The sequence below is a fragment of the Haemaphysalis longicornis genome, unplaced genomic scaffold (assembly GCF_048455015.1).
Source record: "Haemaphysalis longicornis isolate Haplotype H1 unplaced genomic scaffold, Haemaphysalis longicornis Haplotype H1 scaffold_1, whole genome shotgun sequence".
Classification (NCBI taxonomy): Eukaryota; Metazoa; Arthropoda; class Arachnida; order Ixodida; family Ixodidae; genus Haemaphysalis; species Haemaphysalis longicornis.
This window is the reverse complement of record NW_027526203.1, coordinates 92,817,693-92,931,009: the sequence shown is the minus strand read 5'-3', so window position 1 is coordinate 92,931,009 and position 113,317 is coordinate 92,817,693. Positions and strand designations below refer to the sequence as shown.

Below are 113,317 nucleotides of genomic sequence, written 5' to 3'. Positions count from 1 at the left end.
AGTAATCACGTGACTTCCTGTGACGTCACAAAACAAACGTCATATTTACGTCATTTGATCATGCCGCTTTATTTGTGTTAACGACGACGGCAGCCGGGTGTTCACGTCTTGTGTCCCGATGTTCTCCGCCCGTGGTCCGAATGGCAGGACTGACGCATCGTTACGTCCTTATCTCCCTGTACAGCGGCTGCCTGGGGGCGCTTTTTTCTTGTTGAGAGGTGTGCTTGTAATTATTTAGATTGGGTATTTTTTGTGAACTTGCTGTTGCACGTCTTGGTAAGCCTAACGCATTGTTTTCTGCACGCTGCTTCGCCCCGCTTTTTACATGCTCCTAGAACTGTAGTGTTGTCGATTAATATTTTGTAAGCTTCACGTTGTCTTGCAGTTCGCGTGCTATCGGCTTTACGCGCCTGCATTCGTTGTCTACTTGTGCCTCGCTTCTTCCATGCCAAGCCTTGTGTTGTAATTCTAGAGTGGTGGCTCAATTATAAAACGTGGGGATCAGTATTTTCCATCGCGTCGCGCCGTGTCTAACGAGGTAGCTCTCTTTGATGACATGCCAACGCGAGCGACGTAGTGTCAGCGTGTGCACGAATCGAGTGTCGTCAGGTAGCGCACGGCATCATCGAACGCAATCCGACCTCGCATATAGCTTCTGCAATTTTTCCCCCGGGGCAGTAGTACTATCGCCAAGAAATGTATCCTAACTATTCCGCAGAAACGATCTGTGCACGCGGCGCTGCAGAATCCGTGCAGGGAGCGCAGCTTCACTTCCGTGGGTGGAGCCCAACTGCCCGTCCAAAGATATATCTACTCAAGATACCACTGAAACCATTCGCTGACTGGCTGGCTTCTTGTGCAAGGAGGCTCAAGCTCCAACTGTGCAAGCATGGGAGAAGTGCAGCCGATAAGATCGCCGTGTGAGCCAAGTTTGGAACTTCTGCTAATAGTGCTTTAAAAGTCTGGTGTGCATAAGGTTATCAAGTGACAGTTCAGTTATTGTTCATCTATGCTCAGATTTGTTGCTTAGAGTACCATTGTGCTTTCAACTTAAAGGAACACTGACACGAAAATTTTATGTTACACTTTTATTGCTTTCATCGATGCTTAATGGTCTGGCGAACCTGAAACAGCACTTCAAATACTTTAGCGCGCGATAGTTAATTACATTGAACGGCCAGAAAATCGTTTGTTTCAAATTCCCGCGCTTTCATCCCGAACGGCGCATATGACAGCCTCCCGGTTTGACCTCACCGCTTTGTGCGGACGTCACCGGCGCCCGCTTGAGAGGGTGTTGCGCCCTCTCGCCGCTCGTGGGGCCGCGCGCGTGAAGTGACGTCACGAGTTTTTGACGAGCGGTGTCGCGTCACTACTTTTTCCTCTCCTGGAGTGATGTCACGCTGATGTCCATTTGCTGACTGCCGCTCCGCGCGCTGCTCCGTCGGCGCGATAAATGCGATCCAATTGAACTCTGTTCTTCGCGTCGCAGGCCGCTCATATTTCAGCCAGGGTATTCTGTTGAGTGAAGGAAGCGAACTGTGTAATAATATTAACGCCGAAAATTGGTGTCAGTGCTCCTTTAAGAAGTCTTAATGAAATGACAGGCAAGGCTTAAAATTGCTGCTTGGCTTTTATTTCCCTTTCCTTCGCTCCAGTACCTTTCGCCTCCTCTAACGTGGTTAGGCAACAAAACTGCCTCCTGCATCTGCTTTGAGTATGTATTTTGATAGGCTCGTTCCTTCTTTACTCTTGTGTTTGGCTTGGTTGGAATTGAACATAACCAGCCACAATACTTCCATTCACTCTCAGCAGGATGGGCTAATGATGATGAGAGCTTATCTCGGAGGCTTGCAGTCTATGCACAAATTCCAAGTGGCTGTGACATCTATATGCCCATCCCAAGCACTCTGCGGAGTTCAACTTGACACTAATGCATATATTCGCAACTGATGAAGCGTGCTTAAGCGTCTAGCTGTCCAAGCCTTTGGGGTAGTGAACAGGAAGAGTTTCCAATTGTGAGGGGACGTTTCACATTCTATTGCTTTTTAACTCCGCACTGTGTAAACTGTTTTGTAAAATTGCTCAAGTGAATTTACTTAGTGATAAGGGGCATTATAAAATGTCCCACATTTCGTTCACAATGATGCAAGTCTCGTGAGAAGCCAGCTGCTAGAAAACATTCACGGGTTGTGTGTTGTGTGTCCATTAGCTGTTTCTTTTTCTTCCACAAAACGGGCACTTAAACAATCCCTTAAGCCAACAGGCTTAAAAGATAGTTTATCAAGTACAACTTCGGGGTAATGGTTGGTGTCAAGCGTGACATTGCCCACTACCGAGAGTACTTCTTAATATCTTGTGCAAGAACTGGAGCCAAGGCCACGTGCGTGGATGTGAATGCCTGTCGGTGTTTGTGAAAGTTGCAGTACAGCTGGAAGGTGTATGGATCATGGGCGGCTTTAACAATAAAATGACTGCTGAACGTACTTTTGCTCTGGTATCAATGAGCAGCATGTGAGCATTGATAAGTGCTTCACTGTTGACATTTTTGTTACACAAAAGCAGGCCATGTTAAGGCCCCCTGGCAAATATTCGTGAAAAACACTGGACCAAAAAGGTGCCAACACATAGAAACCATGTTGATCACGGCACCTTTCCTAGTACTTCAGTACCGTTTATCAGTGCTGCGTTTTTCCCCTCCCCAACTAGTAAACTATCCCGGCGTTGCACCTTAAGCCAGAAATCAAACACTTGCTTGTCAATGACAAGTGATCTGCCAAACTTCCGTGTCTAGGCAAAAAGTGAGTAGCTCTACTTTCTGTGCACTGTTTGTGCTGTGAAGCTCCGTTTCTAAACAAAATGCCAGGGTTCTTCTGGAAGATGCGCAGCATTAAAACCTCAACAAAAAAGGAATAAGCAAGCGATACTCTCTTGCACTACACTAGAGTCCTGCGAGAAAGCCAAACCAGCAAGTGATCTTTTTCTACAAAGCACTGCAGAGGAGCCAAGAAAAAGATTTCTTTTTGCGGACACCAAAGCTACACTGGAAAGCCAAAATTTGTGGTGTCTGTTACTGCAGATTAGCTGCAATACGGGCATGTTCACGCAAAGATTTATGAACCAGGCTGGCGGGGCAAGAAAATCATTGAATGAGGTTACAGCAAAATGTGTTATGAAAAACGATATAATACTGTTTGCTATAAATAGCAATTAAAGGTATAAAATGGTTTTGACACCAATTAAATGGCCTGTTGGAAATCATTGGCAAAACCTAAAGAGCAACATTTCATACAGCTGCAATTGAGAAATAGCAAAGCGTGGTTGGGGCCTGAATTCAGCAGGCATGCTCCAGCTGAGAATGTATAATTGCAGAGCAAAACAATTATAAAGGCCTAGGGAAAAGGTGAGCTTAGTTGAGTTACCACCAAGGTATTTGGTAGAGAGAATAGTTACAAAAATAAAGAAGCAACATGGGAAGCTTTATTTCCCCTGATTTAAGTTTATCAGCACTGAGCTTCATGTTCTGCATGTCCCATTGAAGAATGTTACACCTGCATGCACTCGGCACATCACATTTTACGGTATAACACAGTTTACTTCGAACATAGGTAAATAAGAGAATATTGCATAAGCAGTTTATTTATACGTGAAATAGAAACAGCAGGGTTTTTAAAACGAAGCCCGTAAGTGTGCTGAATAAAAGGGACCAATGATGAGTCTATGTTGTCACTATAAATTTCAACGACCTTCTCAGAAACAAACCCCTTCCATAGAGGGACTGTGTGTAATCATAAGATTTTTTTGATAAAAGATTGTAAATGCCCTGTAAATGTATGTCAAAAGGTATTTTAACGCCCTAGTCGTGGCCTGTGAGTCATCGGCGCTTTTTTCTGGTGTTTAGATGATCAAGGGCTGTTGTACGGGATCCACCTTCTCTTCTCACTTTGGTCACCGTCTTTCTTAGTCACTGCATTCATGTGCTTGGTCAGGGAGCTAGCGAGCGAGGACGACAGTCGGCACCAACTATCAGCCGAGTTCTTTCAGGCTGGGACAATTGCTGGAGAGGCTAAACAATGTTTTTAAAATCCCAAACTGAGAGCTTTCACTTTTTGTTTTGTTAAAGAACATTTAGGCAACCCTTCAAGAACTGTCCGAAATAACAAAAATGACTATTGTGCCCGTTAATAGTTAATCTGCGCACAGTGAACAATGGCATAAAATCTATCAATGCGAACCTACCCTTTGAACCTGCTTAATATTTAGCAGAGACTCACTCCATTCATTAGCTGTTTTATGGCACTGTGTGGGTGTTGACTGGTTTCCACCTATGGAGCCTGTGGGCCGCGCTAGTTTCCAGTCCTCCTGTCAAATGTTTTTGGAGACTAGCACTACCCTGCAGTGTACGAGCCATGGATTCCTTGGGTTGGCCATGGGAAGTTCTAGTGAATCGTTACAAGCCACCAAAGAAAGTGAGCATTTGTTTATCGACCACTGCTTTGTGGCTACGAAAAGTTTCGTTCATTAAAAAGACTAACAAATGACATCAATTTTATTGCAAACTTCAAACAAATAACTGGTATTACAGAAAATGTGTAAAGCAGCTGGAGCTCCATAGCCACTTTCCAGCTATTTCTCCATGCCATCAGAGAATCTTGTTTGTGCGACTAACAGATACCGACCTATTCCACTGCAAAGAAACATAACTGGGCGATTGTAGTCGGGCCTCTAGTTCCGTTTGATCATATCACATGAGTGTTTACGTACAGTTAACATACTGATGACTAAACGTTGCTGATGACTGTGTTTATAGTGCATGCACATATAACATCAATGTAGTTTGAAATTGGGATCTTTTTCACCATTTATTTTTGTTAAATTCACCCCATGACAGCCTTAACGTTTGCCTATCAATTACATTTGCAGCATGCTAGCTGCTTATACCTGTTTACACAAACAATCCGTAGATGCTTTCACGTTCCATACAGATCTTAAGATTCTCTTTGACGTTGCTTATTGAGCCTGTGCAGAACCCATAGGTTTTCATATTCTGGAGTGCATGTAGGTGTATTAGACATGATGGCCGGCCAAGCGTACACCCTTCCTATTACCGTCTGTACAGCCTCTTCTCTGACCCTATCGTCTGGGTGTCCTGAATTAACTTCCTTTGCATGAGGGACTCAGTTAAGTCTGGCCAACATAGCGTACACCACGGTACAGTGAGACGTGAAAGTTATACCAGTGCAGTGGCTATGAGATGAAGCGTCTAGCTAGTCTACCTTTTGAAGGTCGCAGATCCTAAACTGTCGTAGAACCATGTATTCTACTAGGAAATCTTTGGTTTCTACTAGGAAATCTTTTTAAGCGCTGAATATCACGCAATTATGATGCTTGTGGCGCATGCTCACAAGACTTTTCTGCTCATAAAACGTATCGTGGGTGTAAAACAAATTTTAAGCTGCAATTTCGCCCACTAGAAAATAAGAACTTCCCGATTTTCGTAAGTTTTCCTTGCTAATATTTCAGAAGAGGAGATCTACTGTAGTGGTACGTACGTGGTACATGTGTGGGGACACCAAACATTACCTCTCCTATTCTTGGCGCAATTGTCTGTAATTGTAATGCGCACATGTGCCTAGTAAAAAACAGTTGCCGCCACTACCCTTCGTCCTCGGCACTGTACATTCTGATTATCTTTTGGCGCTGCTAAGTTGTCTTCCCTTCGAGAACACACACCGCGATTTCAGGTCGCCCATTTAAGCATTCTGAACTTGCCGTGGTGCAAACTGTTGATAGCATATGCCGCCGCGCCGACATGCGTCGGAAGGTTCACAAAATTACGCTCGGACGGTGTCTTTTCTTGTGTGGAACGTAGCTTGTTCGAACGGGACCAGTCGGCTGTGCGACGTCGTCTCACGTACGCTGAAACTGTACGCAGGTACCATCGGCGTACACCAAGCAACCAAGCGGTCACAGGTCAACATTACTCGAGAGCGGCTATTTTGCTGCTGTCTGGAAAGGCTGGCTGGGTCCCCACGCAATACATAATCACAAGCAACTTTCTCACGTTTTCAGATAGTGCTTCCAACAATATGAACTCCGGTTTATCTACGTTGTCGGCCCGAGAAATTTGGAGCTTTGTCACACTTTCGGATACGCGACTCCATTTACGCGATACGGCAGCTGGCAGCAGCAGTAGCATCGCCGGCTGCTCCCGCAAGAACAACAATTGTTTGTTTAGAAAAGTTTTAGCAGTTCAATAGGGAGTTTTAGTATAGCGGAAAGCACCACTTTAGCGCGCCCATAGCGTTAGCGGGCACGCTAACCGTAGCATAACGAGGCGCTATCCGTTCGCGATTGCGGCCCGCAAAACGTTAAGGCTGCGTCTGCTGCAACCCGGGGCTTCCGAGCCGATTCCCCCCGAACTGGCTGCTGCACCCCACGGAAGTGACGTACGTCAAAAAAAAATTGCGTAATTGCGTTACACTGCAATTACTTCAGTAGTATTGCATATATTTTTGGCAGTGACACACTAATATTACAATATAAAGATTTATTTTTAGCTTGAGTTTATTGTCTTTTAATATGACGTCACTTAGTCACCGTGACGTCATAGACATGCTTTGTAGATGTTTGCATTATATTTTTCTCTGTGAAACTCAAGTTTGTTAATGTTTTTGACACTCGCGTAGAAGAAATTGTGTAAGCAAAGCCCTTTTTATAGATTTACCACGGGTTTTGCGGATGACCTACGGACGAGCGGCATGGAGGAGAGGCCGAATTCAATCGAAGAGCGAATTTTGGCCCCTTATTGGCATACGTACGGGTAGATTTCACTCTAGTACGGGCTTGTCTGTTCCGAGTTTGTTCCGTTCATGTAGGAAAAAATTTTTCTTCCTCCATGGTTCCGTTGGCCTATTTCAAATACTCCGGCTTCGCGCGGTGCCGAGGTAAGCAAGAATGTTACGAGCGTCGGCGTTGTGTGGAGTCGCTCACGAGTGGTGCGGTGCTGCGCTGTGTTTTCGTTTCATATGAGGTGTTCAGCTCCAAGCCTGTGTCACCGCGCTTGTATCTTCTGCAGTAATTCACAGTCTTCAAAGTCCGATGACTATTCGTGGCAGCAACGCGAAGTGCTGGTCAGCGCTTGCGCAGAGCGCAATGTTTTCATATCAAATACGTACGTATCAGAACCAAATGTTGCCCCAAAATGTGCAGTAAAGTACGAAGCACCGTGTTGCCTTCAAAACGTGACCGATGTGTGTGGTGCGTCATAGTTTTCCAGAGGTTTGTTTGTGTGAAGCTGCTGGTGTCGCAGTCATCGATGCTATCACAACGCGATCGCAAATACTTTGATACTGCTCCGTACTCGACTTGCAAGTGTCCAGATTCGTGTCGCTGCAGGAGTGTATACGTGAATAATCTAGAGCCCCATCAGTTAGCAATGGTGTGTCGCAGTGACAGCGAGTTTTCGTTCGTTCGCTTCAACTTGCCGTGATCCCTGTCGTTACAAGCGTGGCCAAAAAATGCGCCGGATATCTGTCGTGAGTTACTGTGGCATTTTCCGTGTGTGTTGTGTTCGTGTGCTCCAAAATTTACGATGTCGCCAAACGTACGTGATCGTGCCCATTTATGACAGGCTAGGTGATGCGTCAGTGGCTTCAGCAATAACAGATGCTACGTGCTGTGTTGAACTGTTATATCTACATTCTAAGCATACCATCTAGGTGACTCTGCGTAGTTGTTGTTTCTATTTGATCTATCCTCAGTTGCCTTGTTCATCTTTTTTGCGGGGTATTTTTATTTACGTGTGCACGCAGCATATTAGCACTAAATCAACCTTACACACTTACCTGTACATGCCATAACCCTCTTTGCGATCACGTCTGCATGTGCTACTGTTACCCTGCAGTATTTCGTCAGCTACTGTGCATGCTAGCAAAGATTGTTTGCATGTCGTTCTGAACCATTGCTAATAGCCTGAATTTCCTTTAGTATTATACTAGCATACCTTTTTCTTTCGCACCTGCTGGGAATGAATGATTTAACGCTGTGTATAAAGTTATGTCGGACAAACTTGTAAAAAACAATACATGGGATATACCTGCTAAATTTCTCAATGGCACAAAGCACGTACACTGATCGCACAGGCTAAAAGTATGTCTGACGTGCTCCACACTCTTCGTCTGCCCCTCAACGCAGTCATGCTTGATTTTTACCCAACCGGCAAAACCACTTCTGCTCACTGACGAGCCAGGGTCACTGTCACGCCCACTTCACAACATATGGTGAAAGCAGTCTGTTCTGATTTTTACCCAACAAACCAAACCACTTCCACTCACTGACTAGCCGTGTAGAGTCACTGTTAATAATTAATCGTTACTAATAATTAAAAAAATCCAGATGTAGCTGTAGCGATGGTGAAGGCGGTAGTGAAAGTCCGGGGTGGGCGACTTTGACGGCGCTTGTGGATTTCGGTGCATTTGGACCAAGAACGGCTCTCACGGGGTGGAAGCCCTAACATCCTTCTGCTCGCAAATCCATAAAATATTTCTCTGTCTCGTTGTTTAATGCAATGCATAGTTGATGCCATCGAAAAGCACCATCAGAGAAACATGAGAAAGCGTTGCTTTTGCCTCCGTGGAATGAACCAAGGTGGACCCGCTAGGTATATCTGCATCTAAGCATACATTGGGTGCTACTGCGCAGCCGACTGGTACCCGTTGGCAAACCTGCTTCCCACACAACAACACAAACACATGCCTGTTGCATGCGGCCTGTGCGCATTTTGTTTGTCTGCGTGGAATGGAATGGCTGTGCCAGCAGGAAATAATTCATGAAGCACTGCAGGGCAGTGCAACAGTCGCCAGAAAAAATTTCCATCGGCAGACTCGCATACTCAAATGGCAACTGGCAGGCTCCATGGTTCAACACAGTGGTAATTCTAGTGTGCCACCAATGCAACAAGTCTGTCCATGGTATCAGGAGATTCGAACATAGGTTAACAAGGGTGGTGTGACAACTGTCGCCGTGCTGAAAAATGCCACAACAGGGCTGTATTGTGCACAGATTTTTGTTGCCACTCCCATCCCACCGAGTTGTGCCAGCTTCCAAGTTTACCCCGTATCATTTCAAATTAACTGACGTTTGCTGGTGTTTGACTGATAGATGCAAGCACCAGTAAAGTGTGTCTGTCATCTTTAGCACTAAAATCATGTTCTCAAGGGGAAACCGAGTTTAACGAGGTTGCGGACATGAAAGCTGGCAGTGCTCATGGGGGTCGTAGCAGAAAAGTTGCAGCATGGCATCGTGCTGTTTTTGCTATGTTGATGTTATAAAGCGCATGGTATTTATATGGGTCATACGTTTCAAACAAGGCACTAGCTGGAAGTCGTTGCTGTCCCTTCCCTTTGTTACACTTTGTAGTCGTGCTCTTTGTTTGAAAAAATTATTAGAAACTAGCTAGTGTAATTACAATTATAGAACTAATTTTCTGTGAAGGAAGTGCGGCCTTGTGCCGGCTAAAGGATATACACTGTTTTGGCTACACACATCATAAGACAAGATAGCAACGCAATACTCTACAGAGCCCGTGCACAAGCTGCTGCCTTGCATTGGCCTGACCCACAGAATTGACAGGAACAGCTCCCCAGGACTGATCCCAAGCAAATGTTCTGGCTCGCTCATGCCCCTTAACTTCACAGAAGTCAATGAAACCTTGTTACACAGGCTGCGGCTTAAAGTAGCATTGACCTGGAAGTATCTGCACACAATCGGACGCGAGGACAGCCCAGACTGCCTTCTGTGTAAGGCTGTACAGAGACGATCATTTGCATAGTTTTTGACCAAGGTATACTAGTGGGTGAAAAGACCTTGAAGCAGCCTTACTACGCTTGAATGCTTACCCTCTGTCTGAACAAAAAATTTTTGCAACGTGGGCTGACACGAAGAAGCAAGATCAAGCTGTCAAATCGCTGCTTGTCCTCTCAGGACTCTTGGGTCTATGTGGTGAAATTTCACAAACTGCAGAACTTTTTTTTATGGTCGGTAAATAAGTTATGCGAATTATTCAGTGATTAGTCTGTTTCTGCACCCCGTGCATGCTTTAAGTGTACAAAGTTCATTGGTTGATTTCACTGTCATTTCTCATACCCTCAGTATTCAGTACCTTCCTTGCCCCAGTGGGATTTAAGTAGCAGGCCCAAGTTCAGTTTCTCAGGCTGGCCTCTTCTCCTTCCAAAAATCTTTTACTATCTCTACCTCTCTCTTGCCAGTATGCCAGGTGCTTGTAACGGTTTACTGGGATTCGCAACGGTCAACATACGATAAAAATTACTTATGACTACTTTCATTGCTGAAGTTCACTGCAGTCAGTGTACTAGGGTGTTTGGCGCACAATAGTAATTATGACTGCAGACCGCCTACAGTTCTTAAAGCCCACATCGAAATCCTGCCACGGACTCGTTCTTGCCTTCACTTCGATAAGGCTGTCACAAATGGGTTGATCAGCCGAACATGCTGGAAGGGATGTTTTTCTACACTCTGAATTAATGTTTGATCAACGTGCATACAATAAAGCGTTTGGCATGGTTCTTCCTTTTTATCTCTTGACACCCAGTGCAACCAATGGGCTGGTCAAAGCTGTGGCTTGGCATATGTGTTTCCGGTACATAATGGTGCATTCTGCTTGTTGCCAAAGCCAACTGCAGAAAAGTTCTTAAGCCCTAATGCAGTGCTGGCAATGGTCTTTGGTGGGCTATAAAAGCAAAATGTACTGGTTGTCGATCAAATAAAGTGAGTCAATTTTAAATGTTTCTTCCCAATGCCTGGTGTGTTTTCTTGGAGGTTGTGTGTTTGCTTAGTCCTTTTGGGAACAGTTGGGCATGTATGGCTCATATGTTGGCCATGAGACTAATCAGCATTTGAAGGTTCATGGGGCAGGTACAACTTGTACAGCTGGTGAGCGAAGGGATATAACTATTACATTTCCGATTTTCTTGCAACATGTCACTAGCGTACAACAATTAGGATTTACAATTTAGCTGCAGTTCTTTTTTTACATACTGCTATTGTGCCCATTATAAAATGAATAATAACTACGACCAGCCGCCATACGTTGCTGGCCGTAATGTGTGCGGCGTCATCAGAAAAAATCATGACATAGTTACTCCCGCCGTTTACCGCGCACGTGTGCACGCGTTTTGCGATGAGCGTGCGGCATCAACATGGCTTGCCCGTGGTGCTCGGAAAAATACCAGGGAAACAGTCACGTACAGCCGATAAAACGCTTGTCTATAACAGCGGTTTGAAATTCAACCAGCTACATCCGAAAACTGCCAAAACATACTCGTTCCAAACATGTCGGAGGCAAAAGCGAAGGGCTAAGACCTCAGTATTCCGCAGTAGTTTTATTCAAATCCCGCTCCGGCGGGGCAGGATAGGGCTGAGAGTACGAAAGCTGTGTTATAGACAAGCCTTTTACCGGCTGTACGTCTGCGCCACAAGGATGAGCACAAGACACCTCGCAGACGCCCAGCTCGCGAAGCCGGTTCTACCGCGTGCCGACGCATTTCACTTTAGGAGGAATGGGAAAGCCTGCGGACAAAGCAATCCGGGTCAGCCAGTCATGCATGCGGAAGATGGATATGACGATGACTACTACTGCCACAGTGAGAAGCGATGACGGAACACGTAAATAAACAAATTTCGCAATACGTGGTGGTGTGTCATTCAGGGCTTCAGGAGGATCTAAAAAGAAATCCTCCAGCTCGCCTTGCGTCACTTAGTGCAAGTTTCGCCAGTTTTAAAGACGAAAGTGTAACATCAAACGCGAAAACTGACCGTACATATACGTGGCGTCGGCGGAGCCACCGCTGTATTGACTAGTGTACTTGAACTCATTTCGCCAGAGCATCCAAATCCTATCACTACGGCGCTAAACCGGCACCTTGGCAAAATGGAACCTTGCTGCCACGTGCTGCCAGCTGCAGGTGCACGTGGCAGCACGTATACGCGTAAACGGATGCGCACACACAGCTCTGACTGCGGGGGAACAAATTCGTGATGAGCATCCAGAGCTGCTTGTCAGAAAACGAAGGCATGTATGCTTCTTTCTTTTTGGACAACAAACGTCACATGGTTGGCCGGTTCTTCATCACTTGCAGTGGTAGGCAGTTGGACAGCTGCTGCTATGACCAGGAGCAACATGCATGACGTTTGTATACAAATTATGTGCAACAACGCTTTTATCAATTCGGACAGGAGCTGTGGGCACAGTTTATGTGGGAGACTATTGTTGGCGCTACGTTTGCTGCCCTTACCAGCGTGTGGTACAGCACTGTGCTCTCGCTGTTTATTAGTTACCAGCACAATTTTTACAACGGTTTGTGAAGTTGGTGAAATGAAGTACTGTAATCTCCTGGATTAGTCGGTGCTTCCTGCTTCGGCGTGATTGTTTCCAGGCCATCGCTAACAAGGGTGGCAAAGTTGTGCTTGTGCCAGAAGCCAATTTGACACTTTGTGATCAGTACTTGTAGCACTGCAGTGTACCTTGTAACTTTGGAAGCTCGGAAAAGTTGGTACAACATGACCAAATATAGAGTTGTAGGCACGACGAAAAGAGGCATATTAACACGCGTTTACTCCAAACATCTTTTTGTCACATCCAATATAATTCAGGCCTCTTTTGTCCCAGCTGTGCTGATTTCACTCCCCAAAATAAGGCACCTGCTGGTCTTTTTATGCACAGAAAGTATGGTGAGGTTTCAAAACATTTCAGGCTGCTGCGCAAAAACGCTGGTGTTCAGCGGCGCGTACTAGAGTGCACCAGAGTGGAAGATCAAGTGCACTGGGCACCAGTAATCTAGACCCAAGAGAACTTGTCAAATGAGGGCCTTCAAAGGTATTCCTTCGGCCTTTCTTCTCCCCACAAAAGCCACGGATTCTATGATCTAAGTGGGAGCGCAAGCAGCCTTCGTGCAACACTATTTAGACCTTTGCCGGCAGAGTCTTCAGCCAGTGCACACGTTTGAGGACACAGACCCATTCTTCCCTATTGAGCCACAGCAGATCAAACCTGATGGCGTGAGATTGGGCGCGCACACACCTTCCAAAATAAAAAGAAAGAAAGAAGTGCAGTTGCAAAAGCCGGCGAATTTAAACGTGCAACACAATCCTCCGAATCCTCCACTCGGAGTGGTTTTGCCTTGCCCGCAGGTGCGCCGTAGATAATAGAGAGTTTTAGCAGTACGTTCGTTACGTTCCTTACGTTCGTTACGTTGCTACCGGGTTTACCGGGATCCGACTGCGCATGCGCCATTTGTTCCGTACGCGGCCGGCGTCTATCCCGGCGCTCTGCTTCCGTGTTACCGTATCCGGAGCCCGCAACCGGCTTGCTCGGGTGTTGAGAACTATAGGCTTAGCGTCCTGGCGATCGCCGCTGTCTGTGCAACTGCGAATGACACTCCGTAACACTATCCCCTTTCTCGCATGTGAAACTTTATTTGAGCTACAACTGCTGTGAGCGATCGGTGACCGAGACATCGGCGTAGCCTGTTTCGATGCTTCCGAGGCAGGTATCGCCATCTCTCGGCCACTCGCCGCACCGCGCGCCGCGGCATCCACGGCCGGTAGCATATGCTTGCATCGCGGCAGATATATCTGATCGCCGCTTTTAAAATAAGCCCTGAGAACAATCCCTAGCACAATTTTTCACCACACTAACACCTACTTTCTCGCAGGTGGAACTTCGTTTTAATGATCAGATTGATTCGGAAGAGCAGCGACAAGCGGTTGCTACCGTGGTATGCGCCGGTTCGAGCCGCTGAGTGTGCCGAGCTGGCAGGCGCGACCGGCGTGTGCGCGGACTGTTTCCGATGCAGAAAACGCTTCACGATTGCCTGCTTTATCCATTTCTTGCGTACAAAAGCGCGGAATCTACAAATTCAGCTCAGCGATCGTCGTAGTTGACCATGGAGCAAAAACAGTGGGCGGAGCGGCGCCGACGAGGCATCGCACACCCGCATCGGGCCATGTGTCTCAAATTCACGCGTACGACTAGTCGTGGTGACAGTCGTAACGATCAGTCGCATACGAATCGCGTGTACCAATCGTACATGTGTCTAGCGCTTCAATCGGGCAAGGCCAAGGCCATTCCTCCACGTGAACGGCGCGCGACCATGTCGTCACCTGCGCTCGCTCTGGTGCCGTCGCCGCCACCGCAGCCCCTGCCTCACAATGCGTCCGGCCGAGCGCGATTTATTTTAGATTTGCAATGCTTTAGGGGAAACTGCGTTGTTTATTTACGTATTTTTAGCGTGTGGATTTTTGCAACTACTCGGCTAATCAGCCGTCACACGGAACGAACGGTACGACGCTACGGAGTGCTAAAACACATTTTCCGTCTCACTCTACGGAAAGAACCCGGTACGTACGCGCGCATGCGCAGTCCGGTCCCGGTAAACCCGGTAGCAACGTAACGAACGGAACGAACGTAACGAACGTACTGCTAGTTTTAGCAGTACGTTCGTTACGTTCGTTACGTTCGTTCCGTTGCTACCGGGTTTACCGGGACCCGACTGCGCATGCGCCATTTGTTCCGTACGCGGCCGGCGTCTATCCCGGCGCTCTGCTTCCGTGTTACCGGTGTTACCGTATCCGGAGCCCGCAACCGGCTTGCTCGGGTGTTGAGAACTTTAGGGTTAGCGTCCTGGCGATCGCCGCTATCTGTGCAACTGCGAATGACACTCCGTAACACAACGTTTCACCTCACTATCATCCCCTTTCTCGCATGTGAAACTTTATTTGAGCTACAACTGCCGTGAGCGACCGGTGACCGAGACATCTGCGTAGCCTGTTTCGATGCTTCCGAGGCAGGTATCGCCATCTCTCGGCCACTCGCCGCACCGCGCGCCGCGGCATCCATGGCCGGTCAGCATATGCTTGCATCGCGGCAGATATATCTGATCGCCGCTTTTAAAATAAGCCCCGAGAACAATCCCTAGCACAATTTTTCACCACACTAACACATACTTTCTCGCAGGTGGAACTTCGTTTTAGTGATCAGATTGATTTGGAAGAACAGCGACAAGCGGTTGCTACCGTGGTCTGCGCCGGTTCGAGCCGCTGAGTGTGCCGAGCTGGCAGGCGCGACCGGCGTGTGCGCGGACTGTTTCCGATGCAGAAAACGCTTCACGATTGCCTGCTTTATCCATTTCTTGCGTACAAACCCGCGGAATCTACAAATTCAGCTCAGCGATCGTCGTAGTTGACCATGGTGCAAAAACAGTGGGCGGAGCGGCGCCGACGAGGCATCGCACACCCGCATCGGGCCATGTGTCTCAAATTCACGCGTACGACTAGTCGTGGTGACAGTCGTAACGATCAGTCGCATACGAATCGCGTGTACCAATCGTACATGTGTCTAGCGCTTCAATCGGGCAAGGCCAAGGCCATTCCTCCACGTGAACGGCGCGCGACCATGTCGTCACCTGCGCTCGCTCTGGTGCCGTCGCCGCCACCGCAGCCCCTGCCTCACAATGCGTCCGGCCGAGCGCGATTTATTTTAGATTTGCAATGCTTTAGGGGAAACTGCGTTGTTTATTTACGTATTTTTAGCGTGTGGATTTTTGCAACTACTCGGCTAATCAGCCGTCACACGGAACGAACGGTACGACGCTACGGAGTGCTAAAACACATTTTCCGTCTCACTCTACGGAAAGAACCCGGTACGTACGCGCGCATGCGCAGTCCGGTCCCGGTAAACCCGGTAGCAACGTAACGAACGGAACGAACGTAACGAACGTACTGCTAAAACTCTCTAATAGAGAGTTTTAGCAGTACGTTCGTTACGTTGCTAAAACTCTCTAATAGAGAGTTTTAGCAGTACGTTCGTTACGTTCGTTACGTTCGTTCCGTTGCTACCGGCCTGTTCCGTTCGTTCGTTCCGTTCGTTCCGTTGCTACCGACACATGGCCCGATGCGGGTGTGCGATGCCTCGTCGGCGCCGCTCCGCCCACTGTTTTTGCACCATGGTCAACTACGACGATCGCTGAGCTGAATTTGTAGATTCCGCGGGTTTGTACGCAAGAAATGGATAAAGCAGGCAATCGTGAAGCGTTTTCTGCATCGGAAACAGTCCGCGCACACGCCGGTCGCGCCTGCCAGCTCGGCACACTCAGCGGCTCGAACCGGCGCAGACCACGGTAGCAACCGCTTGTCGCTGTTCTTCCAAATCAATCTGATCACTAAACGAAGTTCCACCTGCGAGAAAGTAGGTGTTAGTGTGGTGAAAAATTGTGCTAGGGATTGTTCTCGGGGCTTATTTTAAAAGCGGCGATCAGATATATCTGCCGCGATGCAAGCATATGCTGACCGGCCATGGATGCCGCGGCGCGCGGTGCGGCGAGTGGCCGAGAGATGGCGATACCTGCCTCGGAAGCATCGAAACAGGCTACGCAGATGTCTCGGTCACCGGTCGCTCACGGCAGTTGTAGCTCAAATAAAGTTTCACATGCGAGAAAGGGGATGATAGTGAGGTGAAACGTTGTGTTACGGAGTGTCATTCGCAGTTGCACAGATAACGGCGATCGCCAGGACGCTAACCCTAAAGTTCTCAACACCCGAGCAAGCCGGTTGCGGGCTCCGGATACGGTAACACCGGTAACACGGAAGCAGAGCGCCGGGATAGACGCCGGCCGCGTACGGAACAAATGGCGCATGCGCAGTCGGGTCCCGGTAAACCCGGTAGCAACGGAACGAACGTAACGAACGTAACGAACGTACTGCTAAAACTCTCTAATACAACACCGAACGACAGTCGATGTACCAAGGAGGAGAGTTATCAGCCTGCGCTCACGGCGCGTACAAAAAGCGCGTGCTTTTCATCGTAAACAATGAAAAGCACAGCCGACCTAAACATGAGTGCCGGCACGGCCGCTTAGCACGGCCGGCATGGTACTTCGTAGTAGTTTCGGCCATGTTTCGGCGATCAACAACGATGACCAAATCCAAGAAATAATAACAAAAAACAGGTGACGTCACTTCCGTGGGGCGCTCCAGCCAGCCGCGATCGGGCGAGGCTGGAGCACCCCGGGGGAGAGGATCCCCGGGGTGCAGCAGCCTTTGCCAAACGCTATACTAAAACTATATAATGGTGCGTTATTTTGTACTGCAAATAAAAAAAATGTATATTTTGGACTACACTAATGACAATTATTAATGTTTTGACGTCATTATGACGTCACGCGTGGCAGCAGCCGTTGCCAGGGGGGCGTGGCTGGTGCCACGCGTGTGGCAGAAGACGCTGCCGCACTTTTTACCGGCCACCTATTTGAACGATTTGAACTAAAACGGTGTTTTTACCCATTCTTTCCTCCGTGTTTTTACCGCATGTGAAAACTTAATAATTATTCGCAGCAATAGCCAGGGTTATTTGATACTGAAGAACTCTGGCCATTGCAGCCTGACAGGCATGCTTCCTCCATTCAAGTTGTGGCGGCGCGGTTGAATTAGCGCAGATTAGCGCGTGCAGGTGCAGGTCGTGCGTGCGCGTGTGGTCGTTCGACGTTTCGCTTGTTAGGGCAAAAGCAGGGTTCTTCAGCCACAACCGAAGGAGAACCCGGATTTGACTTTTGTTTTACAAGAAGCCGACGAAACAACCAAGTTCAAGAGGCGCGCAGTTCAGGCGCTGCGTGAGAAATGGTGAGATCTGTTTATGCGTTTTTTCCGAGTAGATGTTTCGACTGGTTGAACGCGGCGTTTCCACCAGTCAGGCATTGCCTGCGTTGCTCTGGCGTCTTCTTCCTCTATTTGCTAAGCGTGGCAGCTGCATACCCTACGGTGCAGCTCACTTTAGAGCGCCAGTTTTCAAGCAAATTTTGGTCTTGTCATCATGTGTCGTGACAATTCAAAGCTGGCTTGAAAAGGCCATCAAGGCAAGCTAGTCGCACGTGGCCACATATGTTCTCCATCAAGCATTGGCTAGCATTTTCAGTACCATTGGGAGCGCTTGAAGTGGGCTTTTTTCTTTTCTTCGTTCACTATACACTATCTAATTTCGTTGCTCACTGACAGTGACGGAGCGAAGCGGTGGCCTAGAGGTAGAGCGTCCGCCTCGCGTGCAGAAGGACCGTGTTTCGAATCCCGGTGCCGCACAATTCCCACGTCGGATAAAAAAAAAAAAAAAGGCAGGCGCCTCGTAGGTGTTGTGAAATCCCCCCCTCCCCCCGTACCCCGCCGCGAGAGCAGTCGGTCTTGATTTGCCTAACCGGCCAAACCGCTTCCGCTCTGTGACTATTCAGAGTCACTGTTAATGATTGATAGTGACGCTGGCTAGTCAGTGAGTGGAAGCGGTTTGGCCGGTTAGGTAAAATCAAGACAGACTGATCACTTGCAGTCAGTGTGTCTTGATTTTACCTAACCAGCCAAGCCGCTTCCACTCACTGACTAGCCAGAGTCAATGTTAATTATTTATAGTCAGTGAGCGGAAGCGGTTTGGCCGGTTAGGTAAAATCAAGACACACTGCTCCCATCCAGTACAGCAATCCTAACTGGTGTCGTTGCGGCCATTATCAGGTAGGGGGGAAAAACGGGAGGAGGCTTGGAGTGCGGCCTGATCCCGGCGACCACTGCCGGCAACGCACTCCCTCACCAGAGCAGGATTGGCCACCCATGTGTAGATGGCCACAACCTCCCATGACTTGGCCCCCAGTCTCCAGTGGCTGCGAAGCAACTGACCACGGCGGCGGTCAAACCGGTGACGCAGCAGAGGTTTGCTGAGAATCCCTGGATCCGGACAGGCCGCCACTGGAATCTGGACCCGGCAACGTTTGACACGAGAACTTTATCTGACGAGGCGAGTCTTTAGGAATTAGAGGGCACTAAATGGGAGGTAATAGCACTTAGTGAGGTTAGGAGGACAGGTGAAGCCTTTACAGTGCTGAAAAATGGACACGTCCTATGTTACCATGGTGGTCTAGTGGGATTTATAATAGAATACTGTAGCCTTAACGAAAGGGCAGCCAGGCTTGTAATTAGGCTTAAGAGATACAAGCTCAAGGTGGTACAGGGCCACGCACCCACATCCAGCCACAACGACCAGCTAGTTGAACGCTTCTATGATGTGCAATCGGCAATGGCTAAAATAAGAATGCAGTATACCATAGTTATGGAGACCTCAGGGCTAAAGTAGACAAGAATCAGGCTGGAGACAAGGCAGTTGGGAACTATGGTCTGGGCTGCAGGGCAGACTTACTAGTTGACTCGGAACATTGCTGGCGCTAGGTGGGACAATGACGACGAATTACACACAAATGAAGTGCGCAGAACGGAATAGTCTACGCATCATGCATCCCTCCTCCTGCAAACGGGAGAGTCGGAAGTGGACGCTGAGGAGCCCGAATGGGGAGCATAAAAATGAAATAGACTTCCTATTACAGTTAAACCTTAATGTAATGAGCCTCTGTGTAATGAATTCCTGGATGTAACGAAGTTTTTCTATTCCCAATTGCCACCCCCATTGAAGCCCATGTGTTTGCGACTTCTGTTTAACGAAACGTTGCGGCAGTTAACCTCGATGTAACGAAGTCGGCGAGCTGATAAGTCATTGTTTTTTGCACTATAACTCAAAAACCGACTGGAAAATGAACTGATTTAACGAATACTACCACAGCGAACCACCAGCAATTAAAATGTCTGGAATCACTTAAACACGAAATTTGTCATGGTGATAGTGAACAACAGAGGGGCTAGCCCCATCCCGTGGCTAACGTAGCAGGGATTTCTGGTTTTGCTTGTGTAGCGTGTCACCACACCAGCTAGCAGAAGTAACTACCCTTCACGTTTTGCCTGTACCGCCCCCGCTGAGCGAGAGGAGAATGTTGCTGTCCCAGATAGCACCCTCTCGACCATCTTGAGTGCCGCAAAGAGCCCCAAGTTTGCAAAAGGCGCCCTTTCAGCACAAGTTTGGTTCTTGTGAAAAGTGCAAAAGGCGCCGAAAAGTGTCAAAAGGCACAAGTGATGCCCAAAGGGGCGAGGTGAGCTTGCTTCTTTGGAGGGCCGTGTAGTGCCTAAGCTCGTGCGAAAGCACGAGGTGCAACTTGCGCAGTTTTTTTTACTCTGAAATAAATCCATGAAGGGCGAGTTCACCTTCGCTGATGTCTAGCATTTTGGCTTCGTTTCTGCTTCATTCCCACGAGCCTTAAATCGAAACCTGCACGTAACGAAAAATTGTGAACTTTTGTCAACTTCGTTACATCCAGGTTTCACTGTATGCGGTAACCCTGGTGTCGTGCAGGACGTGGAGGTGCTTGGAAGGGCGAGGTGTAGTGACTACCGTATGGCAAGGTCTCGAGGGAACAAGCTGGTGCGAAAGAAGCTGATCAGTGTGCTAACAGTAAGACGGAAAGTTGAAGAGTTCAGGATCGTGCTGCAGAACCGATATTCAGCTCTCACCGAGGAAGCAGAGTTTACAACAGAAGGAGCCAGCAACAATCTTGCTTGCATTATCATGGAGTGTGCAGTAGAAGTCGGGGGCACAATCGCTGGACAGGATGCTGCTAAACTTTTCCAGGAGACGAAAGATGTAATTAGAAATGGCATGACCCTAGCTGACAAAATGGGACTAGCGGAGCTTCGGAAGTTAATCAATGAGCGTAAGACAGCTGACATACGGAAGTATAACATGGAGAGGATCAAACATGCTGTAAAGAATGGAGGCAGCCTGAAGGCAGTGAAGAGACATCTTGGTGTGGGGAAAAATCAGATGTATGCACTTAAAGACAAGCGAGGCAATGTCATCACAAATAGGGATAAAATAGTCACAGTGGCCTAGGAGTTCTTCAGGGACCTGCACAGTAACAGAACGTGTGGTTGGGCAAGTTGGTACATACTGACTGAGGGGCTTAGCGCAAAGAAAAGACGAGGATGGTGGCAAACGTGACAGGCGCTACTAACAACTGAGTTTATTTCGAAAAGCACAAACATATAAATAGCAGGCATGCACTGAAGAAAAAGAAAGGAAAAAAATTTACACACATCACGGTCACCTGGCGGACATCAGAAAAAAGTATGTAGAAATGCACTTTCCTTATCATAAATAGAAAGCGACGGTACACCTACGTACATGGGCCCTTTTCTTTTTATGAAAAAAGCCTCGGCAACCTTTTTTCAGCAACCATTTTTGTTTTGTCCAGATTGGGTTTACAGAATCACAATCCTTACAATGTTGTGGCAAGTGCAAACCAGTTCCATTTTTTATCGACAAGGCATGTTCTCTGAGGCGGTCATGTTCTCTGAGACCGTTGTCCCCGAAGGAGAAAGTGTACGTCAGCTGCATCCTACCGGTACTCACCTGCGAGGCAGAAACTTGGGAGGCTCAGTAAGGGGGCTCAACTCAGACTGAGGACGACTCAACGGGCGATGGGACGGAAGATGGTAGGTGTAACGTTGCGGGACAACAAGAGAGCCGAGTGGGTCTGGGAACAAGCGCGTGTTAAGGGCATGCTGGTGGAAACTAAGAAGAAGAAAGGGCAGGGCAGGTAGTGCGAGGTAACCGTTGGTCATCCAGCCGGTGGAAACAATAAGCAGGGACAGAGGCAGGGAGCGAGAGGCGGGAGGGGCCTCTGTCTGCCCACTAGCCTAATCTTGGCTGGACTAAGCAGCAGTGTCCCGCTGATGTGTGCCGGAGAAGAAAGGACCGCAGGGAACGAGGAATTGAAGATCGTTGCATTCAGTGTGACCCTGTGATGCGGTGCCATCAGTTGTGCTTTTCAGGCCCATTTTCCCTCCACTTCTCGGAGGAAGTGGGACATTGGGCTTGCTGCCAAAGCGAAGCTCTTTTGGGCATGCTTCAACCATAGCTGTTTTGTCCTGGCCTTGAGCACTAGGCACTGGTGGTGGCCATTTCAAAGCGCTTGGAGCCCTCCTGCCGAGAGAAGGGACCATCGTGCCCTGGCAGCCGACTGAGCGCAAAATTTTCCGCCACCTTGTGGGCGGCCGTGGAGCTGCAGCTTGTGGCTTTGCTTGGCTGCACTGTGTACTACCACAGGTGCCCTTTTGTGAGCCTTTTTTGGCACTGCCCTGCCAGTGTGGCTTGGGAGGTGGCACGGCACGGGTCCTGCCGCTTCCCGCTGTGCCCAGTAGTGCCCTTCTGCTGTGGACCTGGAAGAGGGCAGCTGCAGAGCAGTCGGGGGTGCGTACCGTAAAGGGGGCCAGCAGCAGCAGGCGGAGTGGCCAAGTGCACAGCCTCGTGGGAGGAAGGGTGGGTGGCAGCCAAAGGGGCTGCTGGCCAGTGTGTTGAGCAGAGCGGCCAGTGGCATGGAGTGCGGAAGAGCGCGTACAAAGGTAACCGTTGGTTATTAAGGGTAACAGAGTGGATCCCAGGAGGAACAAGCGTGGCAGGGGGTGGCAGAAAGTTAGGTGGGCAATTGAGATCAAGAAGTTTGTGGGGATAAAAGTGGCCATTTGTTTGTGGCCACCTCTCTGAGCACTGCAAAAGATGCCCCCCGCTAGATAGCACTAGGTTTTTGAGGAGAGCAAGAGGAAAGCTTGAGCACGAAATTCTTCCAGCTCATGTTATCAGACAGGCAGGGGATAACAGTGTTAGTACTCCGTCCATATCGCTGTCAAATAAAGAAGTAGCCTTTTTATAAACCTGGTGCACTTTGACATCACAATGCTTTTAGTATTTTAGTTTTTGTGTATATAAGCAGCGCCTTTTTTCAATAAAATCCAGTTGGAAGTAGTTCAGCACTGTGTTGTGTGTTACATGTTTCTTCTTTGTCCCTGTTTTAGCGCCGAGTATTTTTTTTTTAGCATAATGTACCAACTCACTCACATCAAGCTGATGTTACTATGACGCACCAAGTCTTTCCAATAAAACAAACTTTTACTTTGTCTTCATAGCCCCTTCAAATATTCGAATGTTGTTGGATGGTACTCTAGACATTGTGTTTTGTAGTTGATGTGGCATTGCAAGCAAGAAAAGGCTGGAAAGATTGTTGCCACAAATTCATTTGTTTAAAACGGTACAGAAAGCATGCGGCATCCGACAGGCTACCTCCGAGGGTATGACGCAAGTAAAAACATTGTAGAATTTGTACCAGCCAGCATTATTCTGCCTCAGATACTTGGAGCAAAAAGCAAACGCTGGGGGTGCTGTCTGTTCCAGAAACCAGAGGGCCTGGAGTTTGAGGGGGTAAATTGGCCACTGTGGGTGCCAGAGGTATGCCTGGCAAGTGATTGTTCAACTGCATTGTTATTCTTCATCCAGTGACTAAAACTGGTTAAGAGTTGCCATGTTGCGTAATGTCCTGCTTTCAGTCTGTGTCCTGCTAAAAACTGCTTTCAGTCTACAGAACAGGAATCGGGTGAGAAGGAAAGGAGGGTACCATCAACTCTTCCTCACACAGATTGTGCCACCACCTCTGATCTTTGAAGTTATTTTATTTGATAGTTGAGGAGTGTTTTGCCGAAGCAGGGACTGTGGAAAAAAAAAGGAAGAAAATAGGGCAAACGTAGGGAGCATGTACTGTTTCAGCAGAAAGAGCATTTGAAATTTGGCAGGAGTTGGCACAAAAGTGGCAACACCGACATCGATTTCATTTTCAGAATTTCACGCACACAACCTGCAGGACCTAAACCAAGTCTGTGTGTGGGAACAGCGAAGCTATAGGTTGGCATGGTGAATTATCTGGGCACTGGCGCCAGTAGATCAGCACTGATCTTCTGACCTACCAGAAAAGGAACCACATGCATGTTTTTGGGTTTCGGGGCCAGTGCACCACAACAAAGCTAAGTATGCAACTCTGCATGTTGTCAGAACCAATGGAAAAATAACGTCTATTAAAGCGAAAAAATTCTTGGCTTTCCTGTTCTCTAACCTTTTTAAAGAAACCAACTGCATACCTTAAGTTTGACCGCAAGCTATGTGTGGCTTCTGCGCACCAGCATGATTTCCACCAGCTTGACTGGCTACTGTACCACTCCCCAGCCTTGTTCCTCGGCTGCCACCTCTTGCACCAGCACTTGTAGGTTGCCCAACTCTTTGCCGGCTCATTTAGTCCTGGCAGGCACAGGGAAGAGAGGAGTTTGTCGCATGACAATCGCTCCAAGGTGAGGAGGGGCAAAGTGTTCGGTTTCGTGCTTCATCATTGGTGCGCCAGTGCCAACTGTTGTCCTTCTCCCACACAATCGCTGCAGTGCTTGCTTACTGCCTGGGGTTGCAGCACTGTGTAACTTCCGCATGGGCTCTTGTCTCTTGTTTTTAGGACTGGCAGAAACTTCTTGAGGGAAGCTTGCACATGCTGGACGTAAGTACGGGGCAACCGAGCCGGCTGCCCCCTTTTGTGTGCGCTTTGCTCTTGGCCTTCGGGAGCCGTTGTGAGAGTTCAGGGATGCTGCAGCTGCAATGGGCAGCTCTGTTTCGACATGTGGCTTTTGTACGAGGCTTGATTAGGCTGCACGTTCGCACCTGCCAGAGCCTTCGCACTTGGCACGACACAAGCAACACGTAGAATATAAGCACACAAACATGATGGAAACTTGGGAATAGGACCATGGGCGCCCCTGGTAAGACGACATCAGTAGGTGAAAGTTCTCTACCCCGAGCTGCTGCAAGTCTCCATTTTTTTCTTTTGCCTTAGCTTTGCCCATGTCTCTGTCTGGGAATAGGTGCGAAAAGGACAACACATAGAAAAGACAGGACGGCGCGCTTGTTCCTCTATTCTCCAAATGTATCGCCAACTCGGCCAACTTTCAATCGTGGGTATGCTGTGTTGCACGTGTACACTTCTAGTAACATTGGTAATGTTGGTCTGTGCCAAGTATTCCACCTCTACATGCAGTAGCGTGCTGTTTTCACATTTGAGCATGTCAACATGCGGATTGAAACCATTTTCTGCCCATTCAAAGATCACCGACACCTGCTAACGAAATCGACAGTGGTAAAAAAATGTGCAACAGGCAGTGATTTCTAGTACGTGAAAAATGCACTTGCCTGCAAAAGCACAGGTTGCTTGTATGCATGGATGGCTTCTGATCTTTGCTGCAGGTCAGGAGCATCTTGTAATACGTAGCTATGAACTTGCTTCTGCTTCTGAATTATCGATTGCCAGAGGCCGCAGTGGTGTATTGGATTCATTTCTGTTGGCAAATGCTTAAGGAATGCTGGTTGCCTGATTGAAGCTTGAGTAAAATGTGTGTTGACGGAAAAGGACCAGCAGATCATTTTGGACGTAATAGTAGGCGCACAGTGGTTTGTGTGGCGTGTCTTGGCCAAACGGTATCATGATCGTTTTTATGCTAGCACAGACGAGGATGTGAAAATGACGGTACTAACTCCCATTTTATTCGACTGTAATCCAAGTGATTTCAAATACAGCACCATATGCACAAAACTTGTCACGGTACGGGGGAAAAACTTCCCCCCAATAAATTTCACAGTCGCAATCATTTTCCAAAGAGGTCAAAAAGCATAGCGAGTCGCTTCTCACAATACAGAAAGCTTTTTTTACTTCTTGAGCTGATCAATTGGTTGCCGTGCGCATGAGAAGTTCCAGGGCTCTGCTGGGAAAATGTAGCTTTCTTCATCTAAGAGGGGGTCTCGCAGTATGTTGGTCTGCCCTGCTGATTTTTGCATGAAATGGAGTGTCGCTTTTTTGGAATTGGTTGGGCTAATTTCTTTCCTTGAGCTTTACACACAATGTGCATCTGCTGTCATATTTCAAAGCATGTAGGTTATTTAAACAGAATAGTGGAGTCATCACCTGTGTGGATTTAGTGGTGACATCCTTCAATTGGGTTGGTGGTAGTTACAATAAAACAAGCAGCCCTCATCAGCAGACTATAACTTATGTGCAAATTTTTGCCATCCTAATTTTCTCTGTCGATTAGTTTTTCCCTTCATCTGGGCTAACTGTCTGATGTGCGTGGGCACTCTCCTTACCTTTTTCCGTACCACACTTATTCAGCCCCCTGTGAGTAGATTCAGAGGCTGATTTTGCAGCTGTCACGGTGCTGCAAAGCTCGTCGTGCCATGTTGGAAGCTGCGGGTTCAGTGTGTAATCCTTTTCCTTGGCAGTATTTTTTGCACATACTGGGGAGCGGACCAGGTTGTGCAAGCACCATGTTAACAAAATGCTTACTTGGAAAGGGTAGTGTTTGATTCGTTTTTAGCTTAAAGTTTTATCTTAAGCAAGGACTTCATTCTCGAACTGTTAGCTGGATACAGCGGGGAATACAAACACCGACCAAAAAAGAATATTTCCTAAAATGAAAGACGTTTCGGCTCCCACACAGGAGCCTTGTTCACAATGAATTCGTCAGTACATCGGACCACGTTTTGTGTGCGTCTAAGAATGTGACGTAGGCGGTGGGAGTAAACTGGAGGCAGATTGCCCTGCGTTCAATTCAATGTTTGCTCCGTTGTCCGCATGATCAATGATTCCAGATGAAGCCGTGACGTCAGCTTCTTCCCTTTTGCAAGAATGCGGGCCGCGCCCCAGTTTACCTCGTGGCCCCAAGTGTCGGCATGCTCAGCCAGAGCGTTTGAAGCCACGTGGCGTTTTCTGACGTCGTAGTCGTGTTGTTTTATCCGTGTTTCGAAGCTGCCGGTTTCTCCTATGTAGCTGTACTCGCGTCCGCCACAAGGGACGGAGTATACCACTCCTGGGAATTTTTCCTTTGATAATTTGTCCTTTACATTGACCAGGACATCCTTCAGCTTGCGAGTAGGCACGTGCGCTATCTGGACGCCATGCGTGCGCATGGCACGGGAAAGGGTCTCGCTGATTCCGGGAAAGTACGGAACAGGTGCACGTTTCGGTCTTGAAGGGGCCGAAGGAAGTACCGGGCGAGACAGCTGGCGTTCCACCGACGAAATAAAGGAAGGGGGGTAGCCGCAGGCGCCGAGGTCCCGGCGAACACTGGCAGAGTCAATGGTGAGGCTGTTCTGCTCGGTGCAAGTTCTCTTGGCCCGTTGCAACAGGGTGGTCACCACGGGCCTCTTGTGAGAGGCTGGATGCACAGAAGTCAAGTGCAGGTAGCGGCCCGTGTGCGTCGGTTTCCTGTAGGCACTGAAAGAGTGCTTTGGCCCGCTCCGCTTCACGGGGACGTCCAGGAACGACAGTTGGCAACTGACCTCCTCTTCCACCGTGAACTGTATTGCCACCTGCATGCTATTTAAGTGCGAGGTGAAACGAGTCAAGGCACTTCTTTGCATTGCACAAAAGCAGTCAACATATCACACGAATATTTTCGGGGGCGGAGTGAACGTTGCAAGTGCCCGGCTCTCGAGGGATTCCATGGTTAATTCGGGGCCGTGACTGAAATGGACGCACCCATAGCCATTCCATGCACCTGCTTGAAAAATTCCTGCTGGAAGCTGAAATACGTGTTCGACAAGCAGGAATGTGCAAAAGTTTCGTCAGGTCGGCTGCGTCAGTGGGGCACCTTTCGGGCAACGTATCATCGGCTTCGATGGCGTCCTTGCACTCGGACACAGCCAGATCAATGGGAACACTTGTGAAGAGGGATTTCACATCAAAGGAAACCATCGTGCCACGTTGCGAACCTTCTCCATAAAATCTTGAGCATTGCACACATGCCTACTCGTTTTTCCAACCAAAGGGGACAGGATACAGTGCAAGAAACCAGGTCGGTGTTTTTATCCCCCTTTTTTTATCATGACCCACCCCGGCCCAACGGGCTTCCGTCCAACCATTGAACTGTTAGCAGGAAGACGCTTAAAATTTCAGAATGTCTGAGTAAAACTTTTGCTAATATTTTTTGCCAAAAAGTTTTGCTGTTGCTTTTCACTTTCTTTTAATATTGCCGCGAACCACGCATTGGGTTTGTTTATTTATGGTTTGTTTTTACTGCCCAGCCGCGCCAGGCTCTGTTATCTGTGTCCCAAGCAAAGCGCGTGTTCCGTTCTTTATTTTTCTGCCGCAAAGGTTATCTGATTCAGACTGGGATAGTGGTTCGCGCTAACGTCACTAGCCCAGGATAATCTTCTTTGATCTACAATGTTCTGGACGTTAATCGACGGTTTGAGAACCACTCGTGCTGAAAGATAAAAGCTTGCAAAGCAGACGCCGCGGTATTCAATTTGCCGACACTCGCCTGCGCGCGTCACGTTGACTGCTGCTTCGCCGCCTGTGTATTTTTTTGGGTTGTTGGGGCAGCATAAGTTTGCTCCAATAAACTTTGTGACAATATCATATCTTGAAGGAACAATGGCTAGCTTCATTTTTGGGTAGCACGGCTTTTTTGTTTTTGCAGAAAGAGAAAATAGACACGAAAAGTACATTTGTCCCACACAGACAGGGCTCTGGCATTTTTGCAGGCTATGTTCAGGAACATTCCATGTGTAAGATAATAATTGAGGAAAGCTGCTGTGGTTTGCGCTTTTTCAGCATCACATCGAACGCAGAGGCTGAAGTTGTGCAGATTTCTTTCAAATGTCTGACGTTCTTGGGGGCAAGCAGACCAAATAATCGTACCATTTACAGATGCAATCTAGACGAATCGCCAGAAGGTGGTGTCCCTATAGCCGTAGCTGATTATATAGGTTCTAGCCCAGTAGTAATAGCATCACCTTTAGAAATTGTTTGTGTTTCCGTCCATGTCGACTATCAAAATGTCATAATTTGTGACTGTTACCGCCCTCCGAGTGCGCCACCAGTGTTTTGCGAGCAACTGCATGGTGCTTTGAATGATACTGTCAAAAGGCACCCGCATGCACCTGTTCTGCTCCGAGGCGATTTTAACTACCCCAAAATAAACTGGTCACTTCCTTGTTCTTCGTCAAGCACAACTTCAGCCGAAAGTTTACATTTCATGGAACTGTGCGAAGACTTTAACCTCACCCAACTAGTAACGCAGCCAACAAGAATGGGCCCTACTTCATCAAATGTTCTTGATCTAATTCTCACCACTGTACCAGACTTTGTGCATTCTATTTCGTATATCCCAGGCATAAGTGACCATTGTTTCGTGCACTTCAATCCAACAGGTTCTTTAAGGTTCTTCAGGTTCTTCAGTGCCTACAAACAATCGGAAAACAATAGGAGACTGCTCACGCGGCGATTATGACTCAATCAACAGGGAACTCGAATCGCATTTTGAGAGCTTTGCTCATGGCTTCTTTGATCGCACTGTTCAAGAAAACTGGAACTTGTTCAGAATGAAACTTGAATCTTTAATCACGCGATACATTCCCACATACGTTGATCAAGGCTCGCCAACGCTCCCCTTGGTTCTCAACTGATTTAAAAAAATTGCGGAATAAAAAGAAATGGTTGTTCCGTCAGGCAAAACAGACTAACTCGCTCGACCGTTGGCACGTGTACAAATCCATCCTTTCCGAATACAGAGCAGCTATCAAGGAAGCCAAGCGCATTTTTCTTACTAATACCCTTCCCTCAATTCTTGCAACCAACCCTTCTAAGTTTTGGAAAACTGTTAAACCTAGTGAAAAGAAAAACATTTCGCTTACCAACTCAGACGGGCAGCCAGTTCGCTGTGAAGACTGTTGCATTGCATTAAATGATTCTTTTTTTTACTTCTTTTTCGAATTGTTCTGCTTCTGCGTTGCCACAAATGCCTAGTGATTTTTTACCTATGTATCCTGTGACCGTTGATGCCGTTGGAGTGCAACATTTAACTCACAGTTATCCTCTTCTTGTGGCGTAGATGAAATCAACTCAAAGTTTCTAAAAAATACTGCATTGTATTCATCAATTTATTTGTCCCTAATCTTTTCGCAATCTATTCAGAGCTCCACTTTGCTGCTTGATTGGAAAGTGGGGAAGGTGGTCCCTCTGCACAAGTCTGGTAACACTCACGCGTCTGGTAACACACTCGCAAGTCTGGTAACACACTCTCAATTACAGACCAATTTCCCTAACCAGTGTTCCTTGTAAAATGTTAGAACATATAATTTACTCCAACCTTGTCTCATTTCTAGAATCAAACTCTTTTCTTACTCCCTACCTGCACGGATGCTGAAAAAGTTGCTCATGTGAAACCCAACTTCTTTATTTTACTAATGACATAGCATCAGCTTTAGATCGCGGCTCACTTGTGCATTGCATTTTTCTTGACTTTCAAAAAGCTTTCGACACAGTACCTCACCAATTACTCCTCCTGAAAATTAGTGCCTTAAACATTGACCCGAACATTCTTAAATGGATTGAATGCTTTCTGACTAATCGCACTCGGTTTGTAACAACTAATCACTATAACTCACCTCTTTCTAATGTAACATCTGGCGTACCGCAAGGTTCCGTTTTAGGCCCTTTACTTTTCCTTACATATATTAATGATCTCCCCGACAGTATGAACTCCTCTATAAGGCTGTTTGCAGACGATTGTGTCCTTTACCGCGAAATAACCAACGAATCAGATAACCAACTCCTACAGGCAGACCTTGAGGCTGTCTCAACCTGGTGCAATAAATGACTTCTGACTCTCAACTCTAACAAATCTAAGTGCATGTCAATAACCCAGCGATCTATTTCTCCCGCTTGTGCCTACAGAATTAACGCAGTCCCCCTCCAGCATGTCTCTTCGTATAAGTACCTCGGCGTTTACATTGCCAACAACCTATCTTGGCACACGCATGTTGCCTACAACTGTAATAACGCTAACCGAACGCTGGGATACTTGCGCCGCAACTTTTCTCGTGCTCCGTTGTCCCTCAAAATTCTACTATACCGATCACTAATTCGCCCACAGCTCGAGTACGCGTCCGCTATATGGGATCCCGTGCAGCGCAATCTAATCGCATTGGAATCTGTTCGGTTCATTTGTTCTAATCATTCCCGTACTGCTGGCATATCAGAAATGAAATCTGACCTTGACCTACCCAATTTAACTGACTTCATTTTTTTTCATAAGATATTTTTTTCACAACCCATCAATGAGGTGAGACCTCATTTCACAATTATACCACTCATCACCAGCATAAGGTTGCCATTCCATTTTGCCGCACGAAATTCTTTTTGGCAGCCTTCTTACCGAAAACATATGCCGATTGGAACCACCTTCCCTCTCTTTTATATGCTTGAATTCTTACTACAACCCGCCGCGGTGGCTCAGTGGCTAAGGCGTTGCGCTGCTGAGCACAAGGTCGCGGGTTCGATTCCCGGCCGCGGCGGCCGCTTTTCTGATGGAGGCGAAAAGCAAAAACGCCCGTGTGTACGAGATTTCGGCGCACGTTAAAGATCCCCAGGTGGTCTAAATTAATCCGGAGCCCTCCACTACGGCGCGCCTCATCGCCTGCGTTGCGTCGGCGCGTTAAACCCTACAATCAATCAATCAATTCTTACTACATATACATTCTTTTTTTCAGTTGCCTTCGTAATTTGCGCTTCTGACACTTGTTTCCTTTGTTTTTTTTTTTTTTGTCTTTATTCCTTTGTATGTTATGAAATGTTGTACCCACCCCCTCTGTAATGCCCTACGGGCCCTGAGGGTATTCTAATAAATAAATAAATAAATAAATAAGTGAGTAAGTGAAGCACATTTCAGATGGGGTGAGCTGCACGAAAGAAAAACGCGTTAGGCAGCCAGCAATTTTGAATGCCTTCAATGCGGCTGATTAATCCTGCAAATCACTGTGTATCAGCAACAACCAGTGGCTGAGAGGAATGATAGCATAAGCATGTCAGTGTCATGTGATAACCCTGAGCCTTTATCGCATTTTCAATTATGATTTGCTCTGGGTATCTTTTTAGTTCTCCATTCGTATGAACAGAAAATTTTGACCCTGATAGTTGACGAGCAGCCATTGTAGTTCAGAGCAACGAACAAGACTTGTCCTCATTTTGGGTGGGCTTCATTCCCTCTATTTGTACATGACCCCAGGGAGTGTGGAAGTTTTCCTTTAGCTGAGCTGTGCCACTTAACCCTTCTCAGAAAACTGAGTTGTGCAAGGGTGTGGTGAGAACTGAATTTGCACACCATTGGCTCCACTTATTTGCAGGGGTGCGCGAATAGTGATTTTTACTTTCAACGTTGATACTGATCTTGTTCAAACAGTTGCGGATCGAAGCGAATATTTGGCTATTTCCAATAAAAAAACTTAAATTTACAATTTTTCAAGCATTCTTCAGTAACTTACCGTAGGAAAAACTTCAAACTTTTAAGCAAACTTTTAAATGAGCTTGAAAAATTTTCCCATGGCATAAAAGAAACACAGTGAAGCTATCTTCCCGCTGTAGCTTTATTGGGGGTGGGAAGTTTTATGTGGGGCCGCTGTCAACTTCACACCAGGGTTTTTTTGCCTTTGCAAATAACTGTCCTTGAGGCAGCGAGGTTTTGAAGGACAGACTTTTTATGCCTTCCAAACTGTTTTATATTCACCCTACGCACCAGTTTCAGGTGAGCACCTTTTGAGCAGAGCCCTCGAGACACAGCACACCTTTTTTGGCACTCCCTGTGACCCTTGTGCACGGAGTGAAAACATCACGGGAGGGGGAAACGTCACTGCCTGGTGCGGCCGGGTAACGTCGCCAGCACTTGGCCGAGGCGGAGCCAGGGGCTCGGCGGAGAAGAAACTGTGTGGCCGACAGCCCTGCGATGCGGCTGCTGTCCACCAGATGCCGCCACCCTCTCCTTCGCCGTCGCAGCTGTGTAGTCTGCGTTTGTTTTCATTGTGACATTGCATGGGCTTGCGTCAGTGGGCCATTTCGCCTCCTATAACTCTGGCTCCATGCCCTTGTGCCATTCATCTCGTGTAGTGACCTCAACCGCAAGTGCATTGGTGTAACTATATATTCTGACAAGCTGCATGCTTAACGCAATTGGCTTAAGAGAAAAAAAATGTGAGTCAGGGCAGCGCAGTGCATCAAAATGAGCTCGTAAGCCCTCTTAGGCGTGATGGTATCATCCCTGCTTTTCAACTCTGCCGCCCGCTTTCCCTGCACTGCAACGGCGCACGAGTCGTGCTCTGAGAACACACTTGCGCCGCACGCACCAGAATCTTCAATGCAGGATCCGCCAAGGGCCCAATATGAAGGGCCCAAGTGCAGGATAAATGCGCACAGGCAGCAAAAGCTTGCTTCCCCGATGTGCGGTGTCAACGCCTTTTTGTTGCTTTGTTGTAATTTCCGGGAGTACGAAGAAAGACAAGATTACCGTCTTTCTGGTGCCCCATACGAAAAACGGGTTAGAAGGAAGGTAAGCTTAGACCATGCAGTGATTTCTTATCTACAGAATGTTGATGCTGGGCAGCTTGAGCTGGAAAGCCCGTTGCATAGGGGGCATGTTTGCGGAAATGGGTCGTGAGCGCTTGTCCGATGCCCAGAATGCATTTTGTGGGCGTTTGAGTGGGGCATTTCTCGCTTTCAACGAGCCATTATTTCGTGAATCTGAGTTTAGCCCATTTGCATTTTCAAAATCGAAAATGCTTTGAAAATTTATTCGAATGTTTAGAATAGGGCTATTTAAAGTGGAAACAAATGCTTCCATATTCAAAAGTTTCGAATATTTGCACTTTGTTTGTTTTGCCGTGTTTCAAGATTACCAGGGCGGAAGAGTACAAATAGTCATTCATATCTGCCTCTGTCAATTTCATTTGTTGGCAGATGCTAGGTGAGACGTGGTGCATTGTTGGGTTCGAGGCTGCAGCACTGTCACCAAAGAACCTAAAGTGTTTGGAGGACGCCATGCTTGAGAAGCCTTTTGAAACGCGTGCATTTTTGTTGAAAGTCTCCAAATTGCAGAGACATACAGCAGCTTGAAATTGCCGGTGTAGTGCATAAGACACTTCATAAAGGGAGCTGAGCCACACGCCGGCCCCTGCAATAGTTTCACACGGCATTGGGCCGAAATAGCCTGGCAGTAGGACCTCCAGACCCTGGTAATCAAATCGCTGTTAGCAAGCAAAATGTGAGGCCCATCTGCTGCTACCATGAGAGCATACAAGAGTGGCAGGTCTGCACAGTTGACCGTTCATGCTGACGTAATGACTCGGAGTTCCTCCAAAGAAGCTCTGGCCGTGCCGGATTGCAACTGCGAAGGTGCTGGAGAGACGTGGCGGCCCGTTCTTCAGAGTGGCCCCCTCGCTCGCAGGACTCCCCGGACGAAGAGGCCTTCATTGGCTGTGGCCGCGGGGGCCGGGCAGCGCTGCTTGCGGCCGCCCTGCGCACCCAGGGCAGGCGTCCGGGCCACCTCCGCTCCGACGGCTCCTCCGGCCGGGCCAGCGTAAGTGAGGCCCGGCTCCCACGCTTTCCTCGCTCCCAATCGATGCCGAGACCGACAAAGCCGTTTGAGGTAGAAATGTAGTGCAGGTTCTGGTTATGCCTGTAAGAATGGTGGTGTAAACAGCGCAAGCTCCAAAGAGGCACCATGTATGGAACTACAGTCAGCTCCTGTTAATATCAAGTTCAGAGGGAGCGCGAAAAACGTTCAGTTCAAGAGAGTGAATTGCTGGGCTAGTTGGTTCATAATGTTCAGAAAAGGGGAAACCAGCGAGCAGAACGCAGGAAAAGAGGAGGAGGCACACACACAACACCGCTGGACAACTTTCAGTTAACCACAAAGAACAAAACAATCATTTTATTACTTTGAAAGCTCGCTGTGTATTTCGAAAAACTGCTTAATTACTTCAGCGGCTTGCAGGTGTGGCTCAGTTGATGTCACTACATTACTAGCCTCAATGTTGGTCAGCGTACCTAATGTCTCGGTGCTCACAAAGCTGTTTTCTCTATTTTAATATAGCAAATCACCTTGAGGCGATCACCTTGATTGAAAATGAACTTGTAACAACCGATGTTTTGCTCTCTGCGGTGGCTCAGTGGCTAAGGCTGCTGAGCATGCGGTCGCCGGTTCGATTCCCGGCTGCGGCGGCCACTTTTCTGATGGACGCGAAAAGCAACAACGCCCGTGGGTACGAGATTTCGGCACACGTTCAGCGCAGGTGGTCAAAATTAATCCGGAGCCCTCCACTACGGCGCACCTCATCGCCTGTGCTGCGTCGGCGCGTTAAACCCTACAATCAAAAACCAATGTTTTAAACATATGACTTCAACTTATTAAGCATTTTTTCCACAGTGCAGTTGAACTCCGCAATAACAAAACTGCCTGTCTTATGCAAAAATGCACTTTCGTGGGAATTTCATTCCTGTGAGGATGAAAAATAAACAGGAAAATTGCTTGCAAACCCAAAATCCGTTTCCAAAATTTGGCTATATTACTTAAAACAACGTCTGAGTTCGAGCTAGTTGGTAATCCATTGTACGAATTTAAAGCGCAAAAATTCAGACGGGACGAACGGGGCAAGCGCTACTTCCAACTGAAATTTTAGCGTATATACATGCAACGGTGATAAAAAAAATACAAAAAATAAACCACAGTATGTGCGCATTGTTCGAAACCAGAGTATGTGCGCACACGTTCCTCATCCCTTATGTCATGCGCGCACCCAGGAAGGCCAGCTCTTTCGCTGTCAGAGATGCGGAGGTCATGCTCACGCACTCTTCGCCACCACGATGCGTCTCGGCCACCTCCACAATCTCCCGTGTGCGCTGATCAGGATCGCCAAGCACAACCGTACATTCATCAAACAGAGGCGAACACTTGCAGTTCTGGCAATGACTGGCTAGGTTCCTATCTGTGCCTTTTTCCGCTCGATTGGCATGCTGTAGCTGAAGTATGCAGTATCCGACAAGGGGGGGGGTATGAGCCCTAAAGTGGGTACTTTGACCGATATTGCATAATTGCATATGCATAGTACATACACTTTGTTATTTCCACGTGCCTGCAGCACCTCTGCACAGTGTTTGTGCGAGGGCAAAGAATCGCGTAAATAAACACCGTTTCCAAAGCTTAGCACCGGCACTTAGAAAAGGCCTAGCGCATGCGGTCAAGCGTGTAAAGACGCATGATAAGCTGAGCAAATAAAGCAAGAATATAACTAGGCGCAATTATTAACCAGCCATAAAACATCAGTCGTGGCCATCAGAATCAGCTAGGCTCTTTTAAATCCTTTCACGACGAGGAAGGTTTTTCCGAAACCGTTCGTCAAACAAATCGGATCGCTGCCTGACGTTCCCCCTAGGCAGCTTCCACATTTTTAAAGATTTTAGTCTGGTCATTGAAACAGCTGTAATGAAATAATCTGATGACGGACAGCTGTGAAATCGAAAGGTAGACCAGTTGGACTGCGCACGGTTACCGGCAGATTGCACCCCCCTACTTGAGGCATTTCTTACCTTTTTCACCGAACGGAACGGGAATGATGCATGCGTGGGAATAATAAAGACCGAACTTCACTGAACCCGAGTTTTTATTACATAGAAAAACTGACGAGGGCAGACTTGCCTCCGGGTGCACGACTTTGAGTATTCGATAGCGCTGTTGTTCAATCTCACCGGAGTCGCGTTTATCGGCAGTGGCCTTGTTCTTGATGGTAGAGTGGACCGTCTGCTTAGACAGGCCTCTACTTCTGGCAATGTTGGCCCGTTTTTGCCCATGTTCGACAGCGTTAATTATACTTAATTTATCCGACAGTGCAATCAGCTACCCTGCTGCTCATGCTGCTGGTGGCACAAAAAAAAAGCCACTGGCATTGGCTTGGCTTGGCTGCGCCTACCATAGTTAACCTGGTAAGCCATGTCGTCGTGGGGGTTCATGGGAAGACCCCCCTTTTTGGCTTGGGCTTGGCATGACAATTGGATTCTTAAGCGATTTTTGGGATTTGCTTTCTTCACTATGCATTAACACATCTACGAGCTACAAGGAAGCCGAAATCCTGCCTTTTCTCTGGTAGCTGTGTTCGGTGAAACGGCAGGCAGTGCATGATCGCACCTGACGTTGCTCATGCCGCAGTTGCAGGACGTATGACTGAGCGGGTAATATGCCGCCACGGAATTTGTAGCTGACGAAAAGAAGAAACAAAACGTACTTCGACGAAGACAAGATACGACAGATACGGGCGCTTGTATGCGTCCTATCTTGTCATTGTCCACGACTGTTTAACGCCACGTTTTCTTTTTTCTTGTTAAACTAGCTGATGGTCGGTGCACCGGTTCACCACGAAGGCAACGTTTTCATAGGCACGCTCAAAAAACTTTCCGAATTCTTCAAACGACTTATCATTTGAAATAATGATAAAAATAATAACAGTCTATAATGAGTTTCTCCTCAAATATTAACCTTGTTCGTAACTAACACCTTGGCCAGCAAAATAGCAGGGACAAACGTTCTGGCAAAAGTACGCTTTGCCTCCTTTTCTCTTGGTTTTAAAACGGCCTGTTTTATTTTCCACTTACATAATTGCACACTATTCTTTGCATTTTTGTGGCACTTTGTTTAAATTTGCAGTCACTAAAACGTTTCAGTCCAAGCCAATGATGAAACTAAGGTGAGCGCATGATATAATGGCGGTCCATAACGACACAGGCGGCCTTGATACGAACCGCATAGACGCTAGCGCCAGATTCCTCTCTAGTGTATACTGTAAGAAACTCTATGGCGCCAACGAGACCCGGCTGCCAGCAATGTTGCCAGACATAACAGCTTTCTTGCCAAACTAAACAAAGAAGAAGCATATCGGGTGCCGGCCCCGCGGAATTCCATTATAGACATTCAGTCGAAACAATCTTTGCCTAAAATTTAGTCTGTTGTAGACGATAGTCTGCTCTAGCTGGGTCCGTTGTGAGCGGAGTGGACTCCATTTAAAATGAATGGGGACCAGACAAACCAACAGAGCTGGTCTGTTGTAACCCAAAGTCTGTTGTTGCCGGATCGGCTGTAACGAGCGTCGACTGTACCACCTTCTGTGGGTCCCTAATGCGGTCCCTAATGCCCACACATGGTTGCAAAGCTTTTTCGGCACGTCTCTACCTGTCATGTGGTGAGAAGAGCCCATACCCGAAGGGGGATTGGCCCCAGAAGAAGATGTTATCAGAAAAGATCAAGAAAAAGAAAAATCAGAATACGGGATGGTGAGAAGGATTTTGAAGTGACCAATGAAGAAGAAACACAGGGTAATCGAAGAGGAGGAGGAGGTAGCTTGTTCAGCGAATGGGAGCCGCACACGATAAAATGCGAGGTGAAGAGGAAGAGAACAAAGTTGGAGTAGAGAGAGTGGAACGAGGTCTTGGAGGAACGGTGGAAGTTCGGGCCGTGCCCCACAATGCACCAGCGGCATCGCACCGTTTGGCAGCGGGCAGCTCTGAACCACCGATTGCCAGCAGCTTCGCTCTGTTGGCCTCCTGCGGACCGGCGGCATCGCACCGCCGGCGACCCGTCGAGCCGTGCCCCACGACGCATCAGCGGCATCGCACCGTCTGGCAGCGGGCAGCTCGGGACCCGTTACTACCAGCAGCTTCGCTCTGCTGGCCCCCTGCTGAGCCGCGCTGCTCAGCGAAGCCGAGTCATCGCACCGCGGTCCGCCGGACCACGACGCACCAGAACGGGCCATCGCGACGTTCGGCGACGTTCGGCGACGCGTAAGCCAACCGACCCACTGGGCCACGTCATCGGCATCGCACCGTGGTACCGGCGGTAGGATTTGTTTGAATGTGACAGATACAGTTAATGTGTTATAGTGACTTTAGGAGTAGATTTTTGATAGTGTGAGGTCGTGCTTGTTTGCTTTGGGTATAGTGTGATATGCCTGTGAGTTTATTATGATTTTGTTCATTTGAGTGGTTTTGTTCTGTAAATATATTGTGTTGCCATCGAATGAATCAACTTGAGCCTCATTTCTCTGCCGTGTGAGACGCGTGACACTACCCTTCCCTCGCATCGTTACCTTTGCCTGCACCAGCAGTTGCACCTCTACGTGCTCCCACTTTATGTCCTGCTGCCTCTCTGCCCTCTTGGCCTGCCTGCGCTCTCTAGAGGCCAGTGTACGCCTCTCTGCAGCCTCCTTGATTTCTGCCTTCTTTCCATTGATTCTGCCGCGATTATCTTTTCCTGCATAGTTCTGATGGGCCTGTCATGTTCCCATATTCCTACAGGATTTCGTTGTACACTTCTGCACTCCTATACTTCTGTCTGTATCCGCAATTTGTTTGCTGCTTCACCTTGTGCGCTGCCCCGGTCGGCCTCCCGCTTTCCCAGAATTCAGCTGTGCACACTTGTGGTCACTGCCCAGGCTCACGAAGCCCCTCCGAGAGGAGGGCTGTCTCCTGCCACACTCCCACGTGATTCGGCCCTCGCAGTTTGGTGCCCCATTTACTGTGGCCGGGTGCTGTTACTCGCACATATCGAGCATTCGATATCCGTTGTGTACCCGTCCACACCTTCAGTGTCCCCTGCCAGTAGTACCTCCCCGGGTCGTTTCAAATCCTTGATGTCCCTTTTGAGGCACGCCACGCGAGTCGGGAGTCACTATATGCCGCCCCCTTGTGGTGCCTCCACAGCCACCTGCTTGCTGCAGGCTCTTTTTGGGGGACAATGATGGCGGCGGCCATGCAAGTGCACTGTGGCCAAACTTTATGCTCTTTGAGTCCGAGAAAAAATGCATTTGAGCACTTTTTGGACCCTGTTACCCTCAAGTGGGTAGATAAAATGCCGACCAGACCTGCAGTGAATTTCGTTAATGCGGGATCGCTTTTTGAAAAACATTTAGTTGCCACGAGAGATATGAAATACAGGGGTTACTGTGGACATTTGCCGGGGATCCGAAACTATTTCATTGCCGCGGGAATTTCATACTCGTGGGATTTCGTAATCACGCGGTTTGACTGTATTGCATCCAGACCTGACTGGACCCCACAGCACATCCAATTGACCGGCAATTCCAGTCAATTAAGCGACTTGGAATTATCGTGAGTCGACTGTACCACTGGTCGGTGCGAGGCTCGCGGGTCCCTCAAGCGAAGGAACCATGCCTCACAGTTGTAGCTTACCTGTGACCTTGCTTGGTATGCTTGTGCATTAAGTCTGTGGAGAGCAGCAACCCACTTGGTGCTCAAAATACATGCTATTTTCTGCCTGGACGTACACTGCCACTTACGTGACTCCATTTGTCGAGATATGCCTAATGTTTTGCAAAATGATTATGGCGAAACGTACCGAAATACGGCATGTACAGGTCCGACCAAGAGCCAAGGGAGCACAGGGTCTGTGGCCGGGGGGCATCGTTGTGCTTCCTGGCTGTGATGCCTGTTTTGGGGATGCCCCACCACTCGGTCACGTGCCATATTTGCACAGTTGTGATGCGCCCCTGTTATTGATGCGCAGGTAAGCATACGTAGGGAAATTCGGAAGAATAATTGGACACCGATGCTACTGTGCAGACCTGACACCATGTATCTGGCAGGAGACATTTTATTTGACGCTTGCAACTGTAGCTGGGAAAATCTTTTGTGCTTCATAAGGTTGCTAATCAAGCTCCTCCTGGCATTAAAGGGACCCTGCAACACTCTTTGTGCAGTGCAAGTAAACCTTTAGATTACACTGCCAGGAATACCTGAGCCAAATATTACATGTGCACGTGATGTCGTTAGCGTGCAAATCGCTGTGTAAGACGCAGAAAGACCAACCGCGCTCTCTTCTACTCTCCTCTTCTACTCTCCTCCGGCATGGCCTAAGTGACGTCATTTTGGCCATGGCTGTCCTGTTGGCTGTTGCTGGTCAACTTTGTGGCTAATTTCTCGCATTTCCTGCTACAATCCGCTGCCGTCGGCGCTGTGTGGGAACCTCTAGTTTTGCTGTTTCTTTTGTGTTTTGGGTGCGCACGGAGTTTGAGTGACGGACTCAATACTCCCCTTTCAACGAGACCACTCGACAACAAACGTTCATTGCTTCGAAGACGCCCTACGAGCCTGAGCGCACGCTTGCCAGCAGGCAGCCATGCCTGTTTTTTGTGGCACCAGACTGGAAATAGACCCCTGCATGCTGCGGAGAAAAGGAGAGAACTCCCCGGCCTGTGGTATATCGAAGGCCGCTGAAGAGAACGCTGCGAGACGGCCCCCTCTCCGGAAGAGAGTGCGCAGCTTTCGTGGCATTGTCTGCGGTCGAGTTGAGAGGGAACAATTATGCGCGATTTGTAATCGCGCTTAGTTTCGGTGATAGTGAACAGATTTTCGTAATTCTTGCGGGAGGAGCTTGCTGGGACACTAGACTTTAAAAATACATTCCGAGTTGTCGATGGTAAGTGTTGCAGGGTCCCTTTAAAGGGCTACTGAAGTCATCTGTAAACATTGCGGGATTACGAGCGCAAATTGTAGTCCGGAGTCCCTAGGCCGTGTTTCGACCACTCTGAGCGCGTTTACGCGAATTTATTTAGTAGAAAAATCAATTCGAGAATGCTGTCCTCCTCTCTGCACCCTCACCCATTTTCTGTGGCGTTTTCGTGTTACGTCAGGAGGAGAGGAGCTGGCAATTGGCTGCGCTACGGCACGGCTCGCCGACCTTTGTCCGCCGGCCGCCGACGGTCGGCGCAATTCGTTCGCTTAGTTGAAACGAAGCCAGGACACGTTTGTGAATGAAAGAATGTTCCTTCCTTTACTTTGTTAGTTTGTACGTTGTATCTAGCTCCAAGTCAAGGTCGCTTCACACAAGCGCACATGCGGCGCTTTGCTGACTGGTACACCAGTAGGAAAATCTAAGGCCACTTGAAGGCGGGAGAAAAGTCAGCGAAGTCAATATAGGTACTAAGGAAATAAAATCAACTGATACTTTTACCGTACAGCGTAAAACTAGTGTGCAGGAAGCACTTTTTTTGCGCTGGGCGAACACGCACAGCGGTCAGCAGCACGACTACGCAACGCTTTTCCATCTAAGAAATGCAATTGCTAGACGTGAGAGACTGTGGAAACTTGGGGGACGCTTACTGCACGATCGCAGTACAACTAATAGTCACCTGAGCGGCTTGAAATGCTAAAACTAAATACAAGTGTAAACTGGTTATACATTATAAACCTTATATTTCCAAGGTCAGCAGCGCTCGCCTTGGTCGAGTGGGCTGGAGCGCTAGGAATGTTATTGGAAGTGTTTTGCAAGTCACGAGTTTTAATCCCCGACGGTTCATTCTTTTTTTTTTTTTATAAGTTCACTTTTTCGTTTTCGGCCGATGTTTTCATTTCTGAGTTCACCTTTGTTTGGGGTAACGTTTGCTGCTCCATGAACTAATTCACAAAGCGCGCGCAGGCTGACACTGACGTGCTAGCGAGTTCTCGTTGGCGTGCTGTTTCCATAAGCACCGACGGCTTGCGGGCAGTAAGCACAGGCCAGAATCAACAGACCCTTGGCCTGGTGCGAACACACTTTTTATGATACAGGCATGAGTGAGGCAAGCTCCAAATATGGGGGAAAAGCGCATGGCATTTGAGCGTTCTGCGGGGACGCCGCGGTGGGCGTTCATCCATCTCGGCTAGTGATTGCTACGATTCCACGACATCCTGGGAGTCTTATCTTATGCATTTTACAGCCGACATCATGGCAGAGGCGTGGTACGATGATTACTGAGGTTTTGAGAATGCCCATCCAACGATGCCGTCGAATGTCAAGCACGTTGTTTTACAGAACCGAACCGAAACCGAAACTTGTTTGAATGCTACATTGTTCAATCACGGTGCGTCTACTCCCGTCGTCGCAGCCTTTAGTTGGTGCGGCCGCCGCAAACCGCGCATGGTAGTTTTTCTTCTTTCGCGCTTTGTAAAATAATTACCAACTTTTCAACCGGATAAACGATGAAAAGTGTGCTAATTTGAGCCAGTCTACGCAGTGCAAGCAAAAATGGGAGCTTGACAAATTCACTTCGGTGTCCCTTTAAAACTGGAGCGAGGAACATTGAAAGTGTTGGCAACTTCAGATGGCTTGGCCTTGATAATTTCAGACTGGTTTATTCGCTGCCAATTCCACGTGGAAGTTCTCAAAGCAACACCCGTTCTCGGGGCTGGTGCAGCAGCCTTGCGTGAAAATATGGCTGCCCCTCAGTGTTTGCAAGTGAAATTTCCTTGCCACTGCATGGCAGCCGCTTCACGGTGGCGCCTGTTCGGAGCCAGGGAGGCCGAGACGAGGTGCTCATTGCGGCAGCAGAGACATGTGCTGCAGCCACACCTGGCCCAGGTGTGCCCACTGAGGAATGGGCGGGGTGCTGCTTTGGATTGGATGGAGTGGGATCTCTCGATGTCCGTAGCAATGCTGCTGGCCACTTTGCAGCTGACTTCAGTTTCAAGTCCGACTGTGGCGGGCACACGAATGGGAAGGCCACTTTGGGCAGAGTGTGCAAATGCAGCATCCCTAATTGTTCTGCTGCAGTGCTGGGCTGGAGTGCATGGCAGCTCCCAAGGCACAGCGCAAGGCTGGTTGCATTGCGCTTGCAACCATCAGGAGTCACTGAATCTATTGCAAATGAGTTTGAGCAAACCATGCGCATCCGAAAAAAAAAAAAGGGGCCTTACTGAGCACTGTAAAGCGTACCGCCCTTTATTAGATCATTGCTGACCTTATGAAACATGGAATATAGTGGGGGAGCTCAATTTTTTGCTGTAATTGTTAGATTTCTCTTTGAGCAAAGCATCATTTGCTGCCCGACAAGCATTGGGGCTGTTATTAAACACCAAATTCTTCGAGTAGTGGCCCTTTTAGCAAGGTTCACTGGAGCTGAGCGGCCTTTATGAGCGCACAAACACAGTGGGCTTGCTTTTTGCAGCATCTCTTGCACGTTGGCAGTTGAGCACGCGCAGCGCTGCGTTTCGGTCGGGGCCCAGTGTCGGCCCGTCCGGGGGGCCGACAGTGGGTGCTGCGCCTGGCCATTGGCGTCCTTTGTCTTGCAGCCCTCAACCTCTGGCGCCGAGGGTGGCACTTTTGGATCCAGCAGCCCATTTTCGCTGTCTGCCTCAAGCGGGAGCTCGGCCGTCTCCACTCCCATGCCGCTTGGCGGACGTGGTTTCCCAGCCATGCAAGGTTTTGGAGCTGGTAGGTGCCTATTGGCGTCTTTCTGCTCTTCTTTTTGTTTAGCTCTTTCGCAACCACGCCATAGGCCATCATTCACGGGTGAACGATGGTTTTCAAACCTCTTGCAAAAACTAAAACGGCGCTATTCGGACAACTGGCACCCTCTGGCGTGTTCAGTGGAAACCCTTTTTCAGTTTCGTTGGCATTTGTTTACATTTCACATAGGTAGATGGTGTCGCGAGTGAAATTTGAACCCAAGGCTGTGGCGAGTTGGGGACGAAAATGGCGTCCTGTTTCACTGCACGCTCTGCAAAGGCGGACAGTGGCATCAGGGACATCGGCCACTGCTGCTGATTTTGTTTACCCCAGCAGCAGTGATGACTGTAGCAACTATGTGGAATCTTCAGATTTTAGTTCTGGTGAAGGCTGCTCTCCCATTCAACAGCCAGGGAAGGTTTGTTTTTGACTTTGCGCAGTATTTATATAAACAAAACGTGCCTAGTATCTGACGACTGCAGTATTACTTTCATGTTTAGGGTCCTTACAACTTGTGGCCGGGATATTTTGCCTCAAGCGCCGCGCTCTATCACGTTATCACCTTCAAGATAGCCTGGCACTCGCGTAAAATGAGCGCTGCTTCTCAAGAGCGCTAATTTTTTTTCTTGTTTTGTACTGCTACAGTGATAGGGATTTTCCGTGAGAACACAAACAAGCATGCTTGAATGCATATTTTCGAGAGACTGACTGACTGCAAGTGCCGTTAGGTTGGTGGGTCCGTAAAAATCCAGAACTTGATGTACAGCGTTGATGTATGTATTGAATCATAGCTTTGGAACGTACAAACACTTCGTATATCTTAGAATTCCAAAAAAATTTTTAGGCTCGGTGAGATTGCCTATTTGTGTTTTGTGCATACTTTTTTGTGCATTGTTTTTATTTTGTTGACCAATACACTCTCAATAATTATGTGTTTCACAAAACTGCTGTTATGTGTTTGAAAGAGAAATCTATAAGCTACAATGTCAGGCAAAGCAGTGGTAAATGTGTCCAGCAGCTCTAGAGGAAAAAAGTTTTCCGGAAGCACTCAAAATCGGCTATTTTGCCGCGGTTGCGAAAGAGTTCAGCATAGGAGCGCGAGGTGCCTTGTCTCGTATAACCACGTCTGTTGTGTGTGAAGCCTGTCAGTCGGGTTTCCAGAGCAAGAGTGCCACACCACCAGGCAAAGGCGTTGCTGGGCATCGTTTGTGGAAGTGTGAAACCAGTCGGTTGGGGTCACAGAGGAGAAGAGAGGCTGCACAAGCAAGGAAGCGTGTTGCCGGGGGACTCTTGGGATGCCAACGACAGAGATGTAGATTTGGGACATCATGGCCGTGGGGACAAGGTGGTCCCAATCTCCAGCTGATTGGAGCAAAATTTGTTTCCTAACATGTTTCTTTAATGGAGAACACAAGAAATCAGTGTCTTTTTGCGAGAGAGAGCCGTTGGAAGTTTGAGGAGAGTAGTGCTCTTGTGTGCCTGCTCGTTGTTTGTGAATACATGCGCGGCAGCTGCATGGCATGTTGCCCTAACAAGGGGGAACAAGGCGGGAGGGAAGTGGAGATGCTTGTGGGTGAGAAGCAGTGGCAGTTGGGGAACTTTGCGCTGCAGCCACACTGAGCAGTCAGGCTTGTTTGAGGGGAGGCTTCTGTGTTTACAACACTTGTACGTTGTGCAGTCCAATGTCGCCTCAACCCGTTGAGGGTCAAGTTTTTTTGCCACACGTGATGGGTCGATGTTTTTTTCATTGCTGAATTAAAATCTTTGGTTTGGCGAGAAACAAGCTATGAAGTGGACCGGGGTGCATGATGAGGAGAACTGAAGAGTTGCGCGCTCATCGCTTCGCGTGCCTGTGCGATGCTTGGCTCAGGCATTCCTGGCAGGCTCGTCGCGCAGCACTGCTCCCGGAGGCCCCTCGAATTGTGGCCGCTGTTTGGCCCGCCCACACAGCCGGGTGTGCCCCGCCCGTTGCCCTTGGCCGACGCAGGTGCGGCCCCGCTGACGGTGCTGGAGCGCAGCCTGCTGCACACGCCGGCCGGGAGGGGCGCACTCGGCCAGGTGCAGCCGGGGGGGCCGCACAGGCCGCCACCGCCGGCCCAGTACGGGGAGCCCCAGCGGCGTCCACCGGCCCCCCCGCCCAGGCCGCCCGCGCAGGGGGCCCCGGCTCGTCCCGAGCGCAGGTACCGTCCCGGGGGCACCCACAGGGCCACAGGGCGGGATGTTTGGGGTGCCCTTCTGGCCACCCTGCCTGGAGGGCGCATGCGGGCACCAGCCTTTGTCAAAGCTGCGCCACTCATTGCCTGCCTTGTGCCCCTCTTTTTTTTTTTTTTGTCTTTATTTCCTTGTTTTTAAACATTTTTACAAGTCAGCGATTTAATAAAAAGCGCCTGCCATGTTTTGGCTGGCGGAAACTATTGTAAACATCAAATGATGTCAATGTTTGAAGCACTGGCAAAATTCCCGCGTCAGGATTTTCCACTTCGTACAACTCGCACAGATAGTTCACTTTTTCCCTGAAATATGCGCTTACAGTTTGCGCATTGACATCCGCATGGCGCACCGCCATTCGAGAGCGCCAGATACTATACAATCCTAAAAGCATGATCATATCATGCGGTACATCGTCTTCATTGTTTACACTGAGGAACCTGATTCCATAGGGTGTCACCGGATACTCCTTCTTTAGGGTTCTCATGAGGACGTCCCAAAAGAAAATGGCATCCCAACAGTCTATAAACACATGTTCTGTAGTTTCAGGTTTTTGACAAAGAACGCACAAGTTGTTCCAAGCAACAAAAAGACCTCGCTCTTCCATCCATGTTTTCACAGGGAGTGTGTTGGTGTGCAATTTAAAAAAGAAGGTTTTCACAGAGGCTGGGATTACCATAGCTTTCACCCTGGACAACACATCCTGTCCTCGGCCTGCAGAGTACACTGCTCGGTACAGAGGTACAGGAAAGAGAATTTCATTCAGATCTTTTTTCAAACCCTTCCTGGAAACATTTGAGAGATAATCCAAAGAAAAACGCACCGAAAGGAATCTAACTGCGTCAACTACTTCTTTCAGATAACCTCTAATTGTAGGCCGTTCCTCGTTGCATGAAGAAACGATGAACTGCGGTAAATCATTGGCAAGTGCAACTTGGAAAAAACTTCGCAAGAAAGGGTCATTTGAGTCCCTGAAGAACATAAAACGGTTAACAATTTGTCTTACATATATATGCGATAGCCCGAGCCCTCCCAGCTTCACTCTTCGAAAAAGAGAACTTCGGCTCGTGCGTTCCCATGTTGAATTCCAAATAAAGACAGCAAAAATACGATGCAACTTATTCACATGAACACGGGAACAGTGAATAGCTTGCATAACGAACCACACTTTCGCCAGAAAAAACAAGTTGCAGAGAGTGGCCCTTGCAAAGACGGCCTTGTGCCCCTCTGCTGCAGCTCACAGCCGCCACCAGGCAGGATGGCGGACCAGAGCACCAAGCAGTACAGCAGGGGAAAGCCCACCAAGCAGTGAGTGGTCTTCCTCTCTCTCCTGTGGGCCCGGCTTTGGATATGTCGTCAAAGGTGTAGAGGACGCTTTCTGAAAGGGAACCTGGGGCAGCATTGAATTGCTCGCAAAAGCCACAACTGAGCTGAAGGAAAAGTAAATTTAGTTTTGACCTATGTAAAATGTAGGAAACTGGTTCGAGGCTATGAAATCCTTTGCCTTTGTTGCCTGCATTCATTTTACAAGTGCAGAAAACACACCTGGGTTCCCCCCTTTTTTTGTGTGAACACCCAGAAGGGCCATAATTCGTGTGTGCGGCACAGCTGTTTGGGGCATCTTAATTGAAAAAGAGACATCTGTATTCCAGGGTCCAAATGGATCATTTGGGCATGAGGTTGATGGTTATCTAGGCAACTACGAAATTCTTGCAGGGGGGAAGTATTTTCGGATGCCACGCGAATGTCCATACCAGCTCTTGTATTTCATATCTCCCGGAAATGAAATGCTTTTGGACACTGATTCCGCATGAACGAAATTCTCTGCAAGTTGGGTGGGCATGCTTTTTCGAAGCTAACCCATGTGAGGCTGACAGTGTCCAGAAAGTTCTCAAATGCATTTTCTGTGGGCTCGTATTGTGTGAGCTTCTGCTGCAGTGTGCTTGCGTTAGCGTGTTTGTTCACACAAAAGACCGCACAAGCGCACCGCTTAGGCCAGGCCAGCCGGCGGCTTCTGCTGAGCAGCGTCCGTGTGTTCGCAATGCAAGCAATGCCATTGCTTGCCCCCGCCATACACGATAAGTGGAGGGAGGGAGGACAGAGGCTGTGGCTCGCTCTCTGCCATTGGTGAACAGCACGGGAGCAATGAGGCGCCGCTGTCTGGCACAGTTTACAACTGCTGCTTGGAAAAACCATTTCAGTGGCACTTTGTGTTCGAATTTACTTCATTCTGGTTCAGTTCCAGCTCGGCTAAATCAAGTACTGAACTTGTTCGCAAGTTGGGAAGAACCAGTTCGGTGAGCTTTTAAATGATTAGCAGAGTACAAGAAAATGTCTTGTCATTTAAGGCGGCCCTAAAATAAAACAGTTCTGGTTTATTCAAAATACTGATTATTTCATTTAAAAGTTGCGCAATTTCAAAGATAACAGTAAGCAGTTGGTGGTGACAATTTACCTGCTACCTTCCCGCGGAGCCCTAATGTTGTTCTAGGGGCAACATTAGAGCAACTGTCGGGAGTGGGGGATATATTTTCTCCCACTTTCCTTTTTTGCTGTCAGAATTGCAACCTCTGCATGAAATCGCCCATCATGCTGAACATTGAACGCCTCGGAGACATGTTCAAATACCAGTGGTACCGTATCAGTTGTAGTGTAAAAAAAAAATTCTATACAGCAGCCTGTGAGTGCATTTATTTCGCCATCTAGGATAATTTGTTTGCAGTCACCTGCTGGGGCATGTCAAAAGTGAGCTCTGATTGCTCGAAGGTAGCCAGCAGCCCCGTGTGCGTCGCCCCGCAGGACGGCGGCGCCGGAGGTGAGCTACGTGCGGCTGGGCACCCGGCGGGGCCTGGGCGTGTTCGAGTACCGGGCCGACTTTGTGCCGGAGGTGGACTCCAAGCGGGCCCGCTTCGACCTGCTCGCCACCGAGGCGGTGACGGCGGTGATCGGCCGCACGCGCGTCTTTGACGGCCACAGGCTGTTCCTGCCGCGGCCGCTGCGCGACAAGGCCCTCCGCGTCCCCACTGCGCTGGCCCCGGGCGGCCCCTGCGTGGTCGTGCACGTCCAGTTTGTGCGGCAGGCCCCCCCCGCGGAGTGCGTGCACCTCTACAACGTGCTCTTCAAGAAGCTCATGCACTGCCTGCAGCTGGCCCAGCTCGGCCGCAACTACTTCGACCGCAAGGGGGTGGTCCTGGTGCCCCAGCACAAGTGAGTGTGGCACAACGGGGGGCACCTGCCCTGGTGTGGGGCCACAACGCTTGCCAAGTGGAATGGGCAGCAACTTTAACTCCACACATCACTGGGAGCTTTCCGAGATTGGGACACGCTTACCGATTTGTTCCTCAAAGCACAGAAAATTTGAGCCACAGAGCAATGACCACCGCACTTTATTTAGCATGAAAAATGTCTGTGAGCTTCGCTTGCTTCTTCTGCGTCATAAAGTCTGCCACGCTTCTTCAAGCCTACTAATGCCGTCCAAATGAGCAAATGTGGTGTGGTCCAGTGTGCCACAACAGTGGTGAATTTGAACACTGGCACAAGCTCGGTTACTGTAGGCGGTTGGGAACGTTGTCAGGGCCGCTTCTTGGGCATCGGTGATGTCTGCCACAGTGTGCACATCGTCGTCAGCACTTCCAAACTCGTGGGCCATTGAGAAGGATGCGAGGGAATGCTCTCTAAATGCACTCTCAGGGCACCCAGCGCCGTCATCTCCACTATCTGAACACCTCTAGTCTGGAGCTGTGCAGTGAGGCAGGCCGCTTTGCGCATCTGACACACTGCAAAGTGGCCGGGTCGTGGCCGTGCTGCCTTCGCCTTTACGTCAGGTTTGGTGCGCAGTATCGCGCTCGAAAATGCTGCGATGAATTTCGAATACCTCTGCAACTGATATCTCTTCACCAGTCTGTACCCGTTAAATGATGTCCGCTTTCGTTGCTAAATCCAAATCCTTCCATTTTTCCCGTTACCATAGCTCCGAAACGCGTGCCGCGGACAAAACACACATGCACCACGCCGCGTCGGTCCCCCTGCGTGAGCCACAACTGCTCGCACGCCAGCAAAATGCCAGAAACGGAGCACTTGCGGTCGTTTTTCCCTCCTCCCCTGATGTCTTCAGCAGCCAATCACTTCCTGCGTCCCCGCTACCACGAGTGCAGTTGCCCCCCCTGCTAACGTGCGAGCAGGTGTTGAAGGCCATCCAAGCGGTGCCGCCGCGTCCTCACCAAGCGCGGCAGCTCCCGCAAGGAGTCTTCACATTGGGAGAAGCGCACCTGCTGAGGCACATGGCGAGTGGCTGGAAGTGTAATGCACGCGTAAAGCAGCGCCATGCAGTGTACGCCGTTGCAACGGGAAACGAGTGCAAAAGTGAAAGTGGGTACTTTGACCCCGGTACTGCATATACATACTATAGACACGAGACACTTTGTACCTTCTACAAGCCTGCAGCACCTCTGCACAATGTTCGTGCGAGTTCAAGCTAGTGGGGTCGAGCGCTTGCGCTTCTCTCGTTCGTCCCCTGTCTAAAATTTTTGCGCTTTAAATTTGTCCTAAAGACCATTTCCTAAGCTTAGCTCCGGCACCAGGAAAAGGCCTAGCACACATGGTCAAGTGTGTAAAGATAAATAAAGCAAGAATATAACTAGAAGCAATTATTAACCAGCTACAAAAATTAGTCGTGGCCACTACAATTAGCTAGGCTTCGTGACGAGGTAGAATTCCCTGAAACCGTTGTCAAACAAATCGGATCGCTGCCTGATGTTCCCCCAAGGCAGCTTTTAATGGTTTTAGTCTGGTCGTTGAAACAGCTGATACGGAATAATCTGATGACGGACAGCTGTGAAATCGAAAGTTAGACCAGTTGGACTGCGCACGGCCACCACAATGTATGGGAACCAACCCCCACTTGAGGCATTTCTTACCTTTTTCACCTAATGGAACGGGAACGATGTATGCATGGGAGTAATAAAGACCAAACTTCACTGAACCCGAGTTCTTTATTACATGAAAAAACTATGACGGGGGCAGACTCGCCTCTGGGTGGGCCACTTTGCGTATTCGATAGCGCTGTTGTTCAATCTCACCGGAGTCTCGTTTATCGGCAGTGGCCTTGTTCTTGACGGTCGAGCGGACCTTGTTTACTCTAATCGAGGCCATGGAGTAAGAATATCTATAGGAGGCAGAGCACCCATTGCGACAAGCGCAGACGAGCAACAAGATAATGTTGCAGTGCTATGAAGCTTGGCAGCTGCGACGGCGAAGGAAGTGATAGCGGCACCTGATGGACGGAATGATAGTGGCCACACTCACTGCGTGGCCCCGCCACGCTTTGTCTGCATTGTGGAATGCCAATCGCGACATTCACACAATTGTATCACCCGCAACTATGCTACTAGCTTTTAAGGGGGGACGGGCTTTCAACTTCGGAAAAATGACCAAAACATTGTTTTTTTGAAAGCCATATATTCGGCTTGTACGTTTCCTATTCTGTGCATCTGCAAAGTTTTTCCGCTCAAAAGCGTCGCAAAGTGGCATAAAAAAACACTTTTTCCAGGCGCGGTGACAAAATATGAGGGCAAAAGGGCGGGAAAAAAAAAAAAAACAGCAATTTTCAGAGCGCTGTATCTCCACAACGGTGCCACCGGGCGCGGTCATTTTGATATCGTTAGATCGGCCGAGCGATCATCTTTCCGGTTCCGCTCGTCTCTTTTATCTTCGTTCATTCACAAATGCACAAACGGCAGATAAGAAACGACGCACAAACGAAGCTGGAAGTAGATGCTGAAGCACTATTGGCCGTCTGGTCGGGGCGCGCTAAAACGACCCTCCTGATTGGGTGTCGTGGCGGCAACGCAAGATGGCGGCTGCGTGAACTCCGTACTGCGTGTTTTGAGTTCATTTTCGCTGCTTCGCTCGGCCAAGTTTCTGTTCAGTCTGTGGTATTCAACATGGACTTTATCGCGATGGGAATGCCTGAGATCATGAGCCAGATTACAGGAAGATGTGCGGCTTGAAAGGCGGAGGTCATCGAACGCTTCGTGGTGCGCGTGAGTCTACCGTCGCCAGACCCTGAAAAGTGACACTCAATGCGCGCGCTTGCGATAGCGGTTCGTGAAGTGGATTTTTAGTCAAAGTTGCGATGTTTACACGCTTAGTTATTTGCTATGTTTGACTGTGGGCTCGCCAGCCTTGGGAAAGAAACGGTCAACGCATCAAATGCTGCGGCGCACGGCATAGCCGCTGCGCATTGGAGCATCACATGACTGCACAACTGGTTACGATTGAACGCCAGTAGTTGTAATTAGTGCCTGCGACGTTAGATTTAATCTTAAAAGCGACCTGAGCAGCCATATCAGGGATAATCAAAGTACAATATGTCGCGGTGAGCGTGCGCTGCGATGCGCGCGAGCCATACGCCTTTCTTGCGCAACGTTTTCCTAGCACTTCTAATAATCATGAAACAGGTTTGAGTTAGGAATATAGGAATAAAAATATGTTCTCTACGTTAAAAATTCACCTTTCTGTCGCAGCATTTAACAGTGAATTTTTTAGGGAAATTATTGATACTGATGCCTACATCTGTGGCTTAGGGGCATACTGTCTGTGGTGCATGAAATAGTGGATGCCTGGAATGTCAAGAGTTGTGAAAAAATGCTCTTGCATTGAAGTTGGAGTTATGCAGAATATTTTACCAAGCTTCAAAGTAGCTCATTCGCATCCTTGTGGTATGCAAACTTTTGGCGATGAACACCTGCACGTGCGAGTACTAAGTTGCTGCTCCAGGCAAGATTATAAAACATAAAAGAAGCCAAGAGTCATTTTCAGATTGAAGTAAAAAAAAAAAGAGTGCTTTATTTGTTGCCATGGTGACAACACTGCAAAGGGAAGTTGTCCAGTGCAATACAGCCGACCAGCTAACCTACTTTGCATTGAAAACTATCTCCCCCTCCTTTTGGTCTGCAAACTGGGCTATGTACTGTTCACGGGGTAGCTGAAAATGATGTTTTGTGGAAAGAGAAAGGCTGCAAGAGGCACTCCAATTTCAAGGCAAGGCTTTCCAGAAGCCCCATGTTCAAAAGGACACGACCCTGACGACTTTTGATGAGTGAAACCTAGTATGTTGCAACTTCAGAAGCCGTTTTCTCAAAATAGAAAATAGTTTTTTTTGCCACCTCTGTCGCTTGTACCAGGGATTTCTTTGTGACCGCTCAGTCTATTTTGATTCCGTTTTTTGCATTGCATTCCTTGATGAACAGTTCGGGTCGTGACACTCTTGGTTTTCCAGATTTGGTTTTTGTTATTTTTTATTCAACAAGTCGTTCACAGTCGACATGCCTGTTGCACATTAACCTCTAAAAAAAATGAAAACTGAAAAACATTGTGTTGTAAAAAAAAACTCTAAGACCGTCACGATCTCATCCATTCATTTGGGAATGCAAAGCACTTCGAACAAGTTTTCTATCGTGGTTTATAAGCCGCAGCTTGGTACAAGCGGAAGAGAAAGAAAAATTAATAAATATCCTTTGAAATTTTAAGGTGTTATCACAGAAGCATTTCCAGTTGCTGTGCCAATTTTCATCGAAATGAGGCTCTATTATCTAGCCGCTCCCGGGAGCACTACTTCCCCTTTTGTCCTGTTTCCTGCTCTGCAATCTAGGCTGGCCACAATTCTAACTGGCTGCTGGAAGTCTGATGGCTGAACAAAAGAGCAACAAAAATCTTCCTATGTGGTCCAGTGGGTGAAGGTGACAACTAAACCTGTGCCCCAAGCTTGCCCAGGCTGTCGCCCTCGTGCAGAGTGCTTCTGCAGGATGCACAAGTTTCATCCCAGGCTGTCATCCGTGGGGAGCTTTGAAGAGCTTTTTGTTCCACACCGTAATGGCATTACTGTCAAGCGGAGATTGAAGAGTTCAGGCTGGTCAAAATGGCAGTTTGTCTGTTGCGCCACTACGGCCACGGATACTAGAGGCCACAATACTGTCTTATAGTGGAGCCACGGGGCTGCGCTAACTGCTTGCAACTTTTTGAATGTGTCCTCGGTGGGTGGTACAGTCAGACGCAATCGTAGGGAACGTGATAATTCCGGGAAAAGTCATCGTTCCACTAGTGTCTTGTTATATCTGGACTACCTTGTTATTGCAGGGGCGAAGGGATGGCAAAATTTCCCAGGCTGTCCAGGTGGTCGGCAGCTCCTCTGTCCGTCCCCTCTTTGAGAGCCACGATCTGGTCCAGCGCCTTGGCAGTACTCGTAGGCTGCGGGGCAGGAATGTCTTGTGCGCAGTTGTCGTCCAACGATGTGGCTGACACTCACACTTGGCGGATGAGTGAAGTGGAGGGTGTCTTTGGCCTTGTGTCTTTTGGTCTTTCGCAATGGTTGGAACCTGTTGGACACAAGTGATGTGGCCCTCGTTTGCAGCCCTTATGCCGCGCCGACTAGTTCAGCCGCCAAGTAGAACGCAAGCATAGCACTGCTGCCAGCCACAGGCCACTAGCACAATGTAGCCTCGTACGAGGATGGCTAGCGAGCCCTTGTACGAGGCTGCCGGCAAAAGGAGGGTAGCGGTATAATAGCGAGGCTATGTGCGCGTGATGCGAGCGGCCAGGGAGCCCTACATTGAAACCGATTAAATGCGTGCACATCACAGAAGCACGTTTGGGAAGCCAGCATGGGCGAAATGAGCACGTGCGCAGCTCTCTGTCGATGCCATTTTCTATCTCCCATGCACACTATTTCTCGTGTTTTTCCCACGAAGATGGCTTTGAGTGCTCGTTGTAACAGCACGCAGCCGTAAAATGTGATTATATTTGGACACAATGGGGAGGACCTCGGATTTGCAATTCGAGAAAATCCTGTCACTATAGCTGATATGTCATGATATGTGGGTCTGTTGTAAGTGGGTTCGACTGTAGGTTCGACATCTGAAAACCTAAGCTCACCCAGAATGACTTTAAAAACCAGCAATGGCCTAGAGAGCTTCACGGCCTGTTGTGGGTAGGGTGCCCACTTGGGCCGCCCTGCCTTTAATCCTGCTCAGCCGGCAGGAGGGGCATAGCTGAGCTATGTGCCGACGCTGTGCTTGCAGGCTGGAGGTGTGGCCAGGCCACGTGCAGTCCGTTGCCGAGTGCGAGGGGGGCCTCCTCCTCAGCTGCGACGCCTCCTTCAGGGTGCTGCGCACCATCACGGCCCGCGAAGTGCTGTGAGTCGCTGCTGCTGCTGGGTGCCCCTCTCGCTTGGGGGGCACCCAGTGTTTTGCTACTGTCTGCATGCGGCTTTTGAGCCCTTCTTTTTATCGTAGAGAGTTTCCCCTTTGAATTTCACCGCTTCCCAAGACATGTTCTGGCATCATAAGCATTGCCAGAATGTGTGGCTAGTGAAGCGGGGATGATTGTGCACTAGTTGGAATAAGAAAGGACCCGGCAGGCATGGCTGAGCGGGTTGAATGGACGGGCGCACCCCCACTGAGTGAGGTGCGCCAAGCACGGTATGCAGCCCCGCTCGTTCGAGAGCGTCCTGGCCAGGCCTCACTCGAGTGTGGGTGCTGTTCCTCCAGGTTTGACGTGTACAACGCCTACCCACGCGAGTACGAGGCCAGGGCCGTGCAGGCCATTGTGGGTTCCATCGTCATGACGCGCTACAACTACCGCACCTACCGGGTGGACGACATTGCCTGGGAGCTCAAGCCCACCTCGACCTTCACGTTCCACTCTGGCGAGCAGATCACCTACAAGGACTACTACAAGTGGGTCCCCAGAGCGCTGGGGGGGATGGCGCCTTGCTCGCTCCAGTGCGCTTTCCAGTAGCATGCACGCACTGGAGGAAACGGGGAAACAAGTGCAAGGCCAGAGTGCACGCTGGCGTTGCGTTTGTCTCCTCCAGTGTGTTCCTCCCCTCTGTCCCGCTGTGGTTTGCGCTGCGCACTGGGCACCAAACGCTCAAGTGCCGCCCAGCCCGTCTGCTTTAAGTAGCCCAGGCTACTTAAAGCCGGCTGTGTAACTCGCGGACTAGCCCATCGTACGCCGCACACCAGGAGCACAAAGACAGCTGAACAACAGCACCAGGGAGCGTACGGGCAAAGTTGCGGAACAGCAGGGAAGAGGGGCGGAGTACGGTTCGCACTTTGTGCACACGCCGCAGCGCTTTACTGGCGGTGTATGCAAGAAGGCTTGTTTTGTGTTCGGCAGTTGGCGTTCCGCAAGCGTGCCTGGTTTAACTCTTTCGCTACCGCGCCTATCAAAATCGATCAATTTGATCGAAACTTTTGGGAGCGCGTTTTCATAGCGTTCCATGCGTTGCTCGAACAAGTAAAGCTGTTTGGAGTTAAATCAGAAAATGGCCTTTCAAAATCAGTTTTGTTTTCATTTTTGCAACGAAAACGTGATTTTTGACACGCGTGTGAATCACCTGGGTGTGGAAAAGGGGTGTGGTCATCGCGCGTCACTGCTACCGGCGAAGAATGCGTGCCACTCGTAATTACTCTGCACCAGCGTTTGTTTTTGGCTATCGGGGCGTGAATGGTGAACCAGCAAACGAATTTCAATCGTCAGGTTCGCACTCTGACAGTAATATTCCCAGAAATCGGCTGAAAATGTCAAGCAGTGCCTGGTTGTTTAGCTACTTTATGATTTTAGGCAGTTTTATTGCCTGTGCGCACGTTGTTCTAAGTTCTGTGGTAGTTCTACTTACCCCAGGACCATTCGCGAACAGTTTACAACAGTTTCGGTTTCATTTCTGCATCGCGAAATTCATATTTAGCGCTACTACGCAGTTACCCAACTTCAAGGCTACCTGCCATAGCGCCTGGAGCATCCGCGACTGATCTTCGAACAAAGCACGCCGCTCCTGATTTCCCCCCACCCTAACCTAATTTCTGCGATAAGAACTTCAGATGCAAGTCAAAAGATCACACCCAGTCGCCAGATACAGTTGAACCTCGATATAACGAACCTCGATTAAACGAAATTCGCGATATAACGAATTTTTTCAAGTTTTCTATCAAAATTTTGCTAAATCCATGTATTTTTATCTCGATTTTACGAAGTAATTTCATGCGGCGCTTTCGATTTAACGAAGTCATGGCGAGAAAGGAAGAACGAAATTCCGGTCGAGGCACGTTTTATTTTGCCTCTCAGAGCCTACATTGAAAACATCAGTATTCGCATTAACTTTTAAAGGTCTAAAATGAAAAAAAAGCGGTGAATTATGCGGTTGACAACAATTAAAAGCGATGAAAGACGCTGCTCAAAAATCGCTAGCGGTCATGGACGGTTTAATAGTGCGGCCACCATTTTGACATCTCCATCGTTGCCTACGCCAGCGCCCTCTATGCTTGGGCTGCCGAAGGCCGAAGCCTACTTCTAGTGTTTTTTTCTACGCGTCCTTGCTCACGGTACTGCTGCTCTAGGTTGTGCTCGCTGATAACCACATTAATATTTTGTTAGTCCATCATTAGATGAGTCTTATAAGCAGCATGAGCACTCCAAGGGAAAGAAAAGTGTTCCGAACAAGAGCCTGAGGAAGTGTCGGTGAAACCGAAGGCCATTGAAGTGATGGATGCCATCGACGTTCTGCGGAGGCACGCAGGCGCACGCGAATGTTGAAGAGCAAGCCGTGTTAGCGCTGTCAGCATACGAGCGTCACGTAAAGCCCACCCTGGTCAAGAAACGCCAAGCACTGCTTACGGACTTCTTCACTACGGCTTGAACATCGAGTGCTGGTGGCAATAAATTGCTCTCCGAACGTGGTCAAAACGTGTTCATTAGACAGCTGCGATGCGGAGAAATCGGTTTCTTTAGGTCTCAGCGGGCATAAAAGTACGTGCTTAATCAAATTTGACCAGAAGATATTTAATGTAAGCTTTCTGCTCTAGCGGGAGCACGTAAGCGCTGCTCCACAAAGTGAAGCGGTCCGTGTGTACTCCGCTCAACTCTCAATCGTGGCTTTATCTCGAGTGTCGTGGTTGCATCACGCGCCCATACTGCGGAGCCTTTGTGCATGAAAAAAGTCTTTCGAAAGTTTATAGCACCCTTCCGCTGTTGGCCCGCCGCACCATTCAACGCCGCGCCTAAGCCTACCACTGTACGGACGAAAAGAGACGTAACTTCGAACCAGCACCTCGCCGGGGTGAAGTTCACGGGGCATGGACGCTGGTTCAATTGACTAACAGCGGCGTTTAGTAGTGACCGAAATGAAAAAAAGAAAAAGTGGAAACCTAGTCTGCTATCATATTTAATGCAGCGTTGCGGAAAAAGCATCGGTTTTACCAACGCCGCCTGTATTAACATTGCCTGGTGCATCGCACGCTTTTCAATGGGAAGGGTAGGGACGCTTAGTTCAGGCACTGATCCGCTATGTGGCGCGTGCCGGCGGACATCTCGCCTTACGTCACTGCTCGCGAGTCGCGAACGCTGCACCCACTTCTACGACGTGTGTCTGTCAGATTGCCTGTTGGGCTTCAAGGGCCGTTTCGCTTACATCTTAGCCGCGACGGGGCGCTAGTTCTGTGGCGCACTGGGGATCTCGTTCAACGTGTCGCTCGCTTCATACTTGCTGCATTTTTCCAAAGGTAAAGACTGAGGCGGACTGAAATAGTGTAAGAACATACTGATTGTCGGGTAGACATATAGCTAACAGAAAAACGATATTTTCGGATGGGGCAGCCATTATTTTACTGATATTTTTCTTTCTGGAGTATTTAGAGAAGAAAAAATTGCGCGCACGTTTTTTGTACAGGCGCTCACTTCTACGATTACTTTCCAATAATATCACGTGCTTGTAAACTTCAGAAAATTATAGGAAACAAAAGGATAAGCAGCTGGGATCCCGCCACGCTGTCCGGGCGCTTCTACAGTAACGTCCTCAATTTTAGAAGTGCGTACCGATGCGGAGTGCGAACAGTGGGGTCAAAACAATACCTAAATGCGGAGGGGATAGAGGTGCATGCCCCACTCAGAAAATTTCAGGGCCTGTGGTCCGAGTAGATAAGTGTGCAAAGCCGGCATCAGCCTGCGGCAGCTCAAGGGGTTTTGCTTCGTGACAAAGGAAGTTTTATCAGTGGCAGACCAAGACAGACAGGCATGGTGAAATACAAGAAGGCGTAGGAGCGCCGCCTCGGGAACGCTAAACAAACTTTCCACTATTTTGCATAGTTTCCGAGAAGCGGCGCTGGCTGGCGGACACGAAAGCACGCTGGAAGGCTACGGAACGGGGAAGGGTAGGAGAGAGCAACAGGAGAGTGGCTGTTTGGCCATTTTTCACTCACGCGTTAGGCAATGTTTATACAGGCGGCGTTGGTTTTACGAACGACACAAACTACCGTCGGCTATCCGAATTCCATTGCCTTTAATTCATACAATTCTCGCGGCCAGATTTAGTACAAATTTCGGTTTAAGTGTAGAGGTAACTACATAGCAGTTATTTCTGAGTGATGGGCAAGGTTTTGAAACCTCAATAACTGGTTAAATTAACTGTAAAAGCGAAACCTCGATTTTACGAAATTCTCGATTTAACGAAATTTTCGCCCACAAGTACGACTTCGTTATATCGAGGTTTAACTGTACCTGTTCCCCGAAGACAGCGCTTAAAACCGGCCTTACACTGCCAGCTGTTCGCCTTCCAGTTTCGTTTCCATGCGAGGGTATATCCGGGTGTCTAATGTTGCTGCTTAGTTGAACTGTCTATTCGAACAGGGTCTCCGATAAGTTTTTGTACTGTTTCATTTGAAAACTGTTAGGTGGCGCTGCAATAGAGGAGGCTCGTTGTGCTGATCTTTTTCATCGCGCAACTGCTACTCGGCCAAAGATCGCAGGGCACGATTCTAGCTCATCATACCTCATTTTTGCGAGCAAGGCTACAATTGCGAGTAAGAAGATGATAATAAAGCTCAGCTTTGTTTTGAGAGATAACTGACCGTGAACGACAACAAGCATCAGCCACGGCGTTCCGTTTCCAACTTCATGCATGTTTTTTTCTGCATCGCGTGCTTGTCCCAAATATTGTGCTCGCTGTAAATGCAAAGTCAGCCATTGACAAGATGTTCTTACGTTATGTGGGGGCAAATTGGTGCCTCTGATAATGACAAACCGCTAGATTTATTCCAGGAAACCACCCGAAATTGCACATTTTGAATTGGAGGTTGGGCTTCACCGCATGACACGAGCACCGTGCATGCTATTTTTTTTTTATATCTGACAAACTGTTCCGCGCAAGTCGACATTTTTTTCTAAAGCGTGTTTTTGAAATGTTTTGCTACAAAATGTATACAGTTGAACCTCGATATAACGAACCTCGATTTAACGAAATTCGCGATATAACGAATTTTTTCAAGTTTTCTATCAAAATTTTGCTACATCCATGTATTTTTATCTCGATTTTACGAAGTAATTTCGTGCGGCGCTTTCGATTTAATGAAGTCATGGCGAGAAAGGAAGAACGAAATTCCGGTCGAGGCACGTTTTATTTTGCCTCTCAGAGCCTACATTGAAAACATTCGGTACTCACATTAACTCTTAAAAGGCTAAAATGAAAGAAATGCGGTGAATTATGCGGTTGACAACAATTAAAAGCGATGAAAGAAGCTGCTCAAAAACTGCTAGCGGTCATAGACGGTTTAATAGTGCGGCCACCATTTTGACGTCTCCATCGTTGCCTACGCCAGCGCCCTCTATGCTTAGGCTGCCGAAGGCCGAAGCCTACTTCAAGTGCCTTTTTCTACGCGTCCTTGCTGGTGGTGCTGCTGCTCCAGGTTGTGCTCGCTGATAACCACATTAATATTTTGTTCGTCCATCATTAGATGAGTCTTATAAGCAGCATGAGCACTCCAAGGGAAAGAAAAGTGTTCCGAACAAGAGCCTGAGGAAGTGTCGGTGAAACCGAAGGCCATTGAAGTGATGGATGCCATCGACGTTCTGCGGAGGCACGCAGGCGCACGCGAATGTTGAAGAGCAAGCCTTGTTAGCGCTGTCAGCATACGAGCGTCACGTAAAGCCCACCCTGGTCAAGAAACACCAAGCACTGCTTATGGACTTCTTCACTACGGATTGAACATCGCGTGCTGGTGGCAATAAATTGCTCTCCGAACGTGGTGAAAACGTGTTCATTATACAGCTGCGATGCGGAGAAATTGGTTTCTTTAGGGCTCAGCGGGCATAAGAGTAATTGCGTAATCCAATTTGGCCAGAAGATATTTAATGTAAGCTTTCCGCTTTAGCGGGAGCACGTAAGCGCTGCTCCACAAAGTGAAGCGGTCCGTGTGTACTCCGCTCAACTCTCAATCATGGCTTTATCGCGAGTGTCGTGGTTGCATCACGCGCCCATACTGCAGAGCCTTTGTGCATGAAAAACGTATTTCAAAAGCTTTATAGCACCCTCCCACTGTTGGCCCGCCGCACCCCTCAACGCTGCGCCTAAGCCTACCACTGAACGGATGAAAAGAGGCGTAACTTCGAACCAGCACACCGCCGGGTTGAAGTTTACGGGGCACGGGCGCGGGTTCAATTGACTAACAGCGGCGTTTAGTAGTGACCGAAATGAAAAAAAAGAAAAAGTGTAAACCTAGTCTGCTATCATATTTAAAGGGGCCCTGAAAGGCATTTTGAGCACACTAAATGAAGTAGCGCAATCGTTAGATTGGGTCGTCAAGGTCATCTGGGCCAAGTATTACTCTTTTACGCGCAGCGGAAAGCTCACACTTTTGTTGCAAAGTTTGTCGCTTTTTTCTCACCCTTTCCTTCGGGTTTTTGGACGCCGCCATCTTCACATGTCTACATCATCGATTCCCAGATGTTCGTCATGAGCTAGACATCCTGCTATTGGGCGGCTTTTTCACGCACTTCCGGCAAAGAGATGAGTCGTCTGCTCAGCGTCGACTCGCCGGCTGATCTGCCAGGGGAGTGTCGGAGTGCTTGAACATTTTACGACAAACGAAACAAGTGTAAACGAACGCTTAACCGTTCGTATTGAATGCAACACGGCCATAACACGACATGGATATTCTCTTACCGGAGTACGTTCCATAAAGAAAGCGTTGAAGCCCCGTGGCACTTTTTTCGTGCAATCGCAGAGAACGCCCTGAGCCGAATGCCCGGGTTTGACGGATACATTTTTTTCCACTTCAAAACAATCCAGAGATGCGTTTCGAACGAACACAACGTCACAACATGCGTTGCAAGTCTGAACCACGATTGACAGACGATGGGTTGCCTCCTCCTGCCCGTCGTAAATTCGGCACTCACCTCGCGCGCAGTTTGCGGGGACGAACAGCAAGTCACTTAACTCTGGCGCGCAAGCCGAGATGGCTTTTAGCCACGCACACTGCACATACCCCATGCGAGGTTGAGTCGTACGTCGCTCGAGAAAGATAATCCAGACCATGGGAAGCACTATCCACCCGCAGAAGCACAACGTCGCATTTCATCGCGAAACAAAGGCGTCCACAACACACACACCATCACCTCCTGTAATGCCAAACGCATCTCACACTTCCTACTGAGAGTGAGTGGTACGCCTGCAGTGCCCACATGTCGCGAGGTGGGGCCCCAAGCTGAACCGGGATCACGCAGCCGTAACTGACTTCTGGGGTGGTTTGTGCCTTGTTGCCAAGGCAACCGATGTTTGAGATCGTCAAAGAAAGGCGCTCGCTCCAGCGCTAGAAAGCTCAGAGCCGCGCCGGAGCATGTTTTGCCAATGTTGCCGCTCTCCACCACGCGTCGCCCCAAGCTGAACTGGTCACATGATTGAAGCGTTTTGTGCACGGGTTCTGTAACGGTTTAAAATGTCTTTTTCACATGGCGCCGGCAGGAACTACCACCACCGCAAAATAAGACCCGGCACCACCGGGGCCACATCTGATACGGCGCTTTTTGGATAAACAGTGCTCAGTGCATGAAAGGGACCGAGCGCACAATCCACCCCGAGCGGCTGCGAGTTCGCCGCCGATTAAAAGTCACGTGCTGCACTGCAGCAACGCACACCGCGAAAGGGCAAGGCCAGGCCACCGCACACATGTGGCCAGATTTTTCGTTCGCTTATCCATCCTTGAGCGGAGTGCGGAATTCATGGTGCCAACAAAACTTGCCCGTAGCAGATGGCAGTCGGAGGAGCGTAATGCGGAAGTACGTCACCGCTGACTAGCGCAGCATCATGAGAGGGAGTGCTCGCGCGCCGTCAACAGTTGAAAAGAGGAGGAAACTCGGCGCGACGATAATGCGCGGTTTTTGATTTACGATTTCTCAGCTAATACTCATCGCTTTAACAAAATTCTTGCGGGAGGAGATTGCTATTACATTGTCTTATTTGGTTACATGTACATCCATGCATCGGCGGAAGGTATTTCAGGACCCCTTTAATTAGGCGTTGCGCAAAAAGCACCGGTTTTACGACGACACGAACTACTGTCGGCTATCCGAATTCTATTGCCTAAGTGTTGAAGCTCTTAATTCACACAATTTTCGCGGCCAGTTTTAGTACAAATTTCGGTTTAAGTGGAGAGGTAACTACATAGCAGTTGTTTCTGAGCGGTGGGCAAGGTTTTGAAGCCTCAATAACTGGTTAAATTAACTGTAAAATCGAAACCTCGATTTTACGAAATTCTCGATTTAACGAAATTTTCGTCCGCAAGTACCACTTTGTTATATCAAGGTTTAACTGTATTCTAATTTTTTTCTACTACCGGTGGTTTGATATACACAACCACCGGTAATTTTTATCATTTTTTTCGACAACTTGACAAAAATTTTGATTTTGATATATTTTTTTACAACTATGATATATAAAAACCTTCAAAAAACTGGTGTTATTGGAAAGGCCGTTATATAATCTGCATTTTGTGTTCCTGCAATTAGTGCCTAACCAAATTTTAGCAGGAAAAAAAAAATGTTTTCTTGGACCCCTAAAATTAGTCAATTTTCTGGCGGTACCGAAAGAGTTAAGTTGTGTGCCACGGCGTTCGCGATTGTGTCTCTGGCTGCTGCCGAGATTTGTTTTGTGTTAGCATGCTTTTTTTTAGCGTTTGTGCTTGTACTAGAGTGTACTTGAGGGATCTGAGTGGGACGAGCTGCCAGCTCCGCGCCTGCTTCATTGCGAAGCGCAGCTTGTTGAACGGTTGCAGTGGATTGTGTGGTGGCGGTCAGAAGTCACACATCGGAGTTCCCGCAGTTGTATTCAGCCAGTCGCTTTAAAACTGTGCGTCACTGCTGTCGCTGTTGGTAGTGGTGAGCCTTCAGTGCCCCATTTCCCAGTCCTTGGCATGCCTAGAGCAAGGCTTCTGGGCCACTGCTGCACGCTGGGATGCCGCACCGGCTACGCGGTGTCAAAGCTGAAGGGACCCTGTCCCTCTTTGGCCTTCCAGGCGATGGAGGCCAACCTAAGGAGAACTGTGGGCTGTGTGAGAATCACCTGTGATGTGCCCGGGCTTACGGCCGACGTAGAAGCATTTGAGCTGCAAAATCCCGCCTGAATGCTCCCCTGGCTGGAGTCATCACAGTAGTTGCCATGAACAAACTTGTTCACCTGCTGCTGCTTGTTCTGTTGATGTGGCAGTTCAAATCTGTATCGGAGCATGCTGTTATCCAGTCGGCATGAATGAATGAGAAGTGGGTAGCTGTGGTCTAGTGCCAATGTATGGGCAGAAGGCTGGTCTTTTTGGCCGTTAATTCTACCGGAGCAGTCTTCCCAATCATCCGTTCTATGGACAAAAGCTTTATATTTATTCCAAGTCTGAATAAGAGCATTAATTGCTCTAATAAAATATCAGGACTGGTCTGTATGGCCTATTCATATCTATTGCATATCTATTGCATGCCTATTGCATATCTATTGCATAATAGTGCCTCTAGTCACGGTGTGCTGGAAAGAGCATGGTCAAATAGATAAAGTAAATGGGATAAAAAATGTGGTTGATGCCTCTTTCATAGGAATCAGTAAAACACGTAAGTGAAATGTGCCTTCACAAGAGCATTTATTGTGCATCCACATGAACTTGCACAACGCTATTCATATTACGTCGGTACGGCGCTGTTAGACGCATCAACGTTATACACTGATTGCACGCGCCGGTGCATTGCGTAAATCCGACGGAAACCACAGCCCCTGAATGAAAACTGTGTGAACGAAACGGAACCGAAAGCAGCAGGTGGCAGAGGGGGCCTCGATTCACCCGCCCCCTGCGTACACGGCACTGAGGCGCCAACTGTCGGTGCTCATTGGGGTCATGATGGCTTCTCTTCTCCTAGACGGCACCTGAATGAAGAAAGTCGTGGGAAAGATATAAGGCAGCGTTCATATTTGCTGGAATGGTAGCGCAGTGGGCAGAACGCTGTGTACCTCCCGTTGCGGCGAGAGAGTTCGTGGCTCGAATCTGGGCGCAGCCGCGTCAAGGTAACTTTTTCTGCCGACGTCATTTTCGTGACGAATATGACAGCGGTCAGATCTTGGTGTACCCGGGCATAAAACACTTTCGTGTTATAATTAAACTATGATTCAGTTTTGAGGAATGTGCGAAAAGCTGCGCATCGCTCACCAGCATTCAGTCAAATTGAAGGCCACAACTTTGAATATGTTCAATAGAAAGTGGTGGCACACTGATATGGCATTCACTTCTGAAAAACTGGCACACACTTGTTCGCAATATAGGTTTCAGTCGAAATGGTACCACTGCAACTTTTTTTAAATTATGATTTCGTAGAGAAGGATGTTGGAAAGTTAGTGTAAAATGAAAATATGGCCCGATTCCTCGATTGGCTTCATTAGAGAGTTTTAGCTGACCGTTTCTGACGGTCCGCTCCGCTCCGATAGCTAGCGGGAGCGCCATTGCGCATGCGTGGCGCGCAAAAACGCTAGCGGCGATACCGGAGCGGGGCCCCGCTTCGCTAACCGGGGCCTCTTAGTGGACCGTCGCGGCAGCTTACGTTACCGTGCGGAATATCAACATGGCTGCCTCACGATGCGAGCGCGCTCCCGCAAACTCCGTTTCTTTTTGTGAAACGCGAGGGACGAAATCGCGAAAGCGCTTCCGAATAGGCAAAGGTGCCAAAGAAGCTTTAGTACGGAAGCAAAAAACGTCGACCGAAGCGCGGGGCTGCTTCTATGCAGCGCCGAGAAAGACAGCCTTGTCTTGGCTATTCCAAAGTTTATCGGCTTCTTTAAAATGATTTAGAACCATTATACCGTGTAAGTGACTACATCGTTTTAAAAGGTGAAATAAGGCACTAAACACGGTACTTTACATTACTTCAGCTACCAAATTCCAATGCGTATCTTTCCTTTGCGATGACGTTTCGGTTTGCCCACACACAGGGCACGACCAGTGACGCGAATCATTCCCCGTCGAGGGAGATACGGTTATCGCATAGCTAAAAGCCTTTCTGCCGTTGACGCTCTGGTTGTGCTTAGCGGGCCGTCGGGAGCATAGCGGAGCGTGAAAAACAGTCAGCTAAAACTCTCTATTGATGCTGCAATGAAATGGCGCCACTTCATTACACAGATGCAGCAAAAGTTGGTGCCACGCTGCTCGTGTTTTTCGATCCATTGCAATTCAGGATGCAAATCAGGAAAGTTACAGTGGAACACGAAAACCGAAAGGCTGATTAAAGGGACACCGAAGTGAATTTGTCAAGCTCCCGTTTTTGCTTGCACTGCGTAGACTGCCTCAAATTGGCACACTTTTCATCGTTTATCCGGTTGACAAGTCGGTAATTATTTTACAAAGCGCGGAAGAAGAAAAACTACCATGCGCGGTTTGCGGCGGCCGCACCAACTAAAGACTGTGACGACGGGAGAAGATGCATTCAAATAAGTTTCGGTTTCGGTTCTGTAAAACAACATGCTTGACATCCGACGGCATCGTTGGATGGGCATTCTCGATACCTCAGTAATCGTGGTACTGCGCTTCTGCCATGTTGTCGGCTGTAAAATGCATAAGATAAGCTTCCCAGGACGGCTTGGAATCGTAGCAATCACTAGCTGAGGCCTACGCAGTGGATGAACGCCCACCGCGGCGTCCCCGCAGAACGCTCAAATGCCATGCGCTTTTCCCCCATATTTGGAGCTTGCCTCACTCAGGCCTGTATCATAAAAAGTGTGTTCGCACCAGGCCAAGGGTCTGTGGATTCTGGTCTGTGCCCACTGCCCGCAAGCAGTCGGTGCTTATGGCAACAGCACGCCAACGAGAACTCGCTAGCGCGCCAGTGTCAGCCTGCGCGTGTTCTGTGAACTAGTTCGTGGAGCAGTGAACGTTATGGCCCAAAAAAAGGTGAACTGTATAGAAAACATTGGCCGAAAACGAAAAAGTCAACTTATAAAAAAAATATATATATACCCCCCCGGGATTCGAACTGGTCACTTGCAAAACAATTGCAATAACATACCTAGTGCTCTAGACCACTCGGCCACTGGAGTTTTTTTTTTTTTTTCTTTATTGCCGGTCATTTATAAATAAACACTCATGGTACAGACAAGAAAAGGTACCAACAACGAAGCCTGGTACGAAACATACAATGCAAAGGGCGGCCAACTGTAACTCCGGCCTGGCCTTGTCCTTCTTTTCGCAACTTCGTGTAGTAACAGTCGTACACAACCCTTACTCTCACATTTTCTTTCTGAGCCTGGTTTGGTCTCACACACCGCAAAAACTTTTTAGGTTGGCCCAACAACGCTGCCGAACCTTTAGTTGGTAGTTAATATTTGTGGGCTTTAATTACGCTTAATGCACTCATAAGCGACAACACCTCATCATTATATTCTTGTTTGGCGTACACTTCCTTCAGTTTGCTAACATTTTCTGCAAAGTAAGAATCCGCTGGCCTGGCGTTCTCTTCACTGTTTCTGACAGCCATTCTGCTACGCCATATAGCATGTAGGCCGAGGAGGAAGAATACATCATATGGAGCCTCATCACATTCAACTTCAAGAAAACGTATGCCTTTCGGTGTCAGCGGGAGGTCCTTTTTTAGAGTCCTCTGGAGGACGTTCCAGAAGAAGACGGCGTCCCAGCAATCGACAAAAACATGTTCCACGCTTTCTGGCTTTTTACACAGTCGACAATCTTTGCCCCAAGGCAAAAACAACCCCCTTTCGTCAAGCCACGTTAGAACTGGTAAGGTCTCAGTGTGCAATTTAAAAAAGAATGTTTTTACTCCTGTGGGTATGATCATTTTCTTGACGCGTTTGAGCACGTCATGCTTATGACCTCCGAGGTACGTATTTCATTCTATACACTGGTTCGGGACACAGGAGTTCTACAACATCACAGTATGTTACGCGTAATGTTTGACAAGTGCTCAATTGAAAATCTCTCGCTTAAAAACCTGAAGGACATTACCACCTCGCGCAAAAAACCTCTCACTGCGTATCTCTTCATAGCTCGGCCACTGGCGAGCGCTGCTGACTGTGGAAATATAAGGTGTATAATGTACAACCAGTTGACACTGTTATTTAGTTTTAGCATTTCAAGCAGCTTAGGTTACTATTTGTTGTACTGCGCTCATGCAGTAAGCGTCCCCCAAGTTTCCACAATATCTCACGTCTAGCAATTGCATTTCGTAGACGGAAAAGCGTTCGCAGATGCGTAGTCGTGCTCCTGACCGCTGTGCTTGTTCGCCCAGCGCAAAAAAGTGCTTTCTGCTCCCTAGTTTTGCGCTATATGGTAAAATTCTCAGTCGATTTTATTTCCTTAGTGCTTATATTGTCTTCGCTGATTCTTCTCCCGCCTTCAAGTGGCCTTATATTTTCCTACTGGCGTACCAGTCAGCGAAGCGTCGCATGTGCGCTTGTGCAGCGCTTGTGTGAAGCGACCTTGACTTGGAGCTAGACACAGTGTACAAACTAACCAAGTAAAGAAAGGAACATTCTTTCATTCACAAACGTGTCCTGGCTTCGTTTCAACTGAGTGAACGAATGGCGACGACCCGTCGGCGGCCGGCAGACGAAACACTGGGCCGACTGACTCTGTCGGAACGCCATGCAGTAGCGCAGCCAATTGCCAGATCATCTCCTCCTGACGTCGCACGAAAACGCCGAAGAAAATGGGCGAGGGTGCAGAGAGGAGGACAGCATTTTCGAATTAAGGGGGGGGGGGGGCGACACTGGTCTTGAGGACATTTTTGTTATTTTTTAACCTTTGTGCTTGAGATTTACACATCGAGTTTAACCTTTGTGCTTGAGATTTACACATTGAGTGTATTTCAACATCCTGAGCACAAATATGCAGTCAGTTTTCGTCTATGGGGTGTAAGTTTAGAGTTGTGAAACATGTTATGTCACTCTGTTTTGGGCAATTTTTTCATTATCTACCTATGCAATACTCAAATAGCTCTTATCCCTTTGTGCTCTAGAAGGACCAGGGAGTGCAACTATATCACTGCAGTAATTTTAGCATGGTTTCTGCAAACGCTGTAAAATTCGTAAATGTCAGGTCATCAATTTACAATGTTTTGTAAAACTAACCGCATAAAATCTTGTGCCAGAAGAAAGAAATTCTGTACTTTTGTGGTTTTATTGCACTGTTCAGTTTATTGGCTTTCGAATGCAGCAAAAATGATGTAAATCGAACCAGTACATTCCAAGATATTGTACCCAACAGCTGACCGTGTGGGAAAAAAATTGGTTCTGAGAAAACGGCACGAAGTTTGCAAACATAGGCAAAAATGGTCATTTAGGCGACTTCAAAGGGCGACAGCTTTGTGAATACTTATGATACAGCTATGATATTTTGCAGGTACATTCTTTGGGACCTGTAGACTGCAAATAAAATTAATACAGAAACTTGATTGTTTGGCAAATTTTCGGTCCTAAAGACCAGTGTCCCCCCTTAAATAAAGTCGCGTAAACGCGCTCAGAGTGGTCGAAACAGGGCCTAGGGACTCCGGACTACAATTTGCGCTCGTAATCCCGCAGTGTTTACAAATCATTTCAGTGTCCCTTTAATGAAAATGTTGGTATTCCAACGGCAGTCCCTGTCACCTCTGTTTGTCTGTCATAATTTTTTCTGCATTGTAAGCACTTGAAAAAAAAAAGGCATGTTTTTGCCGAAGGCTTTCAATTATAACTTTTTAATTAATTTTGACACGTTTTTTTCTACCCCGCTGTTGTCTCGGCGTTCCTGTCAACATAAAAACTGGGCAAGACGTGAGAAAGCGCGGCCTGCGCACTGTCTCAGCGAATGCAGTCGGCAAGAGCCCACTTTGCCCGCAGCGACAAGTGGTGCCTTAGGTGGAGGGCTCTGTCCGGCCCACGGAGTTTCTCAACATCGCCTCGAGTTAAAAGTGTCGCTGCAATCGGCCATGGGAATTGTGGGTACCCGGAGGATCGGATCGGCAGCAAGTGCAAAGTCCTATGGATGAGACTCGTCGGCTCTGAAGTGCTTGTTAGTTCTTTTTTTTGGCATTTCGGCGTGCCACTTTCTGTCATTCAATGGCTATCACAGACATTTCTAAATAACAGTGTGATTAGCACTTAACACATGTGCTCACGTTTGCGGGGAGTTTCGCAAAATGAAAGGGTGACCACATGCAGCAAGCAACGCGGAAAGCCTAACTCAAAAGGCAGCGACAACAAAAAAAAAGTGGTACACTGCCACCATTGTCCTCCGTCGTCGTCGCTCGTCGCTACAGTCGCTCGCTTGTGGGCTGCTTCTGGCCGGCAGAAAGGGAACATGGGCCCCGGCAGCCTGTGCATAGTGCCGCTGTCGCCCACACTATCCGTGTTTGGTACCCATTCAGTTACGATTTTCGCATCTGTGTGTACTTGCCCCTTGAAGCTTGCACTGCCTTGCAGTTGCAGTGATGCAAATAAATGGCGACTCGACAAGCCAGTATGTATTTGCCATTTAAAGCATACATGCAATTTCACAATGGTTTGTGGACGTGCTTGGTGGACGTGCTTGGTAGCAGGCGTCACCTCTAGGTTTATTTATACTAAACAAATACAATGCGGTGGCATCGCTCTTGCATCTCTAGCTGTTGCATCTGCTTGGCCTGCCAAAGTCCGTAGCAGACGATAATTCTGTATTGAGAGGAAACAAGAACACAGTTTAAGACAATATAAATAATTTATTTTCAGCTAAGCATTCCAAAAAAGCAAAGAAAATTCTATCTAGTTTGGAGCATGTAATAATGACTAAAGCTTGGGATTGGGCTAGTTGGTTTGACATCTCAGGGGGAAAAAAAACAGCGCAGAGACGGGGACTAACGGACGAAAAAACAGTACAAGCGCTGTACTGTCTTTTCGTCCGTTAGTCCCCGTCTCTGCGCTGTTTTTTTCCCCCTGAGATGTAATAATGGCCCACTGTATCTGGCAGCATGAGCGAAATGCAGGACTTGTGCTTTTTTTTTCTTTCTCAACCTAAGCATTCTAACACAGTGTCTTATGTTAACAGCTGCACTTTTGGATGCAACTTTTTGCCAGAAACTCCATTTGGGTCGCCACAAAGTCGTTGGCGGCCGAACTATCTGGTATGGCAGCACCCGTGGAGACAGGGAGCGCTGCGCAGAATCACGTGGGCACTAGCGCCAGATTCCACTCTAGGTGAGCTGCACGGTGGGATCCTTCTGGTGCACGGTACCTGTACCGTGGCGGGATGTCGACCGTGCGGCGATGAAAGCACATTCAGCAGTGTTCCTGCTGCACTTTGTACCGAGGGTCATTCCAACGCGAGTAAATACGGTACTTCAACGTGGGCCCCGCTTATTCCTGTGGAGGTTGCGGGAGGTAAGACTGGGCTGGCCAAACTTAAACGTACTACCAAATAATGGCAGTAAGGTAGGGATCTGTGAACATGTAAAAGTACATGTGCATGTGCAAGTACTATGCGTCCATGTAAACTTGGACGTTAGCACTGGTTCACTGTGCTCAGCAAAGTGCTGAGGAAGTGCAAAGTGCTCAGGAACTGTGTGCCTTTCACTTTCCACTAGCCCAACTTGCAGTGCTGTTTCGCTGCTGTGCCTGTCTGGCCTTCTGTTTCGACTTGGATCACGTTCTCCCCGGGTATGGAAGTCCCCTCAAGGTTTATGTGGGGAGACATGAGAGCTATCATCCTGCCTGACTGCTAGCAATATTGGATTTGGGTAATCTATTTTAGCCTAAAATTAAAAGAAACCTACGACAGTAACGCAAGTTCTATTTTTTCAGAGGCGGTTAAGGGCCGGGTAGACAAGTTGAAGTAGAAGGTGTCAGATCGTTTGCAAAAATGGACATTAACTGGTTTGTCAAGATTTGTTTGCCCAGTGGCGGGTTAAAAATAACCTTGCATGTGTGTGTGCATGCACACACACCTAATGATTATTGAGAATTTAGCAAACATGGGATGGAAAGAAGAATGGCACACAAAATGCATCCAATAGGCGGCAGCTATTTGGCACTGTGAGCACTTCTGACCCACAGGGTGCTTGCACCCTTTCAGCCTGTGCACTGCTTCAGGGCATGGGTTAGGATTGCTTGGATACAAAGTGGTACGGTGTGGTGAAACTCCAGGCACTGCAGTAAAGCTGCTTGTTGGCAGGGGGCCTTGGCCTAGTGGGTGGCTGTGTGTTTTCGAGTCCCGCCAGTTGTTTAATTGAAACTGTCGGGGTTAATTTGTGTTGGCTGTGTTCTTGATTAAATTTCAGTGCTTGCTTATTTTGTTCCTAGATAACGTAGCAAGTTTTTCTTGTAGGAGGGTATTTTGGTTTTCATTTATTAATTACACAGTTAACTTTGGTAAGTGTAATCCTGAGGGAAAACATAAAATTCAGCATTGTGTGTATAAGAGCTTTCTAGGAATGAACTTAGGCCCCCCTGCTTGTTGTGAATTTCCAATCATTATGTAAGCAGCGCATGCAGACATGTTGAAATGTGGTTTGTGCTGACCCTTGTAAACTGGGAACTAATTTTATTCTGAGAGGTTAAAAAGTGCATGTCCCTGCGAGTCCAATAGCCACAGCTGCTCTCAGTGGCGTGTCCTACACTGTGTGGGCTTCTGTTGAGCGAAGTGGCCCTGATGTTCCAGGCGGATCTATAACCTCGACATCCAGGACTGGGACCAGCCGCTGCTGCTGCACAGGGACAAACCGAGGAAGGGGGCGCCGGTGAGTGGTGGGCCATTTGCAGGCCCCATGGGCAGGCCGGAAAAGAGAGCCTGGGTTGGTTCAGATCTAGAGAGTTGCCCCTGAGCGAGCCCCCGTCGTGGCGCAGGAGGCGGAAGAGCCCCGGCTGGTGTGCCTGGTGCCCGAGCTGTGCACCCTGACGGGCCTGACGGACACCATGCGCTCGGACTTCCGCGTCATGAAGGTACGCCCTGCTGCCGCTCGCCCTGGGGCCAGAGCCCAAGTGGCTGCGTGCCTGCGCAGGACGTGGCCGGCCACACGCGGGTGAGCCCCGGCCAGCGGCAGCACGCGCTGGCGCAGCTGGTGCACAACGTGCGCGAGAGCGAGCCGGCCCGCCAGGTCCTGGACGACTGGGGGCTCGCCCTGGAGGACGCCTCCGTCCACCCGAGGGGCGGCGGCCGCCGGGGCTGCCGCTGAGGGCAGTGGACGACGGGAGGCCCCTTCTGGTTGCCGTGGCTTGGGCTGTAGGCTTGCAACCGGGCATTGTAATAAATTCCCGAGCTGGCTTGTTCTGGTACTTTGTATTAACCTTTTCTGGGAGAACTGGAAGCTGTGTCTGTGTGATGGAACTGTAGGACAAGTAATCTGAGCTCACAGCCGATGCCCCCATACAAAGGGACTAATCTTTATGTGCACAGCAGGTTAATGGAGAAATGAAAACAAAGTGCAAAGCCCTATTTGACTGCTTGTGTAGCTTCAGAAGAAAACCTACTGCTGCAATCAAACACATCACTTGGGTGCTTGTTATTCTGTGACTTCTACTGCTGCTTGCTTGCCCTTTCTTACCCTCATCGCAAGCTTGCATGTTCATGCGCTGGCTGTGCTGAATTTGAAGGTGGCTTCTGTGGCTGCAAGATGGGCCTCACTGGGCCAGCAATGTAGCCACACAGCACACGGTGCGACACTGCACCCCTCGAGAACACGCTGCAGCCAGAACCGTCCCAAGTGGCATCTCGGGACGGCGGCGTCTGACTCATCGCCTCTGCAGCTCTGAGAGAGTGCTGTTGTTGGTGGGTTTCAACTTTAGGACCATTGCGAGTTCTGGTTATAAATGGGCGCTTTCGGCAAGAGTCGTGCAGCGCGTTCCGGGCTCTGTTGCAGAGCTGCTCGTTTGAGTTGAACTCTTGTAAGCTCGGCAGTGTGCTGCTGTTTCTGTCGTCGCTGTTCTCATTAAGATCAGTTTAGATGGGGACCCTTTGTCGTTAGGAATGAGGCAACTCTCGGGAACTTGACCAATGTTGGCTCTTGGATGCCTTCGCCAAAGTAACGGTGCGCTGCCATTTTTCGCAACGTTCGCATTACCGTGTTTACCCGTCAATTTGCTGCATTTACTGACGGGACGTTATGTCTGTACCCCTGAATGGCCTGGAAAAGAGGGACTGAACGGTACGTGTGAGGGCATTTGATGTACGGGGGTGTTCGTACTTGTGGCACCCAGTGTGAGACAATAATATGAGTGAACATGTGGTGTGATCCCAGGCTTCGCAGCTGCGGTACTTCCCCTATAAAGCATTGGCAGGAAATGGCAAAGCGAGCCGATTGTATGGCCATCCCGTCCCTGTAGTGGCGTATGGGGGGAGAACTCAAAAGGCCGATACCGCTGCGAAAAATTAGGGTTTGAGAGGGGGGTGTGCTTACGAGGGCGTTTATAATTTTTGCGGAATTTAAGGATTCAGAATGATAGCGACTTGAAATTATCTGTGTGTTATTGGGGTTGTACTTTGCGGTGAGCTCGTCTTGTTTAATGAACGTCCTGTTGTTCCTCTATACGCCTCGAGCTTCGCGATCGCTGCGCCGCCTGCCGCCGCTTCTCCGCGGCGTTGACGGGATTTGCGCTGCGTGGCTGATAGGGCCGCGTGCAGTGTTTAGGTTCTGTTTCGCTGCTTTTCGCCTTTCCGCGCCCCGAAAAAAACTTATGTGACGTCTATAGTCAAAGAGTACGTTTAGGTCACTTAAAAAGGAGCTGTGTCTTCGTAGAATACGCGATCGCCTGCAAGAGCTACCCGGAGACGCGGTGGACGCGGTGCTGCGCGCTTCGTCGGCACTCTTCCGGGCGACGGCGACGGTAGCAACATATCACCCCTGTCACCCCCAAAACATCAGGCACAAATGAATTCTACTGTCGCCTCGTTTAGACCTGATACTGGCACAATGAATAGTTGGCTTCATTTTGCAGCGTCGACAACGAATGCGGCTTCGTTTCGAATATACGCCTCGAGCGCGGCCTGTAGGGGCGCCACTGAAATCCCCCTAGCGGCCCGTTTCGAAAGCAGGCGCGGGAGTCCCCGTCCCGCTTCCCACTGTCGCCGCTGCTTTTGCGGGACGTTCACGGTTGAGATTTGGCGTTTGCGGGCGTTGTAAATCCATGTTTTTGTGGAGCAGTCACCCTGTTCGCATATGGGGTGTGTTTACGAGAGTAAATTTTTCTCGCGCGATCTTAATGTGGTATATTCGGTCTGTATAAGCGCCAGGTGTGTGTCACAGGTCAGCGTCGCGGAACCGGCGTATGCATGGACCTGATTGTAGGTATACACTGCCCTGAATTTACTAGCAGGGTCTTCGTAACCACCGGTTCCTCATATGTTCATGCTACGGGTATACACTATGATGTAAATCAGTTTTATGCGCTTACATATACAACGGAACACTCATACCTGACAGCACGCCGGTTACTTTTGCCAATAATATCCCTCAGATATTGATCACCACCATTTAGAAGCCAGTGTGTGTTAATTTCGGGAATATTCAACGTAAGTACGACGGATAATGCAGAATTATACTCGGCGATCAGCCCTCGACAAAGAGTCGTCTTGTCGTGAGGGAGCGCCCGCAAACATTCATCCGCTACATATATCCTCTGCGAGCAGCGAGCAGATGGGCTTAGAATATAATCGGCGTTCGCGACTAAACGCTTCTTCGAAATATCGTCACATGGCACAGGGAGCCTGCAGAATAAAGGAGAAACTGAAATCAGAGGGCCTTATCACATACCACACCCTTCCAACGACATCTTTCATCGCTTGCAACTGCCTACCCTGTATACTTCCAAAAATGCGTCCGCCGAACGATCAGCTGTTCGTTGAAGTCGAAAAACAAAACGACTGTGTGTGTGATTACTAAAACGTTCATTGCTTGATTACGCTTCGCATTTGTACACAGCGTCCCCCTCCCCTACCCCCCCCACGTCTCGCGATATAGCAGTGCGATTCGCGTATAGATGGTCTGGTCATCCCTACCTGCCTTAAGATTCGACGAACGTCTTTAGCATGTCAGAAGCTGCATTGTATTTTTTTTTTTCATTTCCGTTAGAGCTATTATGTTTCTTCCGCACTTGCACAGCATGTATTTTTCCGTCATTTCATATTAGATTGCCTCGGTTCTTGCTATAAGGCGTGTGTGGGCACATATTTAACGACGTACAGGCTTTGTATACTTAACATTTTCGCATGGTTTATATTCTTATAAAAGGCATAAGTTATTGTCCGGGATTGGCTAATCACATCCCTGAAACATATTATTCTGCGACGTATATATGCGAAACGAAGCCGCATTCGTTGTCCACGCTGAAAAATGAAGCCAACCTCTCACTGTGCCAGTATCAGGTCTAAACGAGGCGACAGTAGAATTCATTTGTGCCTGACGTATTTGGAGATGACAGGAGTGACATGCTGCTACCGTCGCCGACGCCCGGAAGAGCAGCGACGATGCGCGCATAACTGCGTCCCCGGGTAGCTCTTGCAGGCTATCGCGTGCTGTACGAAGACGCAGCTGCTTTTTAAGTAACCTAAACGTACTCTTTGCTTGTAGACGTCACCATAACAATTTTTTTTAGGGCGCGGAAAGGCGAAAAGAAGCGAAACAGAACCAAAACACTGCACGAGCCCCTATCAGCCCCGCAGCGCACATCCCGTCAACGACGCGGAGAAGCGGCGGCAGGCGGCGCAGCGATCGCAAAGCTCGAGGCGTATATACGTCGCAGAAAAATAGGTTTCGGGGATGTGATTACCCAATCCCGGACAATAACTTATGCGTTTTATAAACATACAAACCATGCGAAAATTTTAAGTATATTCCAAGCCTAGCTGTGCGTCGTTAAATATGTGCCCACACACCAAGGCAAGTTAATGAAACCACGGAAAAATAAATGCTGTGCAAGTGCGGAATTAAGAAACATAATTCTCTAACAGAAATTAAAACAAAACAGTGCAGCTTCTGACATGCAAAAGACGTTGATCGAAAATTAAGCCAGGTAGGGTTCACTAGACCAACTATTCGCGAAATGCACTGCTATTTCGCGAGACATAGTTGGGGGGGGGAGGGGAGAGGAGGGGGGACGCTGTCTACAAATACGGAGTAGTATCAAGCAATGAACGTTTTAGTAACACACACACACACACACGCACACAAAAATCTCGCGTTTACTTTCCTTTTGTTTTTCTACTTCAACGAACAGCTGATCATACGGCGGCCGCATTTTTGGAAGTATACAGGGTAGGCTGTTCAACAAGCGATGAAAGGTGTCGTTGGAAGAGAGTGGTATGTGATAAGGCCCTCTGATTTCAGTTTCTGCTTTATTCTGCAGGCTCCCTATATGACGATATTTCGAAGAAGCATTAGTCGCGGACGCGGATTATATTCTAAGCCCGTCTCCGCGCTGCTCGCAGAGGAGCAGATGAATGTTTGCGGGCGCTCACCTCACGACGAGAAGACTTTGCCGTGTGCTGATTCCCGAGTATAATTATGCATTTTCCATCGTACTTTTGTTGAATATTCCAGAAATTAACACAGACTGGCTTTTAAATGGTGGTGATCAATATCTGAAGTATAATATTGGCAAACGTAACTGGCGTGCTGTCAGGTATGAGTGCCCCGCTGATTATATGTAAGCTCACAAAACCAATTTAAATCATATACCGTATAGCCGTAGCATGAACATCTGAGGAACAGGTGGTTACAGAGACACTGCTAGTAAATTCAGGTCAGTGTAACTACAATCGGCTCCATCACACGCCGGTTCCGCGACGCTGGCCTGTGACACACACCTGGCGCTTATACAGACCGAATATGCCACACTAAGATCGCGTCAGAAACATTTACACTCTCGAAAACACACCTCATTTGCGAACAGAGTGACTGCTCCACATAAACATGGATTTCAAACGCCCGCACACGGTAAATCTCAGTCGTGGAGGTGCCGTAAAAGCAGCTGCGGCACTGGGAAGCGGGACGCCGACTCCCGCGCCTGCTTTCGAAACGGGCCGCTAGGGGGATTTCAGTGGCGCCCCTACAGGCCGCGCTCGAGGCGTATATTCCAATATATTCTGCTCGCGCGCTCCGCTGAGGGTGAGGACAGCCGCGTCGTCTGCTACCGCATCCGCCATTACGCCTCCCGCCGCAGCTGGGTAGCATGCGAAGCGCGCGAGCATTTGCGGTGCACGGTACGTTCAGGCACAAGCGCACGTTCGCAAGCTTTTCTATTTTGCGAAGGTTAGCCAGCACTTAGCGCTGTTGTTGCCTAAATGCTTATCAAAGAAACGAAGTATGCCTTGTAAGCCTGTGCCTGTGTTAGGCATCAGTGGCTGACGTAGACTTCTATGTATTAAAAACGAATCTTCTTCCTTAGGCGGGAAACAACAGACGTTCGATAAGTCAAAACCTTTACCTATTTTCTTTGTAAACGTTGTTCCAAACACTTTACCCAACGTTTACAGCACTTGCATACATGCTGCCAGCAGCCGTACATGTACCACAGCGTAAAAATTTCAGTATTGTGGAGCTAGCTAGTGTTTACAATGTTTACAAACAATTTATTAATTTTCCAAAACTGACATCATCGCATTGCACGCAGAAAAAGCGCCCCCTCCCGCACCACTTGTTCCAAGTACTAAGGTTCCGAGCGGCAATACTGTGTAAATATGCTGGTAAGATGAAATGTGAACTACTTTATTAGTATTCTTGCGGAAATGATTCAAACATTTAAATTTTTGTGGCATATAAACACCTGTTTTTACCTTATTATTATCTGACATTGATACACATCCCTCCCCGCCCCACCATTTACAGAAGATATTTTACGGGAATACCTGAACACATCACATCCATACTGTCGCTCTACTTTTACGAAACAAAACCCGGAAATTCCAGTGAACATGTGATTTATTCGTGTAATGCTGCGCCTGCAGAAGAAATTTCACTAATAAAATCCTACATGGAGAACTTGCTGAGGACTGTCGCTGACTCGCTGTTATCTTCATGACTGCATTCGGTTTCAGCCTTTCCCAACCATCCCGCAGTTTCATTCATAGTAGTTTGGTTCAAAGGAAATTACAACAGGATTTCAGCAGACTGGCAAAATAACGATGAATGTACGTCCTTGTCATCTAACCAAACCCTCAATTATGCGCGCTGTATCATCCCCGGCAAGAACAAGCTGTGTGTGTGACAGAGAGAAGTATTTATTCATTTGAGAGGTTAGCTCCACGGGAAAATTTTAATAATCTGATTTCACGTGCGTTTTCCCGTGAGCCGTTTCAATGAGCGCGACAATGGACCTTGCCTGCTGTTAGGGTAATACGTTAAACCTTTGAACTGAAAATTTATGCGAATAAAAACAATCAGCTGACGAAGAATCAGGTTTGTGGGGGGAGGTTTTATAAAGGGCGTTCCTTGCCTGCTGTTAGGGTAATACGTTAAAGCTTTGCACTGAAAATGTTCGCGAATAAAAAACAATCAGCTGACGAAATATAAGGTCGTTGGGGCGATACTTTATGGCAGACATTACAGATTTATTTCCATGAAAAGTTTGTAGCCAAGTCGTGATTTCCTACTAGGGCAGAATTTAATTACCGTGTAAGAATGACACAACACTGCGCAATAGGCCTGGGCTTGTTTTTACTTGTCATTTAAAAAGCACTGCTTCACAAGAACGAACACAGCGGTAACCGGCCCGGCATCGTAACGCTGAACATTTTTCGCAGTAACAGCATAACTTTTGTGTCCAAACGTTCTCATTTCGGAAGAGGCATGTAAGTTTCGACGAAGTTGTGGAAAGCGTGCACGAATAAATATAAATTCTGAATCCAGGGTGAAACTTTCCCACGCAACGACACTACTCTGAAACCCTCGGTAGTACTTTTGAATGTATCAGAATACTCGGGGCCCTTTAGGCTGCGCCAAATATTGCCCACACGGGTGCTTTTGCATTCAATAAAATAAAAGATAATGGTGCGCTAAATATTTCTGGCAGATGAAATAGCTTCGCGCTAAAAATAAATAAATGTTAAATTACGATACAAATGGATGAGGCTTTGGTGAAATGCCGCTTATCGCGCTTGATTTTCGCTGTCCAAAGAAGCCTTCTTTTCGATCCCCTGGGCAAGTGCTAGAGTTTTCAGCAATTCCTAGAATAATTTTCGCCCTGCAGCCCGCATCACAAGGGCATGGTGATGGAAACGATCGCATAAAACTGGTGCGGAACGAGCATCGAGCGAGCAACAACATGCACACCAAGCGCCGGGGCCCGGCCGGAGGAGCCAAAATGGCGGCCACGCTGCCGCCAAGGCCGCCGAGGCCAACGTTTATAGAACCAAGGTCAGTTTTAAAACTCTCCGCCTCCGCCATACCAGCAATACGGCGCCCGAGCGACCCACAGCGCCAGGTGGCGTCGCCGTCGCAACCGGCTCCCTTCAGCCGCTGGGGAAGCCCCAGCGAAAGCAGCGCGGGCCGCATCTGTACTGTCGTTACGAGCGTTATCGCGAAATATGCGGATCGCCGTGTTTATAACCTTTTATTTACGCTTGTAAGTGGTAAGTGTAGCCACATGTCACCGGAGCTACGGCGCTCAATCAGCGACAACCATTGCGCAGTAGCCGCTTGCACTTAAAAGGCCGCGCGGCTTTGTGGCTGCACTTCCGCGTTCGTTTAGAGCATCGTCTGTTATTTCACATTACATAATTTACGTTTCTTGTTGAGGCGGCTGCATATTCTAACCCTCTAGGCAGGAAATGTGGCTGGTGCGTTATGCAGATACATTAGTGAAGGCTGGCAAACATTGTCATCATTTCGTTAAAAAAGCTTCATCGGTTGAATAAAAGAACCAAAAAGTGGATATTTTTTTTAGTTTCAAGGTAAGGAGATATTTTCACAGGATATCCCTCTTGGCGAAAAGAATAGGATGTCAAGTATCAGCTTCACGTGGTGATGGGGCCGAGAAGGGAATCAAGACGAAGACGACGATCGCAGTGCGCCCGGCACAAACCGTATCTCTGTGTCTCCGCTGCAGTGCCTAGTAGCTCTGTAAATAGTGCAAATACCGCTATTATCATCTCCTCTACTTCGTGTCATTCCTTCATGCCGGTAAATGAGATCATAGTATACTGTATTTACGCTATTGACAGAGCTTCTAGGTACTGCAGCGGAGACAGCAGCTGACCGAAATAGTTGCTTCTTCCCCGATTGAAACACTTTTAAACGAAAAGAAGCTATCCCTCTATTTTCTGAACAACAACAACAACAACAACAAAAAACAGCATAACTTCTATTGTAATCTCTGCCAACATTCTTTCGCCAGCTCGCCAATGAAAAACGAACTCCTTCAATGTCTCTCAACGAAGGTTTACTGCTCGCTGCCAGCACGTCTAAATTTGCAGCACTTTCTTCGGCTGCACCGTTAGCGCTTGTTTTGGCTTTCTGTGCAGACGAGGTAAAGCCGCACGCAGACGAGGTCTGTGCAACAATCTGCATGTTTCGGCGTGGAAATTTCTTTCTATTTGCCGGCGGTTTGGATAGGTAAGGAAGCAGGTTTGGAAATATTTTCGGGACGGCTCCTTCGACGAGGCTCCACTTTCCTCACTCAGTTTCTACTTTTTCACTGTTAATGAAGTGGGTGTAGCTCTTTGCTATGTCCTCAGGGTAAAAATTCACGCCACACGCGCGATTTGGCTGAGAGGTTTCGGTCGAGGCACGCATTGGCACGGTACCATATATCTACACGAAGGCCGAAGTAACTTGAAGTGCGAGAAAAGCGCCTTGCCTTTGAGTTTGGTTTCCCCTGTAACAACCCGTGCAACCGGGAACACAACAGGTCGGCATAGTGCTCGCCTAACCATCTACAACCGGAGTGCGCACGCACGCACGCGCACGCACGCGCGGAGACGCTAGCCGCACAACGGCAGGTGTATCCCTCAGAACGTGCTGACCTCAGCCACCCGGTGCTCCGCGCGGGAGCCGGGTGCGACTGCAGCGCCATCAATGCGGCATGGTGCGGCGGCGCCGGGAAACACTTCGAAGTTTTACAACTGACCTTGGTTCTATAAACGTTGGCCGAGGCGGCACCTGCCCTTTCAAAAGCTGACACCACTCTAAGCGGGGGCGCGCGCATCGAGGCACTCTAATATTCTGCGCCTAGTCCAGCCATTGGCCACCAGTGGTTCAGGAACAAGCGTAACTCTAAGGGCAGCAATCTTTCCAGCATGATTACAAAAAATTTCTAAAATGTTCTGCGACGTATTTTTTTCCATGTTATCTTGGGAGTGCCAGTATATAAAATATGGCTTAAGTGCATTGGTTCCATTAGGTTCCTGGGAGGTTTAAAGTGTGGATACTGCGGATACTGAGTCTTCAAAAAAGGTGACCCTGCATGCCCTAGTAATTACAGTCCAATTTCAATGATGTCATCGTGTTGCAAACTTCTTCAGCATATCATAGCTAACTACATTCACAAAATTTTGCATGACCGTAATTTGCTTTTTTTTCTGGCAAAGGCTGCTGCACCCCGGGGATCCTTTCCCCCGGGGTGCTCCAGCCTCGCCCGATCGGGGCTGGCTGGAGCGCCCCACGGAAGTGACGTCACCTGTTTTTTGTTATTATTTCTTGGATTTGGTCGTCGTTGTTGATCGCCGAAACTAGGGAAGTACCATGCCGGCCGTGCAAAGCGGCCGTGCCGGCACTCATGTTTAGGTCGGCTGTGCTTTTCATTGTTTACGATGAAAAGCACGCGCTTTTTGTACGCGCCTTAAGCGCAGGCTGATAACTCTCCTCCTTGGTACATCGGCTGTCGTTCGGTACGTGTTGTATTATCTATGGCGCACCTGCGGGCAAGGCAAAACCACTCCGAGTGGAGGATTCGGAGGATTGTGTTGCACGTTTAAATTCGCCGGCTTTTGTAACCGCACTTCTTTCTTTCTTTTATTTTGGAAGGTGTGTGCGCGCCCCATATCACGCCATCAGGTTTGATCTACATAGGGAAGAATGGGTCGGTGTCCTCAAACGTGGGCACTGGCTGAAAACTCTGCCTGCAAAGGTCTAAATAGTGTTGCACGAAGGCTGCTTGCGCTCCTATTTAGATCATAGAATCTGTGGCTTTTGTGGGGAGAAGAATAGGCCGAAGGAATACCTTTGAAGGCCCTCATTTGACAAGAGTTCTCTTGGGTCTAGATTACTGGTGCCCAGTGCACTTGATCTTCCACTCTGGTGCACTGTACGTAGTACGCGCCGCTGAACACCAGCGTATTTGTCCGTATAGTTTTGGCGCAGCAGCCTGAAATGTTTTGAAACCTCACCATACTTTCTGCGCTTAAAAAGACCAGCAGGTGCCTTATTTTGGGGAGTGAAATCAGCACAGCTGGGAGAAAAGAGGCCCGAATTAAAGTTTCTTGGATGTGACAAAAAGATGTTTGGAGTAAACGCGTGTTAATATGCCTCTTTTCGTCGTGCCTACAACTCTGTATATTTGGTCATGTTGTACCAACTTTTCCGAGCTTCCAAAGTTACAAGGTACACTGCAGTGCTATAAAAGGAAAGTGTCAAAAAATTTGGCTTCTGGCACAAGCACAACTTTGCCACCCTTGTTAGTGATGGCCTGGAAAGAATCACGCCGAAGCAGGAAGCACCGACCAATCCAGGAGATACACTGTACTTCATTTCACCAACTTCACACCCCGTTGTAAAAATTGTGCTGGTAATTAATAAACAGCGAGAGCACAGCGCTGTACCACACGCTGGTAAGGGCAGCAAATGTACGCCAATATAGGCCTCCTGCGCTGGAGGTTTGGCGACATGCAGCGCACCTAGCGGCCGACGCCTCTGGGTAGTACAAAAGCAGACGACCCTCGCCGCCCTCCATGTGTTTTTAATTACAAGCCAGAGTGAAAGTTGGTTGTTGCGCTTTGCGGCTTGTTTAAATGACTGCATACTGTATGAAATAGCCCTTAAAGTAGCTGCAGAGGCTAAACAAAATAATATCCGCTAAAAGAAGCCGATTTGTCGGCTTTCTTTTGAGCGAGCGGTCGCGGTGGTCGCGGCGTGGGACAGTATCGCTAGGTCGGGTGGTTGAACTGTTTGACGACAGTTGCTGTTTTTTTCTTCTTGGTCGACAAAGGAAAGTCCACGAGTAGCATAAACACGGAACGCTGCTCATCTTACATCCTCAGGTAACTGCAAAAGGTTGCTTCATCGGGAGCTTTAAGCGAACGCAAGGATTGCGCAGCCGACTCAGCTGGCACTGCTGGCCTCGCACCGCCTTTTAAACGAGAGGAAATTTTATTTCATATTTTCGCAAAATAAATGATTCTTGCGTAACGTTTTAAGCCGCACGATTTACGAACGGCAGGGTACATGTATATAGCGAGTAGGTGGGGCAATAGCGCCAATTAGACAAACAAATTAAGCGCTATTAAAGGACGCAAAACACGCACTAAATGACACGCACAGCATAACATAACGCAGCCGCATACACGGCGCGGGGCCCCGAATATTTACATACGATCATCACTGACTGTGTTGGTTTTGTAGTGCAGGGGTCGTCGAATCTGATCGCCGACACGACGGTTTTGACTTCAAATGGAGTTAGACAGCGTGACAAGAACAGAGAATTGGCGTGCACCAGTTGAATTGCCCCCCCCCCCCCCCCCTTATGTTCACACTTCGCCAGAATATTGGCAAATATTATGAGAAATTCACTCCATTTTTTTCTCTTTGCATTCAAAGCCCCCTCCTCCTCCTACCCCCCCCCCCCCCCCCCCCCGATTTTCCGTCCAGCCCTCCGCCTTGTCAGCTGCATGGAACTCGGCCGTTGCTGACCCTCATTCTAGGCTACTAAGTGCGAACTGTGAATGTATGCTGCAAGAGCATAATTAAGTAAAGTGAGAGCAAACAAGGAAAGCGAGCGATCTCTTAGTTCGCCCGACCACTTTGTTTTACGGCCACTAATTTCGGAATCGCAAAACAGATTTCACGCTTCTGACGGTCGCGGCATTTTGTCAATGAGACACGCAACAAAACGGCAAGCTAAAACTGCACCATGTATTCGTAACGGCGACGCAAACGAGCACTGTTTAATGAAAGTGCACGCATAGTGTGCAGGTACGCAAAAGAGCGGCGCACCGCAGCAGGCGAGCCTGCGGTCCGCCGGACTCGCTGGCTTTTTGAAGCGCGATCATCGCCGATTGCGCCACTCTTCTTTTTTGATCGGCTGTTTTTGAGAAGTCTTTGTCACCTAGAGTATTAGTTTAAACTAGAAATTTTACATAAAATTTCACTTCGTACGACCATCGATCGGTGAACCTGCGAGTAGCAGACGCCCTCACGGTCCCGGCACTTTCGTCGGCGCTGTAAACGTGTTTAGAGCTGCAAAGCTTTTTCCCCTAATGCCAAGTTGATCGCTGAAATAGATCGGACGCGTCGGGGATGAGCTGGTGACCACGTCGCAAAATAATGGGGAGCGTCGAGCTCATTTTGCTTCTGTCAACACGGGATCCTATGGGACCCACGCAGCCTTGTACTACCCGGAAGTACTGCCCGGAAGCCGCTTGCGCAGCGCCCCCTGGGCAGCGCAGGAGGCCTATAGTCTCCCACATAAACTGTGCCCACAGCTCCTGTCAACACCAAATTGATAAAAGCGTTGTTGCACATAAGTTGTATACAAACGTCATGTAAGTGGTGCGCATGTTGCTTCTGGTCATAGCAGCAGCTGCCCAACAGCCTACCACTGCAAGTGGTGAAGAACCGGCCAACCATCTGACGTTTGTTGTCCAAAAAGAAAGAAGCATACAGGCCTTCGTTTTCTGACAAGCAGACTGGATGCTCATCACGCTGAAGTTCCCCAGCAGTCAGAGCTGTGTGTGCGCATCCGTTTACGCGTATACGTGCTGCCACGTGCACCTGCAGCTGGCAGCACGTGGCGCCAGCAAGGTTCCATTCTGCCAAGGTGCCGGTTTAGCGCCGTAGTGAGAGGATTTGGCTGCTGCTCTGGCGAAATAAGTTCAAGTACACCAGTCCATCCAGCGGTGGCCCCGCCGACGCCACGTATATGTACGGTCAGTTTTCGCGTTTGATGTTACACCTTCGTCTTTAAAACTGGCGAAACTTGCACTAAGTGACGCAAGGCGAGCTGGAGGATTTCTTTTTAGATCCTCCTGAAGCACTGAATGACACACCACCACGTATTGCGAAATTTGTTTATTTACGTGTTCCGTCGTCGCTTCTCACTGTGGCAGTAGTAGTCATCGTCATATAAGGTCCCTAAAATTATCGTCATATCCATCTTCCGCATGCATGACTGGCTGACCCGGATTGCTTTGTCCCCAGGCTTTCCCATTCCTCCTAAAGTGAAATGCGTTGGCACGCAGTAGAACCGGCTTCGCGCTCGAGCTGGTCGTCTGCGAGGTGTCTTGTGCTCATCCTTGTGGCGCAGACGTACGTGACTGTTTTCCTGGTATTTTTCCGAGCACCACGGGCAATCCAGGTTGATGCCGCACGCTCATCGCAAAACGCGTGCACACGTGTGGGGTAAACGGCGGGAGTAACTATGACATGATGTTTTCTGATGACGCCGCACACATTACGGCCAGCAACGTATGGCGACAGGTCGTAACTACTATTAATTTTATAATGAGCACAATAGCAGTATTGTCGTAAAAAATAACTGCAGCTAAATTATAAATCCTAATTTTTGTATGCTAGTGACATGTTGCAAGAAAATCGGAAATGTAATAGTTATATCCCTTCGCTCACCAGCTGTACAAGTTGTACCTGCCCCATGAACCTTCAAATGCTGATTAATCTCATGACCAACACATGAGCCATACATGCTTAACTGTTCCCAAAAGGACTAAGCAAACACACAAACTCCAAGAAAACACATCCGGCATTGGGAAGAAACATTTAAAATTGGCTCACTTTATTTGACCAACAACCAGTACATTTTGCTTTTATAGCCCACAAAAGACCATTGCCAGCACTGCATTATGGCTGAAGAACTTTTCTGCAGTTGGCTTTGGCAACAAGCAGAATGCACCATTATGAACTGGAAACACATATGACAAGCCACAGCTTTTACCAGCCCATTGGTTGCACTGGGTGTCAAGAGATAAAAAGGAAGAACCAGCAAAAATGCTTTAATGTATTTAATGTATGCACAATGATCAAACATTAATTCAGAGTGTAGAAAAACATCCCTTCCAGCATGTTCAGCTGATCAACCCATTTGTGACAGTCTTATCGAAGTGAAGGCAAGAACGAGTCCGTGGCAGGATTTCGATGTGGGCTTTAGGAACTGTAGGCTGTCTGCAGTCATAATTACTATTGTGCGCCAAACACCCTAGTACACTGAGTGCAGTGAACTTCAGCAATGAAAGTAGTCATAAGAAATTTTTATCGTATGGTGACCGTTGCGAATCCTAGTAAACCGTTACAAGCACCTGGCATGCTGGCAAGAGAGAGGTAGAGATAGTAAAAGATTTTTGAAAGGAGAAGAGGCCAGCCTGAGAAACTGAACTTGGGCCTGCTACTTAAATCCCACTGGGGCAAGGAAGGTACTGAATACTGAGGGTATGAGAAATGACAGTGAAATCAACCAATGAACTTTGTACACTTAAAGCATGTATGGGGCGCAGAAACAGACTAATCACTGCATAATTCGCATAACTTATTTACCGACCATAAAAAAAAAGTTCCGCAGTTTGTGAAATTTCACCACATAGACCCAAGAGTCCTGACAGGACAAGCAGCGATTTGACAGCTCGATCTTGCTTCTTCGTGTCAGCCCACGTGCCAAAAATCTTTCGTTCAGACAGAGGGTAAGCATTCAAGCGTAGTAAGGCTGCTTCAAGGTCTTTTCACCCACTAGTATACCTTGGTCAAAAACTATGCAAATGATGAATTGTTTCTGTACAGCCTTACACAGAAGGCAGTCTGGGCTGTCCTCGCGTCCGATTGTGTGCAGATACTTTCAGGTCAATGCTACTTTAAGCCGCAGCCTGTGTAACAAGGTTTCATTGACTTCTGTGAAGTTGAGGGGCATGAGCGAGCCAGAACCTTTGCTCGGGATCAGTCCTGGGGAGCTGTTCCTGTCAATTCTGTGGGTCAGACCAATGCAAGGCAGCAGCTTGTGCACGGGCTCTGTAGAGTATTGCATTGCTATCTTGTCTTATGATGTGTGTAGCCAAAACAGTGTATATCCTTTAGCCGGCACAAGGCAGCATTTCCTTCACAGAAAATTAGTTCTATAATTGTAATTACACTAGCTAGTTACTAATAATTTTTTCAAACAAAGAGCACGACTACAAAGTGTAACAAAGGGAAGGGACAGCAACGACTTCCAGCTAGTGCCTTGTTTGAAACGTATGACCCATATAAATACCATGCGCTTTATAACATCAACATAGCAAAAACAGCACAACACCATGCTGCAACTTTTCTGCTACGACCCCCATGAGCACTGCCAGCTTTCATGTCCGCAACCTCGTTAAACTCGGTTTCCCCTTGAGAACATGATTTTAGTGCTAAAGATGACAGACACACTTTACTGGCGCTTGCATCTATCAATCAAACACCAGTAAACGTCAGTTAATTTGAAATGATACGGGGTAAACTTGGAAGCTGGCACAACGAGGTGGGATGGGAGTGGCAACAAAAATCTGTGCACAATACAGCCCTGTTGTGGCATTTTTCAGCACGGCGACAGTTGTTACACCGCCCTTGTTAACCTATATTCGAATCTCCTGATACTATGGAGAGACTTGTTGCATTGGTGGCACACTGGAATTACCACTGTGTTGAACCATGGAGCCTGCCAGTTGCCATTCGAGTATGCGAGTCTGCCGATGGAAATTTTTTCCGGCGACTGTTGCACTGCCCTGCAGTGCTTCATGAATTATTTCCTGCTGGCACAGCCATTCCATTCCACGCAGACAAACAAAATGCGCACAGGCCGCATGCAACAGGCATGTGTTTGTGTTGTGTGGGAAGCAGGTTTGCCAATGGGTACCAGTCGGCTGCGGAGTAGCACCCAATGTATGCTTAGATGCAGATATACCTAGTGGGCCCACCTTTGTTCATTCCACAGAGGCAAAAGCAACGCTTTCTCATGTTTCTCTGATGGTGCTTTTCAATGGCCTCAACTTTGGATTGCATTAAACAACGAGACAGAGAAATATTTCATGGATTTGCGAGCAGAAGGATGTTAGGGCTTCCGCCCTGTGAGAGCCGTTCTTAGTCCAAATGCACTGAAACCCACAAGCGCCGTCAAAGTCGCCCACCCCGCACTTTCACTACCGCCTTCACCATCGCTACAGTTACATCTGGATTTTTTTAATTATTAGTAACGATTAATTATTAACAGTGACTCTACATGGCTAGTCAGTGAGTGGAAGTGGTTTGGCTTGTTGGGTAAAAATCAGAACAGACTTCTTTCACCATATGTTGTGAAGTGGGCGCGACAGTGACCCTGGCTCGTCAGTGAGCAGAAGTGGTTTTGCCGGTTGGGTAAAAATCAAGCATGACTGCGTTGAGGGGCAGACGAAGAGTGTGGAGCACGTCAGACATACTTTTAGCCTGTGCGATCAGTGTACGTGCTTTGTGCCAGTGAGAAATTTAGCAGGTATATCCCTTGTATTGTTTTTTACAAGTTTGTCCGACATAAGCGTTGAATCATTCATTCCTTTTAAAAGCAACACGAAGCCAGCAGGTAAGAAAGAAAAAGGTATGCTAGTAATACTAAAGGAAATTCAGGCTATTAGCAATGGTTCAGAACGACATGCAAACAATCTTTGCTAGCATGCACAGTAGCTGACGAAATACTGCAGGGTAACAGTAGCACGTGCACACGTGATTACAAAGAGGGTTATGGCATGTACAGGTAAGTGTGTAAGGTTGATTTAGTGCTAATATGCTGCGTGCACACGTAAATAAAAATACCCTGCAAAAAAGATGAACAAGGCAACTGAGGTTAGAGCAAATAGAAACAACAACTACGCAGAGTCACCTAGATGGTATGCTTAGAATGTAGATATAACAGTTCAACACAGCACGTAGCATCTGTTATTGCTGAAGCCACTGACGCATCACCTAGCCTGTCATAAATGGGCACGATCACGTACGTTTGGCGACATCGTAAATTTTGGAGCACACGAACACAACACACACGGAAAATGCCACAGTAACTCACGACAGATATCCGGCGCATTTTTTGGCCACGCTTATAACGACAGGGATCACGGCAAGTTGAAGCGAACGAACGAAAACTCGCTGTCACTGCGACGCACCATTGCTAGCTGATGGGGCTCTGATTATTCACGTATACACTCGTGCAGCGACACGAATCTGGACACTTGCAAGTCGAGTACGGAGCAGTATCAAAGTATTTGCCTCGCGTTGTGATACCGACACAACACCGTGTATAACAATGACTGTGATGATAGCATCGATGACTGCGGCGCCAGCAGCTTCACACAAACAAACCTCTGGAAAACTATGACGCACCACACACATCGGGTCACGTTTTGAAGGCAACACGGTGCTTCGTACTTTACTGCACATTTACTGCACTTTTCTGCACATTTCTGATACGTACGTATTTGATATGAAAATATTGCGCTCTGCGCAAGCGCTGACCAGCACTTCGCGTTGCTGCCACGAATAGTCATCGGACTTTGAAGACTGTGGAAGATGCAAGCGTGGTGACACAGACTTGGAGCTGAACACCTCATATGAAACGAAAACACAGCGCAGCACCGCACCACTCGTGAGCGACTCCACACAACGCCGACGCTCGTAACATTCTTGCTTGCCTCGGCACCGCGCGAAGCCGGAATATTTGAAATAGGCCAACGGAACAAACTCGGAACAGACAAGCCCGTACTAGAGTGAACTCTACCCGTACGTATGCCAAAATTCGCTCTTCGATGGAATTCGGCCTCTTCTCCATGCCGCTCGTCCGTAGGTCATCCGTAAAACCCGTGGTAAATCTATAAAAAGTGCTTTGTTTACACAACTTCTTCTACGCGAGTGTCAAAAACAATAACAAACTCGAGTTTCGCAGAGAAAAATATAATGCAAACATCTACAAAGCATGTCCATGACGTCATGGTGACTAGGTGACGTCAAATTAAAAGACAATAAACTCAGGCTAAAAATAAATCTTGATACTGTAATACTAGTGTGTCACTGCCAAAAATATATGCAATACTATTGAAGTAATTGCAATGTAATGCAGTTACGCAATTTTTTTGTTGACGTACGTCACTTCCGTGGGGCGCAGCAGCCAGTTCGGGGGGAATCGGCTCGGAAGCCCCGGGTTGCAGCAGACGCAGCCTTTTTTTCTGTTCAACATGGTTTTAGAGAAGGTTTCTCTACAGTAACGCAATAACATCAGTTTTTCACAGTTCTGCTGCTATTCTTGACAAGTCAGGCCAAGTAAATGCTGGTTTTCTAAGTTTCTCCAAAGCTTTTGATGTTATTTCTCATGTTCACCATATCAATAAATTACAATCAACTGGGCTTTCTGCATTTATAATTAACTGGATATCTTCGTACCTGAGCAACCTCAAGCAATTCGTTCGCATTGATAATGACTGTTCACAATCCAGGATTCACGCCTGCAATTTCCTGATTGAATTGTTTAGGCAAGTGTCCCAACAGATAAGTAAAAAGAGAAAAAATGGATCAATGCAAAAGAAAGCGACGGCAGTAAGTGAAAACACATAGCAGGAAAGATCTGGCAGCAGCGCAACACAGTACTGCGATAGAAATATTGCCAGCGCATACAAGCGCGGATAGCAGCGATCACTACAAGCGTTGTAATGCAATAGAGAAGGCACTGAGATAGACAAAGCAAATCGTCTGAATTCGAGTGGCGCACAATATTTGCGCTATTTGAATACGCTGAGAAGTCCTAGAGTAATTGACACACTTGCTCCGAGCCAACCTGAGGTTGAAATCAAGAGATAACGGTGATGTAGCAAGCTTTGGACACATTTTTTTTTCGAAGCACCACCACGTCCCCTTACACAACCCCCCGTGCACGTATTAACAGTGCTATAGTTTCGCGTTACCTGTGGAAATGAGAGGAAAATGGTGCAGTGAAACGCCAGGCGTGCGGGAGTTGCTCTTGCAACCTTGTACAGCACATCGTTTCCGTAGGTACTGAGGAAAGCGCTCCGCTCCAACAGTTGGCAGCATCGTCCCGTAAGGCACCGTGCCCGCCGGGCACGGTACTCAACGTGTTCACCTACGATACAACGCACCTCGAAACTCTACGCACAGCAAGAATTAATTGCGCACCAAATTAACAAGAAAAAACGAATGCAAATGCGCACCACCAAAACATGTGAGGGGCGTTCCCTAGCAGACGAACTTTAGGCGCGCCTTTCCGAACACTACAAGGACTGCATCACAGAGCAATGACATCTACCATTCTTCAGAGGGCGCTGCAAAAAACGTTATAGGTAGGGTGCCTGGATGTTCCTCCTCGCCCGCCCCTCCGTGAAGGGTGGAGACATTCTTTGCAGGGTCCCTCGCCGCCTCGACCGGTTTTCGGAGCCGCCGACCGCCATTACGAACCCCGCTACTGCGGCGGAACCGCCGAATTGTGCAGCGGCCAACGTGCTGTAACTGTCTGGCCGCGATTAGCGGCTCAAAATGCCTGGTTGCTGCGTGCCTCTGTGCACAAACCACTGCAGGAATGGTTGGCGAATGTTGGCGAATGTTTCTGTGGTGGTATCTTGCGCAATATTTTTAATTGATCAAGTGAAGGTGCTGAACCAGACACGTACTTTTGGGATTTCATTGAATCATTTTGAGTATTATAACGAGATGTGGCTGTGTGTAGCAAACTGGGAGACTTTCTGTTGTAATCAGTTCCCCTTGAATTATATTTCATGACTTCTCGCTTTGTTTGGTTGTGTTTGTTTGTTTTAACTTTTTACCAAATGACCCCCAATCCTTTTACTTTTAATTGTGAATCGATTTTTCTTTTTTCTGATAGTTTTCTTACAAGTTCCCCTCCTCCATTTTTGGAGGTAGGTCCACTAGAGCTGTGCACGGGCCCGGGCCGGCCCGAAAGCCCGAGCTCTGCCCGACCCGCGGGCCGGGCTCGGGCCGGGTAGCATGTAATATTTCGGGCCCGGGCCGGACTCGGGCTTGAACCAAAAATTTTGTCGGGCCGGGCCGGTCCGATCCGGCCCGGGCAGTTCCTGAGGCACGGCTATCCTGTGCAGCAAATTCTAAATTGTTGGCAAGAGAAAGTTTTTTGATATTTCTGGTAAAGTGAAAACAAAAAAAAAAAGGAAGTGCTGATTCACTACCGCGTTGTTAAAAGATATGATAAAAAAAACGATTGCACTTAGAAAGCCTTCACATCAATAAAAGAAACGTCTGGGTCCCACCAGCTTAGTTCGTGCTGCTGAGCACGAGGTCGCGGGATCCATTCCCGGCCGCGGCGGCCGCTTTTCTGATGGAAGCGAAAAGCAGAAACCAATTTTCTAAGCAGAGCCCATAATTATTTCGGGCAAGAATTTCTTTAGAGCCATGACTAAAGGCAAGAAAGAACTGAAGCGCAGATAAAATCATGCTGCCAACGTAACTAGAGGGAAAGACAAAAATTTCAGCAAGGAATGGAAGAACGCAAGGTGCAATATCTGTTGAAGAATTACAATAATAAAAAAAATCACCTTACTCGGAATCATTTAAGGTATTATCTTGCATATACAAGGTATGCTTTTTGCGGCTATGATTTTCGGCAAAGAAGGCTCATGATTAATATCAGTTAACTGCGAAATCAGACAGACTTAGTGGAAGAACAGGGCGATTCATGTAACATACCTCTCCCGCGAAGTCTTTTCACAATACATTGCCGGTCGAACGCACTTATATAAGACGCAACTTTTTCGCAGATGAGATTTAACACCAAAACTAACGATCAAGAAGCGAGCCTCATTGATGCATTATTATGCGTGTTACATTTAAAAGTGTAGAGACATTGCGCTGACTTAAGTTTACAAAACAAAAAAGTAGGAGACGCACGTATAGGCGGTAGGCACGGATGCGCCTCTGTGTGCCGTGTTTCTCCCGCTATTTCGTCTTGTCGACTTAGCTAGCGCAGTGTTTTCATTGTTAAGACGTACAAACAAGCCCACAAATAAGTTCTCCTTCCCTCTGGAAGCGGTTTGTGGCCACGGAATGCGTGTGCATATAAGAATCCGATAGGACATCCCCGTGCTTGCAGCGCGCTGCCCCAGCGGCGGGGATCAACATAACGGTTTCCGTAGCAGACGACGCAGTTGTCTCCACCCGTCACGGAGGGGCGGCGAGGAGGAACATCCAGGCACCCTACGTTATAGGCCTTATGCAAAAGTGCTGCCCTCTGTCGCAGCCGAATCGAACCCTCGCTTCGACGCCATGTTTAAGGATAGCGCCGGTCGGGAATACGTGTGCTACAGGATGCTGCCAGGCCTCTCAAGCTTGGACGTTCCCTGTCTTCCCTATAGGCGGCGTAAAAATCGACGCCCCACGTGACCAACCTAAAGCGCTGTTTTCGACCATCAAGCCCACCAGACGGCGCAGGCAAAATGTTTCTTTTGGTATAGAATACAAAACATTCATTCCGTGACTCAAAGAGCCCACACAGTTCGCTTACAATGTGTTATTTAAAAATAATATTAACAAGTTCCGCATCAAACATCCGTTGAGCAAAAATGTACGCAACTTTTTACGAACAGCCGACTGGTGCACCACCTCGTTTCTGAATTCGCAACCACAAAGCCGCCAATTCAAATTGAAACCGCTGCAACGGCCGACCGTTTCAATGTGCGCGGAGCACCGGTTTCGTGACTGTTATTGCTGTTATGTGCTTTTGCGTCCATCAGTTGTTGAGAGGACTGGCAAAACACGGGAATTGAGTGCTTGTGGAATGACAAATGTGGGAAATTCCGCATCGGAAGGCAGCTGTCGAGGCCAGAATATTCGATTCTTCCAACAGAAGGTGAGTGTTATGCACTCCGCTAGAAAGACGGTGCAAAGGAAACCGTTGTCGCCGTCAATACTTCATTTGTGCCCTTCGTTCGAAATCTTAGCGCAAGTGAACGAGTTGTTATGGCAAAAAAAAAAAATGTTGTCACGAAAGCGACGTACAATTGCAGCGATCGAAATGAAATGATGTCCTGTCCTCTGTAAACTTGCGGATGTCAATAAACGATTTGTTCTCACTTGCTGCTCACTGTGGTCTGTGCCAGTCGAGGCCATCTGGTCACCTGGCGTAACATCACTTCACTAGTGCGGCGCAAGTAAACACGCGACCAGCGTGCCAGCCAGGAGCCAGCAGGAGCAGCCACGGCCGGACTCGACGCCCCTTTCGCGCGCGGGAGGAGGAGAGTCGAGTCCGGCCGTGGAGCAGCGAGCCGGCGGCCGCCGTGCGAGGGCAGCCATGTTATTAAGGAGCTCAAGTGGCCTGTGCAAAAAGCATCCGCCATGTTTACAAAGCCGTGTTTACAGCGCCATCAAGCGGGCGTACTGGGTAGTTCACGACGCCGCCACTACGCTTTTTCTGGCACTACAGGCAAAGCTAGACCTTTGCTTCTCTAAAATCCTCCCTGTTCTGTGATGCTGCGCGTGCGTGTTATCGCTTCTTGGTGACTTGCTGCACGTCTCGTGCTGTGTTGTCGCACGTAATGACTTATGAATGGTGTGTGGACTTGTCTGCGTTGCCCCGGTTCCGTCCGGCTTCGCGGAGACATATTACGCGCAATCGCAACGGCACCAGGAGCGCAGTTACAAGTTCACCACCGAATCGTACGTTTGCCTGCCGACGATGAAGACGAAACGGTGCGCGGGGTAAGTACTCTTGGTTTGTTATTATTTGTATGTGCTTTTAAATTTGCGCAGAAGTTCTTTAATGGTGCCTAGAATGAATTACATTCTAAAGCTTACCGAGCCATCAATGGTGCCGCACGCAAATCGAAGTTTTGAAAAATCAGTCGCTCGGGCAGCCGCAACACGCGTGTTTCGTTTCACTTCTTGTGCATTTCTTATTTTATGCAATAAATATTTGGCTCACGGCTCTTGTTTGTTCAATTGTAGCGCTGGGGTATCGTGTTTTGCAACAAACAGTGCGGTAAATCGTCCTTATGAAAGCGAAAAAACATTGACGAATGCTCGCTCTTCCGCGATTCAACTTTGCGCTTGTTTTTGTAACAGCAATGGGTCGCTCGCAAAAAAAAATCCCGTTTTTAAGAAATCAAATAAGGAAGGTAGCAAAGAAATACTTCATAATATGAGAGGGTACAACGGTGGTACACCCCAGAGAACAATGTCTACGTAACAGCTACCCCCTCCTCCCCTTCGTTCTACCTCCTCAATTATGCACTGAAAATGCTCAATAATCATTTATTGCGCTAATTGCAGAACTAAGGCATACAATAAATGTACCTAAACTGCGTCTTTTTCTATGTATCTTTTTTCGTTAGAAGGGCATCTTTTTTTGCGCAGCGTTTTTTTTTTTTTTTTGCGTGTGCTTTTGGCCAGGTAATCGGCATTCATGGCAAGAAAAATCGCGGATCAAGCGATGGTTCGTGTTCGGCACGGAGTTCGTTCACGCGACCACTCGAACTCATTTTGCCCTGCATTTGGTGTGAACGCAGAATGCTTACATCGCGTGCAAACTTCTCTTCGTTGTGAGAATGTAAAAAACGGAATCTTTCAAACAGTACATAAAGTACGTCCGGACATGAACTGTAGCAGCGACGTTCGCCTTGAACTCGCAAAGCATGTAAACACAGTGGTCATTGGCGGATCCAGAGGGGGGGTCCGGATGTCCTGACCCCTCCCTTAATTTTTGAATTTAAACCTCCATGAAGATGACCACTCAGGACACAGAAAAAGGGTAATTGATCACTTGTTGTATTCCTTGTGTTTTTGCCTTCCCGAAATTTCAGTGAATAAATAAGGCTCCTCCCCCTCCTCCTGCTCATCATCATCATCATCATCACTGATAGGAGCTGACCCCCCTCTCAGAAAAATCCTGTATCCGCCCCTGACAGTGGTTGCACCATCTATGTTCAAGTTGACACTCCTGCCTTCCGAGGGATCATAATTTCAAACACCGGACCAGCAAGCACGAACGCTAATTTATCAGTATTACACGCACGAGCGCTGGCCGTTCCATTCAGCATTCGCTGTAATTATTTTTATAGCTTCGATCGCGTTCGCGCCGATCACCGAAGTAGTAGTACGCAATCGTCGCTGCGTTAGCGCGAGGTCGCGCTCGCGCCGACAAGCGAAGTAGTATGTGGCGCCCCCTGGCTCTGACGTCGGCTTAGGGATTCGCGCCGCTGTCGTCTGCTACACTCCGCTTGTGAGGGGCAACAGTGCCTGAGTTAGAAATCGCCCGCTTCGTTGCTGTAGTGCCTTAAAAAGCGTATTTCTAGCGACTCAGTTATTTTGCCAGCTTCTGACGCATCTGAATAATTTGAAGCTGTATTCCCACAAGTTTGCAACACACGAAGAGATAGAGAACAACTTTCTTGAGAGTATCGGTCAGAAGATCGTGTGTAACTCGTCCTTACTTGCTTATTCGCGTGGACCAGCGATCAGAGCTTCTCGATAAGTATTCAAAATGCGTAGGCTTCCCTGCAGTATTTTTGAGATGCTCCTATGAAGACTCAACAGTCTAATACTACGTACCAAGCAGCGGCCTCTACACGCTCATCGCACAGCAGGAAATAAAGCGTCTTTCTTCTATTTCTTTCGTTGTTGTCTTGTATCGGATTAATGTTTCTTGTTTTTTTTTCTGCCCAATGCATTAATTTTTCTGCGCCGTCACGAACTTCTTATTAGGAGGTTTCGGGATGTTTGGGAGCCTCACAAAGGTCGTGTGGATTTCCTTCATTTTGTATGGCATACAATTCCCTTCTTCACAAATTGGCTTTCATTACGGCTGCGTGCAAGAAGGTGCATATCCGCAGCGTGCTTTGTTTATTCACATGCAAATACAATGAGAAGGTTTGTGCTACGCCACCTCGATCGCCCTAAACAACGTGGTCCACAGTACTCGAAGGCGGCTTTTGTGCTCCGAATTTCTATCGTAATTATATCGTTATCATAACGAACTGACTCTCAAATCGAACAATGATGACATGATTACGGTGTTGAAGGCATGATATACTCGCTAACTAACGTAATAAATAGTATACCTGCATATATTACAAGACTCGAAACTGAAGAAGAATTCCAAGTAGCTCTTTATTGCTTTTCAACCCTTCCAGGCGCGAAGAACAAATCCTATTCTACTCGGGATGGCGTTCTATGATTTGAAGAAAATTACTTTTACTCTCTTGTCCTGGACTGAGGACCCGGCCCACTAACCAGATCGATTTAATTGTTAAACAAAGTTTTCCCCTCCTCCCCTTACTCCTCCTCCTCCTCTTGAGTGCAGTTTTCCTATAACGCATATCCGCATACCGGGAAGATATGGCTGTGCAAAATGTTCCGAAATATCCCTCCAGGTCTTAACAAACATATATGTGTTACTATAAATTTAACGAAGACGTGACTTGTTTTGCTCAATAAACCTCCGTACTGGTTAGATGCCCGGTACAGAAGCAGCACGCGCGTATATACACACTAGGTTATTTGGAACTCAACCTACAGTTTTTGCCGTCTATAGTGCATGTCGGCAAACTTTCATGCCTTGACAACGTAAAGTGATGTGACAAAACGCGTTCGAGCGTTCGGCAAGGTTGCAAAAACTGTTTTACCTTACATATGATTACCGGGAATCGTGATGCCTTCTGCCAAAGCCGACAGCCCTGAAGGCCTAGAATTTGTTTTGGTCTTCCATTTTCACTGTTGTCGGTTATTAGCAGCTGACTGTTCCTTTTGTTCGAATGCTTACATGAGAAGCTGACGCCTAGCTCCGACTCTTCGCGCTCCGCACAGGACCGGCTTCGCAAGGAATGGGGTGGCGCCGGCAATGTTTCTCCCGTAGCGGTATCCAAAACTATACTTTAATTGACACCATGAGCTAGTGTATACGATTTTAAGCTTATTATTATGATAAAAAGTTACCCACACGCCAATTCTGGTGCGGACAAGCATCAGACGTTGACCGAGCGCAAAGAAACAGCAGGGAGAGCAATCCTGAGTGAAGCAGACGACAAATGAGAGAATCCCTAAGCTGACGTCACGGAGGCGTGCTTCGCAGCGCCGCCTGTGTTCGCGCTCACCGCCAATACGCCTCGAGCGCGGCCTGTAGGGGCGCCACTGAAATCCCCCTAGCGGCCCGTTTCGAAAGCAGGAGCGGGAGTCGGCGTCCCGCTCCCCAGTGCCGGCGCTGCTTTTGCGGCACGTCCACGACTGAGATTTACCGTGTGCGGGCGTTTGAAATCCATGTTTATGTGGAGCAGTCACTCTGTTCGCAAATGAGGCGTGTTTTCGAGAGTGTAAATGTTTGTGACGCGACCTTAGTGTGGTATATTCGGTCTGTATAAGCGCCAGGTGTATGTCACAGGCCAGCGTCGCGGAACCTGGCGTGTGATGGAGCCGATTGTAGTTACACTGGCCTGAATTTACTAGCAGTGTCTCTGTAACTACCGGTTCCTCAGATGTTCATGCTATAGGGGTATATACTACGATGTAAATCAGTTTTGTGCGCTTACATATTCAGCGGGGCACTCATACCTGACAGCACGCCAGTTCCGTTTGCCAATATTATGCATCAGATATTGATCACCACCATTTACAAGCCAGTCTGTGTTAATTTCGGGAATATTCAACAAAAGTACGATTAATGCATAATTATACTCGGGGATCAGCACACGACAAAGTCTTCTTATCGTGAGGTGAGCGCCCGCAAACATTTATCTGCTCCTCTGCGAGCAGCGCGGAGACGGGCTTAGAATGTAATCCGCGTCCGCGACTAATGCTTCTTCGAAATATCATCATATGGCACAGGGAGCCAGCAGAATAAAGAGGAAACTGAAATCAGAGGGCCTTATCACATACCACTCTCTTCCAACGACACCTTTCATTGCTTGTTGAACAGCCTACCCTGTATGCTTCCAAAAATGCGGCCGCCGTATGATCAGCTGTTCGTTGAAGTAGAAAAACAGAAGAAAAGTAAACGCGAGATTTGTGTGTGTGTGTGTGCGTGTGCGTGCGCGTGCGCGCGTTGTGTGTGTGTGTGCGTGCGTGCGTGCGTGTGTGTGTGCGTGTGTGTTGCTTGATTCCGCTCCGCATTTGTACACCGCGTCCCCCTCCTCTACCCCCCCCCCCCCCCAACGATGTCTCGCGAAATAGCAGTGCATTTCGCGTATAGTTGGTCGAGTGAACCATACCTGGCTTAAGTTTCGACGAACGTCTGTAGCATGTCAGGAGCTGCACTGTTTTTTTTTATTTCCGCTAGAGAATTATGTTTCTTAATTCCGCACTTGCACAGCATTTATTTTTCCGTGGTTTCATTAACTTGCCTTGGTGTGTGGGCACATATTTAACGACGCACAGCTAGGCTTGGAATATACTTAACATTTTCGCATGGTTTATATGCTTTAAAAGGCATGCGTTATTGTCCGGGATTGGGTAATCACATCCCCGAAACATATTTTTCTGCGACGTATATATTCGAAACGAAGCCGCATTCGTTGTTGACGCTGCAAAATGAAGCCAACCTCTCATTGTGCCAGTATCAGGTCTAATTGATTGATTGTAGGGTTTAACGCGCCGACGCAACGCAGGCGATGAGGCGCGCCGTAGTTGAGGGCTCCGGAATAATTTTGACCACCTGGGGATCTTTAACGTGCGCCGAAATCTCGTACACACGGGCGTTTTTGCTTTTCGCCTCCATCAGAAAAGCGGCCGCCGCTTTTCTGATGGATCAGTATCAGGTCTAAACGAGGCGACAGTAGAATTCATTTGTGCCTGATGTTTTGGAGGTGACAGGGGTGATATGTTGCTACCGTCGCCGACGTCCGGAACAGCGCCGACTAAGCGCGCAGCACCGCGTCCACCGCGTCTCCGGGTAGCTCTTGCAGGCGATCGCGTACTCTACGAAGACACAGCTGCTTTTTAAGTGACCTAAACGTACTCTTTGCCTACAGACGTCACCATAACAATTTTTTTTCAGGGCGCGGAAAGGCGAAAAGAAGCGAAACAGAACCTAAACACTGCACGCGGCCCTATCAGCCACGCAGCGCAAATCCCGTCAACGCCGCGGAGAAGCGGCGGCAGGCGGCGCAGCGATCACGAAGCTCGAGGCGTATAGTCCGCAATCGCCGCTGCGTTAGCGCGAGGTAATTCTGGCTTATTGAGACAAGAAGGAAGTTCTTTGGTAATCCCTTTCATATCACACGGACATAATTTGTTGTTGTCATTGTTATATGAACGAATTTTACACGGATACGATTCGCTGCGCGCGCGGCACGCACACACGCGCGCGCGACACGCAATAAACATTAATACTTTGACTTCTAGCATTTTTACCTTTGCTCCTTGAGCATCCTTGTTCCCACTTTGTGTGCAACATGGCACACAACAGTATGTAGGCATCCTGGACGACAGGAAACGATAGATCGCCGGGAACTCGCTGCAGTTAGATGCTCCGCTTTCCCTTGAACATGGCGGTCGCGCTCGCGGTGGCCGCGAGAGGGCAGCAGATTTTGCATAAGGCCTATTGAGAATGCCACGCATGTTGCACAACATAGAGTTTCTCACTAAATATTGAGAAACTCTATGTGGCACAAGACGCCCCCCCCCCCCCGCAGTGGCTGCTGCCACGTGTGACGTCATGAAGACGGCATAACATTATTTTGTGTAGTGTAGTCCGAAATACAGATTTTTTTTATTTGCCGTACAAAATAACGCACCATTGAACTGCTAAAACTTTTATAAACAAGCAATTTTAAATGCAGAGCATTTCAGTAACTCACGATGTCACCCGCGTTGGCGTCCGTAGTCCGCATCGCCTCCCCCTACACTATATAAAAAAATAATACTTACCGGCGCCAGGTTTCGAACCAACGACTCTGCGGGCGGAACGCAAGGTACATGGTACTCTACCCACTGCACCACAAAGCCGACACAGAATGGAAGGTTACGAACACGCCTTATATCCTTGACTAATTCAACCGTCGGCCACAGGTGCGCCCTCTCCCCCCCCGTCCTCCTCGCCTTCTCTCCGCTCCCAACGCCCTCTCTCTCCGCGTTCGGTTCGGGCGCACAACAGGTGGGGGCGTGCGCAACACCCTCTTTTTTTTTCTTTATTTCCAGACAAACACCGCTGTTCCAAACATAATACACAACAACAACAATTACACTAAGACATAAAATCACTGTTCCACTCAACGTTACTAGATAGGTTCAGTTGTAAAACTCTCCCCATGCGCCGTACATCGCCGGCGTCTCCGTTTCTCGGCGTGCCGCGAGAGGGCGGGACCGCCGCATTTTGCTCTACCCGGCCGCTGCTCGTCGCGTGCAACGGCGCCTCTCCCAACGCTCTCATGACGTTAGCGCGCGATAATATTAAAGACTACCCGCTACCCGCCAAGTTGTCCGCGTCCAGACTACATCTAGGCCTGAGTACTTTCCAGTAGCTGCTCAGGATCGCTAATGTGGGGCGTAAAAGCCGTTCGTTACGGCTCATTGCTTTGCTTTCTTCAACAGGTCAGCCGAAGCGCATCGTAGTTTGCGCGCGCTTGCGTCGGCTGCTCGCTGGCAGTCAACCACGAGCGTGAACGGTCTGCAGCGAGCTGGTAGCATAGAATAAGCCTCCGTTAAGCTTAGTTTGATTGACTCTTCCGAATTTTATAAAAAATCATGAAACCGCTCATTTTGTTTCCAGCCAAAGAAGCAAGGTCAGCATTGGAGACGTCACTTAGTGGCTCTAGTAATTCAGGCCACTCTAAGACGAAACTTCCTAATTTTCTCGACGTCCTTTTTAGAATAGTATCTTTTCCATGTTTTGCCCTGACAACAGTTAGCTTTACCAAACCTCACTAAGAAGCGACATTTCTGCAAAAGGCGAAATATCTCTAACTGAAAGAATTATTTAGTCAATTAACTGACGAAGTTAAACCAGCTTAAAGTTTAACCAGCTTAAACCAGCTTAAATAAGCATAAAGTTCTTTTCAGCAATTCATTGGTTTTCACAGTACATACTTTACGGCAGACACAAAGTAGAAAAATATATCCAACGTTTTTTTTTATTTACAATCAACTCCACATCTTTTTTGCTTAAGGTGAACATGGCTACAATACACCAAAGCACGTTAAGAGAAACAAAATAAGTAATGAATAGAAACATGCAAGCATTTTTATTTAGAAATAAACTCCACATCTTTTTTGCTTACGGTGAATATGGCTACAAAATACCAAAGCATGTTAACAGAAAAAAGTAATGAATAGATATACATGTATGCAAGGTTTTTTTTTTCATTTACAACAAACTCCAAGTTTGCCAGGGTGCTTACAGTAGCTTAGCGCGTTTGCGCGCCGACTTAACTTGCACGTTCTCACTGAAGGAATCTGGAATAGAAATGCATGCGCGTCACCAAATACGATTTGATGACGCGCGCAGAGAATTCCTCAGCGTGAACGTCATTTTGTGTACGTACCATTTGTCGATGTCCTGTACGTGAAAATGGCAGTCGCACACTTTGGACTTTGTCGAAAGCTCCTTATCCGCACGCGGGATGGCCTTATGCCATAGCGAGCGAAGCGTCGCATCTTTGGGAGCCGAGAAGAAGTGCCTGTCCGTGTTGCTCTTAATTGTTGCTGCTGGTACACCCGGGAATGAAGCAGGTCGGCATTGTCTGCCTCAGCCTCACATGCAGAGGCCCACATCAATGGAATACAGTCGCTGGCAAATCACTAAACATGCCACTCGAACGGCATCGCGCATTCAACACTACGGAGGACGACCGCGCGAACAAGAAACGCCGGAGACCGGGGCACTGAATGCGCCGGCTACTGCGAGTACTGCTCTTCGGCAAAAAAAAGACCCGGGAGAACCACACAAGGGGCGAAAAAAATGTCATTGTGTCTGCTGTTTATTGTACCTATTTGCTTCCGATAATGTAAATAATTACGAGATGTTTGCGCCTACCCACGCGCCCGCGCACGCACGAGAAAAGTATGCGCCGAGCGCTGAACTAGGAACGCGAAGGGAGAAGCATAAGCGAAACCGCCTGCGGGCGCCCCGTCTACCAAGCGGGTTGCGACTGCAGCGCCACAGAGAGAAGGATCGGTGGTGGTTCCGGGCAGCGCCGCCCAGTTTTACAACTGAAAATAATCTAGTAACGTTGGTTCCACTCTAGGGTACAGTGCTGACTACTAAAGTATTTTCATTTTTGTTAACTCCTCCATTTGTGACAACCAGTCTGGAACACATTGGCGTGCCTTTTGAACTTCAAGAAAAGAGAATATGGCCTCTCGGAAATACTCATTTACTGGCCGCGCATCAATGTCCGAGTGGCGGACTGCCATTCGGCATCTCCATATACTGTGCAGACCTAGTAACATTACTAGATCTAGAGGGACGCCATCATCATCAGGTTCAACGGTCAAATACCGAACACCATGGGCATCGATTGGCAGATCTTTTTTCAGCGTACGTTGCAGCACATCCCAGAAGAAGACCCCGTCCCAACAGTCAATGAAAACATGTTCAATGGTTTCCGGTTTGTTGCATAACCAACACTGTTCACCCCACGGCATAAAAAGGCCTTTTTCTTGCATCCATGTTTTCACAAGGAGTGTCCCGGTGTGTAGTTGAAAGAAAAATGTTTTACATCCCGGTGCAACTGGCATTTTTTTAACCCGTTTTAACACATCTCGACCCGTGCCAGCCGAGTGAGCGATTCTGTACATAGGAACGGGATAAACAGTCTCGCAGAGATCGTTATACAATCTCTTCCTAGTCACTGTGCTCAAATACTCTAACGAAAACCGTGCGCATAGAAAACGTAACGAGTCCACAACTTCTTTTAGACAGCCACGGATACCACCTGGCATACACAATGTCGTAACGGACAACTCAGGCAAAACCCTGCCTAATCTCACTTGGCAAACGGTGCGCAAAAAGGGATCCTTTACATCCCTCCAAAACAGAAAGCGCGTTTTGCGCGCTTTTGCGCGTCTTCACGTCACCGCCAACTGACGTAAAAAGAGATGCGTTAAACCTAACCCCCCTTCCCGTACACGTCGAAAGAGATTTGTACGACTCGTCCTCTCCCAGGTTGATCCCCAAACAAAAACTGCGAAAACACGATGTAACTTTTGGACGTTTGCCCGTGAACAGTGGAGTACCTGTAAACCATACCAAAGTTTGCTCGCCATAAAAAGGTTGCAAATCGTTGTGCGAGCGAAAATAGATAAATTTGCGCCCTTCCACTTCTCTGCCTTTTCCTTAAGCTCTACGGCTTGTCTCCTCCAGTAAGGGTCACTGTCAGAATAATACTCTAGGGGAACACCAAGGTACTTCACCAGTGTCGTCACCCACTTTACATTATGAAATACCACCGGTGTTGAACTCCACTCTCCGTGCCAGATGCCCAGGCACTTGTCCCAGTTTACAGCACACCCACTAACATAACAAAACCATTTAACTGTATTAATGACCCTAGCAATGCTTTGTTGATCTACGCAAAATACAGCGATATCGTCCGCGTATGCTAAAACTTTAATTTCAGCTGCATGAAGTTGAAATCCCTTGACAGTGCTTAATCCCTTGACAATGCTTAAACATAATGATTCAGTATATATGCAAAAGAGGAGGGGGGAAAGAGGACACCCCTGTCTCACAGACCTCTGCACTTCTATACGCCTTCCAACCGCTTTGTTAACGATAAGTCTAGTTGTACAGTTGTTATAAGCCATGCGCACACCCTGTAGAATAACTGATCCGATGTTACTATGTTCCAAAACCGCCATAAGTCCATCGTGGGGCACACGATCAAACGCCTTTTCTAGGTCTACCTGAAGCATTGCGACGCCTGTATGCGTCACGTCGCAAATCTCAAGCACACTCCGTGCCTTGTGTATATTCGTAAAAATTGACCTGCCTTTAATACCACATGTTTGATGCGGCCCCACTAAGATGCTAATTACGGTCTGCAACCTTCTAGCCAATATTTTCATTAGTATTTTATAATCAACGTTTGTTAAGCTTATGGGCCGGTACGATGTGACTTGGCGGAGTTTGACCATATCCTCTGTTTTGGGAATTAAGATCGTGTGGGAAGCCGAAAACGATGGTGGAAGCGTTTCTAACATATACGCTTCTTCAAACACAGCAGTTAACACAGGGGATATGTCAGGTTTAAAAGCCTTATAAAAAGCAGCACTCAGGCCATCTGGGCCTGGTGACTTTCCCAGGTTTAAGTTGTCAATAGCTTCCTTAACCTCCTCGACGGTGATAGGGGATTCCATAAGTGACTTTGCTTCATCATCAATTTTTGCCAGGAGTGACACACATTCACTTTCAAACTTTGCCAGTTCAATAGGGCTTCGAGAGAACAAGGTCCTATAGTGTTCAAAAAAAGCACGTTCAATATCTACTTTTTCACTGCTAATTGTACCATTATATTCAATATCCGTTATTTCGTTACGGCGAGCGTATCTTTTTTCCGTCCCCAGCGCTCTCTTGGTGGGCATTTCGCCCGCTATAAATTTTTCCGCTCTCGCTCTGACAAGCGCTGCGTGATACCGCTCCGCATCTATCTGCTCAAGTTTAGCTTTTGTGGCCCGTATCTCTTCTTTAAACGCCCCCGGTGCTCGCCTTTCTTCAGCAACCATCGTCTGCAACATAGTGCGCAACAGGCTTTCTTGCTTTTGTTTCTCCTTTTTAATGGCACTTGCCCTTTCGATTGCTCCCATTTTTATTTCTTGTTTGAAGTGTTCCCATTGAACGCCGTATTTTTCACTGCTGCACTTTTCTATTTTTTCCAAAGAGTTTCTTACTCGTTCCATAAAAATATCATCTTCTAAGAGTTTGTCATTTAATTTTCCCATGTAAATTTCTTGGTGTTTTCCTTTTTACTACCAAGGCAAAAGCAAACTAAGCAGTGGTCGGAGAACGAAACAGGGGATACGCTATAGTCACAACACGAAGGCAGCAATTCGGCTGAAATGTATGCCCTATCCAAGCGGCCGTGGCTAGCCCCTTGAAAATGTGTAAACTGGACATCTCTTCCGCTGCCAAAACAATCTCCCACGTCTTCCAGACCGAAATCATTCACAATTTCGCAAAATAATACAGTGCTTACATCACGATAAGGCGTATTGCTGGTTTTGTCCAATTCCGAGCAAACACAATTAAAGTCACCCAGTAACACTGTATATCGTTCGCTGCTGCAGTATTTTCCTATTTCTTCAAAAAAATCGCGCCTTTCTTGCACTCTAGTTGGTGCATATACACAAATCACTCGCCACTGCTCTGATGATAATGAGAAATCACAAAATACAAAGCGCCCATTTTGGCATGCTGTTAGGTTTTCAATCACCACCTCTAACGACTTGCGTATCAGAAGAACACAGCCTGCCGACAGTCCAACAGCGTGGCTAACACATACATAGTAGCGCGTTGTAAAAGGCCGCACCATAACGTCGGTCTGGTCCTCACTTTCGACTTTCGTTTCCTGAATGGCGATGATGTCAAGATCTTTCTCCGTTACAATGCGGTACAGTTGATTTTGTCTCCTCTTAGCTGAGAGTCCTCGTACATTGAGGGTAGCCAATCGAAATGGCTTATGTAAGGACAACATTTAGGGGAACCAGACCGAGCGCATGGCGCTTACCTTAATCTCACGCCGTATGATGTGCGTTGGCCTACACGTGTTCACGCAATCTTAGTGCCGCCTTTTCCAGGTGACAACCCTCCTGGCTTGGCTACTGCTCGATGATTCTTTTTTCCCCGTACGGCCTGCCACGGCGCCTCTGGCTTTCGCTGGTTGGGTTCCTCCCCAGCCTCTGGGCCATCTTCATGACGGCGCTTGTTTGGCTGCACCTCGAAGTCCATTATTGCGCTCTCAGCTCCGGTAGTTTCAACGCTGTCCCCTTCTTGAGCGGCGGCGTCCGCCTCCCGAGAAGAGTCAGCTGCTGGCCCGATGTTCCCCTGCGTCTTCACTGTCTTGCTCGCGTCCATTTCCGTAGTGGCCTTGCCCGTTGCCTTCTCAAGGCTGTCCCCTTCTGACTCGCCGGCGTCCGCCTCCAGAGAAGAGTCGGCTGCTGGCCCGATGCTTCCCTGCGTCGTCACTGTCTTGCTCGGTTCCTTTCCCGAAGTGGCCTTGCCCGTTGCCTTCTCGAAGTTAGCGTTCGGGGGTTCAGGCGTTGCGGGCGCCGCTGCACCTTCGGCTTCTTCTTCGTCCATAACGGGGTCACTATTGTCTCCCTCCAAACCTCGACCCACAGCCCGGGCGTACGAGCGGATGCAGTCTGCCTGCTCGTGCCCGAAGGCGTGACATTCAGAGCACCTGGGGACCCGGCATTCTCGGCGAATATGACCAGCCCTCTGACACCTGAGGGACATTGGGGCTCATCCAGGCACCGCGACGAGCACAGTGCTGGGGCCCAACCGCAGCTGATGAGGCAACCGGTCTGGAGTGACACCTTCGTGCAAAACGAGGCGCACAATCCGTGTTGTCGACTTGGAGTTCTCAAAGTCCTCGACACGCCACTTATCACTCGTCACCTCCTTCACGTCGCCGTACTCGGAGAATACCTTGCGTATGGTCTCGTTGGTCACGTTGAAGGCGACCCAATGCAGCTTCACCCGGAGTTCGTGCCTTACTGGGTCAACGACGAGGCAGGGGCGTCCTTTCACTTTGAGCGGCCCGCGTTCCAGCAGTTTTTTCTTCGCGTCGTGCGTCCGAAAATTAACGAGCCATACGTGAGACATCTGGAACGCTCCTATGCCACCAACTTCCTTTATAACATCGGCGTCTCTCAACGGTTCTCTGAAGTCGTCAATTCTATACGGTCGACCGCCGACGTCGCAATGCAGAACGACCACGCGGTTCATCGCTTCTCCAGTGGGCAGGGGGGGCAGAACAACACGGTAATCCTTTGGCAACGAAGAATACGGTTCACCACGGCCGGCGTCGGCCTTTAACACAGCTCGCACGGAGCCAACCATCCTGCGTCCGCTCCTTTCGGCAGCCGAAGGCAGAGTGTGCGCAACACCCTCTCTCGATCACGCCACAGATGTTAGCGACCGGAGCACGCGCGAACGACATATGTGGTTTAAGCGCGAACCGACCGCGGCGAGAGAGCGCGATGCGAGCGCCCCCACCTGTTCTTGCGCGCGAACCGACTGTTGATCAGCGCGAACCCAACGCGGCGAGAGAGGGTCCGCCGCGTTGGGTTCGCGCTGATCAACAGTCGGTTCGCGCGCAAGAACAGGTGGGGGCGCTCGCATCACGCTCTCTCGCCGCGGTCGGTTCGCGCTTAAACCACATATGTCGTTCGCGCGTGCTCCGGTCTAACATCTGGGGCGTGATCGTGACGTCAACATCACGCGCTCGTGTGGTGGCGCGATTTTGGCGCTATAACACTCTCTCGCGAGGGGCATTGGATTGGATTCGATTGGATTGGCTTGGATTGGCTTGGCTTGGCTTGTATTGGTTTAGATTTGGATTGGATTAAAGTGGATTGTGTTGAATTGTGTTGCGTCATAGCCGCGCCACGTTGCGTCATAGCCGCTCCACGTTGCGTCATAGCCGCGGCAGGGGGTTCACGGCACGTTTCACCAGCGACTTCATCGACAATGTCTACGCTGGAAGACAACAATTACAACAACCAATACGTAATCCATACGACTTGCAGGCGCCCCCCCGCGGAAATGCTCTGCATTTGATCGTGCCCCTCGCGAGGGGGATGTTTTGTTATGACAAAGAGGGGACACGTTAAAGCTTGCGTCATTGAATAAATACTACAAGAGAAAAAATTTTGGGACTACGATGAGCATCGACGTCACCATGGCATAAAAAATAACGGGAACACTTCTGTGCGCCATGGCGCATATTTAAACTGGAGCTAACGGTCGGTTCACCGGTTCACCACGAAGGCGATGTTTACATAGGCACGCTCAAAAAGCTTTCCAAGCGCTTCAAACAACTGATTATCTGAAATAATGGTAAAATTAATAAAATACATTCCGGCAAAAACACGCTTTTCTTCCTTTTTTATTAGCTTACAACGGCATGTATATATATATATATATATATATATATATATATATATATATATATATATATATATATATATATATATATATATATATATATATATAAGACAGAAATAAGAGTTGGCAGTCAAGAAAACCTCTGAAGCAAAGGGGAGGATGTGTAAGGTCATTGAAACAGATAAAGAAATTGAAAGAAAGAAAGAAAGTGAAGAAAAATTTCTTTATCTGTTTCAATGACCTGCCACATCCTCCCCTTTGTTTTCCGAGGTTTTCTTGACTGCCAACTCTTATTTGTTCTTGCGGGAGCAGCCGGCGATGCTGCTGCATCTGCCGTATCGCGTTACTGCCAGCTGCCGTATCGCGTACATACATGAAGTCGCGTATCCGCAAGCGGGACGAAGCTCCGATTTTCTCGGGCCGACAACGTAGATAAACCGGAGTTGATATTGTTGTAAGCACTATCTGAAAACATGAGAAAGTTGCTTGTGATTATGTATTGCGTGGGGATCCAGCCAGCCTTCCAGACCGCAGCAAAATAGCCGCTCTCGAGTAATGTTGACCTGTGACCGCTTGGTTATGCTTGGTGTACGCCGATGGTACCTGCGTACAGTTTCAGCGTACGTGAGACGACATCGCACAGCCACCTGGCCCCGTTCGAACAAGCTACGTTCCACACCACTCATGGAGGCGTAGAGCGCCTTCGCCGAATCACGTTGACGCTAGCGCCAGATTCCACTGTAGGTGAGTTAGTGAGAAACTCTATGCCCGCCGTGGCCTAAAGTCGCGCCGTCCAGCAGGTCCTGGAGGCCCTCGAAAGACAGCGACCGAGCGAAAGCTGCGAGGCGTCAGCCACCCCTCGGGCTAACGGCGACTATCCTGGGGGCGAGTAGCGAGGACGCTGACGAGTAGAGAGTCCAGACAGGACCTACGTTAGGCCGCGTCTAGGTATCCCGGCAACGGGGTGCCTACTGCAGGCGATTTAATAAAGTCTTTGTCATGTCATGGCTGCATTCGGGCTCGAGGCGTGCGGACAATTTTAAAAGTTATCCCCGCGAGGCGTGCGGACAGTTTTAAAAATTATCCGCGCGAGGCGTGCGGATAGGGACAGCCCTCGTGAGGCCACGGCCTCCGCGATCGGCTGCCGGCGGCGCGCCGGCAGCTGATCGCGGAGGCCGTGGTGAGGCGCGCGGAGAGCGGGCGTCGCTGCTGCGTCACTGTTCCTGTCGTGCGTCTGCGCTCGGAAGGAACTGCCGCGTCATGGTTCTGCCTAACTGCTGCATGTAATGGCGCGATGTGGCCTGTGAATGTATGCGCCGGTTTGGTAGTTGGTCGACGGCGGCGACGGTTGGATTTCCTAGAGCGGCTTTTATCGTTCCAGTGGTCATGCTTTGAGGTCAATGGGCGCAATGAACGGAGAGTGAGCGGAGGGTCGTGCGGGATGATATTGCGTATCTCGCATAGAGGGAAAAGAGCTGCTGGAGCACAACATTGTTATATTTATAACTTTATTATATGATAAAATGGATCAAAGTAACTTAGATAAAGAGAAAGTTTATCTGTCTAATCATTCCGTCGACCTTCACAGCCGTTGAGCGAAAACTGCCAGTCATCAGGCGTCGTATAAAGAAGGCCCTGGACGCCTACAGCGAATTAAAGGAAGTTAGAGCGAACCAGAGAAAGATTTAGAATTACGCGATGACACTGCGAATTGAGGAGGATGAAAAAGCAAATTAAGAATAATACTAGTGAATTAAGAGACATCAAAGTTAAATAACCGGAACGAAAGGGAATTAAGAAGACACGGGAAATTGCGAGTTAAAAACGGATAAAATTAGGTGGATTTCTGAGTGAATCTAGGTAACTTCAAGTTAATAAAGAATAATCAAACTTAACTGGCAGATGTCAAGGTGTGCTAAGATGAAACCAAGCGTATCAGAAACGAATACGAAGCGAATTAAATTGTGAGTATTCAACGCAACTAATAGTGAATAAAGTAGTGAATTAAGTTAGATAAAATAAATTAACATGAACTGAACTAAATTCAGATGGACCGAAGTAAATTACGAAGACAAAGCAGATGGAAAGGAATCAATGCGAAGTAAGCGGAATAAGAGTCAAATAACTTGAATCTTAGTAAATTAAGGTGGGTCACTGAGTGGATTAACGTGTATCACAGCGAATTAAGCTGAATTACATTCGATTAAATTAAATTAGAAAGTACACGGGGAAAAAGCGCAATCAAATCATTTATTTTGTTTTAATTCGCATTCATTGTCCATTTACTGACTTTGGTCGTTTTTAAATCACCAAGGTTTGTGTTAATTCCCTTTTTTCATCGTAATTCACTCATTTATTCCGTTCAAGTCACTTTGTTTCCTCGCAGTTCACATTGATTCCTCTTAATTTGGTATGTCTACTTTTCAATTAAGTGGGACGTTTTTTCATTCGCATTGCTATCAGTCAATTCTAACATGGACTACTTTGTTCCCCAATTTGTTTATTCTGATTCTTCTTAATTCAGATTAATTCTTTTTAATTTGTCTGTCTTTCTTACGGATTCATTTCGGCCCATCTCAATTAACTTTGGTTACTGTTGATTCAATTTAATTTAGCCAAATTCACTTTGATACACGTTAATTCACTCAGTGACCCACCTTAACTTACTTTGATTCAAGTTACTTGACTCTGATTCCGCTTACTTCACATTGGTTCCTC

At 48.2% G+C, this 113,317-nt stretch overlaps 1 protein-coding gene and 1 pseudogene across 5 annotated transcripts; one reads left to right on the top strand and one right to left on the bottom strand.

Moving 5' to 3' along the window:
• Positions 1-4,323: 4,323 nt before the first annotated feature.
• LOC144178127 (piwi-like protein 1) lies at positions 4,324-73,678 on the top strand. Of its 5 annotated transcripts, XM_077705687.1 has the most exons (13): positions 17,331-17,691; positions 24,258-24,299; positions 34,066-34,197; positions 43,731-43,872; positions 45,875-46,067; positions 47,332-47,403; positions 48,895-49,302; positions 55,173-55,286; positions 55,641-55,829; positions 71,486-71,605; positions 73,065-73,143; positions 73,250-73,345; positions 73,405-73,678. In XM_077705687.1, exons 1-13 carry the CDS (start codon positions 17,689-17,691, stop codon positions 73,576-73,578), a joined length of 1,764 nt encoding a protein of 587 aa, XP_077561813.1. In that variant the 5' UTR covers positions 17,331-17,688; the 3' UTR covers positions 73,579-73,678. The 5 variants fall into 5 exon arrangements, with proteins under 5 accessions (XP_077561828.1, XP_077561802.1, XP_077561836.1 ...); XM_077705676.1 differs by lacking the exons at positions 17,331-17,691; positions 24,258-24,299 and adding an exon at positions 4,325-4,466; XM_077705694.1 differs by lacking the exon at positions 24,258-24,299 and having other exon boundaries at positions 17,335-17,691.
• Positions 73,679-106,977: 33,299 nt separating this feature from the next.
• On the bottom strand, positions 106,978-109,552 carry LOC144141211 (uncharacterized; annotated as a pseudogene).
• Between the last annotated feature and the right edge of the window lie 3,765 nt (positions 109,553-113,317).

Bases quoted from the DNA above. Each gene is read 5' to 3' on its own strand.
- LOC144178127 (XM_077705676.1), top strand. From the start codon at position 4,407: ATGGATTCCTTGGGTTGGCCATGGGAAGTTCTAGTGAATCGTTACAAG. The intron at 43,873-45,874 runs GTAGGTGCCTAT...TGGCCGACGCAG, and splicing joins CATGCAAGGTTTTGGAGCTG to GTGCGGCCCCGCTGACGGTG. The intron at 73,144-73,249 runs GTGAGTGGTGGG...GTCGTGGCGCAG, and splicing joins AACCGAGGAAGGGGGCGCCG to GAGGCGGAAGAGCCCCGGCT.